This window comes from Falco rusticolus, chromosome 2 (genome assembly GCF_015220075.1).
Source record: "Falco rusticolus isolate bFalRus1 chromosome 2, bFalRus1.pri, whole genome shotgun sequence".
NCBI classification, from domain to species: domain Eukaryota; kingdom Metazoa; phylum Chordata; class Aves; order Falconiformes; family Falconidae; genus Falco; species Falco rusticolus.
In genome coordinates, this window is record NC_051188.1 from 99,825,213 (window position 1) to 99,969,391 (window position 144,179).

Below are 144,179 nucleotides of genomic sequence, written 5' to 3' on the forward strand. Positions count from 1 at the left end.
GAGAAGCTGAGAACAGAGAAAAATACAAGATGATCCTCAGCTTTCACAGATTATAAAATGGCACATGATACGGGCTGCATGAATGGGAATAAAAAATTTGTCACTTTTTGGAAGGCTCACAAGATCTACAAATAATTGGTAGCTGTCACATGTTTAACTAATGATAGTGGAATACAACTTGTCAATCCCCACTGGGTCATGGGAAAAAGCAGAATTGTGGCTCCACAGAATGAAAACTTCCAGTGAGTTTCAGCATGAGATTATCTACCTTAATAGTGAAACCACTACATATGTATGGTTGACTCCTTTATCACTTGTTTTATAGACATCACTTACATGTCAGTGGGACTGGTTTGATTTTTCTTCGCAAAATTACTGTATCTTAAAAATACTGAAAGTTCAAAAGCACAAGAACTGGTTCTGATGGTTTGTGTGTCCTACCTTTGCATCTTTTTTTTTCCTAACTATTGCATTTTAATTCCCTTTAAATCACTGCAGGATGAAATGTCATGTTTAATGACCAATTTTCATAGCCTTTGTGATTACACATTCATTTATACCAAAATAATTCAGTTTTAAATCCCTAAAGTAAGAAAACATCAGACACTGACTTCAGGGAAATTCTCTGAGTTCAGGGAAGCTCTGCCTTGCTTATATATGTGATTTTGGTAATTGCTAGGAGAAAAAGTCTTTTAAATAACATAAATAAAAAATAAGCATTATTGTTGTAATCTGTCAGACAGTAATGGAAGGAAAAATCACTTTTGCGTGACCCTGAACTAATTTCCCTGGGATTCCGCAGAAAGACTTGGAATTTCATGTCAGCCTTCCCACCAATTGCAATAGACATTCGAGTAGAACTTTCTGCTCTCTGGGCCACATTTGTGCTCCTGCTTTCTATATGGTTCTGTTGATTTTAACATCAGGCACCAAACTCTGCCTTGATTTTCTCAGAGTTATCATTAAGCTAATTAATTAGCATTAACTCTGAGAGGTCCTGGGGTGAAAAACTCCATGTTAGCATAACGTACGGCTAATGTTATTATTCTGTACAATTGGAAAATAATTGTCCCTTAAATGTGAGCTTACCTCAGCCATGATCTCTTGAGATTACTTGCAGTATATATATGAATCAGACTCTTAACTATATATAGTTTTCATAGACAAAATTTTCACAGAGTTTTATTTCAAATTCTTATATGCAAGACTTTGAAGGTGAAATGTACACTTAACTCAATCACAAGGCAAAGATTTAATGTCCCTCTAATTAGAAACATGACCAGTTCTGTTAATTTACCTGAAGAAGGAAAGGCTGTGCAATGGAGTGAGCATTAATCTGGGCCTCAGGAGACTGCCATTCAGTTCCTTGCTTTTCCAGGTACCTCCTCTCTGACTTTGTATGAATCACATATACCTAGATTCTGAAAGGTAATTCATTATCTACCATTAAAATCTCATTCAATCTCAGTCAGCTGCCTAAATCACAGAACTAAAAATAACCCTAAAAAATAACAAGGGATTTATGATATCTCAGAATATTCCCTACTCCACTTAAAAAGACCATCTATATCTATTGCATTACTTACAGATGTTTGCTTCATATTGCCACCTGTTTGACCAGCTTTTATACGTAGTTCATTAAGGAAATTCCTTGATTTGTCTCTAAAGTCTATTCCAGTACTTACTTATCCTTAAACAGATTTTTATGTATCAGAACTGAAATCATTCCATGCCTCATTTCTTCACTTAGAAAATGGGGTGACTTTTGTTATTTAAACTGAACTGTTGCAAGAATAAAAACACTTTCATCTAAGAAAGTTACACTAATCAAGTTTAATTGCTGAAATCAACATACTCCACATTGGAACAGCATACTTGAATAACTAATCAAAACTAAGAACTGCAATTTGGCAAATTTACAAACAGTCCACAAAAAATAACTATCTGAAACATTCAAACATGGCCAGAATACAAAGGTTTTTGACTAAATCAAATTCTGTTGACAGCAACAAATACATTTTTGCAAAATATGATGGATTATATTCCCCCATAGAAATTTTAAGAAAAGAAAAAAGGCTAAATAATTGGTTTCTTTCATTATGTTATCTTCACCAATTCCTGTTATAGAAGTTGAATGTGAAAATACTCCATGCAAAGAATATGCCCAAAAAGAAATACACTCTGCCTACTCATCAAAGCACAGTGATAGCATACTTTTCAAAACTGATGTCTATAAAAATACAGGATGCTGATGCACATGAAATTTCAAAAGAAGACATAATGCATGTTTCCACATTTTTTTAACTTTATAGTTCAGAATTCATATCTTCAATAAATAGTTCTCTTTTCTGATTCAGAATATGATTTAAAATTTAATTTTTATTTCTATGAAAGTAAATAAATAGCTATCAAAATTGGAATTGAGGATTTTCAATCAAAACTAAGTATTTGATTGGTCAATCACATTTTTCTGTTTGATTACTAGATCATGAAAAAGTTTGGAACTTTTATTATTGTCTTGGTGAAAACATTTATTTTACACTTGAATACTCAAGTATGGGAGCAAATTTCTTCCTATTTATCTTTCCTAATAACAGGTAAAGTTAATGCTTTTCTTTCCCAGGAAATACCAGGTTGGATTTGATTGGCAGCTGGCATTAAAATGACAGTTTAAGCTTAAACAGCCCACTGCACAAATTTTGGAAAAGTAATCTCTTTATGTTTGTCAGCATTCCCTTTCCCACAACTGATTTTAAAACCTAACACTCTTTCCCACATGTGAGTTAATGAGAAAGGGCTTTCTCTGTTTGTTGTCAGAATTTTATAATAGAGTAGGGATTGCTGGTTTCTAAGATCTATAATTGCACACATAGTCTGGACTCACTTTGCTCAGCTGTGGCTAACTAAGGTAAAACAGAGAAGAATCAGGACCCTTTTATCATTGTAAGTTACAAGACATTGAGTCTGCATTATACCTTCAATCCCAATCACCTCTATTAAGCACCATCTGTGCTCCTTATTTATGTTCACCTGCTTTCTAATTAGCACCTTGCAAAGCTGTACACCTGCAGCAACTCTGTTCTCACCTCATTGCACATTACCCATTAAGTCTCCACAGCACATCCTACACCAAAATAATTTTGTCACTACAACATTATACCTCCTCTCCTTTCAGGGAATACAGGCCAAAATCCACTGCTTAGAATTACGTTATTCTTGGGGAAGAATCTCTATTCCTTTCCTTTTGCATCTTTACACATCTTCACGTAAAGTGAAAATCTCACATGTCTGATGTCAGTATTGCAATTAGTTCTTTTAAGACCAGGGTAAGGGGTAGAAAACAAAACAAAACCCAACCAAACAAACAACAACAAAAAACCAAAACAAAACAAGGAAAAAAAATGCAGAAACACACTTTCTCTTTGAATATCATTAACAAGTATGCGAAACCACAGCCAAATGTTTTTAAATGCTCTCGCTGTTGAAACATACACTTTTGCATTAGCTGCATTTCTTGTGAAGTTACACCAACCCTGTTCTGTTGGTCTGGTTGCTCTTGATAGGAGGGTATTTTATGTTTCTATGTTGCATCACATTTTGTGTAAATCACATGCACACACAAACACACACCGACAAGCCCAGCTGCTCATGAATAACTTAATTGTGAAGTAATTCAGCAAACCCTGAATACCATGTGGACAAAAAAAATCACTTCAGGGGACCCTGATGCTTGGTCAGATTTTGAACTGTAGTAAGCAACATTGTTTTCTCATGCATTCTCATGCAGTAGAACTGTGTTCCTCTGAGCCTTTGTTGTATGATCAGTAAACCCTGTCATAGCCTGTATTTTCCTTCGATTGCAGACAGGTGTGCACATGTGTGTTTCTGAGTGTATGTATGCAAGGAGTGCATAGAGTGATAATCTGCCCTAACACTGTTTAAATCACCATTGTACAATTGTGATTATTAGTAATAAATTGCATGTATGTTGGAACCTTTTTTTTAATGTTAAAGTGGCTTTATTTTTCCTGTCCACATATTAGGTATAACTCTTATTTAAGTAAAAAAAAAATTAATATTCTGTGATTTTCTTAGTCTCCTAGTGCCTGTAAGTCTTTTCCTATGTGATCACTTATGCCTCTTTGAAGCAGGTGGTATAGGATACTAAATGCTACCCAAGCAGAACTATCATGAATCACTCTTATTTTGTGGTCAGGTTGCAGAGTTGTAAATAACTTCACCAAAGCCAGTAAGCACTGCTTACACAGTCATATGATCTCTAAAAATCAGAGTATTGCAGCCTTCACAATACATAAAATTACAAAACACAATAATGCGAAATTATACCTGGGAAGAAACTGTGATCCGCATTACTAAAATTGGTATATTCACAAAAAAAGGAGTAGTAAATTGTATGTGGAATGACATTTTCGACCTAAGCACTGTCCCTCTGCTAGGAGGGTCTAGCGTGTCTTCAGTGTGGCAGATCACTGGCCTGTTAGCCAAGGACTGGTCTGAAAGCTCTGTCCTGTTTACTGGTATTTTTTTAAAAAAAAGACCATGCAACAAATCCTCATTGAAGAAAACAGTCATAATTCATTGATTTTAATAGCAAAACAGAATTAGGGCTAAGAATATATGCAACCAATTTAAAAGCAAGACATTTCAAGGGAAATCACAGGCAGTATTTCGATTAGAACTTTCAGCATAAAAATTATAAAGCATTTTAAGAGATTGAAATTTGCAGTACAATTTAACTACCATATGCTTATATGCAAACCCACAGACATTTGCAATGTACAGATGATGCTGCACATTTGCAACCCAACAGTAACCAAACACTAGCTTCAGTGTGCCTCTTTTAATGACATTCCAATGGATTAGCATTAAAGTATTTCTGCCAATGAAGTACAATTAATGTAAAGCTCAAGCTGCTCATACAACACAAATATGTCTAAGAATTAAATGCAAAATATTTTTTAAGTATTGAATGAAAATAAATGTAGACTGAAAAATCTCATTAATTTGGAATCTACTGGTTGGAAAATCATTTCTCTGCCACACCTTCAGAAGGGGAAAACCCCATCCCGTTTCCTGTCCTAATCACTGTTCCAACTTGCACGGCATATTGAGTTACAATGATTGCGCTACTTAGCAGATACATTCCTGCCCCAAAAAAACCCCAGCCAAGTGTTGAGATTATATCTTTATTTAAATTGTAAGATAAAAATAGTGCCACATGCATATTTTGGGGTAGTACTTCTCCCTACGCCATGGTATTAAGAGCTAGATAGCAATCTCTATAACAATGATTCAGTGAAACAAGCCATAACTCTAAAATTCTGTTGAGAAAACACACATCATATGGTTACGCAATCACAGAATGGTTGAGGTTGGAAGGCACATCTTGTGGTATCTGGTCCAACCCCTCTGCTCAGGCAGGGCCACCTAGAGTCAGTTGCCCAGGACTGCGTCCAGACATCTTCTAAATTATCTCCAAGGACGGTGACTCTACAGCCCCTGTGGGCAACCTGTGCCAGTGCTCAGTCACCATCACAGTAAAAAACTGTTTCCTGATGTTCAGAGAGAACATCTTGTGTTCCAGTTTGTGCCCATTGCCTCTTGTCCTGTCACTGGGCACCACTGAAAAGACCCTGGTTCTGCCTTCTTTATAACCTCCCTTCAGATATTTATACACATTGACGAGATCCCCAGAAGTCCCAGTTCAGCTTCATGTATCACATAGATTAGGTCAAACCTGTTTCAGTGTGGCCCAATGAATAAATGGCTGCACTAGGCAGCAGATGGCTATTGTAATACCTAAAACATGGACATCTGTCCTTAGCAAGGTGAGTCCTGATACCACTAAACATGCAGGACTTTTTGATTATTATTATTTTTTTAACATTACACATCATCCTGAGCACCCCTCTACTTGCTTTTTGAGTTAGTCAGCAGAAAAGCTGACTGCTAGTTTAGACGTGGGCCTGGTCTTGTGTTTCCCTCCAGAGAAGGGCCCAAGTAGCCTGAATATGTCTGTACCCATATAGTTAGGCTTCAAACATAGTTCGGTCACAATACATAGAAAAAGCTAAATATCTCTGATGGGATACTTCAGCATTTATGCACACTAACAAGGAAACTGCCTGAAGCTGCCTGATAGGACACATTAAGCCTATCCCCTGGGGGAATTCCAACCAGAGTCATCTCTTGGCCTTTGCTACTAAACTAGCAGGGGTCATGCTTTGTAAACAGATGGCAGATGTCATTTAGCCATGTATGTCACCATACAGATTTTCTAATACCCTAGTGGTTAACGTGTTCAGATGAGGTGTGAGATTCCACTCTTTCATCAGTTGTATCTCCTTCTAGGAAAGTTTCCAGATACCAGAATACAGGATTGACTAAAAGGGAATACATTTCACCTCTGTGTTTTAGGTGGACCACTACATAGCCAAGAGATAAGGGTAGTAACTTTTCTTCACAAATATTTCTTCAAGATCACTCTATTATTATTTATAATAAAATTCTATTACATTTTAAGTGCACTAATCATGAATAATTAACTAAATCTACTAGTCAATCTACCTCTATTCTTTGTTTTTTCTTTACCAGATGCATTCTGAAATGCCTCCATGAAGTCAGAGAAAAACTGCTTATCATGTCAAATAATGAGTTCTATAGATGATATAGTTTATAAAAAACATCTCATACACAAATAAAGTCTTAAATGAATGTGCTTGTTTTGCAGTACCAATGCAATTAAGTCCTGTCATTTTGTACACAGCCTTGGGAATCACAGCATAAGTTATCATTAATCAGAGGAAAGAATACAATAAATATAAATCCATATAAAGAAACATGATCTCTTCTGACCACTATCAAAATAAGGTACAGTGGAAACACAAGGCATTTATAAGAGTTATATGTTCACATATCCAGAGAATTTAGCATTTTAACTGGACTTTGACTGATTAAACATAATGTCCCAGTGATAAGCCAAGAACTGTACTCTGAAACATGGCATTGACAGAAAATATTTTAATAACACAACTGGGAGACTAACTCTTCATAAACTATTTCTCCATAGAACTCTGCTGTTTACACGCCACATTCCCAAAATACATTTTTTCCTCAAATGTTTATTACCCTTTATCACTCCAGTTGGTGGGGGGTAGGGAGGGTGGGGATTAGATCTTGCTGATTCTTGGAGCTGACTATGAAAACTTCAGTGGAAGCAATCACTGTGCAATATGTGTTACTTCTTTTAGCCACGCAGAATGGTTTATGCATCATGAACGGAAGAGTTCATAGCCCCTTTTTGCTTGAATTCTTACACCTTCAGGTATAAAAAAAAGTCTCCTTGAACAACAGTGCAAACAATTTTACCATTTATGGCAACCACAGCTGACTACATAAATATTCACACACACAATTAATGGAAGTTTTCTGTCAAATGCCCAGCAAATAGTTCTGCAGTATGGTAACATTTGCATCTATTAAGCAAAACCATAACTTAAAATTTCTTTCAAGTTTACTCTGGTATGTCTGAAAATTTGAGGCAGAAAATATGTCCAGCATCTGTGTTTTGTATCAAAAAATTGATAATTCTGATTTTTGAATGACCTTTTTGATACAACAAAGTACATTCTACAGAAGCTATGAATTACAAACATTTTTGCAGACACTTTTGCTTGTTACTTCAGCATCAGTATGGTTCCAGTTGGTCTTGAAATGTACTGTTATGTCCAGACTTCCTTTAAAAAGAAATATATTTTTGGCTGTACCAACTTTGAACACAATGTTTTACAGCTTCCCCATGAAGTCTTGTATGGATGTGCTTCATGCTTTAATTCTGCAGAGTCACAAACAGAGATGGGAAAATAAGCATATAAAAATCCATGGATTATAGATACATTCCTATAAACATTGCGGTGGACAATGGCAAAGCTGACCCTGTTATTAGCAAAAAAATGGGCATGGTTCTCCTATGTCTCATCAATACAAAACGGTGCTCTTGCATGCCCTCTGCATGAATGTAGTTTTAAACCAGTTAACTTGGCCAAGGTAAAAAGGTATTTTACTTTCATGAACCTGGAGTTACACAGAAAAAAATAATCCACAAAAGTTTATATGTGACACTCCAATGTGTAAATAATTTATCTGTTAATCCCCTCAAAGACTGCTGATGGACAAGTGTGTTAACAAATATAAGAATTTCTATTGGTTTATAGTTTATCAGGCTGTCCCATTAATTTTTCAAGCTCTTCCAGTAACAAATGTTTAAATTATATAGATAAGACGAAAGGGTCAAACAAAAAAAAATATTGTTTCTATCTTCCTTATACTATTTCTTCGTCTATAGAACTGTTGTAGCTAGCTTCTTATTCAAGTAGAACACGTTTTATCTCTCCTTGTTTAAATTCATGGTATTAATAGTTGTTTGATCAGTTATATATATAATTGCATAGTATCCACAGCTACCAGAAGTTTGGGGCTTTTTTGTTTAAGGAAATGAAATATATCATCACTACTACTGTAACGCTGTAGATTCATTTTCCCTACGCACCAGCCTATTGAGGAGGTATAAGCTGCATTGTGTCTACAGAAGTGCAAAGTATTTGCATATTTCAAATCTGTGAAGCTTCACGGATGAGCAAAAGAAAATAACCACTGCTGCATGTATTTGTGTCAGATGGCAGTATGGATAAATATTTCTGCTGCTGAAATCTTCATTTTTATGTGTCCAATTATTAAACTATTCACAAGGCAAAGTACTTGAATTAATATCTGGTTAGCCAAAATAAAGGTACTATAATTGCAACAGTTATTTCCTCTTAGAGGTTTTTTTGTGGGCTTTTAGAGTTCCTGAAATACAGCTCCTGCAATAAACAGGCCATATCAAATATTTTAAAGCATTTCTTAACAAAACGAATTTACATATTATCGCAAGAACAGCTAAACAGATTTAGAAGGTGTTATTTTCAGGAGCAGGTTAGTTGAAAAGTATTTTGAAATATGAAGGGCACTGTTTTGCTTCCATTAAAAACAAAAAACCACACAGGGTTCCACTGGAGCAGCACAGAGGCTGAAATAAGCTTTTTTACTCCAAAGCAAACAAATAAACAGAAAACCCAAACAATCATTTGCATGTCTCAGTTCAGAAATGCCTCACAGCTGCATATGTTTCTATGAGAGCTTCTTAGAATATGTGGAAGAGAATAATTAATCGATGTTTCATTTAGGTGTTTGTCTTAGACTTTATTATTTATAAATAAACCAGTATCTTTATTCCCTTGTGTACTGTGCCTTACAGCAAAACCTGAAAATATGTATTAGAAATTAAGTATATATGTTTCTATTAATATTAAAATATTTTGTAGCTGTTATTAAGTCAATTAAGATTTAGTAGATAACTGTCTCACACAGAAAATTTTGTGGGTTGGTTTAAGAATCCCATACTAAAGAATGTAAATTATGTAGAAAATGAACATAAGGAACAGAGTGCTAGCAGAATAGAATGAAAAATTTTTAAGAACATGAATAAAAATCCAAGAGCAAATTTTTTTCGTGTTTAAAGGAAACAATAGGATCACTGTGCAGAGATAATTTTTCATTAAAATGTTAGGCATGTTTATACCTACTGTACATGGCTTAGAGGTGCTCTTTTGTGTAAAGTAGATAAAATCCTATTGATTGAGGATCTTTGAAAAAAAGTGTCATGCATATAAGGCATAGATTATGGGTCCATAATAATATGCATTGCCATGAAAATGCTGTAACAGCTGTGGGGAGTTGTTCTATCTGTTGTGCCAATGAAATGAAGAACAAAACCTATTTCAAAGCATGAAGACTGGAAAATAGAGCAGGCTCTGGCATGCACTATGCATCATATTGTATACTTGGATTGGTGAAATGGATTTGTACTGTTACTTCATACAGATTTCACTGAATGAAGATTTCTGAAGTAGTTAAAAGAAGAAGTCAAGTTAGAGGTAGATTCACAAGAAAGAATATTCAATATCCATTTCCTATGAAAATAAGTATTGAAAAGTGCATATGCCCGTTCCCAGCAGCAGGAAAGGTGCTGCACTTTTATTATCTCTTTTCCTCTGAAAAATTTCTTCAGACTAAGATGGAAAGTTATAGTCTTGCTTTGCCACTGACAACTTCATTTAACACCATGGTCACAGAGTATTGTCTCTTGGTCCCTTGGCAAGGGTCAAGTTTGTAAGTTGTCTCCATATCTATGCAATTAAAACTCGAACTTGTATGGCTAGCTGTTGCCAAAAGGCTACCACAAGGTTAGGGACAGACAGTCAAATTACCTGATCCATCACTTGATCCATACTCACATTACTTGTGAGTAGGTGATTCCTTTCTGAACAGCTCCAAACCCAATATTTTTTAATTTCTTTTTTTCTTTTTCTTCTTTTCTTGCTTTGTTTTTAACTGGACAGGACAGAACATCTCAATTCAGTCATAAGAATTGCAGAACTGAAAATTGTCTCATAACAGATTTTGCTGTATTTCATAATAAAGAGTACCAGTATGAAATTTTTATTTTAAATACTTTCAGAGAAAGATAAGGCAAGAATGAAGGAATAATGGCACCAAATGATCATTATCACTCTACCACTGTAACTGAACTGTCCTATTGGAATGTAACTGTCCTCTAAGGAATCCAACAATACATATAATTTCAGCTTAAATTTCAAGCAACATGGACATTCATCCCTAATATTAGACAGAAGCCATCTTTTTTTTTTTATGCAACACCCAAAATAATGCAACATCATTTATGCAAGATTGGCCAATACCCATCCATGGAGGTTCAGATTGGTGATGAAGGACAGTAACTACTTTCTGTTACCAATCAGACAGAATCAATTGTCCCAGTCTTAAATTTCATCTTTCATTTTATTAAAGAAGCTGGGATTTTAAGCTGCAATGCTGTTTTTCAGTGCCTTCAATTCAAAAGATTTAAGCCAAGTTTTTATTCAGTAGCTAGAAACTTTGATATATAATTACCTTTTCCCCACCCAGTCACTGCAAGTGGTAAATTGTGGAAATGCATCATTTTTCTAGCACTACTTATATAATAAAATTGAGAAAATTAATTAGTAGAATCAGTTTCCTTCCTCGACCATTTAACTAGTTACAGCAAGCACCAGGGAAAGGGGGTTATCCCAGCTCTGGCTGGGTGATGAGCCCTGCGCCACACGCTGCCACCCCGGCCTAACAGCCATCCCCAGGCCTCTGAACGTGCCAGGTGCGCACAGGGAACTAAATGTCCACCCACAGCCTGGCATGTCCGAAGGACATCCCACTGCCAGAATTGCTCCTGGCAAGTAATGGGGCTGGCAGGCAGGGAAGGCCCTGGCTGGAGGGCAAGGTGGAAGCCCACTGGGAGGCTGCTGGGGTGAGGGACACCAGCACGAGAGGTGGCCACTGTGACAGGCCATGCTACGAGGGAGGCACCATGGTGGGAGCAGCCAAGGTGGCCAGTGGGGGAGACCGGAGCCCACTGGGGGGGACAGGGTAGCCCCTCAGGGAGGCCACCAGAGGCTCGAGGAGCTCAGGAACAGCATCAGAGAGAGCAGCCCTGCAGGGAGGCAGCAAAGGTGGGTCCTGCATGGGGGAGGCGGAGGAGTGGGATGCAAAGGCCAAAGGAACGCCAGAGAAAGGGAGTGAGGGATATGATTCTGCATTAAACTTTGTAATAAAACAGAATTAAGATTTTTATTTCCCCTGTTAAGAAACACTGCTTTGTGTGTTATTTCATTAGAGAGTATTATATTGCACACACAGGCAGAAAATTGAAGTAACAGCCTACCTTCATCATAGCCTTTTCTACTTTTGTGCTTTATTTTCATCTCTTATTCCTTGTCAACAAATTTTTATTTCACAGTTGTTTTGCATCAACACGGAGTGCTGCATCCAATTTATTCTGTGCCAAAAGCGTTTTAAAGAAGTAGTATAAATCAATCATCATAAGAGGTGACAATAATAAAGCACTACTCTTCTACCCAAGGACTTCATATTATTATGTGAACATCAGTTCTTCCCCTTGAATATCTTTCTCTGTGATGGCCAAGTCAGCAGGCTAATACTTTGTCATCCAAAAAGCCAGTCATGCCTCTGCCATAACACCGGCACCTTTCATGGAAACAAAACTAGAACAAAGGGATAAATTACTAGCCTGGTGTAAGGCTGTATACAAAAGCTATTGAAGAGCTTGGGATTATTCCTGTTACATCCACAAGTTTTGGGTCAAACCACATATAAGGATGGTCCTTAAGGATCTTAAGGAAAACCTCTGCTACACAGTTAAGTCCCTAACTATAACTTCTTTGAAACAGTCTTTTGAACCGTATGGACAAAACATCCTTGTCTGTGTTTTTCCATGACTGAACATAGGCAGCACCCCCTTTAAAGCTGTAGGAATGGTTGGGAAGAATGGTCAGCAAAACCAGCATAGGATTATTTGTTAGCACAAACTTCTAGCTGGGCAGCAGTGAGGAGCAAATTGTGTGTGTGTGAGGGGGGGGGGGGGGGCGTGGGGGGGGGCGTGGGGAGGGGCAAGGGTGAGAGAGAAAAGAAAGTGACCGCAAATGGTTCATACAAATTCTCAAATACTGCATTCATTACAAATCTCCAGACACCTGGCAGTCCTGGGTTAACAATTGGACTTGATGATCTCAAGGTCTTGTCCAAACTAAATGATTCTATGATTCTGTGATCATTGAAAAGAGGAAATATGAAAAGTCTGATCATTAGATTTCTGATTTTTCCAAGACTGACATCTAAGAAATACATATACATACATATATAGAAGCATAAATGTATGTAGGATGAAAGGGAAGGAGGTCCCAAATCAGTGAACTTCCAAGGCAGGTGAGGTTGCTCTGGCTTTGTTCAGCCCAGGTTAGAACAGCTGCATGGGTGGAGACTCCAGAGCCTCTCTTGGCAGCTGGTCCACCTCACATTCTTACCCCTCTGAATCCAGTCATTTAATTATTATTTATCTGTTATTGAAGTATAACACCTTCATGGCAAAGAAACCCACTCACACTTGTTGGTATTCACTTTTTCCTTTTTTGTTTATTTATAAAGAGAGTACCTAACTCCCTGTGACACAAACTGAACAAACTGATAGATACTGTAAAGGAAAATCTTTATTTCTGGAGTTAGCAGTGGAAGAATTTGTCTACACAAGGCTATACTGATATTTTCCCAGCGTTATTGTTATATGAGTGAAAGCTCATAATCATCTCTTTTTATTAGCACTAGATAATATCATATTCATTGCAAGTTTGGTCTCTAATTTTACAAGGGCACCTTGAAATCCATGTACCTCTGGGGCAAAGAAGTCACTATTATTTTAATAGCTGTAATCTGCACCAATAGCTCAGATATATATAGGCAAAAAAAGTCTGGGATAATCTGACTCTCATTCACATTCACAGTTTAAATGGAGGCTATCTTTCATCAAACTGCCCATCTGTCTATTTGTGTGCATATAAAAAGAAAGCAGAAATAATACAGAAGAAAAAATAAACAGTTATCTGAAAGGTAGTTTGGGGGATAAGATACGGTCTTGATTCAAGAGATAGAGGAAAATGGTTTTTGCATGGTCTTTTTGGAGCAGCAGAGGGGAAAATTATCTACAGACTATCAGTATGTAGGTGTCTGAAGATAATGATGAAAGGGAATTTATTTGTAAAACAACATGTTTGCAAAACATACCTATGCGATTTCATCAAAGATGGTTTAATTATAAACCCTTATGACATACATTAATACAAAAATATCCATTACAGTGATATTATCCCTTTCTTAATTCAGCAGGGTGGCAACAGTTTTTGCCTAAAACATTCTGAATAGCTTCCACTACAAAGTTAATCATGTTGATCCTGTAATTCTGATTTATCTGGATTTGTATTATATTGTAGTATAAATGTTTTCAAAATATTTCGGAAAGCATTTCAAAAGACAAACTTAATCCAATTCTGCCTGCCAGACCATCCACATGCTGAACCCTGAAAAATCACATTACTGCATGAGTCAAGTTTCTCTCACCCTTTCACCTAATTTTGTTCTCTGATTTTTATGCCAAAGATATATATTTAGAAATATTTAGTCAGTGCAATGTTGGATGGAAAATAAGTTTTCTATTCCTGTAAAATCAGTGATTTAGGTGTTTTATTTTATACACACATGGAGTAATTAAATTATTCACATAAACACACATTAGTTTTGATGCTATTTTTAGTGCAAGATCCAGTTAAAGACTTGGGTGACTTAAACACAGTCTGAATGTCCTATCACTGCTTATTTTTTTCTCCTTGTGACTGAAGAAGGCATTCATAAGTGTCAAGACCAAATGGCTCTTTTTGCTTTTTCTCTCAAGCAGCTGCAGAATTACACAAGAAGAGAAAGAAAATTGAGAGTGTTATATTGAGAAATGGGCATGTTCATGCATGAAGTTCAAACAAAATGTGCTGGCAACATAGAACAAAGTTCACTGGGTAATTCCAAATACATTCTTTGGGTAATTTTTCAGAGGGCAGTGATCACAGAGTTAGCATAATAAAGGCTCTTTCAATAAGTAAAATTCTAAAGGATCCAAAAATGCCCTTCTTCTCACACAGTTCTCTTGAAGCATAGATGTAATGCCAAGACTGACTTTCTGTGTGCCTGCTATGTACTGTATGCCTGCTACTCTGCTCCATATGTTCTCCTGGCCTGCTTTTTTCTTTGTGTGTGTCTCCTGTGTAATTTTGCTTGTCTCCATGCTGTGCCTTGGAGAAAAGAGGGTCATCCATTCTGACAAGCTGCATCCCAAATGCTGTTAGAGCTCCTTTGAATAAAAAGGACACTCCTCATACCACACTTCTAAAGTACAAGTCATATGCAGGCAACCTTGAGCTGGTGGAGCATTGTCATTATAGTTCCAGGTCTACAGGTGTGGCCTGGGAAGTGAATGTATCTGGCACTGCCAGGATCAAGATATGTAATTTAGGTTAACCCACATGAAGACCACAGGTAAAGCTATACTAATGCAGAACTCCAAAAGGAGAAGGAAGCTTGGAGATGTTCTCAAATGTAAGCCAGTACCATAAAAATTATAAACGTAACTGATGCCATCAGGATGCAGTCCCCCTGGAAGTGCTGATGTTACAAAGGAATTCTAGAATTAGGCTGGTGTGAGGGGTATTAGAATATTAATAATATTATTAATAATACATGCTGATAGAGTTTGTTCTGGTACTAAACTGGAAGGAATAATGCATGGCAACCTGAACATAATTAAACAGTCACCCTCCTATCTTAACATGATGACCACGAATTGATCTAGTCTATCTTTGATGTGGGTTAGCCTATAACATACATTTATTTTCTAGATGGTAATCTACACAGCACCACGAATTCAACTTTTCTTCTGTTTTGTGAATACATAAGTATATTTTGCATAATATTTTACTTATTTTAAATACACAGTTTCTTAGCTCTTCCTGCCTTAAGCCATTCAATGATAGATCTAAAAAAGAGTATCTGGTGGTATAGCAGATCCACTGTAAATCTACAAAGAAAGCCTGAAGCCAAAACACATACACAAGAGATGGAGACTAGCTCTACAAAACGCTTCTCAGTAATTCTCCACTGAATAGCCATGAAAAAGCATTAGGCATAAAGATGGGTGAACACAGCTGTGGATTCCTCTGTGATCCTGTATCAAGAGCTGTTCTGTGGATAATCCATTTAAAAATGCTCTTTGGCCTGAGCTAGCATGTGCCAAGTTTCTGCATCAATCATGACATTCTGCCTTGCCCAGATAGAAGCCAGTCAACAACTAATACGATTACATGGACACGATACTTTTCAACAGGAAAATGGCTTAGAAACTTGCAATTGGATTGAACCGATAATCCTTTGAATGAAAGGTGGCTTTTCATGTACTGATGCTGAATGACTATTTATAGCAATGGAAACAAGAGACAAAAGTTCAAAACAAATTTGGGGTTTTCTTTTCTTTTTTAAGGCTTTAGTGCCTTAAAGTGTTTGTCACTTAGTTTGGAGGTCATACCCCAAACATTTCTCTGAGAAGAAAGAAAGATCCAGTTGGATACAGTGAACATATCCTGATTAGCAAAACACTTACTGTAAATGGGTTGTGTTTGCAATCTACATTGCAGGACATCACAGCTCTATTATAAGGCAGCAACAGCCAAAGATGTCCATGAGCATCATTTAATTCCTTTTGAATGTGTAATTATAGTATAGTGAAGTGTGCACTATTTGCAGCTGAAAATTATTAACTATATATAAAAATATAAAGTATTATATCCTAGCAGCACTGTTCTGTCATTTTAGCAGAACTACATTTTATTTCAGTTTAGCAAAATTAATTTTATCTAAATAGCCAAAATGTATTACTTTAGACTACAGGATGAACAAGACAAAATGAAAATCACGCTAGTGAAGCTAATTGTTCTGTTTTGTTTACGTGAACAGCAACACATGAAATATCAACTTGTTGCAATGATTTTCCTGTCACCTGTATGTTTTTCCTGAATTTACTATGGAAAGACAGGAAGCAGAGCACAAAACCTAGAAGTTTAGCCTTCTGAACACATAGGCCTGTTCCTGCAGCAGGTTTTAACTGCCGCAAGCACCCAGCCCAGTGTAAAAACACTGCTCTAGCCAGAGCAATCAGAAGGCACTGCAAATCCAGAATAAGACGCAGTATGATTACCTGAGCAAAAGCACAAAGAGCCTACATTTGCCTGCTTCCTTTGGTCTATCACAAACAGCATTTTTAATGGAAAATCTTGGAACTTTTCCTGGGCTATCTTACTGTAATTTAGTTGTTAGCAATTACTTGATAATTTTAATTAATCAATATTTAATGTTTTAAATCTCTCTGCAATTGTAAGCACTTGCATTTTCCCCACATTTCTAGCCAGGAGAAGCTATCTTCAGGAGTTAGCTGGCTGCCTATAGTCCGAAGGGCTTTAGTGAAAGCAGGAGTCCTTATATGACCTTAGGCTGACCTTTGCTTGACTGTCAGTAAATCTAGGCTATGGTAGCACATTGTGGCTTCTCTGCAACATGATATACAGAGCACACCCCTCATACTAGGTTCCATTCCTGTCTAAGGCTGCATTTGCCTGCCAGTGTTTCATCACTGGAGAAAACTTGAGTTGTTTTTCTATGGTGACTTTCCATTCATTGGACATGTCCGCATTTTTTGCTCTACTACTGGCATTAATAGTTCTTCCTACAATGGGTTTCAGGGTGGGTATATTATATTTTATGTAGGTTTTTTCATAGTACTTATTAGGTTCTCCTTTTCTTAACGTAAGCCTTTAAAAAAAAGATTACAAGTGAGTTTATTGTTGGCAAAAGAGGGTGGATTTCTTGCATTAAAAACTGATGTGCTCATCATTCTTTATTTAGAATAATTTATTAGTCCAAACCCCAAGAGTACCTTAGAAAACCCCAAAACCGTACCTCCTGTGAGCACACCACACCCACATCCACAAATGTTGATCAGATGAACACTCCCTATAAACTAATTAGTATATAAAAGCCATTTGCTTTTGTGCCAAAGTAATCTATGGCCAAAGATTCAGCCAAAAGCATGCCAACTCTAAGTGTTTTTGTTGCTTTGCATCTGAAGTTAAATTACTTTTCAAACCTCAGACTACATTCAAAAAAGACGGATAAAAATGTATTACCTTTTGTATGGTGGGGAAGTTAGCCGCTCTGTCTGAGCCTCTTCCCAGAAAGTTGCTGGATCTTGCCTCAAAATACAATGTGACCAATGTGGGCACAAAGTGAACTGGGTGGGTAATGTCTAAGGGTGGGATTCATCAGATTTAAACCTCAGCAAAAGTTTCAAAGGACTGGTTCACATCCAAAGACTTGACCATCAGTTTTGAACTGTGCCAAAACAAATCAGTGACCTAAAAAGACTTTGCATTGTCTACCATCTTCCTCCTTGTTCTATTTTTTCCCTAAATAAAAGAAAATTGCTGTGATACACTCCATCAGGAAACAGAAGGAAAATAAAGGAGTTCTTTAAACCACTTCCCAGTGAACAAAGAGATGATCCAAATGAGAAAGGGTAAAGCAGACAACTGGTTTACAGTCTACAGCCGACAAAGGAAGAAAGAAAGAAAGTCAAGTCCATCTATCCTTCTGGCTTTTATAACTCACTCATTAAAAAACAAAACAAAAAACCAAGCAAAGCCCAAAAACCTATTCTAATCAAATGAGGTTAAAAGACTACTGAGGCAGCCTGTTTCCTATTTCATCTTAATTATTTTTATTTTGTTAATTAATTTTGAGAATATTAACATACACTTTAATGTTGAGGTTACTACTTCTTTGTAATCAGATTAAGTGATTCCAAGTCTTTCATGTGTTTTCTAGCTTTCCTTTCAACAGCTTTCATAACTGCCTGCTTCTATTTATACTTCTCCTACCGCAAAGTCAATGTCACTGAGATACTTCTGCTCTTGCTCAAAAGAAATGTTAAATCTGCTGTTTTTGGAAAAGGGCTCAGCATTATTTGTGCTGACTAATTAACTTCATTTCTTTCATCTTGTTTTCTGTTTTCCATCTCTTTTATTTTGCATTAACCCCTTACTGCTAACATTCTCCAGGCAGCAGTCTACTGGAGCCAGGCTACCATCACACTGACAGCTCCTTAACAATAGGCAGAGATGCTGGAGTATTTCTGTGTGACAGGCTGCAAAAAACATCCCCACTTTCCTGATATGGTCACACTCAGAGATAAGCTGTGATGGGTCACACATTTTCCTTCCACACTGCTTGTTCCTGCCCAATTGAGCAATGGCAGCAGGGAGACATTTTTCTCCTAGCACTCAACAAAATGTAATAACAGGGTTCCTACTGTTAGAGAGGCAAGCCTTGCTTTTGTTGGCATTGATAAGAGTTCTAATGTAAACATTGGCCTTGAAAGACAAAATACTTGTAGTTAAGAGAATATAAAAATGTCTAATAATAACGTATCTTCATTCTAAATTCTGACACGTGCTTCTGAGATCACCAGTCTTTCCTGTTAAAGGCATAAACCTAAGACCATAGCTTAAGTTATAGCAATCCTATAAAAGACATAAAGGTCAGAATACAAGGTGGTTTTCCCCCTCATAAAGCTTGTTTAAAGCTAATACTGAAAGCAGCCAGAGCCTTTTCACAGAGTAACAGATGTAAAAATACAGGTCAGGATCCTGGCTCTGCCTGTCTGCCTTTGCCAGAAGATCCAGCCCACCAAAGACATGGAACCAACTCTGTGCTCCTTCAAAGGTCCGGCAAGGGTGACACTGACATGCCGTATCCATCAAAACACAGTGCCTCCTCTTCTTTGGTATTAGCGATCAGACTTGATTTTACTTTGCTACAGGGCTGCAGGTGCACAAAACACTTCAGGAACTCCTAGTCCAAAATACCTTCCAGCTTGGTACACGCTGTCCCTACTCACAAGCAACAGATCTCAATACAAGTTTTAGCACAATTTATATCTAATTATTGAATAACCCACCTGTTAAATTTTCCTACAAACCAGATAATTTTAGGAGTACTCAGAGGTGATAATCAGCTTCAGTATATTGGCCTGTTCTCTCCTGGTTGCAGAAAATGACTGGAGTGAAAAAGTTACTTGGTATTTGGCCACTACTATAGTTCTGATCCACCAGAGCAAAACTATACCATAGTGAAATGCAAAATCAGGAGAAAAAAAAAGCAGCTGTAAAATGTCAAGCTTGTTCATCTAACACTAGTGATTTAAATCCACACTCAGACAGGTAACAAACCTTATCAACAGTTCCTGAGGTCACAGGACCTCCACTGTGCCAAGCACCTGATCTTGCAGATTTAGTTTCTGGTTGCCAGAGCACTGTCTAAATGTAAAGAAGTTTTTAAAAAGATTATATATTTTATTTTAAAAGCCTTCAGTGGCCTGACAATAATTAGCCACAAGGTCCACCATGTCATTAGGATCAGAGACACTGGTCATAATGGCATTAATTTTTCTATTGCACACATAAAGCCAAGGGTAATGACTGCCAGATATATCCCATCCACTTTGTCTGGGTCTTACTGCCAGGGAAAATGTATAAAATGATTACAGACCTGGGTGCACTGCTGTACTATGATGTCAGATGCTTTTTTAAACTGCTGTCTTCCAGATTCATGATTTATATTTACAAATCTGTATTCCCAGTGCTTTAAAACATAAAATGAGTGTGTAATCAATGCAGCAATGTCTCTCTGAGTTTACGGTCTGGAACAATGGCTTGAAATAACATAAATTGCCTCATATTTCCTGGTAGGATGTTATTGCTGAAGTCTGGTGACAATTCCCTTAACATCAACTATTTCACTACTGATTCTACTAGACCACTACTAGGTAACCACCCACGCTGCATGTACCTACAGCTTTTGACAAATGTTTGATGTGTGAGGCTGAAGACATTCACATCTATTCACTGCATATTTAAAGTAATTCCCTACCTGGCCAGCAAAAGTCACGGAATGAAGAAATACATCTTTTCTGAATTAAACTGGTCCCTCAATACTGAAAACCAAACATTGTCATGTCATTTTAGGTGCCTAAGGACCCAATTATCCTTTCTATAACTGCCAACTTTCAGGGGTATTTTTAGCTTCTCAAATGTCTTGTGTTGCTGAATTTCATTAAATAGCATTTAATATAAATGTAACACTAGAGGAATGGATACCTATTCAACAGGGCTGTGCAAGAAAGTGGAAAACAAGACAGTACACTGAGTGACCCAGCTACTTAATTTCACAGTGCCTACCTCCAATCCAATCTGTGCCAGAAGTCACTGTTTATCTATTGTATCTAAATTGTCTGTGATATCCATAAATAGATACTGCTCCAAGGAGGGGTTATTGCTAGGTCCACAGAGACATCATCTGAACCTTCCTCACCACCCCAGAAAACTTTCCAGTTTTCTAAACACAATGATTGCAGATGCAATGAATGTGCCACAGTCACTTTTCTGTTTTCTGACAAATTTATGACCACGCTTTCCTCAAGAACAGTTGAATAGGTTACTCCGTAATGTGCTACTATGCCTGTGGGAGAAAAAAGACAGAAACAGTTTTATTTTCTAGAAATATATTCTGCCTTTTTCTTGAAGATAATTTGGTTTCATTTGGTTAGCTAAGGGAAAGAGGGGGAAAAGGAAGGAGCAAGCAATGTAGAATAGAATAAACTATACCCTACCCTCCGAAAGCAGCATTTGGCACACAGACAACTCGCTAACAGTTTCTCAGTAGTGATAATTAGCAAGTCAGCTTCTGTCTGTCTATCTCCTGTTCAGCTGTGTTTTGCTATCACAGTAGTTCCAGTCATCTCCTTTCTTCCCACATAGCAAATCTACCAGTAGAGGAATTATCCTGGCACTATTTTATAATTAATTTGTATTATTTTCCACAGGGTTTATATGTAGTTACTTTTGTATCATGAGTGAAATTGCATTACACACAGCATTTTTGAGCATTTGCCTGTCACATTCTTTGCAACTCTATATACTTGTGGAGGATGAGTAGAACAAAGTAGTTTACAAGCTAGATATAGGCACCACTAAATGAAGGACTAGCTCAAGATGGGAGCAAACATCTGGGATTACAGTTACATTCCCAGGGCAGCAGCATTCCCAGAGGGCAGAGAGATGTTCAGATGAAAGAGAAGGGTGATGAGCCTTGGAGAAGATGGCTTTATAAATCTTACAGAGACCATTTCTTTTTGCTAGACTGTGTTTCTAATTTACCTGTACTGTCACAACAGTTCTAAGGACACATGACTGATTTTCCCCCACCTTATGTACAGAAGAAATGTTCAAGAAAAGGTAAAGTTGCATGCTGCAAATGATGAGGCCTCCAGGCATTGAGAGAGTCTTTCAAACTTCTTTTCCCCTTCTTCTCCCTTCTTCATGAGACTTCTTCATCATTGCACCAGGTTTCTTCCATCTTTTCTTCATCTATACTCTTACTTTCTACTTGTTCTTACATTTCCAGGAAATTTTCATTCAATTGCTGCTACTTCTTCCTTCAATCAACTATTTTTTTCAAATTTTGAGGAGCAATCATGAGGGATTTTTTTCCCTAATTGTACAAATAAATTGCTTCTTACTTCCATGATGTTAAAAGGATGGCAGGTCAAGGAAAATATAAAGGCTAAAGAACACAATTGAATCAAAAATTTTACTTTGCATTCATGAACTGTTTGTAAGAATCAAATCTTGCCACTGATTGTCTAGTTACAATCAAGATGGACACCCCAAGTGTGACTAGTAAAAACTCTATGACTGCAACAATAAAGCTGCAAAATCAATACAAATCAGGGAGCAAGGCAAAATGACTCTGCCAGACAAAATCTTTATCGTTTTCTTGAAAAACACTACTGTATAGGTTATTGTGGAATGGAGAGAATGGAAATAGCTAAAAATATCAAAAAATAAATAATAAAACCTTTTTTATTTGGAGAATAATGTTCTCATGTCACAGTATCACAGAGACAATGCACTGCAAAAGAAAACTGAAATCCTGACTGTAAAAATACATGTATCATAAAAATGGAACCGTCTAGAACCATCTAATATCAAGCAGGGAAGAACATAAACAGAAAAAGAAACAGTCACAAATAAATGAAAAATGCTGCTATAAAACTGCCTAGAAATGAGGATAAGTATAACAAGCATCAGTGAAACTTGGAAAAGAATGCAGCTTTTAAAAGTAAATTTTCCTTCACAGGATAAACAAAAAAACAGTTGGATTGCAGAGAGATATTTACCTGTGGTAATTCATACTTTTCACAGGCAATTTTATGCTGAATCTAAGGTCAAGGCAAAGAACAGCCCAGACTAGAAGCTCTCAATGGACAAAACTGGGCTCTCAGAAAAAATCAAGCTACTAAATTAAGGTCACCTATGCCACCTTGATTCAGGTTCCCACTATATCATCTGCATTAGCTTACACATTCATTATTCTTTTGTGACATTCAGACAATAATTGCTGCACGTAGAGTACATGGTGTTTGTTTAACAGAAAGTGAGACGCTAATTTCTCAAAGCCTCCAGCTGCAGTGAAAATGAAACTTAATGTGCTGTGATGACAATCACTTCCATTATAAGAAGAGACCCATGTGGCCAGGTCCTGTGATCATGTAAATAAAGGTAATACTAGAACGTAAGAGGTAAGCCTCTGTCTGGCATTTCCTAATTTTGAGTACTTGGAAACTTTGTATTTCCTTAATGTGTCTTTCTTTGTATGTATTTTCTAAAATGTAAACTGAAGTAAAACAAAATAAAACAGAAACTATTGTATCATGATGATAGTCTCTATAGGTCATCAGTAGTATCAGGAAGTAAAACAGAGGGTTGATGACACTCAAGGACTATCTACTTCAACCTTAATTTCTGAATAGGAACATATGACTGTGGCCACAGGGCCTTTTGCAGTCTTTATCCACTCTTTTCCATCTTTTCCAATTTGTTCCACACCAGCATTTTTGCCCATGGGTTATTTGGTTTTTTCCCTTTTTCATTCTTCTGGGCTGCACAATGATGATTTCCCTCTTTCAGCATCGCACTCCCACAGTTTGTCCATCTTGTCTCAATACTTCACTACGGGCCAGTTTTGTCCCTGAAGATCCCAGCCACCAAGCTTGGGTTCCTCCCTGCCCTGTCCCAATTCTGCTGAGCTGTGTACCACAGCCTCCTCCTTTGCTTCCAGCTGACAGACCAGGATTTTCTACTTCTGTATTTAAGGCAGGCACTCAGAGAGATTTTCATTAAATGATTCTCTGGTTCAGAAAAGAGGCCTAATTCAGAAGCTTCTCTCTCTTCACAAACTCTACAGGATTTTAAAGAAAAAAAATAGCTTTGTAATTTGCAAGCCTAATTTTACGTAGTGCATACATCATCTATAGTGCTGGGGTAGTGACAGCAGTGATGGGAGTTCCCTTATTTATCCTAGGATCTAATCTTATGTTTCTTACTAATGAAATCTAAGAAATCTACCCAGTGGTTGTATACAACAGTTCTTCAAAACCTAGAACGGTGGGATTTTGAAAGAGACAGCAAACGATGGGGGAAACAGCACAGTGGACTATGTCTATTTTCATGAGTATGTTCATGAATGTTCAAAAATGTTCAAAAAGAAGAGACATTCTGAATATTGCTATCATATCTGAACAATCAACAATACATATGGATTGAGTTGCCTGTAAGAAACACATTTTATAGCAATTTAAGGATACATCTTTTCTTACTCTAGTCATACCCTGGTACTAATGTGCGTGTTGATTTTGAAGAGACTCAGTCATGTTATAAAAATAAATATCCCTAATGTTTTCTTCTACATAACAGAAGTTAATGAGAAACCTATTCTAGATAGATCTTTTAGTGTGCTCATTCACAACTTATACAAGAAGAGTACATTATTGTATCACTACTTCCATAAAGGCTGCGACTATGTGGAACTATATATATTCAGAGCAAATCAACAGTTTGTGTAGCATTGCACTTCGCAGTTTTGTTTACCATTAGCAATGCAATGTTTACTGTTGTTTTATGTTGCCTTTTTTTTTCGTAAGAAATGTCATAATTTGAAATGTGTCTGAGTGACACCTATTTTTCAGACACAAAGTTCTAAAATATCTTGTAGTCAGACACCAACGCTGACACTCAATCTCAGAACCATAAACACTGCTAATAGAAAATTCCTGGTTAGCAGATCTGACCCTCTCTAAAAGCAGGTGATGACCTGAATGGGCTATTAAAACATTGTATTAATTATAACACTGGTTATGTGCGGGTGGCTTCCATTGTACAAGGCTAGCTCTTGAGTGATGGCTTCTCTGTAATTCATGACTGACATTGATTTGATAGGAAGATGTAAGTAAAATTTTCTTTTTACACTGAAAAAAATTAAGATGAGGAAGGCTCTAGCATTCAGATTTTCCAAGCATTTTCTCAAAAGTCAGTCTCTTCAATATTTAAGGTAGATGAGAGGTGTTTTAATTCAGAACATTATCTGATTACAAAACGTATAGTTACATTTGGATTTACTCATTTATTTACGTTAATTACTGCGTTTGTTCCAAATGATTCAAATAAGTTTGATAACATATCACCCACAAGAATAAAAGCTTATTAGAATGAGACAATTATAATGAGAATTTATAATTTAAATCTGAAAGAAGGCACTCAAGTGGAAATTATTTTATTTTAAATTGTTAGCATCAATCTGAACTCCTATAATTACAAAAATTTACAAATACCATGATGTAGCTGAGTTATGCAATTTCATACTACACAGTGCATTTTGCATCTAATTACCCAGTTTCTGAGACTCACACCTCTAAATCCTGTGATCCAGTGATCCAGTATAAAAATAGGTAAATGGTAAGGAGGCATAAAGCTCACTCATGTATTCTCCCATTATAATTCTCATGTATTCAACCAAATCTCTACCTTCCTAGCTCCCGCAGGGTCCAGCTGTAGGATACCAGTTTTATACCAGTTTGCAGCCAGCTCCACTTTTAGCCACATCCAACTCATTCATAGGGCACAATCCTCTCCAAAGTCCAAGGTGTTAACTGCCATTAATTTAAAAGAACCCTGGAAATGTCAGAATGGCAGAAGAACAAAAACATTACTGAATCCATCTCTCTCTGCTGAGGCAGGCTAGACCATTCTTAATACATGTTCACCTAGTCTCTCTTTCAAAGCCTTCAATAACAGAAGTACTATTTTTATGCTAGGCAGCTTGTTCCTGTTATTATCAATGTGTTTGGAATATTATCTTTTTCCATTTAACTTAAACCTTTCTTGTTGCAAATTCAGCCAATGTTATCCCTGTCCTCCAGTGGACATGGAAGATGACTGATAACAGCCTGTATATACCACAGGATATATCCTTTGACAATCTTATTTTTCTAGACTACGTTAACTCAATGTTTTCAAATTGTCCTCAGAGATCATATTGTCTAAATCTTTTATCATTTTTAGCTCTCCTCTGAACCCATTCTAAATAGCCTACAGCTTTCATAGAGAGTAATTCCTAAAATTAGACACATCATTTTAGCTGAGGCCTCACTAGATCTGGAAAAAGCAGATTAATTACTATCTGTGTTATGTATAACACAGCTGCTAATGCCCCCTAGAATGAAATTTGCATATTTTTTTTACCACATCACACTGTTGATTTACATTTATTATGTTGTTGTATGCAATGTCTCAAAAATCCTTTTCTGTAATTCTTCTGGGAATGATTCCCCATTTTGTATTTGGTGTGGGTTTAGGTTTTTTGATCCCCAAGTGCCTTAATATGCATTTTTCTTTACTGAATTTCATCTTACTGACTTCAGATAATTTCTCTAATTTATTATATTCTTTAAGTTCTCACCTTCTTTGTATTGAGATATTTTGCTATTGCAAAATGTAATTAATCCTTTAAGTGAGTTATAGCTTTCTACCCTGATGGTTATCCTTCTTTCATTCTGTCTTCCCAAGAATTCCTACCTAAAAGCACTCTGAATTGACTAAGTCTCCTTTGTCGAAATATACTTCTGTCAGTCTTTATGCTCCTCTTCCATCCATGCATTCTCTTCCTGGAATCCCAGATACATCATAATTACTTACATTAACATGTCTTCTGTGTTTGGATTTTCAAGTGGTATTGTCTGGCTAGTTAGAGTCACATCTAAATCTGCTAGTAAAAACCTTTTATTCAAATAAAAATATTTTGTCCATCTGACAAGTTGTTATTCCTTGTGTGGAAAGCAAAATTACTCTTTCAAAGATACAAACTTAATTAAAAACATCTACTTCAACCCTGCTATTTTGATGCATTACATAGCTACACAAAAATAGCCTCATCCACCTACTCTTTCTGTTCAGCAGTTTATAGTAAATCCTTACTATTAAATTAACCTTATTCTTTCCCCTTTCATCTTCACCCAAGTATCCAACCACACTGTCTCCTCCTGAACTTCAGAGCAGGTGTGTGTACATTCTTGATCCAGAGAGCAACAGTTCCATGTGTTTTTCCTTCAGCATGGGCAGGGTTTCACCCTATATTTAAACTAGACATTAGCATTGTAAGTATTTCACATAAACGTTGACTTATATCCTGAAGCCTCAAAACTTGTCTGGGTACTTTTCAGTGAAAACAAAGGATGACCTATTGTAGTGACCTGCATGCATACCAGTCCAAGAACAATGCAGGCTAGAAGTGTGTGTAAAATGCAGCTGGCTGTGTAGAGATTAAAATGGATGAACATAAAAAGGCAGTATTTTATTAACACAACAAAATGCCGCACAACGTAGCCAAGTGAGTAAACAAGAAAAATCTGTAACAGCCCTATAATTATCATGTAAATTGAGATTAATAATAGTAGAAGTACTCATCCCGTGCTCTTCTAATCAACAAATAGTAGATTACAGGGTAATTAGCAGGGAATTTATATATTATTATTAGGCTCTAGATTACATGGTGACTAATTATAGTAGCAATCTGAAGGCACACTAATAACCATGGAATCATCTGGCAAAAAGTACATAAATTAAAGGTGCAGCATGTCCTAGAATTCTATATATGATCAAACATGGAGATAAATATAGCAAAATATTTTTAATTATCTATCCATTTCTCCAAAATAATGAAAAATAAGCCATGTAAGTAATACTTTTGAAAAACCAGAAAGTAGATTATCAGCACAAGGTTTACTACAAAATATTATTCATAATTTATTGAATGACCATGACCATAAAAATACCTGTATCACTTTCACTAATTTGGAAAAAAGGACAATTCAGAGAGAATTTGAAAGCCTAGGTAGCAGGATGGACACATGGTATTTTGGTGACTGTCACTCCTAATTGATTCCAGTGAGCAATGTATAGAGCAATCTCTGTCCTTTCAAATGAGAGCACGTTCTTAAGAGCTTAAAAATAATGTGAATGATTCCTGAAAATGTAAAAAGAAAATTTATGAGATTTTCTAATTCAACTAAATATTAAACTGGCTTCCTATGTGCCCATAGGGACACCAATAGTATGATTTTCTGATGTGGTAGGGTATTCAGCAACTGTCTTGGGTGAAATTAGCAGAGACTAAGCATAAACGAAACTCAGACCTTTAATTTACAAGCCAAAAGTGAACTTTCAGTCTTAAGTTTAGACAGCCTTATAAACAAACTTCAGAAGAAATTATCATAAAGTACTATTTTATTATGATTATTTTAAAACAATGATAATTTATTTCCTGGGAAAACCAGAAGAATGGGTAATTTCTGGGCAATAGAGAACATTTGTACAGCCACTGACATATTCACTCCATTTATCAATGTCTGCTTTCTACTGCAATCCGAAACAATAACAATGATCTTAGAAATCAACAGAGACTCTGTAACAGGCATGAAAAGACAGCAAGAGAGGTAATGGAACAGCTAACACTCAGCAGAATGTAATTAGAAAACCTGAAAAGTTAAACACTAGTAAAAAGAATAGTGTGGAGAAAAAACATGTAATGAGAAGCAATATGGAACGAGTGTGGATCATATTCTTGTAGCTACTTAAACCAGCTTGACTTTTCAGTTCTCGCTAAAATTGCTAAACTCATCATAAAATAAAACAAGCTCAAAAGACTTGTTTTCAAGTGAACAATTTGACATAGCATGGTTCATTCTCATACTAATAAGGACCTGGGAATGTGCTACAGAACATTAAACTGGTCAGTGCTGCTTAGCCCTATGGAAGATGCTTCAGAAAGTCTCTTACACAAAGGCTGAATTCTGCTTATCAATTAGCAGTTCTCATAAACTGTTGAAAGCACTTACAGAATCAGGACATATATCATCTGATCTGTGAATCTTGCATTACTCAAGGCAGGAATTATTTCTGAAACTCCAGAACTGCCTGATTTCTGATTTTCTGAGTCAACTTGGGAAGAGACCTGGCACATACAGTTCTTCCCCCTGCAGTGCAGAAGACTGGTTTGGTTGCCCCTCTGGCATCATCCAGCCTCCTTAAGCTGGTACAGAAATGTCGTGGGCCAAGGAATCACACAGAGAAGAAGAAATGGTTATTGCACAGCCCATTTTCTGGAGTTAGTGATGCAGGGATCAAAACCAGGGCTGTCCTCAACTTTAACATGATTAGGAAGCTTGAAGCTATTTCTTTTTATTTTGTGCTAATATTTTACACCTTCTCTGCAGGGCTTTTCTCCAGGGCCTTTTACCAGACAAAGATTAGCAGTGAAGTGACTCCAGTATTGCTGTGAAGAGCACAGTGAGGCCAGAGGTGGAAACTGATATCTTGGGCTGTGAAATGCAGTTAAAGCAGCAGACTTATAAAGCTTTTATTATACTCTGTCAGCATGTTTCTCCTCTTCAGCTGCATTTTTATTTCCATATGGTTCTCACCGATGCCTTCTTAAAAACATTCCCATGCTAAGGTCACAACCACAGGACCCAACAGCATTAATATATTCACCTGGTACAACACAGAAGCAGCATTGCTGCATTAGCCATCACTGCACCTGAGTTAAAAAGCCCTGTCCCTAGGTACCTCTATGACTTCACTGCTTCCAAAATCCTGAGTGAGGATAACTATGGATTCTGTTCCACCCTTCACTCCACAGTGAAAACAAATTCTAAATTTTTCCTGATTTGTTACTATTCCTAGGGAAATCCTGCTGCTGTATTTACCTCATGGTCATTTATCAGCAATTATAGCAACAATTAATCAACCCATTAATCACTCAAAGGGAATTTTTGCCAAACAGATTTTGAAAAAATGAAGGGTTCAGTTGATAAAATAAATATATGTGAAATGGATGAGAAGGACAATGATATAGGAAATCTGCTAAATATCTATATTCTTGCAAAATAAGTAAAGAAATTAATCATTGGGGTCAATACTTTTTTAAAGACATGTAAGCAAGACATAAACAGATAGAAATTCTGCTACAGAAGGTGAAATAAAACTAAACCAGCAGAAGTGCAGCCAGTTGTGAGTCAAAATGAGTAAAATATACCAGAAATTGTTACATATTTTACAGAAATGAGAATTAGATACAATGGCAGGTAAGTTTTTAGGCTACTGATCAACAAAAAGTAGCGAGAGCTCCAAAACTGACTGTTTGTATTCCAGAATGATGAAATAGTTTAAAGATAGGGAGACATATGGAGAAATAGAAATATTAAATATGTCACGAAGAAGAACAAAACTTAACACGGGTAAGTTAAGATGTATTTTACAGTAGCACAGAGTCTAGTCTTCAAACTAACAGTGATGATAGATTTTACATATTTTATATTGTAAATGGTAAGATGTAATTACATAAGAAAAGAGATTGTTAAAACCAGGAAAAACAGAGATGAGAAATAATAGGAAAAGGAATGAAAAAAATGTCAAAAATCGGAAAAGATAATAGCACATTGATAATTACTGTTGAGAAATTTATATGGGGACCTGTCCAATATTTGTGGCCATGCATTTCAAAGGAAGGTAGTAAAGAACTATGAATGATAAAAAGAAGTTAAGATTGGCAAGATCTTGGGTTGCATTTGTCTGTGATGAGACGTTGCAGTAATAGGATTACAACAAAACAAAAAGACATTAGAATGTCAGATTCCTTTTTCAGCTGCATATCTTCCCAAATACTTGTGAGGATAAGGCCAAAACACGAAAAAAAGATAACAACAAAAAGGTTGTCTATATTATAAAAGGTAGATAATGGACTATAGGAATGCAAAAGAAATACGAATACAAAAAAACTCACTTCACTTGGAATCAACTCGTGGAGTATATTGTCAAGTATATTGTCAAGGACTACAGTTTAAGATTCAACTTAATGAATGCAGTCCAAAGAATCCTAGAAATCACTAAAGGCAGTAAATAAGCAAATGTATGCTTTTTTTTTTTTTTTGCTTTTTTTTTTTTTAATGAACAGCAGTCTTCTATAACAGCTTTAGATGATATCTAGATTCAGGAAGAAACAGGTGTGACTCCACTATGTTCTGTAGTGAGTCAATGGCAAGAAACCGTTTGACAAAAATATGTCTGTGAGGTGTGAGGTCATTATTTTATGTGGGTTTCTTTAGCTGCAGCACCGTTGCACATGGCTCACATACATCCTCTGCTCCTGATCACCTCTTCCATTTTTCTGGGAGAGCTATTTTTGCAGCTGTGCTGTGACCCAAACCAAGGAACTAGTGAGGTTGAAAAAAAAAGCCCTCTCTTTCTATGACATCAGTTTTCAGCCTGGTGAGTTTGCCAGGACTGTTCACTGGGTGGTTGTGCATCTGAGGGGACAAGTAGAAGGGGCTGGGGGGTGGAGAAACAGCTGAGGGCTGGTGAACTTGGCCTGACTCCCATTTTGCCCCAATGGCTGAGGTGATAAGCCACCTGCCTTTCCATCTTGATTTTGTATACTGTTACTGTGCATATCAAAGGTAAAGTCAGCTTTGCCCACACCCCACTTGCCCTTGCCTCCTCTTGCTACCACTCAGGGATGACTACTAGTTCCTCACTCAGTGCACTGGGCTCTGCAACTCTGGTTTCAGTATCACAATAGTGTAGTTAGTAGTGTTCATTCTTTCTTCTTTTTATGGCACAGCAATAACCTAGTCCTTCAGGGGGAAACACGGAGAATTTTGCAAGTGAAATTAAAAATAAGTTAATTCCCCTGCCCTCACAGAGATGACATTTTGTTCAAGAAGCTATGCACTATCTTGAATAAATGTGCCTGGTTTGTTTCTTTTTATTTATTTTATTTCAACAGTGAAAAGATTCCATTTTAGATGAGATTTCTAGAAGAGAACCAAAGATACAGCATGGCATTTCACATTAGTTATATGCTTTTGAGAAAGTGTGAAACATAACTGTCATAGAGGCACTCAAGTAATTATCTAGAAGAAAAATGTTAGACCCTTAAGCAATTTTTGGTTTAAATTTGAAACATTTTGTTTCAAACTAAAGTATGGCAACGTAAATTCTGATTTTAACCCAGTTTTAAAGTTCCCTGCATCAGGTAAATAAACAACTTCAGAAAATGTCTGATTTCATTAGCATAAACCTAGATGAAAACAGGGATACTAAAATAGACTGAAATAGGTAGTAAACTACTTTATGTTCATGCTTACATGTTAAAAAAGCAAAACCTAAAGAATTAAACAGTGAGTTATGGAGTTGTTTTTTGGAGGCAACATATTAAATCCTCATAAAAGCTTTGATATGAACACTTCCTTATTGTAATGATACAAAACTTTGTTAAGTAAGGACAAACAGATACCACCAGAAACCTTTCTGTGGTATAGCAAAAGGTCTTGAAAGGCTCCAGAGGCCGTATAGTTTTCCCAGTCTTAAAATAGTTCCCTACTCAGACTTTGCTAGGCTTCACTGCAGAAGTGTTCTCATGGCCTTGAACGATTGCCATAGCTTCCGCAGGAACACTTCTCAGAACAGAAGCAGACTGTCCTCTCATGCAAGGAATAATCTTTTCCATCATTGCAGTTTTATTTTGAGATGTCTAAGGCTTCTTATTCTTCTAATTATCTTCTAATGACAACTTATGGTATTTCTGTAATATGGGGCAAGCCTGTTCTTTAGATTATATTAGCACATGTGGACTAATAGAAAATAATTTAATTCTTTGGAAAGCCCTAGCACAGAGATTTACATGTGCCAATGATGTATCATTTGCTAGTCTTTTATTTCTGCACTGCACTGTAGGGTTCATTTGGTAAGAATTTATTTCATATTTTCAGTAAATGTATAAAACCACAGAAATGTACATTTTTAATGTCATATTTCCTTTGCATCAATAGTTCCACTTCTGATATTTCACTGCTTTGTGAAATTAAAATTTAGTTTGTCTTTGGAAAGGAATAAATTGGGGTGCTAAAGAAATACTTGAAAGTGAGTATTTTATTTCCTGGCAAACCTGTGTCATCAGCGCACCTTTTCCCTCTGTCAAACCATTACCCACTGTCAGAAACCATCAGCGTGGTACTTTATTTTTATGAGGTATTCCTTGCCCTGTGATCGTTTCATGCTTTTGGATTAGCAGAAAACAATTTCACACTCAGTGAAATTAGTGCTACATGTAATAAGAATATGTAGTTTGAAGCTTCATTCTGCTGAATTGGCCTGATTTGGTACAAACGGTTCCTAGAGAGCCATGCCTGTAATTTAAATGGTTCAGTGAAATCAAAGGTAATGTTTCCCTTCTTCTTTAACTCTACCCTCACCACAACTGGAGAAAACGTTTAAATTATAAGAGTTTCAATCCTGTAAAGCACTTACTGTTAAGTATGTGCTTATGTTTTGTTAGTCAACAAAGCACTTAAACGTTTCTTTCATTTCTACTGATGTCAAATCATATATATAAGCTTAAACCAAAACACACACATATTTGCTTTCATGAAACAAGGCCAAACTGAGAAATACATTTTAAATGGACTTATCTAAGAAAAGCTTCAAGCTGCCATCTGATTCCATTAAAATTCATTAAAGATTTTATCCTTCTCTAAATCCCTGAGTGTAGCTGGGGAGATTAAATTGTCCACCTTTGAAACCTTATCTGAATGAAAACCTTTCTGTCAAAAACTTTAAGTATCAAAGTTGTCATATTATGTCCAGCAAATAACTACTGACTTCTAAGAAATACAAATAATCTATAATGTAATGAGATTAAGATATGAAATATTTGTAATGTTGCCAAATAAATGCTAGCAGTACTTTTCAAATTAGCTAGTGATAACTGCTTCTCACTGAATTTCAGAAATATCACATCAGTTATTCTTGCATCTCTTCTCCAATGCACAAATCATCTTTGTCCTGCCTTTTTTTCCCTCATCAAATATTATAAATGAAATAATTTGGGTAGAACAGCAGAGTACTCTGTTGAAGATCTTGAATACTTATAGCAAAAGGAATATCTATCAATGGTCAGGTAAAAGTTACTCCATCCCATATAACAGAGTAGAAGAGTACTGAATAAATGTGAAGAAACTTTTGATGTCTCAGTCTTCCAATTTATCCTTGTTACTCTACTGTCTGTAACACCATCATAATATGATTTTCACATATTCAGCTCTTGATTTCCTAACTTCTGAAAACCTGCTTGCATGTCCCTTTGTTAAAATCCCTGCTCATCCTACATGACACCTACGGGGTCACAGGTGGATGCCAGAAAAATCAGGTGGTCAACTGTCCAGCCTGAAGAGCTCATTCAGAAACACCTTCCCAGGTGTTCCCCTAGTCACCTGTAACCTAAAACTTGTATTTCTGCATTTTAGTTTCTTTGTGAAATCCCTATATTCCCTTACCTACATTTCTTTCTCAATTACAGTAATTTTCTTCTTTTCAATATTCCCCAAGTTCCATCTGTTCAAGTTTAGATACTGAAAACAACTGATGAACCCAGCTAACTCATCACTAAAGAACTTCATTCTTCCATTAATTTTAGAATCAGATTCCTATCTGCAGTGTAAATCAACCAAAGCTTACAGAAACTACAGGCAGCACAGATTCCTTGACACAAAGGAAAAAGTCATGTGCTACCATAAGTGTATTTATTGCCCATTCCACCTATGGGATTTGAAATGGCCAGAACTCACCAGGAAAGGCATGTTGTGAGCCATGGTATGTTCAAATCAAATGTATCTCTCCAGCAGTTCCTATAGACTGAGCTTCTCCATCCCCAGCAAAATGTAAATCTGCCGTTCCCCACTAGAAGTTCAGAAGGAAGCTGAAAAAGGAGACCCTGTCAATGCTTTCCTTCGAGAGGCTGTCTCCAGAGCTCAGAAATCCTCTGCAGCCCTCCTCCTCGGCAAGGACACCTTAAAGTGCTACCCTGATTCCCACTACCCTACCCACCCTGTATTTCAGTCTGTTTTCAAACAGGAATACTCTTTCTCCTTGGCCTGTATGTCTGCTCTTATTTATAGAATCACAGAATCATAAAATGATAGAATGGTTTGCGTTGGAAGGGTCCTTAAAGATCAGCTACTTCCAACCCCCCTGCCATGGGTAAGGACACCTTCCACTAGACTAGGTTGCTCAAAGCTCCCATGTACTATGCTTTTCTACAGTGAATTTGAGTATCCTTTTTTTAATGGAGAATGTGAAAAAGATGAAGCCATCTCATTTTTGAGTAGTAGCCTTCTCAGCTGTGTAAGTGTCATTGGGAGATATGAACCTTGTTCTGAGCAAGGAGACTGCTTGGCTGTATGATGAAAGGGTGTGTAAAAACAGAGGCAGATAAGAAACCCACAGTATATAAACATGAGAAGAAGAGTTTATAACATGAAAGCAGCAGCACTGATAAAGTGGTTAAGGCAGTAAAGTATCTGAAGAGCAACAGTCACAAAAAAGGAGTAGCCAAACAAAGATCAAAACCTTATCCCCATGCTACAGGACCTACCAAGTAGTTAAATGCAGCCAAAGTTAACAACAGAGTTAACAAAAAAAAAAAAAAAAAACCAACAACAAAAAAACAACCACCAACATTATTAATATATATATATAGTCAATGTTTTTTAGTAAAATACACATATAACATGCAGCAAAGAGAAAGAAGGAAAATAACTGTTCAAAATGAAAAATGAAAATAATTTTATTAAATTTTAAAAAAAAGCTTTCTGAAATAAGTGCAGAAAGAGCATTACTATGTTTTTTGTCCTCTCCTCCATCCCAAATCCTGTTTTCCCCCTTCTATTTCTAGTTAATTTGTTGCAGACACATGCAGGCACATCTGAGAACAGAACAGCAACAAGAACTAAACTTATATGTGGAAAAAATTTGCGCACAAATATATTGGATAAAATAAATTACAGATACATTATGTAAAATACATATAAAAATTAGTATATAATATTAAGGGTTCACAAATTGAACAAATGTCATACCTTATACCATACCTAAAAGAAAGGTCATTGCTTTATTCTTCTGTATCTATTTATGCATTGCAGTATCAGAGCAAACGGAATGCGGATTCCATAGGATAGCTGTGTCCCCTTCCAAGCATGGCTAGAAGTGGAGAAGCAGGATGTTCAACAGAGCCTGCAGATCCAAGTGCTTGCCTTGTAAAGCCCATCTGAAGCAGCTGGGGACTGTGAAGAGACAATCCATGCCTGAAAACAAAATCTCACAGTTCATTTCAATAGAAAACTGAGAGGTCTCTTGCTTTGTGGTGTGCTGATGAGTGTCAGCTCCATGCCCAGACAGAGAGCCCAGAGACATCAATGGCAAAACTCCTCTTGTTTTCAACATGAGCAGGATTGTCCATCACATTTATAAGGGACAGCAGCAGCTACAATGGGTTATCTACAGTCCCAGTTCTTCAAAACATCTTTTCTACCTGCAGTTTCCTTTACCTGTGAATATACTACAACAGGAAAAAAGCTAGTCAGAGCCAGTGAGAGCTTTCTGCACAAGAGGAATGTCCACATGCATGCAACAAGGCATCCACAGAATTTCAGACACACTTTAACTATTACAAGTATTGCCTATATCAATGCCAAGGAAAACACTTGGTATGCTTAAATGATAATGTTTAGAATTGGATTCCAAGCTACAATAATCAAACTAATTTTTATACAACTTAAAGTTGGCATATATTTCTTATATATCAATACATACATCATAGGAAATTTGAATGAGCATGATACATTTTCAGAAACTTACTAAAATGGAGAAAAGGAAACATCAGAACTAAAGATCCTTTTCCTGTAAGCTGAGGCTCCCAAAAATAATATCTTCTTTTAACAAATAGTACTATCTACTAATTTTGGACATCAGTAACTGCAAGATTCACATTAATTTCCACTAGGTTTGAAGCAGTTTCTAAACAACCATCTTTTAATACTTGAAATGTGTCATTATTAACTAACTACAGCAAACAAACCAACCAAACAACCAACCACCTCCAAGTGTATGCAGATTATACCTGATACAAATCCTCTGTCATCACAGAAATATCCCTGTGCCTATGAGGGGTGGATGAAGAAAAAGAACCATGGCAAAAAGAGATAACATGATGAGAAACTTTCCAAAACACTGAGTATAAGCCTTCATAAGGTGAGTGTGTTAATGATGAGAATAACTTCTCTGCCTCATGATGGACGTGATCTGATTCCTAGATATACTAAGCTCCAAGCTGGCAAAGAATGCTTCCATTTATTTTTAGCTGACTTAGAGCATCTTTTCTTGCAAAATTATTTTTTCCTCTGATTCAAGCCACTGCTTTACTCATTCTCCTTGGACTTGCAGGAAATTGTCTTGATAGTCCAGCAGCTGAATGCAGTTACCTATATCCTGACATGCTATTAGTTTGATTTCTAGCTGTTGGATTTTACATTTAATCAAATAATCCTAATTTCATCTGTATAAAGTTTGTAAAATTACCTCAGACTGAAACGTGGATAACAGAAATGCTGTGCACCAAACCTTGGCCTTCTAAAAGTTCTTATTCTTAACAGAACTTTGAACAAGTGATCTACTCCAGCTGTCCAGAGAAATGATCTGTTGCCTTCCAACAAACACAAAGAGTGGAAACAAGATCAGCTCAAAGGCCAGAGATCAGCTGCCAAGTACAGTAGGGGAATTATGAAATTAGGTATTTTGCAAGATCAATGAACTATTAGTCTACTCATTTGTTGCTAAACTCACCTACATTCATATTATACATTGCCCAGCATTCACTGCATTATATATTTATGTCAACAATTTTGCAGACTTTATAGTACACAAAAGCAACATACAAGGGAAAATCAATTAGTAAATCAAATTAGTAAAAAAAATTGAGAGCACTAAATGAATTCACATGTAAAGCCCTTGATGATAAATGGTCCTATTTCGAGAGTAAAAGTGACCAGCTCTGTAGTACATATGCTTGGACATAATCTAGGGTTTGCACAGATCTATAATGATCACAAATCCATGGGACCTGATGAGATGCATTCAAGGGTCCTGAGGCAGATGAGGTAGCTAAGCCACTATCCATCATATTTGAGAAGTCATGGCAGTCTGGTGAAGTTCCCACTGATTGAAAAAAAGGGAAACATAACCCCCATTTTTATAAAGGGCAAAAAGGAAGACCTACAGAACTACAGGTCAGTCTCACCTCTGTGGCCAGCAAGATCATGGAGATCCTCCTGGAAACTACGCTAAGGCACATGGGAAATAAGGAGGTGATCAGTGACAGCCAACATGGCTTTACTGAGGGCAAATCATGCCTGACAAATCTGGTAGCCTTCTGTGACAGGGTTTCTGTGTTGGTGGATGAGGGAAGAGCAACTGATGTCATCTACCTGGACTTTTGCAAAGCATTTGACACTGCCCTACCTGACATACTCGTCTCTAAACTGGAAAGACAGATTTGACAGATGGACCGCTCAGTGGATAAGAATTGGCTGGATGGTTGCACTCAGAGTTGTGGTCAACAGCTCAACGTCCAAGTGGAGACCAGTGACAAGTGGCATCCCTCAGGGGTCAGTACTGAGACCAGTGCTGTTTAACATCTCTGTCAGCGACATGGAAACTGGGATTGAGTGCACCCTCAGGAATTTTGCTGACAACACCAAGCTGAGCACTGCAGTCAACACACTGGAGGGAAGGGATGCCATCCAGAGGTACATTGACAGGATCGAGAGGGGTGCCCATGTGAACCTCATGAAGTTCAACAAAGCCAAGTGCAAGGTCCTGCATGTAGGTCAGGGAAATCCCAAGCACAAATAAAGGCTGGTTGGAGAATGGATTTAGAGCATCCCTGAGGAGAAAGACTTGAGGGTGTTGGTGGATGAGAAGCTGAACATGGCCCAGCAACATGTGCTTGCAGTCCAGAAAGCCAATCGTATCCTGGGCTGCATCAAAAGAAGTGTGGCCAGCAGATCAAGGGAGGTGATTCTCCCCGTCTACTCTGCTCTTGTGAGACCCCACCTGGAGTGCTGCATCCAGCTCTGGGGCACTCAACATAAGAAGGACATGGAACTATTGGAGTGAGTCCAGAGGAGGCCATGAAGATGATCAGAGGGCTGGAGCATCTCTCTTATGAAGACAGGCTGAGAGAGTTGCAGTTGTTCAGCCTGGAGAAGAGAAGGCTCCAGGGAGACCTTATAGCAGCCTTCCAGTGCCTAAAGGGGGCCTACAAGAAAGCTGGAGAGTGACTTCACAAGGGCATGCAGTAACAGGACAAGGGGTACTGACTTTAAACTGAAAGAGGGTAGACTTAGATTAGATATAAGGAAGAAATTCTTCACTATGAGGGTGGTGAACAGGTTGCCCAGAGAAGTTGTGGATGCCCCATCCCTGGAAGTGTTCAAGGCCAGGTTGGATGGGGCTTTGAGCAACCTGGTCTAGTGGAAGGTGTCCCTGCCCATGGCACAGGGGGGTTGGAACTAGATGATCTTTAAGGTCCCTTCCAACCCAAACCATTCAGTGATTCTACGTTTCCACTAACTTAACTTTTTGAAAAAAACACAATGCTTTTTTTTTTTTTTTCTGAAGTTCATAGTTAAATGGGCAAGATAAATGGACAAGTTAAATGGGCTGAGTAAAATATATTTCCATTTTGTATTTGAAAATAGATTGATTCTCAGTTTCATTGCTTGAACAGTTTTATGTTTTTTGCTTTATGCTCCCATTCATAAAAACACATAAGTGCATGCACAGCTTTAAGTACACAAAGTACACATGTAAACTCAACCGTGACTAATTGTGACTAATGCCATTGGCTTTAACAGAATCTAGGCACTTGCTTAAAACTAACTGAAATTAACTAGGTGCTTAAATACTTTGCTTAATGAGTCTGCAATGACTCTTATGTACTGAACAGTTCATGAACAGAACTGTAAACAGAAAAATGAATCAGTTCTATCACTTTATATTTATTTGGCAAAAATATATTTGATTTTCAGAATCAAATTAGAAAAAGAGTTCAAAAATCATATATAATTTTTATTTCATACATGAGTAAAAAAATGAATTCTAAGATATCTAAAATCTATTTCTTCATGTTCAGTAGTGATTAAATTGTAAGACTATCAGCAGAAATATCATGAAGGGTTTTCTATGCACTTTAGCTCACATTTCTAAAAGGCTAGTAACTGATAGTAAAAGATAAAAGTATAAATCTTTCATACTTTTTTAATACTTTTTATATATCCAAGGCCAGCTTGGAGTCTTAAAGTGGTAAGTGTGCCATTACAGAATAAATTTACAGAATTGATAGTATTTAAATTAACGAATTACAGAACACCAGATAAAAGATTAAGAAAAGAATATATTACTTCACAGCAGAAGATAACATTTATGGATAATGAAGGCATACTTAATGTTGCTGGATTGAGCTGATAAAGTCCTTTCACAATTCCATTCCATTTTTAAAGATGTAGCTATCATGCATGTAAGCATTTTACTTTAAAAAATAAGTAACAAGACTTGCTTACATTTAGCCATGAATATACATATTTATAAAATATCTTTGCATAGTATTGCCACTGTAATACTGTGAACTGTGGGACCATCTTCATTTTAGAGATAAACTGCAAAGATCTGTGGAATTTGCCAAAACTTGCAGTAAATAAGGGTCAGACTTTGCTTAGCTGATAGTATGCGCTACAGAAGTAAGAGGGAGAATGCCAGCCTCTTGCTTGGAGCTAACCTGGGTTAAATCTAACTGCATTATTTCCTGACAGAACTAGGTACATAGCTCCAGAATACAAGAACTCCTGACAATTTAAATGAGGTGTCCATCTCTTTCTTCTGGTTTTATGGCCAGCCTCAATGCCACCGAAGAAGTGATTTATTCATCCAGAACACCAAATGAAGATCTCCTTAAAGACCGTTCGTGGGAAACACTGACCTCAGCTGCAGCCACATACTTCCACGGAGTATTCAAAACGCTGATTTTTGATTTTGAGGGGCAGTGGGAGGGACAGCAAAAGCCTAAGCAGAAGGAAGTGGTGGATAGGGCTGAACCAGCCTGGTGAAAACACAGCTTGCCTCAGGATTCCTCACAGCTGAGTGACTAGAGCACTGAATGCCCTTAAAACCTTGCGCATGGCAATGATTTGGGGAACTGATCTGGCTAAAAACCCTAATAATTTTATGTTATAAATAAATCCCTGAACGTAATTCCTGAACTGGATCACCAGGGAACTACCTGAATGTCAAATATAAAAGCAATGGTGTGGGTGGGACAGCTGATGTGAGAGATGATGACAGAATTGTGGCAGCTTGGATTTGGATCAGCTTAAGATGAACCACACCTTTCTAAGCCTGAAGCCCACATAAACTGTGACACAGGGAAGACACTGACACTAAATCAATGAAGATACGATGGACACTTAAGCCTGGCATCTTTTAACTTTGATGCCTGTGCCTAAAAGAAGATTTTAGCTGTTTCTTTTTCCTTGTGCAAGTCCTTAGTCTTAGATATGAAGATGCCAACATGAAAGCAAACTGAATTTAGAAAGATGTTGAATTAGAAGATTTATTCTGTTCATGCATTAGATATATGTGCCTTAGAAAAGACATTATATGCAATTTCACTTTAAAAGTCCTTTATTCTACGTATAGGGGAAGAAATGGTTTAGCACAGAAATTTTACATTTATCTAATTTACTGCTTGATGACATAGCTTAGTTCCCTGAGGTTGGTAGCAGCAGATGGGGTTTATAATTCTGTTTGACTACCCTGAATGTTATGAAGTTCACATAATGCATGTCTTGCTACAAAAAACAAAAAAATATTGATAAAGCTCATTCCAATTTAATCATTTGTGGAATTCATTATTTTACAGTAATTTTTGCAGAACCTTGATAAAATTTGTAAAAACATGCCACAGTTACATACCATAAATTGTATAAATACATGTGACTTGTACTATATTTAATTTCTACAACTTTTGCAGCGTTCCACAGAGCAGTGACCCAAACACTCCATCTCATGGGCACAGTAAAAAAAGAGTGTTTGTTAAGTAGGAATGCACAATATGGGAGAATATGTCCTGCAGTTGCCTTTGGTAATTTAAAGAAAAGAGGCTGGAATGAGAATGCCTTTCATGCAATGAAGATTAAAAATGCTGGATATTCCATTTGCTGAGTGACTGCTACAACCAGCATGTTATCCTGGGTATTCAAAATGGGATGTGCTAGTATGAATATACATAACCAATTCTTTGGGGGAAAAGAATGAACAAAAGATGTCTTAGTGCATTGCTGCTCTATGCTGTCTTCCACTTGAAGAAAACATCACCATCTGCTTTTGAAGAGCTTATCCAGCACGCTGGTATTTCCGTGTCTCCTATTAGATAACACAGCATTCCTCCAACATTTTTTTCTAAAAAGGTGGCCACGACTTAATTTTGTGAGGAGAGCAGTTTTGCATATGTGAGATAGGCTTTCAGAATGCTTACCAGAACAAGTTCCTCAGCAAACCTAGGCAAAGCAACATCTTGTTTCTAGATCTCAATCTAGTTTTGGCAGAAGCTAGGCACAAACTTGCTCAGACTGGGCAGAAGTCTAGACACCCTAGTAACAGCATTTCCGTGTTTGAACTGGCTAAGTTGATGCACTTCTGAAGCAAGGCATCCACTCGGCAAAACTCAACAGAATCACAGTTTTGGATATAGGCATCTACATTCTATTCCTGGTGCTTAAAATCTCATTTGGACTCAGCCACTATACACGTAATCATTTAAACACTTCTACAAAAAACCCACATTAAACATAATCATATTAAAATACAAGTGTGATAGTTGTGTTATGAATGTGTAGATACATTTGCATGATGTGATTGTTCATTATACGAACAGTCTTATTTCCATACTATGAAGGACTGACTTCAGATGGGTGGAACAATTTCCCCCTTCCCTTGTCAATGGCTGGGATTTCTTGCATGAAACGGTGCTTGTTTACTTCACAGAACTTGCCTGATCATGAGCTTCTTTAGCAAAACAAAACAAATGAAAAACACATACCAGTACTAATTATCTTTACTAGTTATTCTTCCTCCTCAGAGCAGTCCCACGTTTTTAGGCACTGTACATAATGTGACAAAAAGAGAAGATACAGAGCTATTTATTAGTAATAACCAACATTGAAGGACTCCTCCATTTCCTCCCTACAGGTTTGAACAGGTCTGTAGCAAACTTGTAGTAGTTTTACTATGACAGTGATGGTAAAGATACTCTTTAACAGGATTTGTAAGGAAAATTATACATTTGCAGGGAAGAAAAAGGCACGCTTTCAGGTAGACAAATGCAAACATGCTCAGACCACAGGAGAGACTCTTGTCTGCAGTCATGGAGACATTTAAATGACCAATTCCTTTCTCAGAGAACCAAAAGACCAAGAGTTAGGTGCTTAATTCTATTTCATTTGCATGATATGTGTATCACAATGTCCCCATGAAATGACAGAGAAACTCATAGATAGTCTGGTAGAAAGTTTATAATCCTTTCCATTAGTTTAAAATTGTTAACCAAAGGTTTCCTGGGGGTGGGTGGGTGGGGTGGTGGTGGATAAAAACATGCAAACAAAAAGAAAGGAATGGGAGGTAGGTTATTAATTTAGCGCCCAAAGAATCACTGATCTACAGGTGTGGTGGTATGTGTGGCAAAGTCAAGTTTGGCAGCATCGAGTAACCAAACTGACACCTGGGATGCTTTTGGCCCCTCAGAATTCTGAACTTATAAAGGAATACAAGTACAGTGAAAACTTTTTGCAGCTGAAATGGAAGAAAAACAACACCTAAAATCATGAGTATTGAGAAAACTATTTAAACTACTGTTGTCTCTCTTTTTTTCTTTAATAAAACCTCTTTTAGTAAGGCATTCATTGTCCCTGGAAAGAATCATCTGTAACAGCTGGTACTTTTAAGGGAAAATGAAAAGAGAGGTAAACCTTGTTGTAACTACTTGCAAGGTAAAGGAATGGAAACATACAGCATCAAACTCTGCTTTAAGCTAAAGGAACCTGGCTTTAGACACCTATTGCATGCATGGGGAAAGTGAAAAAGATTAGAACTATGAACTATTGAGGGCAAGAGAAAGGCTAAGATTATTCAAAAAGTACCTATAACCAAATGTTCACATACTAAGTTAGAATAGTGGCAAAAATGAAAGAGAAAAGGAGAACAGGACTGCAGACTTTCCTACAAAGTGAGGCCAAATCAGCCAACAAACTAAGTTTCATATCCACTATGGCAACCCAGTGGCCAGCTCTATTTCCACATGCAGTTATGAAATTATGAGTTTTGATTCTCAATCTTCCTGTCTTTAGAAAGAATGACATTTGTTTTCCCTGAAATACTGCGAATAATATTCAGTATCTGCAAGATAAATTCTAAGTAGGTTATACAGAGGTGGTAAAGCACACTAATAATATGTTAACATTCTAAATATAAACATTGCAATTATATTGCTACAACTAGTGAATGTTTTGGATGCCAGTCTGGCAAGGTAGGAAGCTAACTTTAATCATAAGAAAAGAGACGCTGCATTGAATGGAGTTAATCCTGTGCTTACAAGCCTTGCTGAATCACAGCCTTTTTGGATGTGTGCTGTCATACAGGCCACCAACTGCTGAAGCATGGCAGTAGGAGGTTTTCTTTAAAGAAAGTTTTACGTTCCTAAATGCAAGTAATTTAATCACTAATGAAGTTTGTAGCATAAATACCAGTTGAAAGTAATCAATACCTTCTGTGAAGTATTTTATGTCCTTTATAAAATCTGAACAGTCAATGATTTCTTAGTTTTTATGAGGGGAAAAAAAAAAACTTTTGGGATTCTCCATTGAAAATTATGTTTACAATTAGCTTGTACCTCTTCCTAAAAAACACCTCAATTTGTAATTATTTGCCTAAAAATCAAAGTTATGTTTTTATATACACTGAGATTCCTTCAATGTATGAATGTTACCTTTCGAACTATTAACTTAAAATTTTCTGTTATTGTTAAGAAAGGTTTGTGGCTTTCTCATCTTTTAACCAAACAGGAACTAAATTTACAGCCTGACAGAACATTTCTGATTTGCAGTTTAAGGAATCTTTAAAATATTCCATTCAAGGCACGAATCACAATGATTTTTTTTATACAATGTAGAAAACATAATATAAAAAGGAAATTAAGTAGTAAAGCAAAACAGAAATGCAAAACTTGCATTCCCAAGGGTACACAAATGAAATTAGAAATTTTGTAGCAAAAGTGACATCATCCTCCTTGACTGGTGATTCTTTTCACAGGCTGACAGGAAGCAGAGATGACCTAGCATTTTTCCGAGTTAGTCATAACCCTTCATGTCAACAAGCTAAAAGATAAAAATACATGTTATATACTCTGAGTATCATGACTGTAAATAAGACTATAAGTAACTCTTAAAATTCAGGAAAGATGTACATAAATGTGTAATTCTTATATATAATTTTTTATTACTGTATTTATACTAACTTTTTGTCTACATATGCATAATAATTTCTCATTATTGTTGAACCTACTCCACAATGGAACCAGTAGGCCTTATATTCCCATGTTTTCACAAAAAGGAGGTGCAAGATGCCACGCGTGTAACTTAATTCACACATCAGCTTTACAGATACCCTGTTTGCTGGAGCAGAGGGTAGGAGCTGCGAGCAGCGTAAAACAGGGCCAGAAGAACGCATGGAAAAAATTAGGATTTCCTTCCCCATTTTGACAGGACGCTTCTTAGTGACTTGGCTCACGCACCATTTTCCCCGTCTTTCAGCATAATTGTCAACAGTCTCTTGGCCGCCGTGGAAGGAGCTATATTCGGTACTCGGCCGCTGCCGCAGTAGGTGCCCTCTCAGCGCTGCTGGGTGCAGCTCTGTGCACCCACCGGCCAGCCCCAGGCACCGAAATAACATTTTGCAGGCTCGACCCGAGAACACGGAGGGGCTGTGGCCGTTGCAATATCCACACCTACTTGAAAACAGGGAGTAAAATAACTGGTGAGAAACGTTTTGCAACGTGCGGGCGAGGGACGCTCGCTAACCCTGCAGCAGCCGATTGCTGAAACAGGCGTGCGGCCGGCCGGACGCTCCGCAGAGCTGTCGGTGTGAAGCCAGGTGGGCCAGGAGGCCGTCATCGCCAACTTTCCGTGCGGAGCGGACGGGACCTGTCCCCGTCCCCCGGCAGCCACGGCACCGAGGGAGCGCGGGGGCAGGCGCGGCAGCCGGCAGCTCCCCCCCGCCCCGTTCCCCCCGCAGCCGCGCCGCCTCTCGGGCCGGGCGCGGGGAAGGACGAGCAAAGGGCACCGGCGCTACCAGAACCCCCCGGGCAGCGCCCGCGGCGGGGGGCGAGCTCCGCGCTCCCGCCGTGCGGCGGGGCCGCGCCTTCCCCCGCCCAGCCCGCCAGCCCTCTGCGGGACCGTGCCGCAGCGGCAGGCAGGCAGACCCCGCCCCTCCGCCCCGCGTGTGGCGCCGCGCGGCTCGGCACGGCTCGGCACGGCGCGGCGCGGCTGGGCTCGCCCTCGCCATTGTCTGCCTGCGCGACGCGGCCGTGCCTGCTGCGAGTGGCGGGAGGCGCGGCGGCCGGCCGCGATGCTGAAGGGTTCCGCGCCCCCTCAGAGGCGGCAGCGGGAACGGGATCCAGCCCCCGGGAGCAGCCACCCCGCCTGCTGAAGACTGAAACTTTGCGTCCCCGCCGTTCCCTCTCTTCCCCCTTCCCCTCGCCGGTCCGGCTCGCCCTTCTCCATGTGCTGAGCGGCTGCGGGGCGCCCGCTCGGCCCCATGGACGCCTTCAGCGCCGCCAAGGCCAAAATGGGGGCGAAGAGCGGCGGCGAGGCGGCGGCGGGGCTAGCCGCGCCTCAGCCCGCCGCGCTGGCCCCCAGCCCCGCCGGTGCCGGCGAGCCCGCCGCGCCCGAGCCCGCCGCCTACAAGCTGGAGGACCTGGAGACCCTGGCCACCGTGGGTGAGTGCGGAAGGGGCGAGGCGGCGGGACCGGGGAGGAACAAAGGAGCTGCCCAGGTGACTGCCTGCGGCCGTGCCCGGCGGGAGGAGGTAGTCAGCAGCCGGCTGCCTCCGTCCCTTCCCGGCGCCCTCCTTTTTGGGCGCCTCCGCTGCTTTCTTACCCCTGCCGCGCCCCAGAGCCGCGGCCGCTCGGGCGCTGTGGGCCCGTTCGGAGGCAGCAGGGTTGACCGGCGGCCGTTTAACAGGCGGCAGGTGCCGTTGGGGGCGATTCCGCTCCCCGCTCCCCGACACAGAGGGAACGGCGGCGCTGGGGAGGGGGCTGGCGGGCGGCCTCCGCGGCCGCTGGGCGCCGCAGGGCTGCCTGTGGTGGCGGTAGGCGGCTGAGGAGACGCGCCGCAGCCTTCGCGTAGCTGGGGAGCCGAGCTGTGAGCCGGGGGAGCTGCCGGCATTGTCTGTCCCCGGTGCGGAGCGAGGGCGAGCCCCCGCTGCTGCCGGTGTCGGCGGCCCCGGCTGCGAGATCGCGGCTTTGATCTGCAGCTGAACGAACCTGTAGCCGCGTTTGGCCCGTCTGTGAGACGGGGGCAGCCGCTGGCTGAAGCCGAAAGACCTTTTGGTGTAAAACCTGATGTGTCTGGTTTAACTTCATTTACCTGCATCATGATAGAAGATTCATCATTTAAATGTAGTTGTCGGGCCAGTGAAGAGATCAAACAGGTTAACTGACTACAGCCAAGTACGTTTCAAAATGCCAGCACGCCGTTGCCCTGAATGTAGATGCAAAGATGCTTTGCGTGTGTAGAATTTTTGGTAGAAGGCAAGGTTGTGTCTCACACCTACCACGCTTATTAAAAACTGCCTGTAGTCAGTGGCATTGCAGACTAAATGCATGTATTTAATGAATTGGCATTTCAGACGTCAGTGGTCATGTTCGTTGTGTTCATATCCACCGTATCTGTCTGCGCATTGTATTTGAGCTTACATACATATAGTTACATATATTTCTGCACCTGGTTTGAAGGCTTGTACCTTCAACTATACAGAAATTTTATTCTTTTTTTCTTTATAGGACAGTGAAATAATTTTGGATAGTTTTATTCCAGTAAGTGCTGTAAGTCTTAATTGCCCTTAAGCTTTCCATAGCCAAAAGGGTGCGATTTCAACCCTTTTCTTAGTGAAGTGATAGTTTTAATATGTCTTTAAAAATCGAGTTGGAAAGGCCTGAGAATGTTGTGTCTGGTGAAGACCATGTTATCTTCTCTTGAATTGTGTTGCTTTTTGAGATGATTTTTCCATTTTGAAATACGAACAGGCATTTCATTGAGAAATTGAGATTAATACAAGACTGCTTTAAAGGTTTGTGATGCTTTTTTTCCTCACCAGAAGTGGTTGATCTTTTTTGTTACGTCATGATTAGTTGCTGTGGATACAGTGGACACAGAGGATTATGACTTAAAGTGAAGCGCAGGCTGCAGAAAAATAGTAGTTTTTAAAGAAGTCATATAGTCATGGAAATGTTCCTGAGGCCAATGAAGAAATGTGGAAATGATCGATAGCCAATTTCAAATAGCGTATCTTTTTTAGAGTGTTCTTTAATGTGCTGTTTAGAGGTTAAGCAAGAGGAAAGTTCTTCAAGGCAGAAAGAGAGACTTAAAGTGGGGCTGCTTGATATGAAGACACAGAGAAGGGAATAAAATGTAAAAGGAGCAGACAGCTGCCTATCAGGGCACTGACAGAATACTCAAAGAACAGTCTCCCTTCTCTGTCTTCCCCAGCTTGATATTTTTTCCCCCATTTCTTCTTTTCTCAACTAGCTCTGAGAAGATGACCGTTCTTTGCATCTCTTAGCAGCTGTGGCGTTGGTTGTTTTATAGGGAGAAGGAGGACAAAATGCAAAACTTCAAGGGTATAAAAATGTGCACAGATAAATAGATAAGGCCTTATTAAAGAAACTGAGCTGACTTACTGTAAGTTGGTTTTAAAATAAATGTGTGACATGCCTGTGCACCTCAGCAGAAGGCTGTGGGGAGGGAGAAGATCTAGCTCCTGACCAGGAAGCAGTACAGGGGCCTCAAAGTGATACTGAAACTGAGCACACTTGATGCCTGCCTCTGAGTGGCAGAGTTCATAAAAGATGCAGTGCTCTGCACTAATGTCTGTAGTGCTGCTGCGATCTGAGCTGGCAACGCTTGAGGTTGGGCTGCTCTGTGCGCACCCACTAACATGCTACGTAGCGTTCCTGAGTTAAATGGGCTGCAAGTTAAATCAGTGTAGAATACTGCAGAATAATATGTAGATGTGCAGTTTAGCTTGATAAAACTCATCTATGCTTGGCTTAAACCTTTTTTAATTAAGTTGGTTAAGTACAGTTTAGGTTTCTATCACATGTGCTGAAAGAGTAAATCTAAAATATTTTTATTAGCAGTGGTTTAAGTCAATACTGCCCTGTCCTCCATTTTGATCTCCCTGCACAAATAGATGAGATTAATGTACTGTCATCAATTTCAGTACAGCAAGTTAGGGTTGCATGCAGTTTGATTGCTGTCAAAGAATAAGAATGTCATAAGAATAGCCATTTTTTTCCCTGCTGATGTTCTGGAAAGCTATGTGCTCTATTTGGCATACTTGGAGATGTTTGTGGGGGGGGATGGGGATACCCAGAAATTGCAGGACAGGAAGCTCTGCTGTCTTCTCTACTAGAATGTTGTTGCTTATAAACACCCAGGCTTAGAAGCACTATGTCCTTGAAAACTATCAACTTGGGAAAGTAGCAAAATAAGGAGGAACTCCATGCACTTACAGCTGTTTATGTCTAATATTTACGGTAACAAAATGACGTTGGTGTCTGTAAGATTGTGGTTATCCCTGACTTTAGGCACCTTCTCTTGAAGGATGAAGTAAAGTTCATATAAAAATTAAAAAAAAAATAATAAATGGAAGCAGTACCTGCTTTGACTATAACAACTACTCTTTTAAATAACCTTCACAGTCTAAGAGGATTAAAATCCGTTAACCTGACCACCATAATGCAGGCTGGTTTGCATGTGTTCTCTGATTTCTGTTGGATACTGTGCCTGGTTTAGCAAAGAACTTATCATGAGGGAAGAAGAGCAAAAGGGAGGAACAGCTTAGCATGATGGTTGGGAGGACATTTATCTCCCTCAAACATCCCATGACTCAACCTTTGTTTTCATTTTTGTGGGCCCTTTGGTAAAAGGCATTGGGAGCACAGACTAGAGTGTAGATATGCTTTTGGGGAAAGTGCCCTACTATTTAGTTGATAAAGTGAAGTTGCTGGGTTTGAGAGAGCACAGTAATGGGGTACATACTGATTTCTGGCACTAGGAGAGGTTGAACAGGAAGAATATTTGAGGGTGCTTCCTCAGAGGGTGAAGATGTGGCTTTGCATCTTTGAGATGTATGGTTTTTTAAACATTCCTCTTACATGAAAGGTGAGTGCTCTTGCTCTGGAGCTGTTGAAGGTGCCTGGTTGTCCAATTCTGGTTTTGAATTGATTTTCCCTTTCAAAGGATGCCGAAATACGAGTATTTGCTCAGCATACTCAGAAACTGCTGCACAGACCAGGCTGAAATATTCTGTGAATCTCGGTTGAGTTTACATACTCGGCTGTGCCAAGATTGAGGTAGTTCTGTGCCACACAGAAGCGAGAATTTATATGCCACGACTACTATGTTCATTGAAACCTAACTGCTGAAAGTTCATGGTCCACCAATGCTTATCTGAACCCATATCAAACTTTTTGTAGGTCTGGTCCATGGAAGAGAGAGACTATGAACACTAGCGGCATATTTTCTGAATCATACATGGTTTTGATGAGCATTTAACAAGAGCGACTTTCCAGTAGTCAGACAGGCTGCAGTCAGACACCTGACATATATCCTGTAACAGAGATATTAAATCTTTAATTATGCCATAATAACATAGTAATTTAGGTATACTAGAATAGTAAGTACAAGAAAACCAGAAGGTATTTCTTCACTTTTGGGTAGGTGAAGTTGGGAGAACAAATTTAATGTTCCTAAATTAAATATATGATCATAGGGAAGGGGGAAGGAAGAGAACTCCAGGAGGAGAAAGATGACAAACTTATTCTTGTCTTCTCTCCTGTGAGATGTTTCTTGCCCATTTTTCAAAGTGCAATGAATTCCATAGCAGGCTTTATAAATTTAAATGGAGTTTTGTAAATCTATTCAATTGATTGACATATTTTAATAATATTTTCATGCTAAAAGATTCTTTTCAAACAACTGTTCCCATGAAGTGCTTTATACTAAATAAATGCAGAATAAAAAATTGGGCAAACCAGTATTTTAATTTTTATGAGCATGGGAAAAGTTTAAGAAGTACATGGGAAAAATGAGGTGCAACATATTTTTAAATACTTAATTTCACACACAAATGTGCTAGCCAGATATATTTCTAATGGCATTATATCAGCAGGACTGTAGGTACAGAACTGTAGTACAATGCTCTAAGAAGGAATCTGCTCTTGTATAGGACCTTACAGTACTATTTTTCCTGTGTATATTCTTAAGTAAAAAATTCTTCACCAGAATAGCTAAGTTGTTCTTTACTAATAAACCATGCTGCTGTTTCTTTGTTGGTTTTTTTTTGTTTGGTTGTGGTTTTTTTTTCTTCCTCATGGGGCTCAAATTAGTTTTGTTTCTTGCCAAGTGCTGTCTTTGGTTTCACTACTGAGGTCCTCACTTACTTTAAATATTGTATTCTAAGGGATGTGTGAGCATTGTTTTCCTGTTTTGTCACCTTTCCTTGATACTGAAGTGATAAGTAGTAATCCATGATTTTACTTGGCCATGTTCTTAAATACCACAAGTTTTGAAAGAAAACATGGTCTGAATGTTGTGACTGTGATGGTGACCTGAATTCACCATTACATTTATACATCTTTGAGACTTTAGGCATAAAGCTAAATGACTTGATTTTTTTTTTTCACTCTGTGTTTCTTGCTTCATTTTCCCCTCCCACAAGATCATACTTGTCCCAAAATAAATCCTTAGTATTGTTATAGCTGATGTTCTAGAGAGAAAATGACCAGGTGTGACTCAACTTTCTTCTCTTGCTTTTCCTGTTATCCGCTGCTGAGGTGAATTTTGGTAGCATAATGTTTATTGTGGAGCAGGCAGCAACAGATCCTTTCCTATGAGGTTCTTGTTCTCATTAGGCTGGAAAAAGATGGATTGAAACAAATATTCTCTTTTATCTTCCAGAAAGGTCAAAAAAGTGAGAGTATATGGAAGAAGTTTTAACATGTGAAAATTGAAAGTTCACATTTCTGCTTTTCTGTCTTCAGTGTTTAAAGTCAGTGTTGAGGTAAATGGCCGGTGTTTGCCTGTAACTTGTTTCTTTTGCCTTAATCTTGGATATTGAGCTGATTGCAGAAAAAAAATGCAGTATTCTTTCTCTGATGTTATGAACTTGACAGTATGTTACGGAGTGAGTTTTGACACTCAAATATACTTCTTGAGGATAAACAATTTAAGTCCTATAAATAGCCCAGAGATGCCCGAAAGCGCCTGTTGCAATGCAAATAATCAAATAATCTGGAACACAACTAGTGCTGATATTTCAGAAATAAGAAGCATGCAAAACTTCTCTCCCACAAAATCAAAAGCACCTAACACCACACCTTCCCACAGCCAAGTTGATACTTACAAAAAACTGATCTTCCAGGTGAAGATACTGTTGAAAAATTCTTCCACCAAGTGTTTTGTGTCAGCCAAACTGAAAAAGTTAGAAAACCTGAAAAGGAATAGAGATTTGAGTTGGGTGTTTGTTTTTTTTTTTCATTCCCCTTCTTCAAAGGGAAGAAATAAGAACTTAAAATACTCGTGGTTGACAGCATGTAGGCTCTTAGGGCTTGACTCATCTTTTCTGTGTTTAGGTTCCTGAGTTTGCATGTCTGGACTGTTTGCAGTGGACAGGGAGAGCAGTCTTTTGAAGATGGATGTTTTGATATTTTGGCTGTTAAATCATGAAAATGTAGGGAGACATTTAAAGTGCATTTATTCCTAGTTTGGTCCACTTTAAAGGTGATACGCAATATGCGTATCTTAGAAGAAGGAAAAGGGCAGTGGAATTTATGTGTCATTTTTGTTTGTTGTGAGAGGTACATGTGTATACAGCAACTAAGAGTGAGATTTTGTGAAGTAAAGATGGGAACTTCACGTTTACCTTGCAAGGGCTTGTCTGAGCCTAAGCTATTGGTAACCAAATTAATTTAGGTTAAACAATAAAATTCCCTTGCTGTTGATACTTCTCAGCATCAACATCTTCAGTATTAGCTTGTACAACTCGGGAGTAGTTTAACATGATGTCTTTACTAGGGAAAGCATCCTCCCGTTTCTGCACAGTGTTAGAGTTTTTTTGGCAGCCTCAAAGATGTTGTTAAGTAAAATTTTGCAGAGTACTGTGTGTTAATGTGCACCTGGGATATTCAGGTGATCAGGAAGCACAGTTCTCAAAATTAGACTGTTTCTGTTTTCCCACAGGAAGACTTATCTTTCAAATGAATGAACAAATGTGTCCTTTTTTTTAAAAAAAAAAAAAGTTGGGGGGGATGTATATGGTACAACATTGTTTTAACCACTGTTTCCACTTCCTATTAGAGCAGTGGTTCAGTTTTTACTTGAAATTTATGTTCCATAATGACGATGGTGACGATTATTATTCTTTAATATAGAAGGGGGATCAGAGATTTTTGCCTTAGTACAGACTCTTCTTTTCTATAGAGACTATAAATTTAGAGTGCTAAGGAAATTCATCTGGGAGACAGGTGAGTAAATTTTGAAAGTAGTTAACAAAACACATTATATTTGGAAAATGGGTGGAATGTTACAGAATGAGAAAAATACTCAAAAAACGCTTATGTCAGTCTTGTTACTGTATTTCTGTGCATAATTGTAGTCTTGCTTTGTTAATTTTGGTAAAAGAAATGTTCAAATTTTTGCCCCTTTTATTATATTTACCATTTTATTTTGTTTAAATAATATATTTCAAGAATATTGAAATAATTTCAGTTGTGCTAGTAAGACTGTAAGTTGGCAAATTAGACTTCTTTCTTGAGGAGTTTCAGAGGCTGCTGTTAGAAAAGTTGTTACTTCTAGAAGCAGTGCTTTGTTTTCTTCTAAAGGTTGAGAGGTGTAGGGTGTAAAACAGTGTTTCTGTGACCAGTTTTTTTCTTGAACCATTGATACTCTTAAAAAAAATATAAATCCTGAGAATAATACAGATTTATCATTTTGTAAAGCTTTGAACTTGAAGAAAACATCTTGTTCTACTCTGAAGAGCATTCTGAAAATGCTACAATAGTGATCTCATTATGAGAATTAACTTAAGCTTTTAGTTTTGCACAGTTTAAGGGCTACAGTCTTATTGAAATCTAACTTTTGTGGTTTTACAATTCAATTTAAGCAACTTAACTGTTCTATGTAACTAAGTAAGCTCTCACTGAAAGGCCAAAGATGACTGTAGCAGGGAAAATAGTGTTGAAACTGTAAGTTCTAGCATACTAGAAGTATTCAGAATGTGCTCTTCTAGACATGTGTTGTAGAACAGACAATTACAGTTTTCCTTTTTAGACATACCTAAACTAGATTTAAACAGTTCTCACGTCCTTTCAATACAACTGCTAGTTTTATTGCTAAAGTGCTTATGCTTTTGGGTTAATAGAATAAACTTGCCTGAGCTGCTGTGTAATGATCATGCTGAAGGATTTGTATTAGTATCTATACCTATTTTAAGGTAGTTTGAGAATGTTTGCGTTGCAGAATTGCTCTTCAAATGTGTGAATACTCAAATTTTCTTTTGGTGAATTCTGACAGCTGTCCTATCCAGTCTTACATTGTGGTGATCTACGGCATTTGTCATGAAAACTTACCACTCAGCTGCCTTTTCATCCCTGTCCCAGCTTGGAACAGTTGGTAACTGGTCTATTAATTGATTGACAGTAACTTTTGTGTAAATGTGTTGTCATTTTTTTTCCAGTGAATCAATTGGTCTGCTTCACCTCAGACAAATGGCTAGTGTGTGTGTTTTCTTTCTTTCTTTATAATTGAAACATTAAACTTAATAAAGGAAGCACCGTTTCTATGTGACTAAACTGCATGGTATAACATATTTTCTGTATAATACCAATAGCAATGTAATGTTAGACTTGTCTGTTGGGTTGATCTGGTCAGTGGAACAAACCATTTCCAAAGTCTTGCTTTGATCCTCAACTTTCTTAGTCTATTGAGGCAGCAGGGAAGTCCAACTCAATTTGACCTACATTATATTAAGTAAATCTGAACTGTACCCTTCAGACAATTTGAATACTTTGTGAAGTATCTGGATTTCTAGTCTTGTGACTGTTTGTTGGGGAGTGTTTATTTAAAACCAAAGTAAAAGTAGATTGGTTACATGGTTTTATTTGGTTTGCAATGTGTTTCATAGCCCTTATGTGAACAGGTTATGGTATCTAAAACAGACTTAATTTTTATGTAAAATCATCTTTGTTCTTGTTGCTTTTCTGGATATTCAGTTTGAATATCACCTACAGCTTTCTCTATGGGATTATAATTTTTATATATTTATGCATATATATTTAAATTTATATAAACTCATAAAACAAGTTCTGCAATTCTACAGCTTGATGCAGGAAGAGTGAGAATATGGAAGAGTCTTTGCTCATTTTTTGTCAGCATATATAGGACTTCTTGATTGGCTATTTATTGCACTTAGATCTTTGTTTCTGCAAATGACTCATACAGTATTTACAGTATGTAGCAAATTTTTACTTTTTTTATTTTTTCTCTACCTAGGATATTTTTTTACTTCCTTAAAGGATTGATTCTGAGCTAATTTCTCATGAAAGTTCACGTCTGGTATTTGTTAATTTGATTCTGCCATGCAATTTGCAAGAATTCAGGTGTAATGATTATATTTTGTATTTATTGGAATACTCAAGGCAGAGGAGCTATATAATATAAACTGCTATTAGCAGTTTTAACCTGTGACTTAGCTGTGCATTTGTTTTTCTTATGTACACTTGGCATTGTCTTATGCATACTTTTAAAAAGCACTGAAGTTATCAATGCATACAGTATTCGGCCTGGAAAATGTGACTAAATTCTGACATTGTCTAATATGAAAGGGTAGCATGTGGAAAACCTGCCAGAGGTTTGGCTTTTATTTTTTTCCCCACATGATTCTTACAAAGGAGATAATGGTCTGTTACCAAAATCATGTAAAGTGACTATTTATGGTGCCCGCTATGCGGTATTTTCCATGAGTTTCGGTATGGTTCTTCATTCAAATGTGGTTTCTTACACAGCATTCGTGGCATTTGCTGAAGTGTTGTTCTGTTTGTATTGAGGAATATGGGGACTCTGAGCAATCTGAAATATTTATGGTAATGACACTGCCATTATTGTTGAAGGTGCACAGAGCTGTCTGGGTTAAAGCAAAATATCTAGTTAGTACTGGGGTTTATGCCTCTTGGGTATTGTTCCAGTCAGTAAATTAAATGCTCCAAAATTGTTTAGGTAGATGTTAAGAGAGCTATTGCTTCATAGACTCTTAAAAAACAGGCTAAACTGGGTGTAAGATTTTTACTTTGCTGATCTACTAATTAGGATGCACTGTAATAGCTACATGGATGGCGAATATAAAAAATAAGAGGCTGGGAGCTGCCTGTGTCTATGTGAAACTTCTGGGTGCTATAATAGCAGACTCTTCTAGCTGCCTGCCCCAAAACTGATGACAGACTCCTAGCCTCAGACCTCTTCCTCCCCCAGCTTGGTATTGGCTTCTTACAGCTCTTTGGGTGCAGGAGATGATAGCCTGTACGGTTTTAATTTGCATGGCCTGCTAAAAATAACTTCAGAGTATGCCTTGTAAAATTTTAGTTTGTTTTCAGGATTACTGGGTAACTCCTTTCCTGTCTCTAGAGAATGAACTATGAGGACAGCTGCTGGTCAGTCTGTTTCTAAATTGGGATTCTTGTCCCTTGTTTCATCAAAATGTTTTAGGTTGCATGTTGGCATGCTGAATTTGTGTTCTGAGGCCACCAAACTCTCCCTGACTTTTGTGACTTTCAAAGGCCCGTGAAGACTTCTGCAGTATGTCTTTATTTAACCCACCCAGTTGTCGCACTCAGAAGTAGTGGATATAGAAGTTATACTGAATCAACAACATTGTTCTTTGTCCTTTTTAGTGGCTGACATAGTTCAATCCACATAAAATATATCCAAGTTAGCAACCATAGATGTAGAAATTGCTCATTCATTAATATCTTTGGAAATAATACCATTTGGAATAGAAATTAAAAAATATTTCTAAAAGTTTCCCAGTATTGCAACTTAATTCAGCTTATTCTGTTTAAAAGCTTTCTGCATCTTTTACAGTGAGTAGCAATGATTCCTTGCATCTATTCATGGAAAATTTTCCTTGAATAAAGTTGGTTTCATTACTTTTTTTTTTTATTTTCCCCTGCTAGAAAAGGCAGCTGGGAAGAAGCTGTAAGAAAGACAATGTGTCCTACAATACAGAACCATTAGAAGGAAAACAAAAGTATTGAGAAGAGATTGGGAAAAAATCTGAAAAAAAGAACTAACACCAAAGTTAATATAAAATATTTTAAAAGACATGGAAATATAGTTCTTTGGGGGAGGGGAGGGAAGGTGGTGTGTTGTTTTTGTTTTAAGTTAGTTTTTTGGATTTCACTTCTATACATTTCATCCTTCATCAGCTGAGAAGCAGAAACTAGTTGGGGCACATCCATTCTTGATGCAGTAAAGCTTATGAAAGCTATCCTTTTTAACTGTTTTAGAACAAATGGTAGTTTATTTTATTAATGTCTAAGTGAAGAGAGTTTCTGGAATTCTCTCAGCTCTTTATCTGCGACACTTGACTTAGTGTAAGCTAAAAGATTTATTTTGTTGGCAGCAGAGATGATTTTTTGCTGCCTTTGTTGTTAGGCCTGCATTTTTTCAGTGCTCTTACTGCACTGTTGGTTGTGGGTTAGGCAGAGTACAGCCTTGTTGTCTTGGTTTGAGGGACTTCTGGAAAAACAATGCTCTGGAAGTCTGTGATAGGACAGTTTGAGTGGGCCATGCATTTTGTGAAGTAACAGTATTTGACATCTGAAATCTAACAGATATTTGGGAATTATGCCTTTCCTTCCACCACCACCACCACCACCCACCCCAACAAAAAAAAAAAATAATTGTGCATGATTTAATTTTGTGAGCAGAAGTTAAGCATAAGATGTAGCTAGAGTGTAATTGCATAAATATTCAACCTATTTGATATCAGAGGCAGATTGAGAAATAGAATCTCAAAATCCTGTTTAGCAAATATTTTTAATATTTTTTTAACATGATGTATGAATTGTACTATACTGCAGCTGGTGTTACTTGTCAGTGACTTCTTGATCTGTTGAGATGAGGTTGCAATACATGCTAGGAGTAAATAGAGAAGCAACATTGTGTACTGGGAAATGCAGGAGACAGCTGGCTTTATGTCTAATTAGCCAGTCCCTCTTGTTTTTTTCTGATGCATCTGCAGGTAAACCCATATAACTTAAAACTAAAGCAGGAGTTGGTTGCATAGTTACTGATTTCATAGCTTAGAGTCTGCCAGTTTTACATTGCTTTTCAGAGTTTCCTAGGAGTGTACTTTCGTGATAAAAGCCTGCAATATAAATAGTTTTGTCTTTGAATCTTGATCTTAAATGTTTAATTGCAAGTGAAATTCTTTGACACTGTGTATTTGCAGACAAGGGTTCACACTGCTGTGTTAATTTTAAATATTCTTTTTGAGTTTTACTGACTTTTTGCATGGTGGCTATTTGTATTTTAATAAAGAAGGTTCTTAGTGAAATGGCGACCGCCAAAGTGGATAAATAGTCAGAGAAGGCTGGCAGACGGTAACAGAGATGAATGCACAGGTGAGGCTATATCTTTGGTTCAGAATGTTGGAATTCCTACTAAAAAATGATGCTGGAAAAACAGAGTAGGATAAGGGGACTTAACGCTCTTTTGAGACACTCTTCTGCTTTGTATAGGTAGGTTTGTGATTTGTATTTCCTTGATACTACTTCTTTTCAGAGCAAAACAAATAGAGCAGAGTGTATGTCTAGCTAGGAACTTGGTTGGATATTCTAAATGATGACGTGTAAAGAAACAAATGTTACTAGTGCTTGGTTTGGTAGGTTTATCTGAACTTGTCAGTGTTGCTAGCTAATACTGAGTTTGCAATGTCAGCAACTTTATGTGGAAATAAGCCAGCTATGGATTCACTGATACCCTAAAGTTAGACACTCTTGCATGAAATATTGCCAGTTTATCTTCTGTAATAAAACACTTCAGTAAGCCTTTTTCTAATCGTCACATGTTTTGGCATCAAAAATATTTGTAGGAGGAAAAAAATTCTGCTGGCGATTGGATGTAACGGCTAGGGAGAGATTCAGAACTCCAGAGACTCACAGACTAGTTGTGATTTCTACCCTAATGGGCTTTCATTTTAGATAGAGATGTTAGGAGCTGCATTGTTGGAGAACAAACACAACTTTGTTGCTTGGCCTCCCTTGGTTCTCTGAAATGTGATTCTCGATATAAAATTAAACAGTGAGTGTAGTAATAGAGGAAAAAACCACACCCCAAGCTACCTAGAATTGCTAGGACATTTGGGGGAGGGGGAAGGCAGAGAGAAGGCAGAGAGAAGGAAAGGAGCCGTATTCTTTGATCACTTTGCTTTGGAGATCCTTCCATAGCATAGTTGATTTAGTTTCAGAAGCAAGACAAATCCTTTTATTTATTTATTTTTTTTTTTGGTGTGAACTATTGAATAATTTACCATAAAGTACAGTCATCCCTAAAGAGTTTTGCATGTCTTACACAGACCTCATTTTAAAGACAGGAACTCAGTAAACCTGACTAAAAAAGGCAGTACAGTGCATACTGGTGCTTAGGGAATCTTCAAACATGGATGGTACTTAACTGGTGTACTGGCAAATCCTATGAAGGATAACAATTTTTACATCAAGAAGTAAGATATTTGTATTGGCCATCGGCACAGTTTTCTTCTGGTACCATGCTCTTTTGCTGAGGACTTCCTACTAACATGGCATATTTTCATCTGTCAGTTTCCTATAGTTGCGATAGCATCATCTCCTCAGAGTGTTTGAGACACTGACGTTAATGCCATTAATGCACTCTGTCTCACTACCTGGTTTAAATGATTTGAAGAAAGCCTATATGTAAAATTTTATTCCTTAACAATATTTTTAGATGAAATGTGAAACTGCATTCACAAATGTGAACTGTGCCAATGGCCAATACAAATATCTTACTTCTTGATGTAAAAATTGTTATCCTTAATAGGATTTGCCAGTACACCAGTTAAGTACCATCCATGTTTGAAGATTCCCTAATATATTATAGGTATATTTTAGATAGTGCTCTTCTAGTTTCCTTTTCCATCAATGATGTAGTAGGATCTCTTATATATGAAATAATAATTTCATCAGTTCTTGTCCTGTCTTCTGAGACTTCTTTCTAGGAAACATACAAGTATCTGAAACAAATTCCAGTTCACTTCATAGAACAGTAAATATCTAATATGCCCAGTAATTTCTCTTGTTTGGCATGTTTCATCTCCCTTCAGGGCAGAAGCATGCCTTTTATCTTGGCTGCTGAAAACTTAACATGCTTCACCTTCTGTAAAAGGTATTAATGGATTATAAACTAGTAACTATCAGATACCAGTAGCTTTCAGTTGCAGCTGATTTGGGTTATATATGAACCAATGACCTGGCCCAGACAGATTGGTTTTGTGTTCATTTCTGATCCTTGTATCTGGCCCTACCTTCACATTCTAGTACATGTGTGCTTGTGCACTCTTTTTTTTTTTTTAAGAGCAAGTCCTGAAATGCTTATTCTTAAAAAATGAATAATTTAAAATACATTTCTATTGAAAGATGTGCTATGTCAACTATAATAGCAAGTGAACCAAGCAACGATATGCTACGGGTTTGGAGAAACATAGTCTACAAGGACATGTCAAGTACTCTTGGCGTGTAAGCTATAGCTCATTAATTCAATTAACTCTAATGTATTTATCAAAGTGGTGTTGGATTTTCTACTTATTACTCTCTTTACTGCAGACTGATCCTGTTCTTAAATATATCAGACTAAGTTCAGATAATTAATTCTGAGATTTTATAGGGTGAGAGAACAGGAGACAGTAGAAGTAGCTATGGCAGTAAACAACCTGTGTTGGGTAAATAGGTGTATGTCTATATGTATTATGTACTCATATATCTACGTTTAAGAGTATATGTTGCTGAGAAATTTAACATATGATGAAGATATACATTAGGATAGCAGAGTGAAGTAACTGAAAATCTAAAAGAAAATACGGCTTCTTAGAAGAGTACTTGGTTTTTCAAGATTTGAAATACTAATTACTAACTGCTTTCAGTGACTGGAAAGTGAGAACACTGGGGACGAAAAGGGCTCTGTATACCTGACTAGCTCATAACTCTTAACTGTGATATGGTGGCTTGGAAATTGTTTTTCTGTTCATAAGATCTATCTATCTAATAGTCTTCACTGTTATTACTACTATATAATATGTTTGATACTCTTTATGACCATACAGAGCATTATGAATTAAAATCAGGGAAATAACTCCGCATGGCCTGTCAAATAGAGCAGTTGATAAATCTTTTAATGCTGAGAATTGGTTTCTGTACATTATTCTATATACACTATATTTAGAAGTTAAACTCTTGTGTCAGGCTAGAGGTTTGTGAGGAATAGTGTAACCAAATAACACTAATTGTGGACGGACTCAAGGTTCTGATCTCCCAGTGCTTTTGACTGTGGCAGATAACTGAGAGGAGGGTTTGGGGTTTTTTGTTTTCTTTTGAATCTTTGTTTTCCATTTGAGACATTCTTTACATTAGGCAATCTGTTTATGATGGAGAGCTATTTTGAGTCCATGTGTATTGAGTCAGTGTATTGTCCAAACACTTGTCTTCAATTGACTTTTCTTGTGTACACAGCTTAAGTGATTTGCCACTGTACTACTTTGAGCTTAGTTACCATGAGGTTACTGGGTGAATCCAATGAATTGTTAGGCTGAGATCCTGCAATTTTAGGTGAGTCTTGAATACTGGATCATTTGTAAGGATGAGATTTTATCAGCCTAAACTCAGTACATATGAAGAGTTACATGGTCTTTCCAATGCATTTTAAAACTGAACTAAAATTTGTTTGACAGTGTTTTAAGGGCTTTCAGATTTTATGGCAAGTTCTCAGGCCTTATGGAAAGATTTGTGTAGGGTATGTGCTCATGTATATGCCTACTGTTTTCCTTCTTCCAGATTTATGTGGATTTTTGTCTATGGTATTGTCCGAATCCTAAAATATGAGGATGAGATTATTTTTTAATTTATTTTTTTTTCAATGGAGCCAATCCAGGAATTGACAGATAATATTTAAGAACGGCCTACTCATAAGCAATGCAGAAATCATAAATTTCAACACAATTACCATTAGAAATTACACTGAGATCTGTATTTTGAAAGATAATACACAATTTACTGATATACAAAATACACACAACATACTGTGCCAGTAATGGGACTTAGTATTTTACAATACAGGTTTAGATATTCTTAGATTTAAGCCTTCTCACACTACACATACTGTTTTATATTGGGCAAGTTGGTCATTCTGTAAAACTAGCTATCAAATATTATAAAATTAGTCTGAAATCACTTACCTGCATTTTGATATAAATATTCCAAGAAGTAACCAGCTTTGCTTTTCTCCAGTGTTTATGTTAGCTTGGAAAATTAGGTGTGAATATTGCAGCTTGTGTAAATTGAGTGTAATTTGAGGTAAGCTGAAAAATAAATAAATGCTCACCTGTCCAAAGAAAGCATTCTCTTAGGAATCTTGAAAACCTTGACCTATGTGTGATTGAAGTATATGTACTGTAGAACATTTTATTTCCCTGTGTCATTGATGTTTAATTTTGAACCTTATCCTTCTCTTTGCTCTTCATGCGACTGTATGAAGAATTCTCAGTTTCATATTGTGATTCATGAATAATTTCAAATCTGATCAGCAGCTAATGTTGCAAATGAGATTTATTTCCATAGCCTTGTGTGTCAATCTTGCTTTTGGATGGGGAAGAATTTACTGTTTAGGGGTTTCACCTATATCCTTGCCTGCTAGTGAGATATTGCATCTTTCCACCTGTGTTCTCATATGTATGAAATTAGCAACCTGTATTTAATGCAAGTGGTGTTAAAATAAATATTGTACTGTAGATGATATTATGCTTACAATAAAAAAATAAAAATGTACAGAAACAATGCCCAGCACAAAAATGCCATTTGGTATCAGCCAAAAAAATCTACCCTTGCTGTTGCAAAATTAATCATATTGTTATGGTATATGCCATAGTCTCTGAAACTTACTTTAGTATTGACTGTAGCAACCCATTCACCTCTTGATTTCCATTTTCTTGTACAGTTTGTTTCTTCAGAGTCACTTGGAAGATCAAGGTTGTTTCATGAAAAGAATTTATTTGTGGGTTGTTTGGGTATACTCTCACAAATTCTCAAATGTTGTCATCCTGGTTCACTGTTGTCCATTTAAATATTTGTCAGTTATGTACAATGTTCTGTTTACAGTCTTATTTATTGGCTTGGATGGGTTTCTTGGGTATTTTACTCAGAGGTATAATAACGGAGACAGACTGGATCCCAGTTTGGAGATGGAAGGGAAAGGAAAGTATGTGTATAAAACTAAGAAGGGCAATTGGCTTCTAATTGTGGAAACTTGGTAGAATGGCTTTTCTTTCCTATTTTGAAACTGCATAGTAAAAACAGAAGAAGTAGTTAATCTCTCTGTTCTGTGTTTCAGTCCCATAATAGGCTGAACAGAAGTTAGAAAACAGAGCAGAATTTTAATTGAGCTTATTTTTTTGCATTATAGAGAAAAAAAATGTCATGGTCTACACAATCCTGAATAGCGTGAAAAATTTAAAGACCACAATCCTTCTTCTGCCAGAGTATTGAACTGTTTACATTAAACATAACTACTAAATTATCATTGGTATGTCTTCAGTAACATTAGGTATTAATACAAAGAATATTTTCAATCTTCTACAAGTAATTTAATTTCTGGGCACAATAAAGATTTTATTCTGAAATGTTTAATATTTTAGAATGGTATTTGAAGACTGGGATTTTAAATCTTAATGTTTGTGTTAGTGTATTTATTCCAGTTCCATATCAGATATAACTTTATTTGGATATTCTAGACTTAGTTCTTCTTTCTTGCATAATAGTTCTTTATGGGGAGAATGTTATGCCTATTCTAGTGCCAAAAACCAATGATTTCATCAACTTACCTTGGACAGTGTTATACTGTTTTGTGTGTGATATAGTATGGGAGAATTTGGAAAGGTAATGAGCACATGAGGTAAACTGCAGATATGTAGTGTGCCTTTACTCTGTCGTCTCTTAGGAATATCAATTGATACTGTCTTATGAATATAAACAAAGCCTTCCCTTTGAGGAATACTTTGTTCAAGTCATACATTCTCAGTGTATTAACCCTTAACCAAAAATAAGCCCATTTGCAGTACTTGTTCCAGATTGAAATAGTGTTTTAGGAGAAGATTCTTAGTGGCTTGTAGCTTGATTTTGCTTTGTAAAACTTGATTTCCAGAAGAGAGAATACAGGGTCTCAGTGGCCCAGTACAGTGTTTATGGCTTATAGATGCAAAGGAATTATTTGAGCCTTTCAGAAAGGTGTTAATTTTGCTGTGGTTACTCCACTAAGTCCATTGTACATATTATAATAAAATATCTAGTACTTGGTACAACCCATTCAAAACAAAGATCAAACTAAATAAAATTTTCAGAAAAGGGCTTAGTTTTATCAGAAATCATTTTTTCTGCATAACCACTGGAATGCAGGGTAAACATAACAATAGTTTTAAGTACCTTCTAAGACTCTTGTTCTGTCTGAACTCAAATAACATATGTAAAATAACATTATATGAGTAAGTGCGGGCTTGAAAATTGGGTGTAGTTTGAGCTGTGATTATTTGTAAAAAATATATCATTTCTTGGGTGTAATGTCTGTGTATTAACTATACCAGTATTTTAAAAAATGCTGGATGAGTGAGCTGACTTAATAGCATGTTTGTGATATTGTGCTAGTAAGTTTTATTTGGGTCACGGTGTTGAAGACTTTAAGTTCTATAGGTTGCATTTGGCATAGTTTGGTGACATGTAAGAATTTAGTGATTTGTTAATTCTTTTTTTAAACCTCACAAATGTATACTTCCTTATACAAATTAGCATCTTCTGTGTCAATAATTCCCATGTAATGAAACCTCACATGCACTTATCAGACCATATAACTTAAAGGTTAGTTTCTTCTGTACACCTAGTCATTTACGCTGCATATTAAACTCACATGTGTAGAATCACTTTATAATCAGCAGAGGGAAATAGGTACTTCTGGGTTCATAAATTGGATGTGTAAAACTGCTCAATTGAGTATAAAAGTGCTTTTTTCCCCTCTGTTGACTTGGAAAGGATTCCACCTGGCTGGTCCAAAGGTAAGCTCTATAGTAAGTGAGGAAGTTCCAAGTCAAGGTCTCTGGGGGAGACTATTGGTTGTTTGCCTGAAAGATCATGAAATTCTGTCTCTTAGCTTGTGTTTGGGGTACAAACAAGCTGATCGGTTACTGTTGGGCTGCAACTTTACTACTTCCATTTTTTTGCATTGTGAAAAGACTTTTTGTAAGTTCCCACCATAAATTGCAGGAGGCCAGGAACAATGGCAGCCTTTCAGGGCATACATTTATATTGTTTCTTTTAATGTCCAGCCATAATGTCCTCTATGGTAATCTTTTGAACAAGAAGAACTGCAGTTCGTAATTTTTCAGAATCACCAGTCTTAAGGTTTGAAGGTATAACGTGAAGAACAAACTTCTGATGCTTTGAGACCTTTTACTACTACTCAGTGGACAGTCTTTGTATTCAAACTGTGAATGTCCAGAGGTTGTATTTTCTCTTTGTCCTGAGTTAGCTCTAGGTCAGTGAAATTTTTAAAAATAGAAGTCAAAATTGAGACTGAAAAAAAGGTAGAAAAGTCTGGATAGGTAGGTATTGGCTGCCACTGAACTTTTAATTTCATTGCTAATTTGATAGAATTTGCTTTCTGAATATTAGTGTATATGAATTTAAACTTCGCTGGTCTAGCTAAATCTCAATTTTTCTGGTGTATATATGTGTAAATATGCAAGTCTGTTTCCAGACTAGGACCTTCTGTGCCTAATTCTGTGGTAACACACAAAATAGCAGGGAATAGGTAATCTTGAACAATTTTCTAATGGTTTCCTATTTAGCTATTTCCTGAACCATACAAGAGAACTAAAATGTGCTGAGTGCATTTAATTTAAGTCAGAGTCTATGATCTGTCTTCATCCAGGGTCTCTTCAGCAGAATTTGCCGTTCAATCTTACACTTTAAAAGCATCGCAGAAATACCATACTAAATAGTGAATAAATAATCTGTTTCAAAAGTATTGAAAAATACAGGGGGTTTGCACTATGTGAAATGTCTGCCTCGATTTGTTTTTTCTTTTAGCACTACTTCAGATGAAGATGGAAGTAATTGAAAAGAATGTATTATAAGAGGTGCCAGTCCCTCAAAGGCTTCTGTCCAGCACTGGTGAAGGAGGAAATTGGTCAAGTACAAACAATGTGGCTTTTATTACATTCATTCAGTAATAATAAACCTTTGTACTTTAACAAGATTTTTTTGTTTGCTTTTTAAAAGGACATAGTCAAGGATATTAAGCCTCATACTTTCTTTGCCTTAATATGGAACTGACTTACATCAAGTAGTTCTTTTGGAGAAAACAAAGGAAGAATCTGCAAGATCTGAGTTTCAGGACAGCCAAAAATATGCTGATTATGTAAAAATCCTAGAAGTGTGTAGAAGCACATATTTCTGGGTTGAAAGTGGCTAATCAGGTATTACATACCTGTTAAGTACCCCTGGTTAGCCTCATGTAGTTCAGATGGGGCTGCAGGTACTTCTGGTCTTTTATCAGACTCCATGTGACTGACTTCTGTGGAACAAAGTGACTTTTCAAATCCTTTGTGGATTATTGCACTTGTGTTTGTTTCTAAGTCATCAAAATACTGTATTTATTTCCTTTTCTTAGATGAGAATGTGACTTTTGGGCACAGCTGTATTTTGTAGTTGTTTGGCTGGTCAACTTTATTTGAAGGTTTTCTCTTTTCTTCCGGTATAATTGTAAGCTTTGTCCATACAGTAGTTTCACAGCATCATACGGGAGCTAATGTGTTCAGTTGTAGCAACTGACAGAGAAAAAGCTACCGCAACAATCTATTAAGTACCTGAACTGTGGTGTATCTTCTACATAGGTGCTGTTTTAAACTTTTAAGACCTTAATGACTGTTTCCTTTAGTTGAAGTTACTTGAAAAGGTTTTAAGTCTGTCCTTGGCTTTGTGACATTGCAAAATTTTTTATTTTTGTGTGTGTGTGTGGAAACCCAAACAAAGTATCTCCACGCTGAATATGAATTAAACAACTAGCCAAATAAGTTTTGTAAATGCTTCCTGTAAACAGGGAAACTGAAAGTGAAGACAGAAGTGCTAACAAACGGTGAGAGAGAAAGCTTTACTGGCTTGGCTAAAGATTTGATTGTGGGAATTAAACTTGGCAACAGAGCTGGTTTTCCCAATTTAGTATATCCCTGCATAGGTTTCACTCACCATCATTCTTCTTGCTTCCATTGGGAAGGGGGAAAAAAAAATAAAAAATCACTGTGAAGCACTTCTAGTTCATGACCAGAACAGTATAAGTAAAAAATGGTGTATTAATGACTTACTGGAATTGATTCTTTATGTGTTATATATACACATGTATATGTGTATGTGTAATGTATTATGTATTACTTAATGTAAACTACAAGTTACTCATATTCATAGAACATTAGAGGCCAGTCCCTTTTGGATTAGACTGCTTCTGGGACATGTAGCTCAAAATTTTGAATGTGGTACTAATGCCAACACCAGAAGCAGGAGCCACATATTCACAACAGCAGACTCAACATTAAAGAGTATCTGAAGAGAGATCAGGATTTGTCATTTTGGGTTGTAATATAAAATGTTTCTGTCATAGCATTTTTTTAATTTATTTTTATTTTTTTACAATCAGAAGGAATCTTGTAGTTCTAAAATCTGGCATTTGATGATACCTAGAATAATAATAAACTCTTTTTGGTTTTCCTTCTTTGTCTGGTTACTGTGTGATGCATTCATGTATTTTTGTTTGTGGTAAGTGCAAGTGTAACACACTCATTGAAAAAATAGTAACATGTAGCCTAAATGTTGGTCAATTTGTTTTTGGGTTAATGTTAAGGAGGTTATTTCAACACTTAAAGAAAAAAAGAATTAAAGCAATTATAAAAGATTAACTTTGAGCACAAATTGATTTAGATGGGAATTTTGAGCACCAGTTAAATGACAGGAGGTGGCTAGATATTGGCTTTTGTATGCCTAGCTTTCATTGTTAGGGTGAATTTTTTGGAAAAAAAGAACAACACAAAATAAATCCTGGTCTTTAATATTTGCATACCAAGAAGCTCTCACTTACTGTGCTTATTTTAATGGCTCTGTACCTGAAAGAAGCAATTCAGTGAATAGGATATGGATGATGTTTTAGAACTTTAAAAAGTCCAAAGATGGCCTATCTTGCTAGTATACTTTCTAGTTTACAGATTCTTTTCCAACTTTTAAGAAGTGACACTTTTTGATCATGCTTTATTTACCTGAAATTCTTATCAGGTGAAATAGATAATTTAATGCTTTCTAGTGTTTTAACTTGAAATGAGTTGCTAGCCAGACAGGTACTCGAGCTTTAGCTTAACCATGCTTGTCTTTTAAAATGTGATAGACCAGGGTTTTTTTCAGATCTGGTCAATACACACTTCTGTCAGGGGGTTGTGTGTCATTTAAAATATGTTGTTCCAACAAGCCTCCTAAATTTAGTTCAGCAAAAGCAGTGTAGAGCTTACTTTCTAGTTGACAGAGGAGAACATCTTAAAAAGGTTTCTATTTGAACTGGTTTTATTTAAAAAAAAGCAGTTTTGCAGGTGAGGCCTATCAACACTTCATGTGCACTGTTTAGATAGGTAAAAGTAGGAGCAGTAATGACTTTGCAATGTTCTCTTTTCTGCAATGTCCTCTTTTCAGTATAGAGGAAAAGCTTTTCATCCACTCATCTGTTCATAGTATTGGTATCAGTGTCACTAATAATGTGTAATAGAAGGCATAGAAAGAGTTAAAAAAATTGAAGAATCAAGTGGGGAAATACCAGTTTCATGAGAGTAGTTCTGAAGGTTGTGGATGTTAAGGTTTTGTGAAGCAACACTGACGTGCACTTAGAAGTTCAGTGTTCTAAGAGCTGTTCAGAAATGGGAAGGATTAAAGGTTATCTTACTACAAGCAGGCTGGTGACTTTCTGTTTTCATTTATTTATTAGTCCCTGGTTATTTCAAAATAAATAATAGAGAGGAAGAACTTCCAGTGATTCTACTTATTTAATTTAATGACACCCTGATATTTAAGTACTTTTATAGAGACCAAATAAGTTGTGAGCCAAAAAAAAAAACCTTAAAAAATTCTAGAATTAGAAAGGAACTCCCATCGTGAGCATTCTGTTGAATGGCGGTTCTTGGAAATCAGGAACTTGTCTTTGAACAGTGTGAAAAACAGGGAGCTTGACTGATGGGTATTAATTAGCCTGGTGATTCCTGTGTTCTTAAGAATTGCCATTCAGTAAGTTTTAAATGGGTGGATCAACAACAAGAGTTGTTGACACAATTGCTTGGTGTTCTCTGGCATATTGAATCTTGTTCAGAGTTGAAAAGAGATTATACCAAATTCCAGATTGGTAAATGTAGGTTTTAGTTGTGTGTTGTTGCAAGCAATTAAGAAAGAACCTGAAAATATGTCAGATCTTTGGAATCTGGAAGCAGCAAAGAGGTGAAATTTTTTTACAGCAATCAGCGCCTGCGTCTAAAGCTAAGCTGTACTTTGAACATGTATTGCTACTTTCTTTTCAACTTAACTGAGCTGGGATGAATTAATGATACTGAGTTTTCATTTGAGAAATGGGTTGACAAGGGGTGAGTCTAGAATCCAAAAGAGAAAACCACTGGTAATAAAATTTCTGGGACAGGTAGTCTGAAAAGTGATGATCTTGCTTGGAATGTAGCAGGCATGTCTTGCTGTGTAGTATCTCACATTATTGCTAAGGAGAAAAACATTTTCTCTATCCAAGGAGTTCCTAGTGCAAACTGAATCATAGTACAGTGGCTGAATGAACAAAGTCATAGAAGCAAGCTGCTTTGGCAACACTGCACATGGTGAGCACTACACAAGGCATCTGTTTTCTATGCTTTTAAGCTCTTATAATCAGACTGTCTCCTCAGATCATTGAAGGATATGCAAAAGCTTTGCAAAAACTGTTGTCTGACGTTTACTTCTTAGATTCAGTAGTAGGAGATAAGCAGTTCTAGACGGAACAATAGGCAGTTCTGTAAAACTTGCTCTGATTTTCTTTATTTCTCTGGTATCTGTAAAACTTGCTCTGATTTTCTTTATTTCTTTGGTATGTTTTTCAGGTTTAGATCAGAACCCTCTAGAGTGGTACAGAAGTACAAAAGCAGTGGTCTGAATACTAGAGTGAGCAGTCCACAGCTGGTTTGTGAAACAGTGTGAAGGCACGGAATTTGAGAAAGTTGAGTGGTATTCGCAAGGCATGTTCAGTTGATAGTGGTCTGTGGGTTTAAAAATAATAATAAAAAAAGTGAACTCTGCTACTGTGATGTCCAAAATCATCATCCTTGTTCTGTGTTGCCCTGTTCATGTGCCAGCCCCATCTGCTGTAGAAGCCCAAAGTTGCCTCTGTCAAGTGGTTTCCCTCTATCCTTCTCTCAAGTGCTACTCTTCTGATTACCAGTCTGCTTGGGCTGGCTGATTTCCTTTGCTGTACCACTTCTTCCCCTTCTTTGTCAAGAATTACTACAACCCCCGCTTCCCCTTTTAGGACATGCATTGCTAGGCTCTTCGGTTTCCATCCCAAGATGACACAGAGATTAAACGGCAGTCAAATTTGAGATTCAATAGTGAGTTTGTAATACAGTTCACTTAATTTATCTCTGATATTCAGCAGAATTAAGTCTGATGTGCTTGTGGCTACCGATAAAGACTAATATGTGGCACAGTAGGAAATGTTCTTCTAACTGTAAATAAAAGCATATACATCTGATGCTTTTTGTAGGCATCTGTGGAAGTCAGGATCAACCCCTTTGGGACTTAGAAAGCAGCCCTCAGGGTCATGGATCTCACATGACCTAGTTTATTCTTCATTAAAACAGATGGTATCTATCCGAGTGAGGCAAACTTGGTTTTAAGAAAGAGCTGGGGATTAAAAGGATGGGAAGCTGGAACAGCTGGGCCTAATTAATGAGAGTAAATAAAGAGCATTAAATTAGTCACCTACATCAATAGCAAAATAATCACTACATGACTACTCACTGAATTGTTTTAGCTGATCAAAAGTTGCAGGATTGGTTTTCCTCGCATCAAAAGTATCTTATATTGCATCAGAAATATTCCCACATTCTTTATTCTTTTCTACCAGGCTTCAAAGAGAGTAAAATCCTGGAAACCGGCTGTGGTATTCTGGCATGGCACTGGGGAGTCCAGCTTGTTTTGTGAGGCTCAGAATGCCTTTCCTTGTGTTTGATACCTAGGCCAAGCTGGTCCTCCACAGTTTTTGGCCTCCTCCCTTTGCGTGTGTTTAATATGAGAGGGTTACCTAACTGAGGAGATTGCTGGCATTCCTTCAAGTTCTCCAACCACATTACGTTTGCAAAGCGATCCAAAAATTTTATTGTTTCTGTTGTAAACAGATTATACTGGATTAGTGGTTAACATTTTGCATGTTTTATTCTGTTTGCCAGTTTAGTCCTGAAAATCTTGAATTGTGTTGAATAGTGTAAATAGCACAGGCATTCTTCACTCGCTTTTGGTACTGGTGGCCAGAAACCTGCTATATGCCTTTTGCTATATGCCTTAACAGGGAGGAGGGGACTGTGCAAATAAACTACAAATCTTCCTTCAGACCTTCTAGTAACAACTGTTTTCATGAGGTAGAATTTTCTGATGCAAGCACATTTTTGCTCTAGAACTCTGGCATTACATGCTGTGATAGAGACAGGTAGGGATAAGCCTGTGTGCATGTGTGTGTACAGCCACTGCTGTTCCTTCAGCAGGATAGTACTTGGTAGATCCCAGGACTCATCCAGAATGTCCCTGAAGTTCTCTTGGTTTGAAATAAATGTTAAATAAATATGAGTGGAATATTGTGCAAATCTGTAAACACTGTATTTCCTTCCATTATTATGTGCTAGCTGAGCAAGTACAGAATGTTTCTGTTTTAAGGTAATCCTAAGGAATGTTTACTTACCTGTCACAGAAGGTCAAATTTAGCTGGTTCATGTAACTGAGCTCTGAGGTGATCAGGGCAAAAAATGGAACAATTCTTTCCTGGGGATTAGCATGAACTGTTCCATGAGCTTAGCGTCTCCTTCCTGGAGGACAGAAGGCAGTGGAGCTCTGATAGAAGACTTAGTAACCCTGCTGCCTTCTGCTGCCAAAAACCTTCCCTCCAATTTCTGGAGCGGGGTCTCCATCTTTGTGGTGCCACTTCACTGCTTCAGTTTTTTAGTTTTCTTTCCATGAAGCTGAAGTGCAGAATTTCCACCTAGTCAACAACAATAAAACTTGTTCTTATAAAACAGTTAGATTTTCTTGACTGTGCTGAACAACTGTAACAACAGCTTGTTGCAGGCTTCCACCTTGACCATCATGTCCCGTCCCATCCCATTCCTCCCCCCTCACCTCCATTTACAAAGAACAGAATTTTAAAAATCTGTGAAAAAAATGGTTAGAAACATGAGCAGGAGATCCAGACCAGAAGTTTGAAGTGAGTGCATCTCTGTATGCAAACTTTATCTGGTTGTCTGTAGACTAGGTAAGCATAAAAGAAAAAAAAAAAAAGGCAGCTCAACAATTAGTCCTGTATGTGGCTGCGTAAAGACATAAATTAAACCCCATTTGCATACTTTATACAACTTTTTTTAAGTTTCAGCAAGTTCCTCCGCTCCCCCTTGTTAATAGCCCCACATGGTTTAAAGTCTTGTTTGAAAAAAATACGTAGTACTCGCCATGTTTGCTGTTTGCTTCTCTTTGCAGTGACAGGAGTTTGATTGAACAGCTTAAGCTTAAATGTGTAAGTAAATTCCAGAACATCACTATTATTTTTCCTTAGGGCTGTAAGAGAGCATTTTGTTTGTCAAAAGTGCTGGAAGGGTGGCGGTTGTGAGTCTGGGTACTGTCACTACCAACTGATTTAGGCTGGATTTTCTAAAAAGACTTGAATGAGAGAGAATTCATATTACAAGAAGAGGCATCTGAAAACAAATGTTACATGGTTTCTTTGTATTGTCTTCTTGATTTCCATACTTGCTTGAAATTGGGCTAAAGATGTTTGAAAAAAGACTGTCTGCAATCAGTTCAACAATAAAACTGGTTAGGGAGGTTGTGTGTTCACGCCTGTCTGTGTGGTCTTCTCGTTTTCCCGGAGGCTCTCTAGATTAGGTGCTTGCCACTATTCTGGAATAGCCTGCCAGGCTTTGCTGTTCCTCGCAGAGATGTTTTTAAAGAGGCCTCGTTTCCAAAGTTAGGACTATTACTAAATAAGTCGCCGACAGGTTCTTCTTTGAAAATGGATGGAACTTGTGATTGCGATTATTCTTACTGTTGTTATTTCTGAGCAGCACCATTTGTAAAGTTGGACCAATAGCATAAGGAAAAATTAATGCGTTCTAAAATAAAAATTTCTTGGACAAGTAGAACAAGTCATGAAACATGAGATCACTAGAGACCTGGGAACAATTAGGTATGTGTTCACTTCTGACTTCCCTGTTGAATATGTCTACGGAAGTACTTTGTTCATACAAGTATCAAAATGTATATAAAACCAGCATTTGCTTACGAGCTTGGTACTGTTAATTTCCCTGAGTCCACATTTGGAAGTCTTAAGAATTTAAGACAACTTTTAGTTTCGGTGTGCAATACAACTAAAATTATTCTTGACAGTGTTTTTACTTAGAACTTAAATTTCAGCTCCTAATTCTGAAATAACCTAAGTTGTTTTTTTTTTTTTTGTCTGTATATCCAATATACACGTAAATAATAAATATTTGGTATTTTAAGTAGCTTGAACAGATGGCTGTACTTGGAAGCTTTGGGACTTTTTTTTGGTTTGTTTTTTTTTTTTTTACTGCAGAAGCCCATCCTTGTGCAAATAAGGTTGTTTACAGGTATAATCATGTAATGCGACTGCACTGTTAAAGGATTTAATTGCATGATAAATTTTCCAGGGTAACCTGATGGCTTGCTTCAGTATAACAGAAGGCTTTATCTGAGACCTGTTTACAGTTTTCATGGTTACAGAACTGTAACTCAGGACAGGTGGGAATGTAAAACTGCTTTGACAGAATCTTTTGTGCTTGGACAACTGTAATCCTTGGTGGGTTTGTGTAGTGAGAAGTTTTATCTCAAAAGCTGTTTTTGAAAGGTGTATTGGTAATGGAGCTCCAAGTTCTATAAAACTGGATTGCTGAAGTTGTTAGTTTCTAGTTTGTAATATGAGTATTTTGTTTTGTTTTTTAGTAAAGGCCATGTTCTTAAATAATATTACTGGTGACTGTAAGTGACTGGAAACAGTAACTGTTAAATAAAATGTAAATTTTCTAAAGATAATACAGATACAGAAAGCAAACTTGCAAACTCCACCACCCCACCCACCCCACCCCCCACAAGAAAAAAAAATTCCCAAGTTTCTTGAGCCTAGTAGAGGCAAAACCTCCCTTGTTTTTAATCTCTTTCCTGAGTAATGCAGTTTTGGAAGGTCAGTTTTTGGTCTCTCCCTGTCATGCCCCTGTCAAAAATCATTTTCCTTTCATATACATACTCCTCTCCTTGTACCAACTACGTGTCATAGAAAATTGTCTTGTAGTATAGATTGATCGTAACTGGTCAACACAATCTGAAATCAATTGACATACCAATTAATAATACTGAAACAGATCTATGGGCTGCTTTCCTAGGGTATGTGCAAAGAAGGGGATGATTGTGAGCTTAAGTGCAAGATTTTTACTTTTTTGGAAGGCATTTCTAACAAGAGAGTAACCTTTTACAACTTAGGCAATTAGTTTGAATGCCAAGCATCCTTTATAGTGGCACATATTTCTGTCAGAGAATAGAAGTAAAAGTATCTGGTGTACTGTTCTAATGGAACCTACATGGCATTGTTTAATGAGAGGAGAAAAATGAGCAACCACCCAATGAACTAAAATTGGTGTTCATCTTCAAGTGTATAACAGTGTGCTGCAGTACAAATAGCGTGGCTAAATCTGCGTATTCAAACTTTCATTTTGAACTAAAAGAAATACTCAGTTCAGTTATGTATAATTGTCTTCAGTGCAATGCACTTAAAAGGAACTTTAATTTATACTACTGTATTGAATAGAGAAATGCATAATATGTTAAAGACTTATGGTTTCATTTTCCTTTTATATTTTTAAGAGTGAATTATAAAAATAATACATCAACTGCAAAAAAGGGTGCTTGAGAACTACTGTTTCCATGTGATATAACAATGTAGCACTATAAGCAATTTTTTTCTTGTTTTTAGAGGGGTCAGCAACTTTTAAATATTTTTTTCCCCATCACTCCCTTATCCTACCAGATCACTTCACCTCTCTGTGCACATTAAAGGGAACAGTCTCCTTACCTGAATAATTGCAGGCATCTGTTCTCCATGACTGAACTTTGGTAGATGAATATTTTAATTTTTTTTTTTGTTGCTGTCATCACTTTTGTATATTCTGGGCTCTTCCTGTTACGAATTCCAACATTTCAAACCCCAATTCATTTTTAGCTGTTTTGTTTTAATAACTGATATATGGAAGGGTAAGTAGTTTTTTGCATTGAGGAATTATTAAATCCATTACAACTGAACATTACTTTGTTGGTCAGTGATGATTTTTATTTTTTTTTATGCCGCACATTGTGGGTATAATAAGCTGAATAATACTTCTGAATGTATTCTACCCCTCCCTCTCCAATGTAAATTAAAACCGATCCCTAGAATTTTGGGAGTGTTTCCCAGCCTTTCTTCTGCACTTGAGAGCAGTTTTGCTTGTTTCATTTATATTGGTTACATTTTAGTCTTATATATAACATACTACTTTTATACATCTCCTTACCATTTCTCAGGGCCAGTTCTCTTCTTTGCAAAAAACGCTTCCAGTATCTATCCAAAGAATGGCAGTATCACAACAGTGTTATTCTTATTAAATCATTATCACTAAAAATTGAGAAATCCCAAGAAAAAAATTGTGTGAAAACAGGTAAAAAATGTAATACTGATATATTGATGGGATGGCAGGAACAAAAAAAGAAAAAAAAAGCAACAAACCAGGAATTGAGTTCCTGTAGGGTTTAGTTTAGTAAATTATCTTTGCTTTTTTTCTTTTTTACAAGAAGTTGACATTTCCTCTTCAACTTTTCAGGCACGGGTACCTTTGGGCGAGTTCATCTGGTGAAGGAAAAAATGGCCAAACGTTACTTTGCACTGAAAGTAATGAGCATTCCTGATGTCATTCGACTGAAGCAAGAGCAACATGTGCACAATGAAAAGTCAGTCTTGAAAGAAGTCAACCACCCCTTTTTGATCAGATTGTAAGTTGTTGCATTTTTTCAATTCATTTAACTTCTACATAAAGTGCAGTTAAAGTTTTCCACAGTCTCATTGCAAGTTATGTACTTAACCAACACCAAGCATTTAATTTCTATTTTGTAATCTAGACTAAAATAACTTGAGACTAAAATATTTACTATAAAAGAATCAAGAATGTAAAATCAGGAGGCTTAATTTAAACATTTAAGCAACAACTTATTTTAAGCTTACTCTCTCATTTTCATACTGCAGAAGAGAATTTTCTTAAGTGAGGGGAAAATACCGATGAAGAAGTGTTAGGATTGGTTCATCAAAATGACTTCTAGAATAATTCTTGATGTTAAGATGGTGAGAAAAGAAGTATTTCTACATATATATGTCCTGTAGATATCTAAATAAAGATATAATTAGATTTAATTATCTGCTTTTTGAAAACTTAGGTGAACTCTATGTTTGCAGAATTTATTTTTGAAGAGTTTAAATATCTGCAGCACTTCTTGGGCTTTGTTATTCCCGTATTTGAGGTTAAGTGATGGAACCTATTGAGAAACATAATTTAAACACAGTTCTAGAAGACTATATTTTAGTGGGATTGTGATGATTCTGATGATACCAATGGTCCCTTTATTAAGGAGAGAAGGTATCATACCTTTCTGTTCACAGCACCACAGCACCTTTCGTGCATCTGAGTCCATATCTATTAACAGGATCACTAAACCTCTGGGTAATTGCACAGTTGATTTCCATTTGTGTTTTCTCATGCATGGATATTGATACAGGGCCAATGACCAAGATTTGTTTTGCATTTACCTGCCTTAGTCAGTTTTACATAAAATTAGACAAAATTAGCCTTAGTTAATATTTGGCTGCAGGACATGCAACCTCCTCCCAGGGATAAGAAAGTATCAGAGGGAAAAGAAGAGGCGAAAGCATGGTAGTCATCTGAAAGACTGAAAGAGCCCTGTAGGATGAGGCTTTTTCTCTGGTGTGTTGTTGCTTTTTCCAGCATCATGATGCTATTGGTTTCCAGCCAGTGTTCAGAAATCCTGTGTGTGGCATAGTATCAGTAAGATGAGTTCCTAGGGTATGTAGAGTTTGAGATGCATGCAGGAAAGTGTGATGGACAGGCTGAGTATATCTGGTTTGACTGGTTAAAATATGGACGGAACAGGGTTTTACATGTATATCAATGTGCATACATAAATTCTTTGGGAAAAAAAACCCAAAGCAAACAAAACCCCAAAACGTACCAAACCCAATAAACAAACAAAACCCCCCAATCTGTCGGTGCACGTGGAACAGTGCAGCAAGGGTGGGAATAGAGAAACTTGGGTGAGAAGTCAGAGACAGGGATCTGAGGGTTTGTGCCCATACAGAAGTGATCAGAAATCCAAACTGATAAGTTTTCTTTGATGTCATTCATGGTTTATTCCCAAAATGTCAGATTTTTGAAATCGCCAAAAGCCACAGTTCAAATGGAAGTTCACTTGTGTGCAAGGCAAACATTCTTCATGTCTGCTAGCTCTCTGCCTTTTCTGTTGACATGTCCAAGGAGATGCTGCATCAGCTATGCTCAGGCAATTAATTGTCCATGTGATGCTTTTGTCCCTTGGCAAAGGTGACTCAAAGCAACCTAGCTGAATGTTAGTATTTGTGTACTTTAATTAAACAAGATTCATGGATGATTATAACTATGACAAATGAAACTCTGCAGCTTTTCGGGTGGCTAACAGCATCTTTTCAGTCACCTCTTCCTCTATCCAATGCATGGGTTTTTTTACATAAATTCTTTGACTACAGTTGATCAACAAAAAGGGGAAAAATTTCTATGTAGTTCTGCTTAAATGCCTTTGAACTGTTATCTATGTGGTCTGGGTTTTGTGTTTTCAATTAGCATCACCATCTTAAACACAGATGGTATCTTCTTCTGGTTGCAAAACAAGGAATATGTGTCAGTGCAGCATAATACTGTATTTTTTTAGCACTTTATGTTGGAGAATTGTAAAGTAATGCTGCATGTAATTTATTTCTAATGTTCATCCTTCCTCTATTTTCCTATATATAAGAACTTTTTTATAATTTTTTTCTTTTTCCTGTTACTTTTGAGAAATGCCATTCCTGCATATAAGGAGACCCTGCTTTTCTGTAGATACTGAAGTTATTTATCTACTCAATTTAAACTTTTTTTTGAAATGCTTGTTTGGTGCTCTTGCAACAGCTGGTCACTGAAGACTCCTAGGCAATTATCCTGGGTTTGGCTGGGATGGAGTTGATTTTCTTAGTAGCTGGTGCAGTGCTGTGCTTTGGTGTGGGAGCAATGTTGACAGCACATAGATGTCTTTGGTTCTTGCTGGGTAGTGTTATACTACATCAAGGACCTATCAGTTTCCTGGGCCCTGCCAGCGAGAGGGCTGGAGGGACATAAGAAATTGGGATGGGAAACAGCCAGCACAGGTGACCTAAACTAGCTAAAGGGATATTCCATACCATGTGACGTCATGCTGAGTACATATATAAGCTGGGAGAAGAAGAAAGAGGTGGCATGTTTGGCATTATAACATTTGTCTTCCCAAGTAACCTTTACACATGATGGAGCCCGGCTTTCCTGGAGATGGCTGAACATCTGCCTGCCCATGGGAAGTGGTGAATGAATTCCTTGTTTTGCTTTGCCTATGTGCACTGTTGTTGCTTTACCTATTAAACTGTCTTTATCTCAACCCATGAGTTTTTCTCATTTTTATTCTTCCAATTCTCTCCCCAGTCCCACTGGAGGCGGGGGGGGGGGGGGGGGGGGGGGGGGGGGATGGGAGGTGAGTGAGTGGCTGCATGGCACTTAGTTACTGGTGGAGGTTAAACCACAACAGCAATATTTAGTGCTATGTTTGAGAGACACACACATCTGTGGGTGCAGCAGTTCATATTGTGCTGTAATTTTCACATGTATCTTTATTTTGTTGTTTTTCATCTATACCAAGTAATGTATCCATTTTTCTGTGGATAGACAAACCTTTAAGAGTCAGTTATTGAAGAAGTTAATTCCAGTAAAATTAGTGTGTTTTAATGGTCTAAGTCTTCTGTTTTTTCCTCTATATTCTTTGTCAGATTTTGCCCTTCTGCTCCCGTTCATGGTTTTTTGGGGGCTTTGTTTTGCCCATTCCTGTTCCTCTTTCTTTGTTTTCTGTAGGTGCAGCTTTGCCTAACTACTTAAAATAAATCTCAAGAGTGTTTTTACATAGTCAAGAAGGATACTCTGAGCATTAGTTATTGGTAACTAATTAATGATGCTGATGACTTTGTGATAGGGAAATGGTGCCATAAAAGCAAAAAAAAGCAAGCCTGAATGCTGCTTTCTTCATCACTTTGGAAGGAATGGAGGAGCTGTTGCTGATGTCTGATAGTCTCTCATGTTCTTGGTTGCCTCAGTGCCAGCATCAAGAAAGAAAATCTTACTGAGCAAAAGTCACTCGATTTTGGTAGCTCAGTTTGCTGTGCTTATCTTTCTTGAGACTGTATGCCTTGATTAGGAACCAGCTAATGAAGGGGAAAAAACCAAACCCCAGAGAGAAAGATATTTGATCTTTCCATTTTGGTAATACTGCAGAAGCAGTTACTAGAAGCTGAAGTAACTTCTGTTCTTGTATCAATAAAGTAAGTAGGGATACAGTGTTCTTTATCTGTTATTGTAGGAATAGGGATAGCTGTTCCTGTTAAAACGGCAAAATACTCTTCGAGACACTATTAGATACTTATTTTCTTCTTAACTGTTGAGTTATATTTCTGTGTGTGGTATGTGAATTTTTTTACATGGATAGAAAAAGAACACCTTACTTTTGGAGAATGTGAGAGGCGATTCCTGTAGTCGGTAATGAAGCATTTGAAAGCCTCATGAAATGATTTTTCTTCCTTATCGGCTCTTTACTGCCCTCTAGTAATGACTGTACCACAACAGCAGTTTTAAATTAAAGGCAACAGTCTGAGGAATGGAAGGTTCTTATCATCAGGTTAATTCAGAAGTACAGAAATGAATCTTGTTTTGTTGTCATATTTGCTTTTCAGTTGCTTTTGTTAAAGATAGATCACAGTGTTTTACACTGATGCTTTAGTTGGGGTTGTATATTTCCAGGGAGGAGGGGATAGGAAAGAGGAAGGAGAACTGTGGTGTCCTGTTTTTGAACATACTGTCATAAACATCCATACAAAAGCAGATTCTGCTCATCCTGCATCAATTTGGCAATATTTGATTAAATAAAATAAACTGTAAAGTGTGTAAGAATTAACTGGTCTTAGCAGACTGGCAGTATACAAAGTCAGTTATTAAGTGCTTAACAGAAACCTGTTTTGTACAATGAAATTGAATCTTGTCAGCTAGATTTTCTTTCTTGGCTTGTGCCATGTGCATCCTGAACTATCTGTTTTACTTTTCAGGTTAAGTCAGCTACTCTGTTACATAATCCTGCTAGATTCTTGGGGGTTTTAGTATTTGCAGAATAGAAACCATCGATTAATTATATAAATAGTTGGGACAACAGAGATAACTTTACAGAAATTTATTTCTAAAGCAAATCAGAGTGATTGTTTGTTTATTCAATAAAATTTTTATTACAGATTTTGGACCAACCACGATGAACGTTTTTTATATATGTTAATGGAATATGTGCCAGGAGGAGAACTTTTTAGTTACCTGCGCAACATGGGGCGTTTCAACAACAGCACAGGACTGTTTTACTCTACGGAAATTATTTGTGCAATAGAATACCTGCACTCCAAAGAAATAGTTTACAGAGACTTAAAACCTGAAAATATATTACTAGACAAAGAAGGACATATCAAGCTTACTGATTTTGGATTTGCTAAAAAACTGGTGGATAGGTAAGTAGTTTTTTGTTACGATAATTAAGATTTGCATGTGAAATAGAAGAAAAAAAGTTTGATTTTAGAGCTCAGCAATTCACCTAACACTCCATGTGGTTCACGCATCTGAAATCCCTTAATATGAAGGAAATTATCACCTTAAACCAGCATGGAAACCAATATTGCACCTCAGCTATAACTTGGAGCAATTTCATAGATAAGCTACTGTAGAAAAGTATTTTTATATGAGTAGTTTTGTTTATTCAAGTTTCCAGCAGTCATCTTGTAAAAAGGGAGTTAGGAAGTAATATGAGCAAATATTGAGACACGTACGTCAGTATGTTAAATGGGACATTAATCCCTCATACATGTTGAATTGCTAAATGTTTTGTAACTCGTGTTTCCTTCTGCTTTACTTTTGGAGAGATTTTTGAAATGTGGGAATAACATTTTAAAACTGGAGACTATGTTTTTGCTAGCCTGTTGCTGAAATTAAACTGTAAAATCTGGACAGAAACACTAAGGCTAGCTTCAGCAGAAGTGGTCTGTTTAACTGTAACTTCTGCAACACTGTCAGCCTTACATCCGTTTTACTAGTGTATGTGAACTTTGATAATGCAGAGGTTTTTTTCCCCAGTGATTTCTCTGTTCTCTCCATTTGAACTACTCTTCCAAGGTTATAAAACCTGTTCTTAAAAGGAAGCAAGAGCTGTCATTGGGATTCAGAAAAAGGGAGGAAAAAACCTAGCCTGTCATATCAGAAAAGCAGTGTGACAAGGTTTGGTATTATGCCCTTGAGGGAGACTATTATCTGATTGTACTAGCTGCGGCAGCCTAGTAAGCAGGTTAGGCGTTAACATAGGTAGGTGCTCATACCCTGCACTCATCTGTTTACCTGTTTGATGCTGCTTTTGCAACAGTTCGCTGGGGGGGGGGCGGGAAATGCTGCAAGATCAATTTGAAATGAAGGTGGATCTGAGAGAGCTACTTTTAATGGATCCCTTATGAAGTAAAAGTCAGAGGCGGCAAATCAAGTCGTGTTATGGAGGTCATGAAAGTTGCTTCCCTGTGGGTTACATGCTCACAGTGCTGGGTTGCCTCAGCACAGAAGAATGGTAGGCAACTGATAATTACGCGGGTTCTGTTCACCCTTGAGGTCTAAAAGTCTGTTTTAAACCCATAGTGTTTTGGTATCAATGTGTTTTATTGAATTCAGTTTCTACTGGGCAAGCAGGTAAGTCTACAAACATTGGCTTTATTATTTTCTACATTTTATTTTTAAATCAAAATAACCTTCTGCAGGAAGAGGAAGGTAAGGCTATTTCCATGTAAGAAAGTAGGACAATCTCTTTATAGGACACTTTCATACAAATTCTTATGTCTTCTTACATGTGGATACTGCCACATAGTGGTTATTCTTAATTTGGATTTCTGTGGGTTTAAGGCACAATTGAAATAAACCTTCAGTAAATAAGGTGATAGTTCACATTAAGAGTATATTTTTCAATTTAAGAGTCTGTTTTTCAATCTGGAAGATGGATCTGTAAAAGTAAATTCATTCAGATACTTTTTAGGACATCAAAACAAGTTATCCCTGCTGCTTTTGATTGTTCTTTTGCATCCCGTATTGCAGGGGGGGCAGTGAAGTTGATCAGTTTGTATTGAATTGAATGGTGGAATTCTACAGTAGTTTTTTGAATTCGTAGCTGATTTACCTGTAACTGTACAACAGGTAATATAAATACAGAACATAAAGCTGGAAGGACTTTATCAGTTCGAGCACAGGTAGTTACCTATGCAAGTCTGGTTTGGGTTTTTGTATTGGGTTGTCTGTTTGTTTTGGGGGGGGTTGGGTTTGGTTTGGGTTTTTTTTGCAACTACCTTGTATTCTCTCCACTAGCTGCAGTCATTTTCACAATGCTGTTTTTGTCACTGTAAAAATATGCAGTTGTCAGCAACTTATCCACTAATGCACTTTAGTAGGTTATTTTGTTTCATAGAGTATTTGATCAAGAGTACAAAGTTTGCTGTGCATAAAAATGACAAAAAAATCTGTACACCTGAACCTTATGTGTTTATATATATGCATATATATATATATAGTGTATAGGAACTGCAAAAATAAAACAATTATATATGTTTTTCAAACAGCTGTGAGGAGTCCTGCCACTTAGGACCAACAAATGTATTCCTAGACAAGAAAAGACATAATATGTAAAATAAAACATGGTCTGCGGAAGACCTTAAATATAGTTACACATTCTTGATACATAATAACTTCCATGAATCTGTAGTTGCTTAATCGAGATTTTTCTGTGTGCATTTTACTTTCTCTCCGTTACCATACGTGAAAGGGTAAAGTGTTCACCATGTTCATGTACAATAACCAGCTCTAGAGAGAGTGACCAGCTTGTAGCTTATGTTCCCGCTGTGGGAAGCAGCATGCGTATTTGCCTTCTTATCAGTAGATTTTCTGAACGGTTAGACACTAATTATTTTTTTTTCAGAGAAAGAGGAAAGAGAGGAGGTTTTCTTGTCTCCTTCTGTTCCTTGTTGATACATTCTTCTGTTTATCCTTGTCCTCCCTTCTTGGTCATAGTGTTCTTTTAAAATTTGTAAATTTTTCTCCAAAACAGTGTGTCTTTGTCTCAACTGCTGTTTATTTCTTCTCTTTCGCACCTTGGTGGTGTTTAACTGAAGACTTACTAACCTTTTCAGTTTCTTGGAAGTACACTCACATAAAATAGATGTGCCACTACCTTAAAAAAAGCTTATTGTCAAGAAAGAAGATGGGTAGGGGTTATTTATATATGATTGTTACCTGAAGGATGTACAAAGGATTTGCTTGGAACTTTACAGCTATTACAATTTTAGACTTTTCTTTTTCTGGAAAGCGCATGCCACTTTTGGAGTATAGTATATACATTAAATATGTTTCTGATCTTTCTCACTTGTTTTTTGTGGTGGTTTTTTTGTTTGCTTTTTTTTTTAATTCCAGTGTTCTTTCAGAGAAGCACAAAAGTAAAGTTCCTAGATTTTTTTATTATTTTTTTTATGCACAGATTTCACTCAGAATGTTATGAAAGTTTTAGGTAGATAGGACTTTAAATGTTTGTTTGGGGTTGGGTTTTTTGGGGGTTTTTTTTTTTTTTTTGAGGAATGTTATTTGCTGTTAAATTTAGTTTATTCAGTTTACATTCCTAAAGAAACCCAAACAAACAAAACCCAACAATTTTAAACTATTAAAGTCTTCCTAGAAACTAGAGAAGTGATTAACCTTAAAGATACTGGGGATACTTCTGCACTGTTGCTTAAGCTGGATGTGCTTCATGACTGCTTTGCAGAGTGGATTGAAGAGAAAAAACAAGACACAGCAAGTCTTGTTTGCAAAGTGTATTGTTTGTCAATGTAGAAGCCAGAATGTCTTGCAGAACAAACTTGTGGGCAGGAAACAAAGCCATTTCCATTGAATACAATTATGGAGAAACTTGCAGAAGAGAACACCAAAAGGACGTTGTTATTATCTGGCTTATACACAAGAAGCCTGTCAGGGACTACAGAGGTGTATGCTGAATGGTATAGAACACTAAAATACGTTAACTATGGACACTTAATTTCTTCAAATAATGGTGTTAACAAGTCCTGCAAATATAATTTTATGGCTTACCTTTGTGACCAAAGTAGATTCTTTGCTTTATTTTCATGTTTTAAAATTGCATGTTCAGCTTTATCAACTATTGCTTGCCTGTATTTCAGCTTTTATATTTAAAACCCAGAGCAGTGGACTTTCTGAAGCAATTTAAAGGAAGCAGTCTATTCTTATTTTTCTACTTTATCATTTATCTTCAAAACAATGATCTGAATTTTGAGATGAATATGCAAAAGTCATGAAATAGTAAAGATTTTAAAAAATACTTAAGACAATTTGATCTTTTTATGGAATTTACTTGATGTGTTTTCCAAAATATTAAATAATTTGTTTCATGACCAACAAAAGAAATACAACTCATGATCTCATGGCACGAATACACAACTTGACAAAGAATTTGAGCTTCCTCCAAGTTTTTGTGTAGTTAGGAAACATACATTTCTTGATTGAAATTAAGAGAAGTAGGTGGTGACCTGGTGGTGGTAATAATTTTTTTCATAATGCAGATAGAGGACTCCAGGTTATGTTGGCTTTTCCTTAATCTGTGGTTTTCCTTTTTCTTGAATAAAAAAAATAAATATCTTGTTTATTGCCCTGTATGGTAATAGAGGGTCATTTTAGTTACATTGTCACCAGCAAATTATGTGGGTACTAGAAGTCATGGCCCAATGTTAGACTGATTTTTCTTGCATGTAAGTGATGTTCATAAGGGATGAAGACTGTATCGTTGCTGAATTTATGCATTCATACTGTTGGCAATTTTCGGGAAGAAAAGAATAACCATTGTGGGGCATTGTCTTGCAAACAGTCTACCTTGTCCGTTAAAATCGGTGTGCCTGCCCTGTCTGCCTGATTTGTACAGCCCTTCTTCACAAATACAGTAGAACTGGCAGCTGCTTCATTTGCAGAGCTGGCTAAATCTGTATAAATAAAAATCCATATGATGGATTGAATACACCTTTTTAAATTTGCGGGAGAGGGGACTATTTTGTTGTAAAAGATAAAGGTTTGCTGGTTTTCTTAATTACCTAGTCCTGATCTAGGCAACTGCTAGATGGCAGTGGTGTGTAAAGCAGCACTGTATGTAAGAATTTTCTTGAGCGTGCTTGATTTGGAAAATGAGAATTTATATTTTCTAGCAATTAAAATTATGCCACCTTTTTATGAAAAAATTGAAGATGTAGCCTTTACACTAGTAATGAATGTAGTTTCAACTTTCAAGAACCATGGAGCACATGAATGCATAGTATGTCTAATGCATTCTAACAGTTTAGTTGGAGTAATTTAGTTTTTGCCATATTAAAATCAAGCTTGAAGGAATTCCACTCTATGCATCATAGATCTTCATTTAAAGTTGTGGCTGGCTGTACAGCTTCTCTTAAGTGTTTTTATGAATCAAGGCTAAGGCTTAAAAAATCCAACCAAACAAAAGGAAATAAAAAAACACCCAAAAGCTGTTTAAAATAATTCTGCAATCTCAGAAAAATGTATTATTTAATCGTTAAAGCAGTCTGAGATTCAATAAGGTGCATCTTGAATATCTGTTTACTGTTAGGAAAAAGAAGTTTTGTTAAGTTTAGCGGAACTGTGGTAGGAAAAACTGGAAGTTGAAAGGAGTATGTATTACTTCTAAAGGTGATTGCTATTCATCTTACTGCATTTGTTCAGGCCCATGTTACCAGTTTGTTTGGAGAAGATTCTTCTTGCACTCACAAATAAAGCGGTTTCTTTTGATGCAAGTTAGGAATTGTGTTCAGTGACCATTAATATAGTAACTGTATTCTTTGTCATATTTTATTAGAATTCTTCTTAAAATGCAGTGCACTTTTTTCTTTCTTATTCTGTGCTGCTACTTCACCCGCTTTTGAGTTGGTGAGCACTTTTTCAGTCTCATCTTCTGACTTGCTATCAGGGAAGTGTAGAATGAAAGAACATTTTTTTCTGTAATGCATATTTAAATATAAGTCAAGGTAGTGAAGCCAGGCAAATTCTACATGGGTATTTTTACAAAGAGTTCACATTTCTGAAAGAAACGGTTTCGAAACATTCTATAACATATTAATTTGGTCTTTGTAAACATTAACTACTTAGCTTCAGTTAGGTAGCAATGTAACACTTTTATATCCTGAGCTTATAGTAAGAAAGTTACAACTAAAAATGGCATTAAAATATATCAAAAATAGTATTATTTACATATCTCACCCTTGCTTAACTACATCTTGTACCTATTTTTAAGTAGTTAAAAATACAAAATATTTTTATTTTAATGAATATTGTGGATGTGGTGACAGGTTATATTTCAATACTATTTGAAAAACATCACTTGGATTACTTTTACAGTCTTAGTTATGTCTGCAGCTATTTACTGATTTAAACTACTGGTTTTTATCCCCCCTCTTCCCTTTGTTTTTTTCTAAATAAGAATTTTTCCTTTTGCTGGCAAAGGCCAGTAAGCTTGCCTTTTGCTGGGCTTGTCAGAAACAGTCCATGAACTCCCAGGGGTTGCAGCTTACAGGACGAAAACCACTGTTAATAATTTCAAAGCCTTAATGGATAGACTACTACAACAGCAGTCAGGATACTCTTGTGCACAGATATGCCCTGCAGTCTAGAAGTATCTTAATTTCCGTATTTATCTGTTGTAGTAGAATTGGAGAGCATTGTCAAAGCAATCTTAGATCTTGTAGAAGTCTTTCTTTTTTCTCTTATTTCTCTGTACAATAAACACATAGATGTATGTTGGGTACTTTCTATGTGTGTGTGTGATTATTATTTTTTTTCTATTACTGTTATTTCAGTTTCACTTCAGTCTGGTTTTGTTTGTTTTGTGGGTTTTGGTTCTTGTTTTCCTCCCAGGACATGGACGCTGTGTGGCACTCCCGAGTACCTTGCACCAGAAGTTATACAAAGCAAAGGCCATGGAAGAGCTGTGGATTGGTGGGCCCTAGGAATTCTTATATTTGAGATGTTGTCAGGGTAAGTGATAATGATTACTATATCACAGCAATATTATGTAATACAGTAATACAGGATGCTTTACTAGTTCTGTTTATGATATTCGGAATAGCAAATTTGGCCTAAATTTATTACTGATACACCAATCTCATCTTTGCCTCTGAAGGAACTGGAAGGCTATACAGAACAACGCTGTTGTTATGTGGATTGTTTTGTGTTTTGTTTGTTGGTTGTTTGATTTATTTATTTTTTTTTTACTTAACACTTTTAACAGCTGCTCTTTTCCTTATCTGTTTTGGAACGTCAGATTTTGTTGAAGTTTGGATTTTTGTACATAAAATCCTTTATATTTAAAGGGTAAAGAAGAGGCCTACTAGTTATCTTCTGAAACCTCTGTAATTGATTTCTAGCATAGTGAAATAGTATTTGTGGTGAGACCTTTAGTCTGTAAAAATGCACAGTGGCAAGTAGGAAGACTTTTATTAGTACAGTTTGTATCACTACAGAACACTGGTTTTCTTTAAGCCAAAGAAAAAAGAACAGGGAAAATCTTAAAAGGTCTGTTGGGAAATCAGTTTGCTCTGATTGATGAAAACGTCACTACTTCTGATGTTTTGGAATTTGCTTGATAAGCAATGTTTCCAAAAGATACAAATTCAAACTGAAGAGAGACTTTGTAGCATTAATATAATCACCTGTTTCTGACTTTAAGAATTAGGTATGTAGAAGCTTCATTTCATAAAATAAATACTCTTTGTAAAATAAATAGCTGTTTTAGAAAGAATGTGAAATTCTGCTTGTGTACTGAACAAGGCATCTGCATGTTTTTTGTATGGGCTGTATCGTTTGAAGGTACTTGGGGGAAAAAAGAAAAAGTGGGAACTTTGAGTGAAATGAGTTTTGCCATGGTTGGTGCAGTAGAACAAATGCAGGTGAAAGCAAGGCTTTCATAGCTTTGGAAGAATCAGGGTATATTTCATCAGTTTGGTTTCATAGTCATTAGATCTTTCTGGTTCCAGGCCCAGGGTGCTCTGTACCTTCTCACTCCCTGAGTCTGCGTTGAGTTGCCTCTGTGGCCTTTCATTCTAGATCTGCAACTCCATAGAATGGTTGGAACAAAAACTTCCCTGTGTGGATTTCTTCTTCCTTTCCTCTTTACAGTACTGTCAGTTCAGGGTAACATTGATGACTGTTCTGGTGTTTGGACAAGCTCATCAGATTGTAGACAGTTCCAAATAGATGATTACTTCAGAGCTTCGATCCCTTGCATGTTTTCTTTCACCCAATAGCATCAAATCTTTATCCCAGGACTGCACTGCTGCTGCTGCTTACTTTTTTAATGTCCTGCAGGCTTACATATGCATTTACTTTTAAGGCAATTTCTGGACAGAAAGAGCATTAGAATATACTAATAGTTCCCTGCTGACCCAGACAGGCTTGGCTGACTGGTCTAATAAAAAGTCATTATTTATGTAGGCTGATCTGTGCAGCAGCCAGGCTTTACCTTTCTTCAACCATTCCCTGTAAGGGTGAGCGGCCCAGGTTGGTCAAGGGAATCCTTCTCAGAGGGATGAAAGGAGCAAGAGATTCCCAGCAGCCTTGTTGCCACTAATATTAGTCCTAGACAGCATGAAGACTGTAGATTAAAGTGTCTGGTGCTGTAACAGGTGCTGCAGTCTCCCAGCTGTAGTCTGAGTGATTTACCTTCCTGCCACAGGTTTCAGTGGGACCACTGTCTTTGGTTTGTGTGGCCTCAGTGTAAATGGGGTTTGGGTGGTTTTCCTTTCAGTGCCTCACAGAGATGTTGATAGGATTCTCTTTACTTGAGCACTAACAGAAACATGCGTTTCCAAAGTTAACATACTGACTACACGTGACAGTCAAGCAAGATCTCATCTCTGTGTTCAATGAGACCTCAAGAATGCAGGGTGCTGAAGTATGACTGCTATATATTCTGCTGCAATATGACAGGTATATATTTGTCATTAAAAAAAGGGAGCAGCTGCAATCATTTCTGTGTAGGATCTTCTATGGCCTGATAATATCTGACTCAAGTGATGGGATCTGGATTCCCCCAAGCTCAATATAAACACTTTGGCTATAGGGAGTCTTAACGCACAGAAAGAAATTACACATTTCTAAAAGGCAACTGAGATGTAGGCTGATTGACAGAGCAGCTGCCTGCTGCAAGTGATTTTTAACGGTTTTAGTTACAGTGTTTGTGTAGACATGCTCTCCATAATGATTGAATGCTGCTTTTTACTTTCTAGTGTTCGGGTGAGTCCCTTTCCAAGGCTGGGGTAGGGACTCCACACATTTGTTTGTTTGGGTTCCTTTGTTTGGAGGGTTTAGTTTGGTTGGTTTTTATTGATGGGGGAGGTGGAGAGCATAGATTGATACTATTTGCTTAGTATTTTTAAGATTCTGAGGTTTTGGGGTTGAGTGGGGCAAGGATTGTGGCATGTGTGGGTTTTCTTCAGGAGGGCAGGTTGTTGCATAGGGCATATGCTATTAGCATTTTATCAGCTTTTTGCTGTTGTTGGCAATAGTGTTTTAAGATATGTTTCCTCAACTCAAAATGTGGTTTGATGTTTACTATTAAGGCTTTTAATGCAAAAACAGTCCTAGGTAACTTTATACCTTGAAATTCAAAGAAGATTTAAGAAATATAAAAATTATTTGAAAGTGAACAAAACCTGACTTCAAGACTTAGTTATTGTCTGCAAGTAAATTACTCAAGACATTTGGTAGTAATTTCCTGAAGTTGCTCTCTGTGAACCCCAAAAGCAATTGAGAAGAATTGGTAGATGTGTGCATAAGGAAATAGTCTCTCTAAAAACAAACAAACAAGTGTGGTTTCACTTTCCTGTTCTGCAGTGTCTTATTTCTCTGGCTTAATCTCTAGAGGCCCATGGAATTTTAGTTCTGCACACACTAGATTTAAGGCAAGGTCCCATTTAGGTTTAAGATAATAAAATAATAGGAAGGAGAAAGAACAGGGAAAACCAGGGGTGAGAAGATATCTTTACAAAACATATTAGTAATATCAAGTTCACAGAGTTAATCTAAGCAAGATAAACAAACCGTCAATAAAAAGAGTTGAAAGATTTTATTTATTTTAATATATGTATTTTATATTTTACTTAGTTTCATTTTATTACTGTATTATTTATTTTGAATATGTGTTCTGTTACAATCTATGGTAGAGGAAAATATACTTGTTATTTAATGTTAGATGTCAGGTCATAATTGTACAGGTATAATTAGATACGTATAATTAGAGATGTGTAGCTAACTGAATTTTCTCATTTAATGGGGACTTTGTGTTTCTCTTTCTTGCTTTGATGGTCATATGTGATATGCTGGTCTATTGTTATAGGTAGCTAATGGTTCTTGTCTACGGTTTCATATTCTCAGACCTGTGTGTTTTCCCTTGAGGTTCTACAGTTTCTCTTCTGGAGTGCTAAAAATATCTGTTATCTTTGGGACCAATGTCAGCGCTGTTGTTATGCATCAGTTAGCAAAAGGAATGGTTTGCAGCTGTTGTCCCATACACAGATGTATATATATATATATTAGTTTCTTTTCAGTTCTTGGAAACAAGGCAGATGTTTGTATTATGGTGTGAAGACAGTTTGAAACTCAAGGCAAGGGGGCTGCTGATTTATTAGGTAGCTTCCAGCAGAATACTTTGTTTTATCTATAATTTGTGGTGTGTTGAAGATTGACATTTACAAGTAATAGAAAAGTCAAGTTACTTGGTTTGTCCATAAGAAAACTATGCAGTTTTTCAAAGGTATTCTAATTTTGCATACAGTTCAAATACACTTTAAGCAGTGTTGCCATTAAATTATTATATAGCCAATTGTGACTTAAATTTCAAGAATTCTAAACATAGTAATTTCAGATTTTCAAAGTGGGAACACAAAGAGCATTTAAACACGTATAAGTATGTATAAATTTATACATGCTTCTTATTCTTGATGTGACACCTCAGTAGTGTACAGGATATTTGGAGATGGAAGAAAAAACCTTGCATTTCATTTGAGTCCACTTACTGCAGATTACCTTTGTCGTACATAGTTATAAAGTCTCATTCTAATTGTTTTCTGCATTTATAGATGCTAATATCTAATAACAAATACAAAATTGGAAATTGAGTGTACCATTTGTCAACTTCAGAGGATGTGAAGGATATAATGTTGCCTGACTAAAAAAGAAACTTTATATGATAGTCTGTATGATGTGGAAAGTTTTTATGCATCTTAAATATCGATCACATTTTGCTTGTTTTTTAGTGTCAAAGCAAGAATTCATAAACCCACAAATATTTATTTTTTTCCCTGAGATTCTTACATTGTCCAGTTTCTTTCTAGCCAAGATTATTCAGTTTTTCATAATGAAACTGCTTTGGCCTTCTGAACAACACCAACAAATGTTCTTCAGTCTTTCTTTATCCAGATAGTTTTGTCATGCTTTTCTGTTGTTTGAAGTACTACCTTTTTTTACTTCATGCATACAGACAGTTTTACTTAACTATTCTGATGGAATTTGATTTTGTCGGTGGCTGAATTTTACAGTATTTCAAAGGAAATGCTAATTCCCTTGACTGTCAGCTAATTAATGAAGAAATTAATACTTCTGACAGCACTTAGTGGAAATAATGTATAGTATTTGTTGAGGAATAAGCTAGTTTGAGTAGCATAAAATTAAGGAAAGAATGTGAAATGAGGAAATGTTGTTTTCGCCCTTTTTTGTGTTACCAGTGATTTCCAAAGTCACTAGCACCGTATTTGTGTGTATACGTATGCAGTTAAGTTCTCTTAGAAAGTAATTATAAAACACTGGGGCGATATGAAAATGTCTTAGAACATTGGACTGCAATAGTGGTTGGACATTATTAGTATGGTTAATGTGCAAAATCCCTTTTTTTCTATTCTGTAGAGAGGCTTGAGACAGAAGCATAGTAGAGGGATGCTTTGGTCATGTTACAGAAGTCAAGGTGGGACTGAGATTAGTAAATGAGTAGTTAGTTATTCCATTCCCCTAAAAGGTTTCCTGTGACAACTTCTAAAAAGGTGACTGCCACTCTGAAAGCCTGTGGGCACTTGGGCTAAGCTGCTTACAACAACTGTATGGACACACCTATACCCCTGAGCCTCTTGCAGTAATCAGGGTATGTATTACACTAGTGAAGGAAGCACAACGGAAAACATTCAGTTCTTCCTGTAGCTGTGGGACAAGTAGTCTCTGTTAGCTCATAACTGCATGAAGAACTTTCTAGAAAATATTGTAGAATTTTAATTGCATCTGGATTTACTGATCATCTGAGGAAGATTATGAAATAAGTACTTTATCTGTCCAGCACAGAAAGAAAGCTGCGCTTCAAGAGAATTTCAGCTTCTGAATAGTTGTCTGTTTCAAACCTTCTCATATACATGAATTCAAGTACAATAAATAACTGAACTGGACAATCTATTCATGTGAGGATCCTTTGAGACTTTAGATAGAAACTAGTGAATAAGGGTATGCCTGCAGTTACAGGACAAGGATCAAAAATGGTAATGCTGTTTTGGAAAGTATACCCTTGGGTTTTACAGAGAAGGGTAAAGCATTTTTTACTTTAACACTTAAAATTTGTTTCATAATTGGTATTTTTACTGTATTAATGTAACACAAATCTCTCCTGTATTACTTCGAGTTTATTTCTGTATTCAGTGTGTTGCATACAAAAATGTTTTCTGTTTTGAGGTTAGTATTTGTTTGACCTGTAGTATTTGAAGGAACGATATAATCAATGATTTCTGAGGGCAATTACTATAACATAATGGTGTTTATAAGATTTTTAGAAATTTGTTTTTCTAACCTCTAAAATTTGCTGTATTAAAATAGGTTTCCTCCATTTTTTGATGACAATCCATTTGGTATATATCAGAAGATTCTTGCTGGCAAAATAGATTTCCCGAGGCATTTGGATTTATATGTAAAGTAAGTCAATGACTCCTGATGCTGTCTTTTGTACTCTAAACACCTCCTGAGCACTGTTTCTGAAGGACCTTCATAGAAGACCAGATACCAGATTCTGATTTTTCTAAAACACCAATTTGGAAAATAATACAGATTACATTTACTCTTGCAGTCCAAGAAAAATTATGTGTTTAGTAGACTTCAGGCTGGAGCTAGGGTTGTAAGATAGTATCTGCTTCTCTTACTTTTCTGCATATTTTGGCATATTAAGTGCTTTTCCACCTTGTACAAAGCTCATTGGTAGCAGGTTGATGCCTGGAAGAAAGAAAGGAGGAGAAATATAAGGGGATAATTTAATGTGAAAAAAATTAGGAAAGCAGGAAGTAAACACTAAATATGTACTAGTTAAATCACTCTCAACATCACTGCTTGAATGAACCCTTGATACTTTAGAAGTTCCAGTGTAAAATCCACTTCCACTTCTGATACCAGGGCCCCAGTTCAATATGCAGTCTTATATATGCATGTGTGGGTTTTTATTCATTATATTTTGCAATCATTACAGGTATATCGCAGATGAAATGCTGTTTTCCCTATTTAAAAATCCCTAATTGAAATAATTGTTAGTAAACATTAGAACAGAGAAAGTGCAATTTTAAACATGAAGTTTCTCCTCAGAAGCAGAGATGATTCTGTGAGTGAGGACAAGATGTTATTCTTACATTCCCAGGTTAATTGTTCAAGGTGTTTTGAAGAAGTGGCCTTATAGATGGCACTTGCTTTCTGTCACCGCTAGGTAGATAACATGTTGTATGGCAGACCTAATGAAATCTGTCCAACTTTCTCTGAACTTTTATGAATTCTCTTGCAGAAATAATCATTTAGGGGCGGGTTTTTTAGGACTCCATTAAATCATCAGGTGCACTGAATCAAGTATGTCTGCATCACCTTAGGCTGATTTGTGTCTCATATTTGTGTCTGTTCTTAACAGAATTTTCCCTTACTATCTTGATGCTCTTTCCAGTTTAGTGTAGTCTCATTGTCAGATCTTCCTAACGCAGTCTGCCTTGGGAAGAAGACTGAGTGTCTCATATAGTTATTGTGTGTGCTAAAGTATGAGAGTGTGACCAGAAGATGAACAGCTCAAATTAGGTTATTATCACCAGCAACCTGTCTAACATGGTGAAAGCATTTAAAAGTAGAGACGCTGTTGGCTTCTGTTTGTGCTTGACATTCAAAGACCAACACTGATTTCTACTATCCAGATGTCTGATGCTGTGAAGTTTCCTAGTTATGGTAGTAAGCATGCATATGCAGGTTTTGCTTTTCAGTCTAGACATGACTGCCAATGAACTGTGGGATACATTAATCATCATAGTTGTTGATCCATCTTTTTCCCAGCTTTTCTTATCCAGATGTTCTTTTAGTGTGTGCTTGGCAACTCATTCCCATTACACTCCTGCCTTTAAGGGGCTCATGGGATTCTAGGTTGGGCTTTCCTCCTTTCACACCTTGGTTTTGGGTGACCTCATTCATTTGTGGGGCTTCACCTGCTTTCTGCAGTGAGTCGTTACCATAATGTATCTATTTCTGTCAACCTCTCTTCCTTTTTTTTTTTAAAACCACAATATGTATAACTGGATAGTCTTGTGAGTCTCTGCACCGTTAGCTTAAAGCAAGTGCCAGGATTATTTTGTCCTAAGAAGATAGTCTGCTTGTTACTTTACTTGTATCACATTTTCTCTCTCTTCTTCCTATCAGTTGGTATCTCAGCAAGTATGAAGACTATCTTGGGTCCTGTCACATCCAGGCTTTCTGAAATACTATTGCTGTACGGTGTTTATAACAATCGAACTTTTAACTCTCTGCTCTCAGGCAGCAAAACTATTTTCCTTTTTGAACTCTGAGAAAACTTTTCTACCTAGGTGTACTACATAAAATTACTGGTTGATGTTTTTCTGTCTGCCCCCTGTGACCTTCCCACACTTTTTATCTTTTGAATTTGCACCACTTTTGCTTTCTGTCTTACTGCATGGTGTTCGCTGTCTTACTGTGCTGTATAACTGTTGTGTGTCATGTGCGAGTGCTCTTCCTTCTGGCCTGAGCTAGCATCTCTTCACGTTGCTCTCTGTCCCTTTTGTTAGTCACTTTGCAGTTTAACTAGATGTTTTCTCCGAGTCCTTTGTCCTGTATACATGAAGTCCATGATATATGTGACCAGTAGTTCAGATCTCTTCTGAAGAGCTGCTGCCATGATAATGATAATAAATGAAACAACCAGAAATTCCAAAATAAGATTGTCGGCAGAGTTTTGTGTTACTTCATTTCTGATAAACCATAAGTATTAATTATGCTCCACCAATTTCTTTGGTCACTAATGAGTTCATAAGTTTTTTTGGTTTTGTTCTTGTTTTTTTGGGCTTTTGCAAAGACAGTTGTGGAAAATACCAAATGAAACATCAGTGCTACAGCAAATTAATGATTATTGGTCTGGGAAGACCTTGATGTAGAATTTCATTACCCAAATACGTACAGCAACGTATCTATTAGAAATGATCATGTTAAAGTGAACCCAAACTATTCTTCATAAATTATGTAATAAAGCAGCACTAAACTATTGTTTCAATTTAATGGATGTTTGTTCTATTGAATGCAGCAAATGTCTTCATCTTTAGTGACAACACAGTATCGCTGAGCAAGCTCATGCCTTGATTGTTCTTTTCTAAGATGAATTTTTGAAGCAAGCAAAGAAGGATCCACTGAATGTTTTCTGGTTATATAGAAATAGGAAACTCCATAATTTATCTTGGGTCATATAGCCTGTGAATCTAGTTTGGGGGTTCTGGATTTCTTTTCAGTTCTTTTTTTTTAAAATCGGGTTATAACCGTTCTTGTAGCCTTCTCCATAAGGAATAGTCTTCCCTGAAAAACTAGGAGGAGGTATTTCTGCAAAGGTGACTGTAAAAGGAGTCAGTCACATCGTTTGATCTAATCCTAACATTGGCTAGCTGGAATTATCATGGGAGTTTTAAAAATTGCTTTCTACCTTGACTTTTTTATGCTTCTTTTATCTGGCAATTGAGTATTTTTTCCAGTTGAATTTTGGAACTACACTCCTGCCAAATACTACAGCTTTTCAAAGAGTCTGGCACATTTACTCTTCATCTTTATACGTGTTTCTGTGCATACATTTTTGTGGTTTCAAGGATAGGTGACAAAATACTGTCTTTGTTTTGGAATAGTAGGTGGTACAGTTAGGGAGGGAGAGAGGCAGGTGTGTCATTAATGTTTGCATTCTTCTCTGTAAATAAAGCTGAAGGTTTTTTTAAACCTTCTGCAAAGTTAAAAACTGGAATTAGCCATACCCTGTAGATGCCTAGCAATTCATACAGTATTGCATCTCAGGTCTATTTGAGGCTGTAGAAAAAAGGATGGCTAAACTTTTGTTCTGTCCTGTCATTAGTACTTTATGCATGAGACCACAATGCTGCTATTCTAAAAATAAATAGCAAAATAATCTTTGAGAAAAAGTAGCTGCTTATAGAAATGCGAAGCCAGATTTTTTCTCTAAACTTATAAGTAATCAAGCTACCTTGATAAATTGTGATACTAATTTTGATTTATGTTGGAGGTTTTTGGTGCTTAATATTTTAAGTACTTTGTTATAAAAATGGCAGTCCTTTTATGTCTCTAATCTTATGTTCCTCTTTTAAAATGTTGATTTAGCTTTATGTAGAACTGTTCAGTGAACTAGAATCTCAAGGGAGGATTTTCATTTTCAATGAAATTAGTTTATAGTTATTACTGGGTTTAAGCAGATGGCCAGCTCTTCCATGGTTTCTCTGAATATTTAGCTGCCACAAAATTTAAATGTCAGTGTATAAAGTTGAGGCGGTGGCTTTATCTGTTTTTTTTATATTATATATTAGAATTGTGTTCTGCCAAATAGGTTTTGAGATCCAGTTTGAGATCTGGAAGGCCCAGCAAAATAAAAAATACAAAGAAAGAAAGATATGGTACTACTTGCTGGGGCGGGGGGGGGGGGGCGGTGGAGAGAGAGTTTTTCTCCTTTGTTCCTTGAAAAAGTCTAAAAGGAACTCGTAAGACTTCTGCAAGTTCCTTTTAGAACAGGATATTCCTTTTTATCATTCACTCATAAGTGTCCTAAAATATGAAGGACTTGAATGGGTAGATTATACACAGTATTAACTAGTCAAAGGGAAGTATGCTCATAATCTGTAACATAGCATAACAATCAAAAAGAAATTACTTTTGTTTAACAGAGGACATGTTTTCTTTACTGCAGAGACCTTATTAAGAAGCTGCTTGTGGTTGACAGGACAAGACGATTAGGAAATATGAAGGTCAGTATAAAATGTTAGATGTAATGCTGAACAAGACACAAGGTTGAAAGAATTCTTTAGGAAGAATGTAGGACAGCTTTTCTAAGTCTCTTGTTTTTGTAAGCTTGAAATAAAGATACATTGAGATACGTCTATTGAAATTTGTAACCAGAAGGTTGCTGCCATTCATCAAGACCCGGACAGGCTAGATGGTTGATCGGAGAGGAGCTTAATGAATTTCAACAAAGGCAAGTGTAGGTTGTTGCACCTAGGAAGGAATAACCCCATTCACCAGTACAGGCTAGGTAGGGGTTGGCCTGCTGGAAGGCAGCTCTGGGGAGAAGGACCTGGGAGTTCTGGTGGGCAGCACGTTGCCCATGAGCCAGCAGGGTGCCCTTGGGGCCAAGAAGGCCACTGGGATCCTGGGGGGCATTAGGAAGAACATGGCCAGCAGGTCGAGGGAGGTGATCCTCCCCCTCTACTCCGCTCTGCCGAGGCCATATCTGGAGTGCTGTGTCCAGTGCTGGGCTCCCAGTTCAAAAAGAGACAGGGAACTGCTGGACAGGGTCCAGCAGAGGGCTATGAAGATGGCTGGGGGACTGGAGCATCTGCCTTATGAGGAAAGGCTGGGAGAGCTGGGCCTGTTTAACCTGGAGAAGACAAGACTGAGAGGGGATCTTATTGATGCATACAAATATCTTTAGGGCAAGTGTCAAAAAGATGGGGCCAGGCTCTTTTCAGTGGTGCCCAGTGACAGGACAAGGGGCAATGGGCCCAACTGCAACACAGGGAGTTCCATTTGAATATGAGGAAAGACTTCGTTACTTTGAAGGTGACAGAGCACTGGAACAGGCTGCCCAGAGAGTCTGTGGAGTCTCCTTCTCTGGAGACATTCAGAACCCACCTGGATGCTATTCTGTGCAACCTGCTCTAGGAGAACCTGCTTTAGCAGGCAGTTGGACTAGATGATCTCCAGAGGTCCCTTCAAACCTTGAACTGTTCTGATGCTGAGAGATACATTTTCCCATACATTGCTTTGGTTGTGCAATCCTAAATGGAAAGTTTAACTGTGTGTTTCTGGAAATTATGTTACTATTTCTCTGGATTAATGCTATCCTTCATGACAGTTTCCCTCTGTTCTCACATCTGCTCCCCCCCCCCCCCCCCCAAATAACCAAAACAAAACCAAAAACCAAAACACAACCAACCAACCAAAAAAAAACCCCAACCGAAAAAACAACCAACCCTACCTGTTTACTGATTAATTTGAAGACTTACATTAGACCCGAAACATGGTGCTAAGTCCTACTGTAGGACAGACAATGCGCCAGCCGATTTGAAGCTTAAAAACTATTTTAAAGAGCATGAGGGCTGTTGTAGTACCATGATGTTTCGTCATTGTCCTGATTAAGGACAGTCAAATAGTCTTCCACCAAGAAAAATTATTCATCCTATTCTGAACAGACTTATGAAGGCAATAGCTTTCTAGACAAAAATATGCTCATGTGTCTCAGCTAGCATTCCAGCCTGCCTCAGAAGTACATCTGTATCTGTGATATGTCAAGCAGGAGCACAAAACAATCCCGTGACTTCTGTGAGATGTCCTGATGTGGTACTACTTGTAACACCAAGAAGATGACAGCTGTATTCCAAGTTGATTCTGCAGCTGTGCAGTAGCTGTGGTTGGTAGTGCAGTGAGAAGTTAGCTGCATGTGAACTAACTTGGGTACTTTAACAGGCTAGCCAAAGCACCACAGGAAGTTCGGTGTAGGTTCATTTACCCTTCTGGCAGAGTAAATTAATCCTATACTCACTGACTTGTTACTGTTGTTACAGTGTTGCAGATACCTACATCAGCTTGTGTAATCTTTTAGTTTTTAGAGGCTGCAGAGATTTCCATTGCTCTGGGCAGGGGAGGTTAGAGGTTTGCTTTTTAAGAAGCGCAGTATATGGTACTAATAAGTGAATAAGGTAAAAGATGCACAGTGATCCGGATTCTTTGACTATACTGATACAAGTATAGGTGCTCAAATTTGCTGTCCAAAGTTCCTTTTTAGAGCCTTTTACGGCACAAACTTGAAGAGTGGTGGGAAAAGCTGAGAAGTGAATGTTTGTCTTATCCTTCAGAATTCTTTGCATTTTTGGGCGGGGACGGACACAGCAGGAGGATTAAAACCAAATTTTCATAAGCTGGAAATTTTAGAAAGTTACTGATCAGTGAAAACTTATGTATCTTTTGACAGTCTTGAAGTAAAAAGCAAAAGCACTTGCTTTATTGAAATGTGGGTTTTGGGAAATGCGTTTGGCTGGCCTTTGGGTTTTTTTAGTCCATGGTTGTTTTGGTTTGTTTTGGGGTTTTCCCCTACAATTGGCTAAACTATCAAATTCAAAAATATTTCTAATTAGAAGCAGAATTTGGGGTGGGGATGGGAGGTGATTCTGAAATCTGATCCTTTTCCTTAATCCTACTTGGTTTAAAAATTCTTAAATTCCATAGGGCATTTTCTGGTGAAGCATTCAATAAGGTCTGCTTTTGAGGGAACTGGGTGATAAATTACTCTCCTTGTTGCCTCTTTGGATACGAGCATGGATAGTCCCACTCCATATAAATCTTTTTTTTTTTTTAAAAAAAAAAAAAGTGGTATGCTTCATTCCATGGAGCTGCATGTGGTATGAGCTTGAGTGCTGTGCATTAAAACTGTGCTGTGATCAGGCTTCAGACAGAAAAGCAGCTGTTTTTCCCCAGTGCTTAATGCCTTGAGAATGAGTCTGTGCTTGAACCAAATTTCATCTGGGGTGGGGAGGGGAGGGGAAGAAGGCATTTTCATTCTTTGCATACATAATCAAAACAGTCAGCCCAGAAAGAATAATCTTTACAAGACAAATATGCCTTGTACTGTATATCTAAAATGAAAACAAATGTTTTTATGTAAATACACTTTTGTAATGGTACTGAGAATCTCTTGTTGTCGGCACTAAACGTCTGTAATATTTGATAGAACTACGTGCTTCCCACACACAATTTTTATTTAAGATACCATCAACCCTCAGTTATTTTTTTTTACTAGTGTAGGAATTAGAAAATATACCTGAATAAGAGACACTCTAAAATGCTGGAGAAAACAGAAGTGAATGCAGTGAATGGTTTTGTGAGCATTTTTAAAGCCTATTCTTGATCTCCCTTGTGTCAAAAGAATGCTGTAAAAAAAAAAAAAAATCAGATCTTTTTGCTGGGACTCAGGATCTGCTAGGGATATAGTACTATGAATTTATTCTGTAGAATCTTATAATGATTATCACATAAGAAAAGAAAAAAAGGTAGACCCTTAGTCTGCCTTGATACCACAGTTCTTATGAAATACATGATTTGGCGTATGTAAAACTTGCTGAATACTTACTTTGATTTTTTTTTTCTTTAAAGAATGGAGCAGATGATGTGAAAAGACATCGATGGTTCAGGTCTATAGACTGGGATGCTGTACCTCAAAGGAGACTAAAGGTATATTCTGCAAAATACTTTATAGGACATTGCAACAAGAAGTCATTATTTAAGCTGATCTGTTGAGGTTTATTTGCCATATGAGTCTGTGTGTTCATATGTGTGTATGAGCACATGTGTATGTACACATCAACGATTACATTCATATTTGTCCTTAAATACTGCAGAATTATATGAATATCTACTTGCATTTTTGTCTATATACAACATGTCTAAAAAAAATATCCCTGCTTTATTTTGCTGAAGTTGATTAGTTAGTACAACATTTAATTTTCAGGTTTAGAGTTGGGGGGGGGGGGGGGGGGCAGGTTGTGGTGGTTTGGTTTTTTTCTTGCCCTTATATCTGTGGAAGTATTTTACACTGTGCTTCATATTTTTGTGCCAAGTTCAATTCAGGTAAATGCTTTAATAAAATGTAAAGCATATGGGAGTAAGAAGGAATAGGGAAGGTGAGAGAGAAGGATTTATGAATGTAATTTTAACATACTTTTTAACAGCACTGAATTAGAGTATTGTATGAGGGCAGATGTTTGCAAAAGCTATCAACACTGCAAAATGTTTTTCAGAGTCCTTTGGAAGTAGAATTGCCGCCTTCTTTCTTTCCTCAAAGTTCTAACCAGTACAATTTCTTACAGCAGTGATTTTTAGTAACAGGTTACCATATGCAGTCAGTGAAGTACCAATAAAATATTTGGTTTTCCTTTTCTTTGCATTAGGTTCTTACAATGAATTTCTGGCTAGATATCTTAAATTGAGTTCTTGCAAAATAGATAAGAGATGAAAATGTTCTTAATGTATTCTTGTAGACAACATCCTAATACAAAGCTGTAGCTGTTGGGGTTTTTTAATTAAAAAAAAGTATACATTGTTTTAAATGTGTGAGTTTTGTTTTATACTTAATAATTACTACAGCCAGTTGATGTTTTATGTAGATCTGTTGTAGCACAGTCAGTACTTCAAATTAGTTACTGTAAATTCTGGTCATGCAAATCTGCAAAGAACACAAAATGGATAATAACATGTTTTATAAGTATTTAAAGTCTGAAGTTTATGACAATGTACTGTTTTACCAAACAAATAACAAGCAAATAGTATTAAAAACTGAATGTTAGACGTACAAATCAAAAGTATCAGGTCCAGACATCCCTTGTGTTGCGTTTTTATTAAAAAAAAAAAAAAGTCACCGCGGCATTCAGATTATTATGAATCCAAAACTTATTTCTTAATGTTTGTGATGGTTATGTTAAGCTCTTTGAAGACATGATGCTGCTTAGTTATACTTCAGAGCAGGGATGTGAATTGGGTCAGAAATTTACTTTGTTATTTCTAGAGGGAGCTATATTCTGCAGAATTATTCTTCACAATCTCACTCCTCCATACTGATGAAGAGATTGAATATTTGAAAAAATGGATACAGTGCAGTGCTCTCTTTTCCCTGTAAAAAGTGTGAATTGGCCTATTGTACAAATGAAACATTGATTCAGTCCTGGTAAGATCTTAAATAGCAGTATTATATATAGAGAGAGAAAAAAAAATCTAAAATAGAGGATTTTCCTTTTCTCTTTTTTTGTGTGTCACTTCACAAAACTGGTTTTCCTGCTAAAATACTTACAGGGAGGTGGGGGTACAGGCATTTACCCCCAATGACACAGATGGTCCTCTGGAGCAGAGCAGTTTCTGCATGTTTTCTTACACACCTGGGCAGTATACTACGTCTGCCACATGCAAAAGAAGGACTTTGGTTTTGGCTGAAGCTTAGAAGTGCCATCCCTCAGGGACCCGTCCTCATTGAAAACCTGCTGATGGCATTGTTTCAAACTGAGAAGCCCAAAAGATCAGATAAGATCTCAGCTAACTGAAGCCAGACTTTATCTTTTTAAGGAGATGCAGAACAACATTTTGCTGTACTTCATACCTGTCTGAGGTATGACTTTTAGCCAGTTCCGTGGTTGTCTGAAAAATGTGCTCATCCTAAAGTGTTTTGTTAACTCATGATGATAGTTAAGCTGTTACTGAGAAGGGGATAAAGAGATCAATGTTTTTTTGAGAGAAGAAGGGGGGGTTGCCCCGCATTAACCCCTGTGGTTAATTAAATGTTCCAGAAAGGAGCTTTATCTCCTAACATTTGGCCAGAAGGGCAGAGTAATCTTGATGGCAGATACATGACAAGGGAAAACTACAGGTACTATGAAGCTGGTGGGCAGTGCTAGAAATCCAAAGGATCCTCCAAAGAAAGCAACAGAAAACTGATCGTTCTCTTGGCACCTCCAAGTTTCCTTAAAAAGATCCATTTGAATTAAGATGCTTTTACAGGCAGCCTTGTGAAATTAGGTTTTACGGTGCAGTAATTTCTTTACTTGCTTGAATTTATGGTTATGCTAGGAGAAAGCATAGTAGGTAGTGTGTGGCATACACAAGGTAGTAATTTCAGCCTCTAAAAGCAGTCAATCTATTTGAAAGCAATGAAGAGATGAGGAGGCTTTTTTCCTTCAGTTAGAAAGCAGTTACCTAACTGCTTCTTAGTCTAAAGGAACCTAATGTGATTACACTCCTTTTCGGTCATAGGCCACAGAAGAGGGGAGGAGTGAGGAAGAAGAGTGGCAGATTATATTGTAACAGCACATGCATGGAAGTTTAGTTGTAGTAATCTTTTGCAGTATTTACCTTCAATCTGTAAAGCAGCTAGAGCTTGAGCGCTAAATGAAATAGGTATCTGTATTATGTGTCTTTGAAATGCAGTATTTAACTGCAATATATACAAAACGTTGGAACATCTCTGTGTCACTGCAGGTTTCTCTTTCTCATGCCATTCATTATTAGTGAAAAAGGTGAACTTCTATAAATATGTAGCCTTTTTGTTTAATCAGTCTTTTACAGAATTTCTGCTTTAATATGATGGAGAGGTACTTATTGAGAAAACTGTACTAACATTTTTGTTGTGCTTGTTCTGACTAGCCTCCCATAGTACCGAAAGTATCCAATGATGGGGATACTTCCAATTTTGAAGCTTATCCTGAAGATGACTGGAACAAGACACCTCCAGTACCCCCTAAAGATCTAGAAATCTTTAAGAACTTTTGAATGCCACATCTACACTGGACGAGGTATGTCCAAATGTCAGGAGTCCTCTTCACAACATAGCAGGTCTGTGAGTGAGAGCCGTATGCAGATACTACATTTTCTGATTGATTACAGTAGTTAATACTTCCATACAGCTCGTAAACCAACATGAATCACAGTAATAGATATTATAAAGTAAATTGTTGAAATAGAATACTGTAAAGCAGGCTTACAGAATGACAAAGGTAATTTATCTCACAGGCTGTTCTAGAACAATGAGGAGTTATTTGCATACAGATATTTAAGGCCTTCTGTCCTTAAAACTTCTAAAACAGTGTGTTAAAAGCAAATATCTAGATTGATTTGACAGATAAGGCAATGGGATTGTTCTTGATTGCAAGACTTTCATATTAATAATGAAGACTTTAGTTAGAGGAGTAAGTAATTCTGTACCCTGGATTCTCTTTTATAACTGTGATAGGTTGATACTTGTTATTCAATTCACATGTTCCACACTGTATTTTGTGTTCCTTTTTCATTATTTGCCTTAGAAACTGGAAGGAAATTGAAGTGCTAAGAGCAGGTCTGAAGAAAAATGGAGCTCATGCATAAATGAAGACTGACTTTGTGGATAAGAATGATACTGCATTCAGATATGGGTCTTAGTCTATAGTAAATATCTAAAGAGTTGGAAGCAGGCAAGAATAATTTTTTTGCTGTAAACATTTGACAATAGTTTAGTAAATTGTAATATTGATAGTCTACTCTGAAGTAGACTCACTGAAATAGTATATTTTAGGATTTGTTTTTAACTTATGGTTTAGTTAAGTTTCCTGCTATTCCCAGATCCTTTTTGCATAGTTAACTCATAGACTTAATTTTATAAGTTTATACTAAACTTGTGTAATTAAAAGCACAAATTAGTATATATGTATATAATGAATACAGTACAACTAAAGCACAGGAACTGTGCAAAGATGTAAATTTTTGTACTTCGCAGAGTCTATGATTTTTATTTTTCAAGTAATGTTTTTCAAGAAGTTCTCTAGGAATAAAAATCTTAAAAGGATAAATGAGTTTTTCATCATCTTATATACATTTTATAATTCTTTGTAAAATATAAAAATAATTACGTTTTAAAAAAGATTTGTACCTAAAATTTCCAATGCCTCACACTTGCAACCATCGTACTTGAAAGCAGAAAGACAAGGGCATGTTTTATTGTTGTTTAAGATGCATCTTAATAGCTAATTCATGAATTTCTGTTACAGTGGTGTCTCTTTACAAACCAGGATATTGAGTGATTGTACACTGTCTGAAATGAGATTACTCACATGAAGACTCTCTGTAAACATGCAGTTCAGTGCATACTGATCAAAAGGGCTCTGGCTTTTACAGGAGTTGTTTCTCTCAAGCTTGCTGTCTTCTCCAAATGTAAAACATGAGCCATAACAGACTTTTTTCATTATTGAAATAGTTGTTGAATGCTTGGCACTTCAGATTATCAGAGGGAAGACTGAATATATAGAAAGCCTGATTGTTCTGCTCCTGCTTTTGGAAATGTCCTAAAGTATCCGCTGCCAGGAATTTCATATATGTAGAGTTCAAACCTTAGGTGTAAGGAGTCTGTCTTTTCATCCTGTACTAACATCCTTCTAGCAGCTCGAGTACAGTGTATTTAGGAAGTATTTGCAGTACTGCTTCATTTTACGTAGCACCAAATATCAGTATGTGCATATGTACGTATTTATATATACGAATACTTACACACATGAAGGTAGATCATACACAAGTAAGGATCTGTTTTCAGGTTTTTTTCATGTTACATATTGTGATACTTGTGTTAATATAGGGGAATTGATTTTTAAGTGCTTTGATTTCAAAAAGTAATTACATTCCTTCAGATTTTGCGGGTTTAGATAACTTTCAGTGAATTCACAATACTTAGACCAAATTACATTTTTTTTTCAAAAGCACATCAGCTCACTGGAGTTCCACTACTATGACTGATGGCTCTACATAAAACTGTTTAAGTAGATCATACAGATAGTTTCGCCCACAAACTGCTGTCCACATTTTTTATCTGAAATGCCATAAGAAATGTAGGCCAAAGATTCATTTTTCTAAACTAAATCCTGAATGCTTACAAAGTAGACTATGGTAATCACTACTGAAATTACCATGTTTATAATTTCACAACAGATCTGCAGCTCCTTGTGCAAAATTGACCTCCATTTTCTTATGTTTAGCTCTAAGCAGTACAGAAGTGCTGTTGAGAACTTGCAGTTTCTAGGGTATTAGGTATATTTCTTCATAAAGGAAGTCTAAGAGATTGCATAACTCTGCAAAAATGCACAATGTGTAAGAAAATCAGGATACTTCAAGGTGGTGATTCTAGAATATCACAAAATCTCCTTAATGTTATGCAAGTGCCACAAGTTGATGGCTGCAGCTGCCACTCAGTAAGTATTGTGTAGGATTGTATAATGAAGTACAGAAAAACCCATAGAAAATTATCATTTTAACCTGGAAAAATAACTTACTCTTATCTCTTGAAAAAATGAATCTGGTCCACTGTATTTGTATCTGTGGAATTAATTATTCCACATCAGTTGGAAAAACTGAAGCACATAAAAAACAGCTTACTTCATCTGAGGGGAGCAAGCACAGTTCAGGGTTTTTTTAATGTGTAAGCTTACAGTATTTTATGGAATCTAAAAAAACAGTTTCTTATTTCAAAAGGTACATACTGCAAGAAGCAAGTGTGCTAAATGTAATTTTTTGTTGTTTAAAATGTAAAAGCTGCACTGTGTTGAAGTCTTCAAAGCTGAGGAAATAAAGTTGCATTGACTAATGTGCCCCACTGGTGCTTAGGAGTTTTGAATGCTTGAACAACAGGAGATAGTGGATTTTCTTTTATGTATCTTATCCATTGCTGGCAGTGGATGCACTGACGCTCGTTATGATAGAGACTAAAGAAACAAACAAAATCTTGCTAATAATGCTAATCCATTGACTTTACATTGTTTCCAGAGCCATGTGTACATATGCCTGACTACTGACCTCGTCAACATGCTTTCTAAGTACAAAACTGCTTTCAAAATTTTTTAATTAAAATGCTTAACCAAAACATTTTTTAAGCATTATTTTTAAGTGATCAGTTATTTTCTGTAGGGTCTTGAACTTAATAAGCTGTTGGTACCTGCCTATTTTATTTATTTGCACAAGTGAGTCTGTTTTATGTTAAGTTTTTGCTGGGACTTCATGGCCCACTAACATAGTTCTGTCTGAATGCTCACGCAGAAGTCCCCGGATACACACAGCACTAAGGACTCTGGATTTATGTTTTTTTTAAGGAGACTAGAACACTTTATTATTTTCTATTCGAGTATTGTATTCTCTGAAGTTCATTTTATTTTGGTTGCTTCTGTTAACATGTGTTTTTGCATATAGACTGTTGCATAAGGACTTTTCTTGCAAGAGCCCATAGGCCTTTGGTATTCTGCTTTGGTGAACAAGAATGTTAAACATTAAAAAACAACCTTTATTTTTGAGTTTTATATATATATATATTTTTAATTGCCCAATTTGAGGTTTTAAGTGATAAAACGTGCATTGTAAACTCAATTGCCTTGTAACCAAATGATATAAATGCTTCATGATTTCAATGGAGAACATGCTGTAGATTTTCCTGTAAATTAGCTTGATCAATGAATATGTGTGCTACTGAGCTTTAACTAATGTGATCTTCCACTGTAGAAAGTCATTGTTAATGGATCAAATATAGGTACTAAACTATGTTTAAATGGATGAACAGGGATTTTGCAGTTTTGAAAGCGATTAAGATATGGCTGTTCCTCAGCCCATCTGCTTGCCATTCAGAAGAGGTGTGATGCAGTGCTTCCTATGCTATAGAATTATTTTTCAGCTTTCAATAACTGTAGCATGATTCCTTTTCGTACTGTACTGTGTACAGACTTCCCATGTTTTGCACTTTTCTATGGCAAATCTTGACTGCTTTATAAATGCTCTGTTGTGTAGTAAGTAGTGATAGCGGTAGCAGGCGTTTGTGTACTGACTAATCAATTTGAACTGCTAGACTTGCAAGGTTAGCTTGGACTACGCTGTATGTTGCTGGTTGCTTGTTGTAGCTCACATGTATAAGTACTGTTCAAAGTTACAGTCAGCCCTCATTGCACAATGAAAATCACTGTGATCTGTACATAAACCCTAGTAAAATTTTATTGCTGTTTAATTTATGTAATATCTGTCAAATCTGGTTTCATTTAATAAACCTTTGTATCTTTTTAAATGTTTAAACCTAGTTTGCTTCCGTTTATGTTGGGAGGGTGTAGAGGTTCTTCGTCCAAAAAAATTATGAAGGGGAGAGGACTAGAAAAAAACTGTTCCTTCTTTTCAGGAGTTAAAGTCTTTCCAGAGCAAGACACAAGTGGTGGAACATATTTCAGTTGGTGTGGAAGAAACATCAAAAAGTATATTTTCAAATTCCCTTCAGGTAGTGCAGCAATACTGAAAAGTGTTAACTCAGACTTCTCATTAAATCTTGATTATAGGACCCTAATTGCTTTGACGTTTTCACAGCTTAATGACCTGAACACTGTCCGGAACACTAATTTCAATCAGTTCCTTTAAGCATCAAAAAATACTTTTATGATGTCAGGCACAACTAACTAAACCTTCGTTTCATCTTCCATCAAGAACCTCAAAAGTCCATTTTTACCAAAACTGGTTTAGCTGTTGGTCACTTGTATTTAATCTCTTACCCACCAGATAGCTTAATCTTGCAGAGACAATTACATGGTCATAGAACCAACTGGATAGAGTTTGGACTAGTTAAGGACTGGTTTTTTTTAACACAGAACTTCGTGCTTTCTTTCTGCCCACCTTAACTCTAAATTTTGTGCGTTGATGTTTTTCTCTTGTAAACCACTATGTCATGCACTTCAAGAAACTGCTAATGGAAAGTGAAGGAGCACTGCAGTGAGCCCTGGCAGGCCTTTTAGTCATGTCTTTGACGTGAATCAAAAGGACTGCTGAGTTAAAACATACCAAATCTTTAAATGTTAGCAAGTGCTCAGGGTGTTTGTAAAGAATTCGGTTTGGCATCTTGTTCTTACCCCAGGCTTTCGCCATGTGGTAGAGTATTTGTTCTAACCTGACTGCTGTATCTTTTTGACTACACGTGTAGCTCTGGATCTTATCCAACAAAGGCCATTTTAAATATGCTTTTTCACTCATGCAGGACAGGTAAATTTTGATGGTGTGTAACTTTGGACCATACTCACATAGCATTACTCACTACTCCCAAACTTGTCTCGTTTCCATGGTTCATTAGTCCTTTTTACTGCAAAACACTTAAAACGGCATTTGACAAGATCCCACCCTTCTGTGACCTACTGTTAACCAGTAACAGTATGATATTATAAGAAATGGTTGAAAGCAGCTGGCAGTCTTGCAGCTCTGGATCTTGCCCAGTACTTTGTGCAGCAGTGTAATTCACATATCGAGCTCTTCCTTGTGCGAACTGCCTAGCTGCTACGATCTCAGCTTCAGAATTGAGACATTTCACAGGGAAAATAAAAGGTTCTTCTACTGTCCTCCATAGAACAGTCTTTCCTTTCTCTCTCTTCCCCTTTTCATCTGCCCTTCAAAAAAACACCACACATGAATGTATGTCAAGCTTCCTATTTATTCTTGAAACTAGGAATATTGTAAAATTATACCAAGCTGAATTGTAAGAATTTCTTTTAATGTACCCAGATATCTTTCTTGTCATGTGCAGGAATATTCCAAACTGTGACATCTGGAAATTTCAGCAGTAAATAGGGCTATTTTACCAGCTTTGACTTATGGTACACTTTTATCTGATTTGCTGCATTTATTTCAGTGCCGATAAGAATGGGTTGTGGGGGCAGTTGAGAGCTAAGCACCTTCTACTGCATCTGTAATTTAGGACCACTTGAAGGCTCCGAGGCAAATCCCAAAACTGATATGTTTATCAGAGTATATCATAGATACCTTGAAAAGCGTAGTCTCTTTCAGCTTAAGCAACTAACCAACCTGACATATTTTTAATTTATTTATTCCTTCTTGACTTCAGCATATTGTCCATATTCCGGAGTGTGGTAATAAAGGCAAATGGAAGAGAGAAAACTATTTTGAAAAAACAAAAGAACTTGAATTGGACTTCAAGAAGTAACTTGGTATGCCTGAACAGTGCTTACTTGCTCTGTCACTAGAGGTTGTAAACTATGCCTATTCTAGCTTTATGCTGACTGCTAAACTGTAAACTGCTTTTCTTCCCAGTATTGTATAAAAAGAGAGTTAGTTGTAGGAGCCAGAGTTTATTTCAGCTTTAGTCAGTAATTAGTCTAGTTTAGAGAATCCTTGAGACTAAAACCCATTGGTTGGAGGAGAAAAGTGCTTTAAAGCCATTATCCTCTTAGTTTTGTTTTGCGCACATATAAGCTGTGCAAAGGAGGTTGTGCTTTGAATGCAGCTGCTGTTATAAATCCCATGAGACAACAGCTCACTTGAGCATGCGGTGTGTCAAGCTTCCTTCACCACCTAAACGTAAGTCTTCCCACCTCGAAGGACCAAGTCTTTTTTCTTTCAGCGGCTTTGTGAGAGTGTAACTGAGCAGCTTAGCAAATATTGAGACTGAGCCTTAGAAAAACTCTGAGCTTTTCAATGGCAGCTTTCTTCAGGTCCATGTTTCTTCAAGTTAAGCATTAGACAACTCAGTTTTTGTTTTAGGATACAAAAAAGAAAAGATTCTCAGCTATGTAGTGCTTCTGAAATTTTCATGAACAAATGTGAAAATGGAGTAGAGAAAAAAAAAACCAACAAGCCACAAAAGCTATTGAGTGAGGAGGCATGAAGAGAGGAGGTGAAGCTGAGATACCTAGAGGGCATTTCTCAAAACTTCAGTCCAGGTCATGGTGAACGCTCCACAGCTTGTCCTCTGTTTTGTATTAGATTTTACTGGGGTGCTTTCATTAAAAAATTAATGATATGAGACATGTTGGGAGTTGCCTCCTGAAAACAAATTGTTGGTTGTTGTCAGTCATTGATACTCTAAATACCTTTTGTATGACTTTAAAGTCTAAGTCTTTGATAGAAGTGTAAAATCTGGCTTATTGCCCCCAAAAACAACGTTTACCTGGATGGTAAAGGAGCCAGCTGAGTTAATACTGTTAACTGTGTCCTTTTGTTTGTTCGTTTTGGTTTTACATTCAAAATTACTAAGTATCTACATGAAACATTTAATGACTTGAAGTTCAACATGTGACGTCACATGTTTTAAGCAAATGAGGCACTGCCGCTTTAAAATATGGGGCTTTTTCACTGGTTTTGTTCCTGTATGAGTCTTAAGCAATACGTGTGGATGTCAAAGGAAAAGCAAAGTTGCCAATAGAAGCAAGTTTTCAGCTTCTGGGTTTTCTGCAGAGTAGATGTTGTTTAATAGGTAATAAGTTTACCAGAGGATGGGATTCATGGAGTGAAATAACCTATGTTAAGGATAGCTTTATTTGCTAGTGGTGACAGACAAGAGTTGCAAAAGTTTTTTTGAATTTCCAAGTACCAAATAAGATTTAATGACCAGACAGTGGAGTGCTTACTTTTGTTACAGGTATTAAAAATTAAAAACAAATAGACCTTCTTACCATGCCAGTGCCAAAATCATGGACAGTACTGGAACTTCACACTCTTTATCTTTGTTATGAGTCTGTGTTCTGGGTTTTTTTCTGATTTCACACTGTCAACAATGATAGTAATGAATACAATGAAAATGCAAATGAGGAGACATTTACCTTGTAATGTCTTTAAGCTTCTAGTGTGTTCTGTACACTGAGTGGAGATTTCATCCTACTTGAAATAATTCAGTCCATATGTGTTTTTTTCTCTCTAAATCTCTTTAGGTGATCTTAAATTGGCATAGCTTCAAGCAGCTAAAAAGAGAAAAGCTGCAAGAAGATTACAGAAACAGTCAATGACTTTTGGAACATATGTTGTCCAAAAGTTGGGGGCTGGGGTGAGGTGGTGTTCTTTCTCTGCATAGGGCCATAGCATGTGATGTATTGGAAGGAAAAATACAAATCACCTTGAAATCAGGTTTGAGTTACAGTGTAGTTTCATATGTTGCCAAAAAGTTGTTGCGTTTACTGGCTTCTTTTAGCGAGTTATCTGTAAAGACATCCATAGCTATATTTTCCTGTATTGTTTTGGAAGTGCTTGCTTCATGTTCGAGCTTGTTTCCCTGTTGCCCTGAGGGTGACGTTCAGTGCAGTTCTGTTCATTCTATTGAAATTCAAGCTCTGATCCAGTTTCTTCTCAAGGTGTTATTGGAAAAGCTCTGATCCTGTTTCTTCTCAAGGTATTATGGGAGGTAGCAGCAATAAATTATGGATTGAAACAATGCATTATTGTGAGTCACATTAAAGACTGTGAATGAGAAGCAGACAAACAAGAGAGGATGAAAAAGCCCTATCATGGCAGAGTCTTTGAAAGGATTTCCAGTAACACCATTAAGACGTTGTTTTAAAGAGTTTTAAGATAGCAAGCTTAAGGATCAAAGACAATTTCTCCTATTAATGTCACTTGTTCCATCTACGCAGTCTATCTCATTTTGCACATTTGGAATAGGGGGAAGTCACCAAGTAGGGGTGTATGCAATTGGCTGCAAAAAGAGAGGGTCGCTGTGTGAGGAAAGAAGCTTAAAAACCTAGTTTCTACAAACTGCTCTAATAGAAATTTAACACTGCATAACAAATGTTTAGCTGTGGCAAGAAGGGAAAGAAAAATTATCTGCATTGCACTCGTTTCCTGGTATCACCGTAGCACATTTAGGCAGTGTTCCTTTCTTTGGTCAGGGTTTTAATTTTTTTCAAATTGGAAAAGGGTCTGTGTGAAATAAAAATCTTCAACGCCTATTTCCTTTGATACTTTATCCTCTTACTTCTATAAGAATAAAACCAAAACCAGCTAAAAAAACTCCACCACCCATGAAGTAGTTGATTTAAGGCAGATGCAGCTTCTAGGGGTGGAGAGAGTACTTGAAACTAAAGAGCAGCAACATCTCAGGAATGGTAGAGGAAGTGTTATTTCCTTGGTTTGAAAGTTTTCTACCTGAATTTCCTACTCCATGTCTTGTGTTACACCAGGTGGACTCAGGACTTCAAGGATCAAATTAGGTAAATTAATCTTGAGGGTGGGAAGGAAATACTTAAGAAAAGTTTTGACTATTACTTGACCGTTTCACAGAATCACAGGATGGTTGAGGTTGGAGGGGACCTCCAGAGATCTGGTCCAGCCACCCTGTTCATGCAGGGCCACCTAGAGCCAGAACAATAACACAGTGTTTTGTGTTTTGCGTTCATCCCAAATGACATTTTTGGAACTGTTCTCAAAAGTTAAGAAAGTTAAATACACAATGGGGTTTTTTTGTTGTTGTTGTTGTTTGTTTCACTAAAAAATAAATCATTTTTAGATATTTTTTTTCATTTTAAAGTTTTCCAAACAGCCCCCAAACTAATGAATTAATTGTTTTCACAACTTTTAACTTCAGCAGCGTTCAAATAACAAGCTAAGGCATTTGTTCAGTTCCTTGTCTTCTCAAGTGCTGTGGAAGGATTGTTTAACTTCTCTGGACTTAAGGGAGGTCTGAAGTCATGAAATGGACTATGTGTTGATGTCAGCTGCTGCATGCTGGTTGCTCATGACAAGCAAGTTCTTGGAAGCATTTGAAGGTTGTGCTGAATTGCTGTCTCTATAGTCAACCTTGGATTTTTATTTGGAAGAAAACTGATTCTGTGTATCAACCATCTCATGGTTGAAAGAATGTTTCCTCATTGACTTCCATGTGTTGAACCAAGTTTCCAACAGGTCATAAACTTTTTTACCTCCCAGGTGTTTCAAATGGCCACGCCAGTCAACCTTGTTTCTCTCAAGTCTAGAAAGTTACGAGTGGCCTTTCTCTGGCTTGGGGGTTCGGAGGGGTGGGCATAGTGAAATCAGTGCAGGACCAAGCTCTTTGCAAACTGAGGGACAGAAGACTGCTGTGCTTATGTGTTGCTGGGTGTGCGCTGAATCCAAAGAGTACAGGATGCTGCTTAAAGTACAGTTCTGTCAGATAAAGAAGTTTCACCAGAAACTCATATCCACCCAGTTCTTTCTACAGTGATGTGACAAGCTGGCAAAAAGTGAAGTCTTGTAACATTGTGCTTTCATTTCCACCAGACATGGTTGTCTGGATGAATCATAAACTCTGAGGAGCTCCCGTATGGCTAGCTGGAGTGTGGAAAGAGAATGCGTCACCACAAAAAAGCCCTTCCAGGAACCATGAGCCCAAGCCTGATCCCATTTGGCTTGCCAGCCAGTTCTTTCATCACAGGCAGATGGGAATGGAGCACAGCAAGACCCCTCAGAAAAGAAGTTACCTCAGGCAGGAAAGGCATTCAAGGCAAAGCCTGGCACAGCTTCATGTCTGTTCCTTGGGCTGCGTGACAGCAGAGAGTTGTGCGATGGGTCTAAAGACATAGACCTGTCTGCACCCGTCCAACTTTGTTCAAGCACTCCAAATATATAACTACCATATTGCTCATGCAGGGTGCCTCATGTCAACAAAATAATTCCCTTTAATATTTTGGCTTTTACTAATACAGATCCTCCTCCAATGAAAACGGTGCCATGGGAATTGGTCTGCAATGCATGTAATTGAAAACAGAGGAAGATTGATGCCATTTCCAAGTAACGCCTTTCTTGTGATACACTCCTCGTTTACTTAGTAATCAGTTTATGTACATACAGTAATAACAGTATCTATGTTTATAATCCCTCTCTTTTCAAATACCATATAATGAAAAACATTCCAGAAAAAGTTAAGAAACATTTTACCACTGTTAATTAACAGAACCTGAGTCGTTCTTGTCCTTTTGGTGACAGGAGGGTAGAGGAAGAGCTGCTCGCTCTTTCTAAAAAAGGTTAAGGAATAAAATAACCACAGGAGTACTTTTATATTATACTCCCAAAGTCATTGTATTTATTTTTAAACAATAGTAAATCACTCAATTGTTTCAGCTGGGCTTAGTTCCAAACAGTTCTAAATTTGGACTGTAAAGAACTGATCTTGAAAAGACGTGCAGGAAAACAAAACTCTTCCTCTCTCATTTCCTGTTTGAACTGATGAGAATTCGAGCTCCTCTTTAGTTAACTTGGCAAGCTTTACTCCCCCATGGACTGTCCTTTTAGTCAAGGATCACAGAATGTCCTCATGTGAAAAGCATGAATTTATAATCCAATGTGTGTTGTAAAAGAGCTTCTTTTTTTTCTTTAAAAATGAGCCACAGCACTATTAAAAGCATTTTAATGGTTTTATACTACTGTGTACAGAAGTGATTCCACTTTCAGCTGGCTGTGTTTTGAATACATTATGCATTGCCTTTTAATACTGCTGATCACAATCTTTAAGTTTAATACATAGCAATAAAAACACAGCAAGACACAGTGAGATAACAAGAACACAACTATCATGCACCAAGTGCTCTAGCTCCTCATGATGATCCTGATTCAGGGAGATGAATGAAGCTGGAGATGTAGACTTTGCCCCAGGAATTTAAGTAAATGGCCAAGGAGCTTCAAAATGTCCTTGGACGAAAGGAGATTGCACAGACCTTTGGGTGGGGGGAAGATGCTGTGTCTTCGCTTGTGTGGGACGTCGGGGAGTTCTTTGAGACATTAAGTGTGGACTTAAAAGAGTATAAGGAGGCTCAAGAGGGTTGAGACTTCAGTCAGAAGATACTATTTTTCTTGTGATACAATACTAGATATTTTATAACTGAAATAATATTTTTATTAAATCTGTATCTGCAAATAGTGATTCTGAAAGTGACAGCATCACTGGGGTCAGTGAGTGAGGTAGACATCACTCACAAAATGTAGTAATTTGGAGGAATATAATGGGAGCATTGTCAAAAACAAGGGAAATTTTCTTTTTCTTTTGTTTTTTCTGATATGTTCTAAGAAGTTCTAACCTAGAGTGGCAGTTGTAGGTTTATTCAGAGGAAAACTATGCAGCTGTTTAACTGAGTAATCATTAAAGACTCCCTGTTCAGGTAAGTCAAGGTCATACAAGTAGCTCTGACATGCAATTTAAAAAGGCTCTGATGTTGATATGCTCTGCTATCCTTGCAGGTTGCCTTTACTCACTGAAAAATAGATTTGTCATCACATTATTGGCACTGGTAAATTTAGCTTACACTTGCACATGCTGATGAGATTGGAAAGGTTATTTCTTCTGCAATAGTTTTAGAGTTCCAAAGCACTTCACAAAAACAAGATAAATTTCTTCTCGTGTCTACAAGTCCATCTTCCTTGAAACAGTCATAGTGGGTTAACATCATAATGTTTCTGTTTCAACTGAACGAAACAACGATTGTTAACTTTGAATGTATAAATCAGGCGTTTTGAAGGGGAAAATTTATGGTACTTGGGCTAGTACCAGCATATTGTGAAGAAAATGAAAAATCTGAACCTGAATCAAAATTTCTGGTTTTCACTTTAAGTAGTCACCCAGAGAAGTAGCTGGGAGATGAATTAAGGACAAAGTGATGATTTGATTCTTAAGAATGCTTCAACACATGATTTCACAGACAAGAAGAACCTTTACTAGTACACGGAAATATTTTTGTATCCAGGTCCTATACATGATCATTTAAAAAGTGTGATTCAGCAGGCTGGAAATGCGTCATCCTCATGTGCAGTGACGGTGTTGTGATCCAATAAACAGCTTCTGCAGACCTTCTTCTAGCTGAGCTTTCCACAATATCCCAGATCCATCGAAATAGTGGGTAAAAATTCTCTTGAAGGCCAGCAGTATGCTGGATTTTTGCACAGTATCGGGCACTACTGAAGGGAGCCTGGCACCCTGAGTTATGTATTGCAACCTGAGTCAGGGCTTCATACCTTCCAGCTGGTTATCCAGCATCTACCATGGGCAGTCGCTGTATCCTTCTGGAGTCAAATCAGTACTTAAAATTCTTTGATACTTGTACCTCTGCAAGTGTCTGCGGGTGTTAAGGAAGTGGAAGGAGATGGATGCTAGTGCTGGGGAGGGTAAAACCCTGCCGGTGGTGGCATGTCGTAGGAAGGACCAGAGGGACAGAGGGACCTGCCAGCTGACACAGCAGCTGCCTCCACCTGTGGTGCCTGCTAACGGCAGGCACGCAGCCCAGAAGTGTGGGTGTAGTACGTACGTTTGTGATGGAGATGTCAAAGCGTCCCGCTGTGTGAAGTGCAGACCCAAACACTCGCACGTCTCCTCTGTCTTTCTGTAACAGTAGCATAAATACGGGAGCCAAAATAAGGAGTGGTCTTTTTCCATCATATTTTAGTAAGATGAGAGTCTGTAAGCACAGTCCAAGGGAAAGAACAAAGAAGGAAGGAAGAACCAAAACTTTTGTGAGGTAGAGCCTGTGGTCTGGGGTTTGCATAAAGATGTTAAATAGCAGCCAGAGAGAGAAAGCAGAGCTCTGACAGCTAGCTGGGGGAAGAGGGGAGAGCTGAGAGAGCAACGGGGTAGGGAAGGGAAGCTGTACCAAAGCCAACATGAATTAAAAAAGAATTAAGCTGAAAGGACTTGAATGGAGAGGTTTCATTTGCCTCTTCTTGGATGAAAAAGCAATCTCCTTAGAAAGGAGAAATATCTTTAAAGTGTTTGTAGCGTGTTGCTCCCCAGGTTGGTCTGCAGAGAAATCAAGGGCAGCTGGGGAGCGAGGACAGACCCATGTCACCCCCCCCCACTTCACAGCAGTGTAGTCCCCTTCAGTTCAGCAGGCAAGGCTCCTGCTTCTGGTGGCACCTGCTGTCACTTCAGCAAAGATAATTGCCCTGCTGGGAACCCCTGGCTGCTTTGGCTCTGGGAGACTATAAATACACACTTGTTTGTCTTCTCCTTGCAGTCTTTTCTCTTTTGCTTGCTTTCAACGAATACTCTTCTGTTATATTGTGGGTAACTTAAATAAACATTTATTACTGTAGTTACATATATAATAACATAGGCTTTTTTTCCTTTACTCTCAGATATTTCCCTCGAAGAAACGAGCCTACTTATTAGGTATCAGTTAGCCATTGTGTGGCACCAGAACTGTAGATTGCAGTTTGTTTCCTAGATAAGTAGATAGCTTAATCTCATTAGCTGTAGTAATTTTTTATAGTGAGACCCTATATTATTGCAACCTGTGCTATATCTCCTATGGGTAAATGTGTCTGCCTGGTACCTTTGCCTAGCAGCACATTCATGTAGTTAAAAGTTTTGATTGCCGTGGGAGAATTTATGTTTTTCAGTACTCTAGGGATAAAATTATGTACAAATACTGCAGTGGGAGGGAGGAGAAAATCATTTAAAGTCAGGGATACTGAATCTTTTTCTGCATCCAGAGATGCAGAAAACACCAGAAAAAATTACAGTACGGAGTAAGCAGGGACCTGTTTTTGCAGGCTGATTACTAATAACTAATTATCAGTTATTAGCTGAACAAAACACCTCTGGGAGTCCTAAGACTGTTTTTGCTGTTTCTGACTTTGCTCTGCCTCTCTATCCCTTTTCTGGCCTTCCTACAGAGGAACTGCTGTGCCCGCTTGTTTGCAGAATCATAGTCTGGTGGCAAAACTACAGGTCAGTGAGGCAAAGATTAGCATAGATTTTAGGGCAATTATTTGAAAGATGTAAAAATCCAGTGGGGTAAGCTTAGAAAGAGAATGATCTAAATTCTTACTGTGTAAATGGACCTTGGACTTGCTCTGCATAGAGGTCTTTTTTTTGCAAGCCTAAAATGTCATATCCTGTAGAGGAATTATAGAGGAATGAAGCTGGGTTAATTAGCATTGATAATACACAGCTGTGGGCTGGCTTCAGGGGTGTCGGGTTGGCTGATACGGATAATGTGCAGCTGTGGCTGGTTTCTGCTATGTAGTTAAATAGCTCTAAGGGGTATGGAAGGGGAGGACTGGATGAAGAGATACCAAGAAGAAGCAGAGGGAGGAGTGATAGCGCCCCAGATGCAGGAGAGACAAGGAGAGGCCCCAGGAGAAGAAGGGGGCCCAGATGAGGAGAGGATGGCTGGAAGAGGAGCCCGGAGAAGGGAGACTCTGGACGCAGCAGAGGCAAGAAGCAGGGTGGCCTGGCCTGAAGAGGATGAAGAAACAGCACAGACGGTAGATGAACTTCTGAAACCTTGTCGGGATTGGTGGCCGTGCTTGGGGCAAGGCATGGGAGCTACTTACTGAAGTTAACCTGGTTATGGGATGGTAAAAGCCTTGTTGCAGCCAGCTAGTTTGAATAGGGCTGACTGTATCCTACCTAGAGCTATAGCCAGATCCTGTCTGATCCTGGCAAAAAGAAAGATTGGGTGTTTTTTAGGACCCTGCAAGATCAAGAAAGATCCCACTGGTGTGAGATGTGTGATTCCTAAGACGGTAACTCTGGTTGGAGTCTCAACCTGCAGGCATGGAGCTGTGAATTTCCTAGAGATTTCTGTGACTGAGGAAGGAGTCTCAGTTCTCTCAAATGCCACTCTGCCCGCTCACTGGGCCACCACAGTTAAAACTTCGCGTCTTGGCCTTTAGAAGTGTCAAAATGGGGAACGTGGTTGCCATCATAGTAAGAATTACTGGAGGATTGGCAACATGGCAAAAATTAGGTGTGTGTCTGAAAAAGCAAGTGATCTTGCTAGAAATAATAGGCATACTGCTGTCTTGGGGCTGAACTTCCTCTTCTTCCTTGAGGTTAGGGAGGCACACGCAGACACACTCACAACATGTCTTGGTCCGAGTGAGTAAACGCTTCAAATCCTCTATTGCAGGTTGGCACAGGTCACCATGAAAGCACAGTCTCCCAAGGAAATGGTACTACTGTCAGCTTTTGTGAAATAGTGATGACTTCCCCCAAAAAATGGGAGGTTTTGCTCAGTGTTTTGCAGCCTGGTCGGGAGTCTTGGGCTCCATCCCTGCACCAGAGATCATTTCTATACAATGTAAGCCAGTCTAACAGAGAAATACATATCCCTGCTTTCTCAGCATCCAAACTACTTTTGTAGTAGTTGTGGTTTGTAATTGTACACTTGGGAACTTACTGTCTTTCTGGTCCTGAGCCTGTAGGACAGAAGTCCTTGGAAATGCTTCAGGTTCCTTCCTTTGCTTCTTTTGTTCCTTCCTTTCCTGAGGAAATAGAAAGGATAAGGAATAAATAATGAAAAACAGATCACTTACATAATCATATATCAAGAAAATAAACAAAATGCAAACAGCTGGAATAATTACAGCTGTATTGCCAAGACTTGGCAGCCTGGCTTACTGAGTTTCACTGTCCCCGTCCACCTAAGATCCCACTGAATCTGCAGAGAGCTAGTGCTTATGGAAGGGGAGCTTGCTGCCTCTCTGCTCTCCTGCACTTAAGTTTCCAAGGGGGAGGGCCACGGACTAGCAGCGTATCCAGCATGGAGCCCCTTTCCTTGCTCTTTGTGTATTTTTAGTCTTCTTCCAAAGTAGGGACGAACAGCAGTGAGGTCAGTGCAAACCATTTACTCTAGGTCATAAGTCAAAGCATTCCTGTGCCCTTTCATGGTTGTGAGCACAGTGATGATCTATTAGCATTTACATGTAATACAGTTGTGGTACAGCTGCAAGTTATAGCAGTGCTTCAAATGATGTAAATGAGGCTGGCCAAAGCTCCTTCTATCACTATGTGTTCTCCAGCTCTGGGGTTTGCACTTGCATTGTGTTACAAAAGCTTTGGCCAAACTCCTTTCTTCCCCAGGGAAGCTCCATGCAGCTCCCTCACCCATCACAAAGCACCAAATGCAGCACATTTCTGGACAATGAGCTGCACTCCTGGCCCCAGGCCCAGCTGCTGTGTCTGACTGGGGAAGTATATAACGGCCTCGAAAACTGCCCTGAACATCCTGTGGAGTAAAGCAGAGAGGAAAACGGGTTTTGCTGATCCTAGACACTCACAGCAGTAAGGGGAGGTGGACATGCCAGAGCTGGCTGGGGCTCTGGCTGGTGCCTAGGTTAAAGGAAATGTAGCTCTCCTCCCACTCCTCAAATATCTGCTCCATTGATTCGGTCTGGTTTTCCCCTAGCATGAGAAATTTAGGGGGTGGAAGCTGAGATCATTTTCTTATAAAGCAAAAACATCTGTTAACCTTGAGTGCTGTCATGTCTGCATCCAGCAGCCAAGAAACCTCCATTTCTGCTCCACATTATCACTGGGCGATACTTTGATCAGCAGGAAAAGTCTAGGGAAATAAGATTTATGGAGAACAGAGCTTTGCTAGTGTGAATCAGAAGGGTGGCTGCTCTCGCTCGGCAGTGAGGTCCCCTGGAATGCAGGTCCTCTGCTTCACTTGCTTAGTGAAATAGTTGTGCGTGGTCAGTCCTGCATGGAGGACGGAATTTCTGGTAAATCAGTAGCCAGGAAACAGTCCTGCAGAGGCTGCAGATGGCAAACCAGTCTCCTCAGAGTTATTTTAAATTACTATATTTGGGGGGGGAGGGGGGGGGATATGTATGATGATCCCTGCTGTCACTGCATGGAAGTTCTGCATTGTGAAAGAGAACATCTGAGTAAACAGAAACCTTTTTTTTTCAGTTCAGAATTGTCTATGCAATCCTATACATACAGGAGTTCAAACTGAGAGTTGGTTATCTTGAAAAAATAGCAAAAAGAAAAAATCTTCCTTTGGGATGTCTGTGACTAATACCAGGTGGTACTCTCAGATGTGAAGGGTGGTCTCTCCCAGGACCCAAGCAATCAGTACCCTGCTTCCTTTCCTTGTGTGAGAATGACAGACAGTCCTAAAACCTGCTTTGATACTTAATTTTTCATATATCTGTTCCTAAATCTTAGCTCTAAATAGCCTGAGATGGTATTAATTTTCCTGAAACTCGTAGTCTAGGGCATTGGTACTTCCCTGAGTATTTCTGATCTGAAACATTTATAATTGTTATCTATTTATGTACATTTGATTACTGCGAAAGTAGAGCAGAGAGACAAGATTAGTAAATTATTTTGATTAAATCCTAGATACTGTGTTATGAATGGAAAATCAATCATTTTGCAGTGAAGTCTCCAATATCTTAACAAATCTCTCATGATGTAAGTAGGATTTTCTACCTAGTATTGCTATGGGTGTAGAGCTGTTACTCTTGCAAGGTTTTTTAAATACACCTCAACAGCAATGCTAACAGCTATGGGTTCAGGAATGCAGAATTCAGTTATTCAGGGGATCTGACTGAATTTGGACACTTTCCTTGCAATTTACTGTAATTATGTCACTGCAAGAGGTGCTGTTAAACATTTTAAGGGTCAGTGAAGGAGAATTAAATTATATCGTGCTGACAGTTCTTTTGCTTTGTGTGCATAAAGTATTAAGTACTAAAGCCCTTGGACTGATTAGTAGAAAATCAAGATTAATGTCTTATCATACTGTAAAGAGAAGGAAATGTGGGCACTCTTAGCAAAAAAAATGAAACCTGATAAACTAAACAGCTATAATCCTTCTCTGGGAAGGGCTAGGATAATAAAATATGACACTTGGCTTTGTTAATGAAAAAAGCCTTATGAAATAAAACAGAACTTGGATGTTTGATTGCTTCCGGCTGACATCATATAGGCACTAGCTGCTTCCATGTATCCTCGCCATACGTCTTCTATGCAGAGCTCAGTGTGGAGCAGGGTGGCTGGAAACAGCTGCTTTGCCTCAGATATTCCAGATAGCAGCTTGTCAAAGCAATCCACTGGTGAGCAGGGAACTTGTTGTGACTAACTCATTTTTAGTGGATGTTTCATCTATTTGTCTCATTTTCAAAGCTCTGCTTCCTTCAGGATTTTCTATTGCAAGAGACAATGAAAGACAGCTAATGTTAATGTTGTTTGCATTACAGATTATTGTTAATTTGTCCCTAACACAAGATTTTACATCTGTATATATGTGTTCATCAGTTTTGTACTGTGTTCAACGCAGATGAGTTGACTCTGTGACCAGGGCTCTTGGATGTGAGTCATGCAAATAATTAATAACAGTGCCACGCACCCAGAAAACTCAGTGTCCTGGATATTGCAAGTGACAGACATGGGGGAAAACTGATGTGCAGAATGAAATTACTTGTTGTGGGTCACTCAATTAAATTCAGCCCGCCATCCAAGACTCCTGACCTCCAAAGTCTGTTTCTTCTCTAACGGATCCCTTGGTGATACCACATGACACAGAAGGAGAACAGAAAAAAAGGCACCATGTAGCTTCTGTTCATATACATCTATGCTAAAATGAAAAGCAAGAAATATGATGGAGTTGAGCTACCAGAGTTCAAGACAGCTGAGATAACTCTGGACAACGTTCTGAGAACATGTTCCACAGCACTTAGGTGACAGGACACGAAATGGATTCCCCTTATGTCAAAGGCCATATCTGGCCATCCCTCAGATGGGGAAAAGAGTTTCAAATTGTGTGGAAGTTAAGACACATTCATTGCACTTAACAGGCCAACTAAAAACATAACTCAAAAGAATGAGGTAAATACACATTGGTCTTTTCTTTCACTTACAGAAGAGCAAACACAAAGTTGTAGCATTTCTTGAATTTATTTTGGCCGCGTATGCATTTGAGTAGAAGTATTATCAAGAACAACAATGTTTGAGTTTAATGCAAGTATTACTGTTTTTTTTCAACAATGGTGAAGTTGCACAGCTTCAGAATTCTTTAGACCATTTTCTGATTTTTTATAGCATCCATCTCATTTGGATATAGTGATTAGTAAGCACTCCATCAAGTCCCCACATTTTACTTACAATATTTTCTGCAAACCACGTGATGACAATGTATATCTTTTGGATGAAATAATGAAACTGATGAAACTTACTTGATTTCCGTGTGTAATGCTGCCAAAGTCTGTAACAGTAACAATTATAAACATAAACTCAGAATTTCTTAGCCAAGATTTTGTACCGAAAAAGCATCAAATTCCACAAATGTTATATTCAGCCATGTAATTGCTTTGTAGGGAGGGATAGAGCAGGTGGTTGGGAACAAAAATGGTTCAGTTTGCCTCATTTGGGTATGTGTTTACACAGTGAAATACTCTTGATTTGTGCATAAAAACTGTAAAAGAGGACAAAGACACCCCCAGCCTCCATATATAAGGGTGTAAACCTGCAGCATAGCATAAAACAGAGCAAGAGATACATTTTTTTATTCAGAAATATAAATCTCTAGTCCTAAAACCAGAATGCCCTCCAAAAATACCAAGCTGCAATAATAGCTTTAGCCTTTTCCGTGTTTATGTCCTAAAAAAAGCACTATTCAGTCATTAAAATCAATATGCTGATTAATATAGCCACACAAACCTCTGCTCTTTCCTAGTATTTGTGTGCCAGACACTTAAACCTGATTTAACTGCCATTTGAGACTGTCTGCAGAGAAAGAAAACAGCAGTTGCAGGAAGCAACCCACCAGTGACCTATCGGGTTTCGGTGAAACTGCTGTGTGGGATTAGGCAGAGAGATTGCAGTAAAGGAGAACGGAAAAAGCTATGCATCTTTGTGTCCTGAGGCAATGTCTTACAGTTAATTCAAGGCTTCTTAGACCCATGTATGCACTGTCATATCAGCTGAGAACCAAGATTTTGCTGCCTAGCTGGAGCTGCAGAATCGCCTGGCTGCTGGGAGGACGTGGGAATTGCTGATATTCCCAGCTGGTCTGGTGACAGCAGCACTGGTGCCTTCTGCTATTGCCTTGGTTTCACAATAAATATGTAGGTGGTGGGCGGGTATTTCCAGTCGGCGGTGTCTACATGCTGTGTTTAGTAATAGTCGTGTAGCTGTAAAAATAACCAAGCCAGACTTCCCCAACAGCTCTCTTCCCCCTATGCTGAAAGCAAGAAAGACAAAATGTATTGCTTCTACTTCCTACACCCTGGGCTTGATTTTAAGAACTTTCTTTTTTAATCACACACATCTTAGTTTCCTTTCACCCCCCTCTCCATCCAGAAAATACAAATGCATAATAAAATCTTTAGACAAAGCTGCAGGTGATGGCAAGTCTAAAGACAACTTTTAAAAATAAGGTGCTGTTTGACTTTTATCAGTGCAAAGACGGCCTCATTTCCCTTGTTTCTTTTCCCCGCCTTCTCTGTGACTTTCAGCTCAGCTCGTTTCCAGTAGCTCAGAACATATATTAAAAAGATAACATTTTTCTCCTGATCATAGCAGAGTCGGCATGAAGCCTCAAAACGTGGAGTCTGAGTCTGCTGTGATTGGGCCTCTTTTCAGATCTGGGAGTGCTAGGGGCAGAGAAAAGATTTACTCCTTCAGACTCGCATCTCCTTGCCAGGGCAGGCGTGTCCCCCACAGCACATACTCTAGTGTTAAGTCTGATTTTAAATGTGGTTTCTACCACTTCCTTACACTAGCCTTTCATACTTAAGAGTTGATCTCATTGTCAGGCAATTTTTCCATATGTTCAAGTGCTTGCTTTCTCAGTTCCATCCTATTACTCCTAATAAACTCCCTCATACCATGTTCAAGAACTTCTCTTCTTACTACCTCCAACTATATGCAGACGATTGTGTTTCCCTGTAGTCAGAATTTAATCAGCTTGCACATGCTGAACACATTAGGACTTTCCAAGGTTTTGTGTGCAGAACGGCTGGCCCTGTGTCACTGGGTTTTTCTGAAAGACACCAGTCCCTCACACATGCTGGTGACCCTGGAGCATCAGTCAGAGCTGCTGAAGGATGCTCCAGTGGGAGCATGGCCAGGGGATGTCTGTCCGGGGAGGAAGGGAAGCAAGGAGAAAGAGGGACTTTGTTCCCTTCTAGCACCTAGAGGAGAGCTGGGAACGGGTGGCAGGTAAGGGAAATTAAGCTCTCCATTTGTCAGATACCTGTTTCCAGCAATACAAGGGCTGAGCGCCTTGCATTGAATAAGAAACCTTCCTGAGCATCTCTCCTTCCTGACAGCCAGGAGAGGAACAGAGGGAATAACCTCTCAGCTCAGTATTTCATGACAGACTTCCTCCCTCTCACCCGCCTTCCTGGTGCCTGATCTTTATTTACCCATATATTTTAGGCTTCTGGCACCTCTTAAGATACATGTGTTCAGCGCGAATTGGCATGAGGGGCACTGACCGAGTGCAGTGTGACCTGGTGGACCATCCTGTGGGACCAAGGGGGGCTTCCTCCCAATTGTGTAGAAGAAACAGGCAATACAGAAGGAAACAGTGAGAGGAAAGAGGATGTTTGGATAAGGTAACTATTAATCCACCAAATAAAAACAATAAGGATTCCTCATGTTAAATTTAGATGGAGATAGACAATGCTTTACTATATTATTCTTCTGGAGAGATTAGGATAGCAGATCTTGTTCATCCCATTATGTACAGATTCTCCCAGCCAACTTGCATCTCCTTACCATGAAGGAATTTACATCGGCATCCTGTGCTCATGAAAAGCACAAAACTCTCCTTCAGCTGTCACCTCATCTCCGAGGTATGTAACTTCCACTGCCAAACCAGTGCAGGTACATTTAGTCCATCACTGTCACAGCAGGACAGAGTAATAAGTACTTTCTTGGTAATGTTGTTCGAAGGACTTGTCTTACAGGTATGTTCTGATTATCTAGACTAAATAAGAAAATGCCCAAAGTAGTGGCCCCGCCTTTCCCAGTATTTTAGCGGAGACAAAATCCAATTTGTGCAGAATCCAGTTGAGTTTCTTCTTTGCTTGTCAACATCACCTCCTCTCCAGTGGATGTACCACTGAGGAAAGTCCTTTCTGCTCACTGATTAATGCTACTTATAAAATGTATAAAAATCTTTAATACCTAAGCAAATGGATAATGGAAGCCAACTCATCTGCTTTTGTGGAAGAAAGCTGGTCCACAAGATTATCCTTCTTTATGACTTCCAATGTAAATGCTGAATAACTAGACCATTACATATCAGAGATACTAGTTGTTTCATTTTGTGTTAAAAGGGGTTATTTCAAGCAACTAATTAAAAAAAAAAAAGAAACTCAGAGATTGCTGGGATAGATGCTCTCTTTGTCAGATCAAACATAGATGATTTGGGACAATATTGTATCCCTTGACATGAGACAACTCCTTAGTGCTGGCCTTTACTATTAGGTAGCTCAAGTAGCTCACCACAGGGCTGTATGGATCTCCTGCTTAGGTGTCTCTGCATTTCACGGGAGTGCTCTTTGCTGGGGATATGGATTTAATTTCCCAACCTGACACAAAAAATAAATCAGTAACTACTCTCCTGCTTCCCAGTTGCATGTCTTAATCAGTGCGCTGTGGATTCACACTTTTGATGTATCTCTCCATGCTTCCTCTTAAAGTGAGCTTTAAGAGATTTTTATGCACAGCTTCACTGGGGTGTCTGAGACATGCTTCTGCCCCAGCTTCATGGGAACTTTGGGTGTGAATCCCTCCACATGGAAGGAGACTTTCAATGCTCCCACACTGAGGGATTAATTCTGTCCAGGAGTGTGCTCAACAGAAGCTTGCTTTCGTTATATCTTCCACGGGCCATGCTTAATGAAAAACTGCCTGCACTCACCTTAGCAGAGGCTTCTGTTTTTAAGGACATTTTCCTCATAGTAAAAGACACTTAAGCACCAGAAGGCAAGACTGAAGATGCCCTTCTACTTAGCATTTTCCCATAAATACTTTCCTACTTACAGGATTGCATTTTGTAAATAATTGTATTTGAGTCTGTCTAATTTTTCCCTTGTGCTGTTGAGCAAGGCCTCAGTGCTTTGCTCTCTGTTTTAATGGGAAGCAAAATATCAAAGTCTGTTTGACCTTTCCATGAATATTGGGTATTTCCATCTCTGCTGGTTCACTGCAGAGGACCCAGTTTGGGATTTTTTATATGTATCAAATCTAAATTTATATGAAGAAACATAAATAATCTATATCCCTAATTTTCTTTTCCTAATATAAATGTGTCAAAAAATGAAAGCAGCTGGTAGAACACACCTTTTCTTTTTTAATATATATATATATATGTATTGGCAGATGTTTGTTTTATAGCTCACCAGTTTAACAGTCCAGTTGCCTTGTATTATAGATTGTTATGTCTCCTGGGTAAGGACCATGCCCTCGTTTTGATGGAAGCTGGTAGCACATTTTTAGGTAGTAATTATAGTAAAGGGATAACTTAAGAAACATAGTCAAGAAATAGGTGAAAAGGGCTAGCTGGATGTCTTTTGTGTTAGAAATACTTCTATTCATGACATCCTGCAGCTCATTTTTTTTCTAGCATAACACTGAGTAAAATGAAAATAAATTATAACTGCTTGCATGGTTTTGAAGCCCAAAATGTGTCTTAGAAAAACAATTTGGGATCACAATGAAAATGGGTTCTTACCAAAGAAGCTGAAGGATCACCAGATTTAATCTATCACCTACTCGTCTGCCAGTAAAATTATGCCTTGCCTGTTTTTGCTGCTCTACCCTTCCAATTCTGCACGTTAATACATACAGAAACTTTTTAAAAAGATAAAGAAATATTGGGCTGGCGTTAATTGGAGACGTTTTGTCCTGTAGGGAAGAATAATAACAACCATACCCATTTCAGGGGTACTATACACAAAAGCCTTATGATAGGATTGAAATGCTCTGAGGGTGGAGGAAGCGTCTGGAAGTTGTTCAGTGCAGCCTGGACTTCTTTTTTTCATTTGAAATGAAGGCTGAGCTAGCTGTTCAGTCATGAATGAGAACAATAGTGGCTTTTAAAGGAATGCAGTTGGGAAGGTTGGCTTTTATTGGCAGTTTGTGCAAGGTCTGTGCTTCCAGAGTGCTGTCAGATGCAAGTCTAGAGTGACTGAGGAGCTGGACCAGCTCTTCTGTGTTTCGTAAACTCAAATCTAGTCTTGTGGCACACAGACCATGATAGTGGCACCAGCCCAGCAATAATTGAAGACAGACAGGAAAGAGAAGAGAGTCTCCTCTGAAAAGGGCACTGTAAAAATTGAATTATAAACCAGAATGTGCAAATTCCACTTGGCTGTGTGGAAAAGCCCACTGTTTCTCTGTTGTTGCCGTAAGGTTTTAATTAAAGGTAGGTTCTGGTTATAAATTTTATGGCAACCGCATCTGGATGATTTCTTAACACTTAGGTAAATGACTAAAGGTATGGCTTTCCCAAGGTTTCAGAAGGAAAGTTTCTTATATTATTTTCCCTTGGCAGGTTTGAAGCTTCTGTGAAACCAAGAATTAAAAAGAAATCTACAGCAATTCATTGACTTTTGCTGACCAAAAATAAGGTTAAATCTGTTCAATCATTTAATGTCTCTCTTAATGGAAAGTCACAAATGTGTAGGAAGGAACAAAGAGTTCCCAGCATAGTGAAGTGAAAAGCATTGGCCAGGTCAAAAGGAACAAATAGTTCCCAGCATAGTGAAGTGAAAAGCATTGGCCAGGTCAAAGCACATTCAGATGCACTGCAGTAATATCCTGAAGAAGGAAGCCTGGCAGGCAGAATTGTTAGCATTTTATCATTATTTGTATTAGCATTGCCCCCAAGGAGACACCATTGAGCTAGAGCTGCTTAGGCCTGTCCTAGAGTGCTTTTGACCCGCTCTCCACCAACCTCTTTTCCAAAATCATGTTCTGCAAGAAGGGCACTATAAAAAACATGAAATGCAAATTAAACATATCGTTACCAGACTGCTCCATGTCAGATTTTTTTAAAATAGAAATGACCACTATAATGAATAGACACTGAAAGGGAATAAAAGTGATCAGTATAGGCAAATCAAGCCTATTCAAAAGGAGTTATATCTGGACAGAAGGGATGCTTAGGTGATCAAAATATGTTTACAAGGTATTGTGAATTTCTTCTCTCGTCTTGCAATTTTTTTCTGGGACTTAAACTCCACATTCAGTAAGCTATTCTTTCCTAGCAGTGATCTTCTCCCAAAGCACACTTTGATGTTACAGGGTTTTTAATGAAGTCAGTACAAAAGTGGTATTTCAGATCATAATTAACAAGAGGACATATTCCAGATGTACCATCCCATTTCCACCACATGTGTGTGCACTGAACTATCTGTCTCTCCTAACATGATAGCTTTATCTCAGAACAAGTTTCTTAAACTCCCACTTACCTTGTAAATTCCTTAGATGCAGTTATATGATGTTTAGTTTTATGTAAAGAACCAGACATATATTGTGGGACTTAAAAATTCCTTTTATCTCATTGGGTTGAACACATTAAATAACATGAAGAAGTCCAAAATACCTGTCCTTTATCACAGTATTTCTAGAATCCTGGCATATGCAGGAATATACTTGTCAAAGGAGAAGAAAAGATATCTGTGGTTATACTACATTTGGTAAACAGAATAGCGTATTAAATAATTTCCTTGGCTTTTAAGTTGGAAAGTTCAAAAAAATGAAATTATTTTATCAAACGTGTTTAGTTTCCTTGCAGTACAGCCACAAATCCTGGTTAGACCCTACTCTGCTATGTTTCATATAAAGGTTGCCTCGCCCTGGACAGCCCACAGCCTACACTCGTAATGCACAGATGAGCAAGCCAACTAAAGGGAGCACGTAAATATGGAAAAACTAATGGAGAAAAACAGAATACACAGAGGCAGCCAGTTCTCCAGGAGCATTAGCGTTAAGTCCTTGATTGTCATTATCAATTATCAATAGACTCAATCACAGGTTACAAACCAGTCATTTGTTTTGACATTTTTATAATTTGATTCCTGATATTTATCTGATGTTGGCTCAATGGGAGCCTGTAACGCATAAAGGCTCCAAAAGTTTGATTTGGATATCAGGAATGAGTTACAAGGGGTACATACTTTACAGTATGAAGATTTTTATTATTGCTTTCACTAGATTCTCTGCATCTGTGGTCCAGTTACCAAGTGGCATTATTGAAGTCATTCCACCCTTAAGCTCTGTGAGAGAAGCAGGCAGTACAGGTGCCCTTGGCTGCAGGCACAAAGGGGCAAGGGCTTCTTGCCTATGTAATTGCACGATGGTCAGAAAAGCTGGGCAGTGGCCCTGTCCAAGGGCTGAATTTCTGGTTTAGTCAAACATATGCCGTTACTACACAGATTACCTGTCAGCCATAGTACTTCATACAGTTTCTCTACACGCAGCCACCGAGCATTTCTGTGAAGGTGCAATACTGCCTTACAGACATGCCTGTCTTTGAAAAACATTTCTGAATTGCAGAAAACTTTGCATAGGCTTTCTGACAATTTGAATTTTAGAGCACACAAAGCCATCTGCACCTCATAATCTGATCCACTCCAAAATAGCTATTAACTGCAGCGTGGTATACCATTTTTCCAGAAAAGTTGTGCCGAGTTCCCTCTTGATCTAGTTTGTACTTATTCTGTACATTGCTGGCTCTGATAATTTGTTTTATGCTGTTTCAGGTAGTCCACATCTACAGACATTTCACTTAATTTATTGAATAGTTCTCCTGCTAGTGCCTGCTTTAGGCAATGTAAGAGAAAAAAAATCAAGTTTTGGGAGTATAGGAACAGAAAAGAAGGAGAATGCCTAGAAAAAAGCAGTTGTTTAGGATAGTGAGCAAGAAAGGGATGAGGAAAAGAAAAACAAAAACAAAGAGGAGTAAAGAATCTTTTAGTAAAATTAATGATAAGCAGATAACCTGATTTATTGTGCCATGACTCAATGACTGCTGACAATATTAACAAAAATCACTAGCAACATTACCTTTTTTTCAATTCCCTTCTGAATTGCGGTGGGTTTCTTTAAAAAAATACACAATCAGCCTTTGAAACTGTGTGTGCACAAATTGCATGTGAGAAGTGCAGCAGGGTACAGCACTTGTCCAAACCCTTTTGCCTTGCCTTGCCTTGCCTTGCCTTTTCATACCTTTGCCTTTTTTTTTTTTTTTTTTGAGGTCCATCCTTAACATGTATCAAGCACCAGCTCTAAATCAAAAGATCACACATGAAAGGGGGAAAAAGACAGAAAAATCAGAGGATGAAAAAGAGTCAGGAAGAAGAGCTGAAGTCTCTCAACCCCAGGATATACTTTTTATGAAAATTATACCTGAGTGAGGCCGTGGCCTGATTGGCGTGCTTCATAGGCTTGGTCCCCTGATCCTGGGCATCTCTTGGAGGTGTTCATGTACTTTCCTACAGAAATCAGACTCCTGGGAAATGGTGGGTACTTGTATCTTTTTCCAGAATGGAGTTAAGGTACCTCCCTATACCTGGGAACTCAGAGGAACTGTACACACCAGTATACCAATTAAGGAAGGAAAACTGCATTTGTTATTGAGCAAACAGTTTGGCTCTTTATTAAGCCCAGAAGATGGAGATGTCTCAACAGTTTTGCTTGTTTCTACAGAAACCAAAAAGAAAATCTCTTTTCTTATGAAAAACATAAATAAATTAAAATAACCTAAGCTGTAACCTCCACCACTAAAGTCAGGAATGTTATGTAATGCATTAAAAATGAAAACCTTTATCCAACAGAGATCAATATTTCATATGAACATAAAATAGGTGTGGTTTTACTACATTCCACTGCTTTAATAATACAATAGACCCCCAAGCATAATGGAGAAGGGTAAGTCAGCATGATGTCTGCTTTATGTTGCAGAAATAACTACCAACAATAGTAATGAATGTGATCTCAGTGGATGCATTATAAAGCATATTCTAATGAATTTTCCCTTTTGAATAGCCGATTGGCAGATGAACATGTCTATGTAAAAGGGGAAAGCAAGGGGAATTAATGTATAACGGTGTCTGTTGTTAGGATATTGTTGCTAACAAAGTGTGTTCTTGCCTATTTTGTATGAAACGTTCCAGAAAACAGTATTTTAGTGGAATGCAATGTACTGCTTCACCTTCTGATGTCCCTTTCTTGACGCTTGGGAAACAGGAAAGAGATGAAACAAGGCCTTCAAAAGAATAACAAGGACTGAGAACCTTTACAGTCTTCAATTCCTACGATTTTCATACAGTTACCTCAGGATTTTGTTCATTATCTGTGAGGGTTCCCTGTGGGGTTATTCTAAAAGCTTCCACCCAGGGTCTCTGAACTGTCATGCTGCAGTAATTCTCCTCTTTTATTTATTTTCTAATTTTCTTAGCTTTCTTAGTCTTATAGAAAAATTATTCCTTGTGAATTCAGTTACAGCTACATAAATAAGGGGTGGGGAAGGCTGCTATATTAAAAAAAAGTAAAATGTTAGTGAAGACTGTTTTCCATTTGCGTGTGTTGTTACCTGTGTTTGATGACCAAGTTCTCTGCTCTTGTAAATGTGCTGAGCTTCACCGAAGACACAGAAGTACTTCCAGTTAAACTCACTCAAAATTAACCTCTCCTGAAACCCACATTTTTAAGGATGGAAATAAAATCAAGAGCATTGTTCAGCACTGATTCGACTTGAGAGCTTTCTTAGGCTTTCCTTTGATAACTCTGAAGGCAATCCATCATTAATCCCATGATTATGGGGAAGGTTACAGTCAAGTCTGCATTACTTAGGGTGGGATTGTATGGGATTTGAATTGTTCATGCAAAGACCCTTTGCTTCATATGTCTACATGAAAGAACACAGCCTCCAAAGCACTCCTGTGGCATGTGGGTTCCCCAGCTCAGGCCAGCTGTAGCTCAGAGCTTCTTCACACCACAGCTGATGCAAACACCTATGTTCTTTCTCTTCTCTGTTCTTCTATACGAGATTACATTTGCTTTTCATTACTTGTGGTTTTGTATTATCCAGGTCACCTGTGGCCATGAGTTATTAGGATATGTGAGAAGATAGTCTCTAGCAATCCAATGTCTTAGTTTCTCCTGAAAGCACACCATGTTCCTTTAGTACAGGTGGAACTGTTTTCCCAAAAATATTGGCCACTGCCAGCTCTGTAGGTGTACATTTCTTAGGACTCAGGGTATATGTTTGTAGAAACACAGAAACACTAGTGCTTTTCTTTGCAAGGCCTTATTGCAGTTTCAGCTGCTCTTACTATGTGTGGTTAGGGAACAGCAGCACCTCTGCTGATATCAGATGAAATAAAATTGTACTGATGCTTTTGTTCTTTGGGGAAAACTGAAGTTTCATATTCCAGGTTAAAAATGTGTGGGCTAGACAGATTTTATGCCAGTTTTGCTATTTGTTACTGACGTAATTTAATTATTTTTTTTACTGACTGATGCTCAATGAACGTAATACCTTGTTTGATAGACTGTTCCTAGGTTTTTTATATACTGACTTTCTTCAGTATCACATACTTTGATATGCTGAGGATTTTTTTTTTTATTATTCAAATGATTTATTACAGGAGACAAATGTTTGGGTTTTTTTTAATTCTGAAAATTTTAAACTGAGGTTTTTCTTTTCTCTCTGTTTTTAAAAGGATATCTCAAAAAGTATATGGGAGAAAGGATAAAGGATATGGATGTTGGAGATTTTGCTTAACTTATTGGTGGAAGTATGGAAGTAGGCCAAAATAAAATGAGAACAGAGCTTACCATTTTTTTTTCTACCAGCCCAGGACCACCATAGCAGTGTGAGAAAACAGGTATATGATTCAGAGGTAGCACTTTGGAGGGAAAATAAATAGAAGACTAGATTAAAGCATACAACCAATATCGCTAGGTTTCTTACTAATTCTCCACAGGCATAATTCCAAATCCCTAAAAGCCAAAGGAGAAGATAAGAGACAGAGCCACTGGTTGGCATTCATCCCAGGGACACAGCTATATATTTGGATTCGGTAGTCTTCCTTTCCTGAAAACTGAGAATATAAAAACAAAAAGCCTGTTCCCATCCTAGAACCTTTTTTGAACATTTTAGCAATCTAAAAGTTATCTGTTTTCATCTGTCCTGGGTAGAGCTGTGTGAAGTATTACATACACATCAGCTAAAACCTTCAAGAAAAAATTAAAATTTATATGAGGTATTTTATTAAAAAGATCTTTGGACACAATAATTTCAGTAGAGATGAATAAGCAAACTTTCTGTAGATGTATATGTCTAAACCTTCTTGGCTTCCATACAACTTGGTTGTTCTGTTTGTTTTAGCATTTAAACAAATAAATTTTTTGTTGCCAAATTATAGTTTTAACCTTTTTTAATATGGCATCGTCTTCTCCTGACTGACACGTGGACTTTTGTCTCTTTTCCTGTATCATGTAAATGCATGACTACTGTAGATTGTTTCTTGACATACAGTGAGTGCAGTGAAAGTTATCTCTTGAAAAGATGTTTAAAAACACCCTGAAGCTTCTGGAAAACTTGAAGGCAGCTGGTTTGATCTTAGACAGGGCAGTATAAATTTTCCTGGAAGGCTTAGGCCTGCTGATGAATTATCTGTCTGGAAAAGACATCACCATTGATTCTTATAAAAATTAAACAGTCTTTCTTTTATAGAGTTTTGAATATTTTCACATGAAATGGTTCATTAAATAAGGAGAAATGGCAACACCCACTTATCCAGTGACTAGAAGTTTTGCCAAGTGGGTTGAACCTTTAAACTATGGGAACCTTTATCCATATACACAGCTGATATATGAAAATCATGTGCCCACACCAAACCCTCTTACAAAAACATGGAGAATTTGCACAGATCATTTTTCTTAGTGAGGCTGGACTGTTTCAACAGTTCTTTGTGTGAGTCTACACTTCCAGGGATCTTTCTGGGAAGTAAGAGAAAGCTATTAAGGTATACACAAATTGCTTTATTGCACCACCTGTGCTGAGGCCAAAGTCTTATTAGACACACCATATCTTCCTAGCAATTTTCCTCCACAAATTTTAAATGCCCAAGATAATAATTCTGTCACTTGTTTTCATGTTTCTTTTATAGTTTTATAATCCGTTTTCCATTCTTTTTCTTTTTTCTCTACTAAATCCTGCTTCTCCTTCTAATGAATAATGGTAGGGAGGGGTTTTATTTTATTCTTACTGAAAAGCAAAAGAAAAGTGACAGGTTTTTAAAGCACAAATTCACAAGATTGTGCTACATCTACATCTACAGATGTAAAAGGTGATCTGTGAGTGGAAGACTATATCAAAGTGATATTGTCTTTTTACTTGGCTAAGATTTGAATTTAGGATTCTTGGGTTCTCCTGTAGTAAATGAGGAAATCACTGACATCTAAAATACAGCAAGGACCTGAACAATTTAGGCAGGTCCTTATTTTGTATTTAGAGGACAAATCTTTGGGAAGATTGCCATATGGGTTTGGCATCTCTATGAAAAAAGGGATAGAACAAAAAAATCCAACAAAAAAACCACTTCCAGAAATCTGGGTTCTGTACTTACATTTGCAACTCAGGCCCATTTCTATGACAAGTTGATTTCATTACCTTGACTTGGGGGGAGGGGGGGGGCAGATGGGGAGGGGGGAAGGTATTTTATTTTTAGGATACTAAATATGTTTCAAGTTTTACTTTAGGAAAAAGAAAAGGTAAGATTACAGAATTATAAATGTTGGTGGGGTTTTTTTTCCCCCTGGGATAAACTACAGAGACAACCCTTTAATTTTTTAATTCAAGAAAAAGAAAACCAAACAAAACAAAACAAACCTCTTAGACCAGAGAATGGATTTTTCAGGCAAATACTGTCCCTTTACTGAATTTCTGAATAGAAACTCCATAGAGCTAAACAGGAGAAATATGGAAACTCTGAAACTCTTCAATACCTTGCAAAAGAAGGAAATAGAAGAAAAGAAAAAGAAAATACTAGAAGCCAGCAGTCACACTGTCATTTCCAATGCTTTTCTCCTTCAGTCTCAGGACCAAGTCCAAGTCTGTTGAAATTGTTCAGTAAACAGCCTTTGCAGAGTTGATTGGCGCAGATCTCCATCCATAAATAGCAGGGTTACTTTCACAGCTCAAACTGTATCTAGTGTGAGTGTGAAGCAGTTAAATAAACCTCTAATGAGCAGCATGAATTTAAAGTATCTTCCTTCACTTTTAATGACCTGTTGGCTTACTGATTGCTTTTCCAATCTGGATGCGGGTTTGGATTCAGTGCTTGGACTGCGGAAAATTGCAGCAGCAGCAGCAGCAGTTGTTCATTTATGTTTTCTTTCTAGTTCCTGTTTTTCATTTGTGATCATTCCTTGCAGGGTTAATTGTTTCAAAGGGACAACTAACTACATTATTTGTCTTGATCAATTTATTTTTTTCCTAAGTCTTGCTTTATTGATGAACTTTCTGGTTGTTGTTTTCACTTTTTACTTGAGGAGCCTCAGGTTAGTTTTGCCTCAGACTCTAGCAGTTATTTATAATTAACTATTTAATTATTTATCTTTATTCAGCATCTTTCTGGAACAAAAAAAAAACCCCGCATCTACTTCTTACAAACCACAGTTTTCTCTGAAGTCTGTTACGTGATGATGGCTTGGAACAAGGGGACCCAGCAGAGGTCTGCCTTGCTGGCAGAGGTCTGACAGATCAGTATTTTGTAAGATGATCTTTTGCATAAAATTGCAAGCTGTTCCAGCTGGCTTTTTTGAATCTGTCTATACAGAAAGGCAAAGGAGAGAGGGTCTGAGAACAGGCGTGCAATTTCCAAGCCTTGTGCATACTACTGGCGAGCACTTGGCTGTACCTGTGTCTCAGTTTCCTTGCTACTTCTTATATCTGCCAATGATTATTTCAGATCAATACCATGCTTCTGCAGGCCACATGAATAATATAGTGAACTTTTGGAGCACTGAAGGAGATCACTGAGGGAAGCTGAGTTTGTGGTTTTTGAGAATGAGTTATGTATGATAAGAGTGAAGTAGGAACAGCTTGAGGAAGCAGATGGATCTCGGTATCACCTGAAGCTCTCTCCAGCACTGGCTATTATTCTTTCATGATATGTCTGGCTATGTATGCTAAATATATCGGAGAATGGCCTCTGCAAGGAGGACAAAGCACATTTTTAGGGTAGTCTGTCAGTTCACCAAGCGGTGATCTTGATGAACCTGGATTAAATTTAACAAAAAATCCTGTAAGCAGACCCTAGGAATTCCAGTTCCCTATAGATAAGGGTATCTGTCAGGGAAAGCCAGAGTTACGCATTGTACAAAATCATGATTTAGGCTAGAGTAGGCCTAGGCAGCACTTGGGTGAGATTTAACCTAGAAGAAAGCTCAGAAAGATAGTGTCACTTCAGAACTGGCTTCTGTCTTCAAACGTCTTCTGTATTGTTATAGGACCATCTGATGTATTTGGCGCATTACACCTTACAGACTGCAACTGAAAGTTTGTCTAAACAGGAATAATGAGATTAGCTTTGAAAAGACTAGATGTTAAGTACACATATTTTTAATAGAAAATATTTGAGAAATATGTTGTGGTGGTTTTCGTTCTCCTCCTTCATCCTCTCACAGTGATAGAAAGTTGTTATTCCTCTGTAGAGGTACTGTGCAGTACCAGTTGTAGTGCATCAATCCACAAAGCTCATAAAATCATTTGCAGCTTTCAGATTAACATCTCAGGAGAGGTTTTGTTTTCATTTTTGGTTTTTAAGAAATGGTAAACTGCTAGGAGCTAGTGGAGAGAATGAGAGAGGGACCTATGCCCCCTAAAGGTCATAACATTTTTTTGGAGAAGAAACGAGAGTATTTTTCTGTTCTTCTCAATACTCACACTCAAAATGTCATATGTAAATGCAACATGCACTTGCGTAGATTGCATAATGGTGTACATGAGGTAAAATCACAGATATATTTTGATCAGTCAAGCCATGTAGTAAACCAGATGTGTTTTATCTGTCAGCATGCTTGAAACCCCAACTGTGTGTATTTATTATAGCAAAGGTAGATGTTGATTTAATGTAATTTTATATACTTATGTAAATTATGTATATCTATGCATACATGCAGATATCTAAAATGTAACCTCTCTAAAAATGTGAACCAAGTGCTTTCTTCCCAAACTGGATTCTACTGAACTTAAATAATGCCAAATCAGAGTTTCTCCTTAAGTTAAATTCTGAAATTCCCATTTCATTTTAAGGATGCTGAATCTGAATTTTCATCAGCACAGTCCTCCCAAGCCCACACTGGCAACTCTCAAAAGTGTTTTCCCTGAATTATTGTGGATTTGGGGTTGACTGTTTATGAATTGAGATCTCCAGGTGAGAAGTATGGTAATGCACAAGAATTGTTTGTCATAGATGTTGGTTGCCTGTGTCAGCAGCTACTGTGATTTTGACCAGCATGTTTTTCAGAACTGGTGAAGCTGACCATGTACAACAGTAGTTCATTTTGCTACTTCAAATAATTGTGAAGATGATATATCCAGCATAGATAAGAATGGGCTTCATGAGATTTTCCTAGCACTCCAACTTGTGGCGGATGATAGTGATTATAATTTTCTTCAAAGCATCATTACAAATTATTTAACACAGACTGTGATTTGGTGCTAGCTGGGTGGGCTATGGCCCGCAGCTACCTCAGGCAATGCCCTTTTGTTAAAAGTAGTGGAAAAGTCTCAGAAATGTGCCTGGCACCGATTCCCTGAAGATGTCTGATAGAGATTTATATGTATAAACTTTACTCTCACACAGCATAGGTGTTAATGGTACTTGGAGAGGATGGCAAAGAAATAGCTAATAGAAAATCCCTCCAGAGATATTTCAAATGAGCATGTTAGACTGATGCTCATTTGATTGTCCATTAATGCACACCTGGAATAGTCATTACACCACTCAGCAGGAAGTTCACTGTGCTCCCATTATGGTTAAGTAGCGTCTGACACCTTCTGCTTGTTCATTTTGTGTCACGGTTCCATAAGGTGGAAAGCAGGGAAGGAACAGGCTGTGCGTTTTCATTTACTAATAGTGTTATGGAAGACTTAATAGTATTTTCAAGGGAAAAAAAGCCAAACCAAACCAATCCATCTCAACTAGAATGTATATAAACCAATACAAGCTCCACATATATGTTTGTTTAAATGATATTTACTTTTTTTTTTTGCCCCTGTATTTAAGCCATTGTTTTTGTATTTTTAGATGTAGGACAAACCACAGCTACAGAGGTCAGGTTGTGGAAGCCTGGTCATGGATTTGCCCACAGAAACGGATAAATTGGTCAAAAACAGAGGTGTGGGGTTTTTTGTAAGTACTTTCTAAAGTTTATATTTTTAAACATGTAATAACAGTGGAAATTTGATTTGCATAGAAGTCTTCGGTGTTTCAGGATTTATAGGTCTGTGTTATTGGTCATTTCCATGTGGACACTTGCAAGTACAGAATTCATGTATGAGCAGGCACACCCAGACACTCTGGAGCAAGCTATTTTTCTGAGCAAGCTCACTAGAGATGATTGAATTTCCATTAGTGGATGCCAGAAACACTTTCCACTTTTCCTAAATACGGCAAGAGACTAGTTTTGAGTTATGTGCCTCAGTATGCAGTAGAAATATATTTTGCCAGTAAGTGTCTGAATCTGAGCTTTTCCCATAGCACTTTCAATCTTTTATTTGGAAGACATGAAGCTGTAATGCACTAAGTGCTGTTAATTTCATGCAAGGTATGTCCAGGACCTGCCTTCCTGTGTTCCTTCAAAAAATTTGGATACCATCGCTACACCAGGGACTGTGGTGTTACCACTGTTTTTTTCTGAAATTGTTACATAATTTGCTGACTTTCCTCATGATGTCATAAAGGGTGACAGAGCATATTTATAAATCTGAAATATATTTATACCCAGAAAAGGCATATATTTCAGAATAACTCGAGAATTGTAACAGCCAATTGATGATCATAGCAGAGTGTTCAAGGCTTAGGAGTTTGATGGGGAGTTTCTTCAGGAAATTTTTTTTATGGAGAAATTGATACAGAATATGGACAGATGTTAGGGCTGATTCTAGGACAGTATTAACCTGTAGTGGTAACTGATTGTATATATACCAAGAAAATCTCAGAAGGGAAGAGATTTAATCTTGTGATGTAACTGAGCAGATACAAAAAGACTTCTTAAGCTTCTTTTCCCCAAAAAATCATGACCTGGCCATCTACGTCGTGGTTTAACCCGGCTGGCAGCCAAGCACCACACAGCAGCTCACTCACTCCCCCTCATCCAGAGGGATGGAGAAGAGAATTGGAAAGGAATGTAAAAATCGAAGGTTGAGATAAGAACAATTTAATAGGTAAAGAAAAAGCCGTCTGTGCAAGCAAAGCAAAGGAAAGAATTCATTCACCACTTCCCACGGGCAGGCAGGTGTTCAGCCACTTTCAGGAAAGCCGGGCTCCATCACATGTAATGGTCACTCGGGAAGACAAATGTCATAATGCCCGATGTCCCCCCCTTCATTCTTCTTCTCCTAATTTATATACTCAGCATGACATCATATGGTATGGAATAGCCCTTTGGCTAGTTCAGGTCACCTGTCCTGGCTGTGTCCCCTCAAAGTTTTCCATGCCCCTCCAGCTCCCTCGCTGGCAGGGCCCAAGGAACCAAAGTCCTTGATTTAGTATAAACATCACCCAGCAACAACTAAAACGTCAGTGTGCTGTCAACATTGTTCTCACACCAAATCCCAAACACAGCACTGCACCAGCTACTAAGAAGACAAGAAGAAAACTAACTCTGTCCCAGCTGAAACCAGAACAACCCACTTTTGTGTGTGGGAGGTGGGAAGGACAGGTGGGTATGGCAGGAGAGGTGCAGCAGCAGACCTCCTCAGTGTGGGGCTCTGAAGGTGGCCAAGACCACAGCATGGCACTAGGACTTCTCTTCTGTTCTCAGACCAGCAGCAAAGTGGCTGCCTGGCAGGGAGGGCTTCCAGGGGCGAAGTCAGGGCACTCGTGTCTTGAAGTAAAGAGCTTCAACAGACATGCAGTCGCTGTGAAAGACACAGCCCTCACACATTTACTAGGGGCTTATTTTTGTCACTTTGGCATCATCTGTGGAAGCTCCAAGGTGCACAAGTTGCCACTTAGAGAATCATAGAATCATTTATGTTGGAAAAGACCCTTAAAATGATCAAGTCAACCCGTTAACCTAGCACTACCAAGTCCACCATTAAACCAAGGTCTATTTATATTTTGTCAAATAACAGAAGGATTGATCATAACAGGGCTTATAAATGCTAAATCATTCCTTGTCTTCTGTTTTCTAAAGGTAAATGTCCAGATATTTACTGAAGATACCAGTTCATTCTCTTTGTCTGTTTTCTTTTTGGATTAAACAAATCCACTCCTTCATCTACTTTTCTCAGGGTTTACCAAGTGAAACAAAACCAAATCAAACCAGAAAGCCCCTGGGGAAAAAAATTACGTATTTCAGCTCTTGAAATACGTGAGGCATCTTTAGTGACTTGAACATAATTAAGTGTAAGTATGTAGCACAAAAAAGTGGCTAACTGTGCCTCAGAAGTGTGGTGTGTTTTACTGAGAACCAAGAACCAGCCATATTCTTGCTTTTGAACAAGGGAAAGCTTCTTGTAAGTTAAAGCTAAAATGATTAAAAGATATCTCAGAATCTTAATCTTTATAAAATTCCCAAGTGTAGTTACTAGGAATTTGTATGATCCAATCTTATAGCTTTGGAGAGCATTCAGCTTTGATTAGTAGGCCTGTTAGGAAGACTGTGACCAATGGAGCCTTGGTGGTTTATAGTAGCATTCATGTCTTCCAATCTGGAAGGAGTAAGTAGTAATAATAAATTTTCCTCAGCTCTTAGATAAGCAGAGTACAACACAGTCAGGTAAGACAAAACCTTGTTTGTAATTTCTGTTGAGTAATCCCAGTTAATCAAGCACTCCAACCCCTTAAGAAGATCCAAATTAAAAGTAAGGACATTGATGAATTAAAGCCTTGCTTTAGAGGTCATACAGACAACAGCTTTTTATA

The 144,179-nt window shown here is 37.7% G+C and overlaps 1 protein-coding gene across 1 annotated transcript; it reads left to right on the forward strand.

The window, feature by feature from the left end:
• Positions 1-46,560: 46,560 nt before the first annotated feature.
• PRKX (protein kinase X-linked) lies at positions 46,561-109,606 on the forward strand. The gene is made up of 9 exons (XM_037377600.1): positions 46,561-47,001; positions 76,800-76,968; positions 81,572-81,835; positions 88,323-88,442; positions 94,314-94,409; positions 98,695-98,752; positions 102,153-102,230; positions 105,186-105,334; positions 105,842-109,606. Exons 1-8 carry the CDS (start codon positions 46,821-46,823, stop codon positions 105,309-105,311), a joined length of 1,092 nt encoding a protein of 363 aa, XP_037233497.1. The 5' UTR covers positions 46,561-46,820; the 3' UTR covers positions 105,312-105,334; positions 105,842-109,606.
• The last annotated feature ends 34,573 nt before the right edge of the window (positions 109,607-144,179 follow it).

What these genes read in the sequence shown, in the direction of transcription:
- PRKX (XM_037377600.1), top strand. Translation starts at nt 46,821, where the DNA reads ATGGACGCCTTCAGCGCCGCCAAGGCCAAAATGGGGGCGAAGAGCGGC. An exon ending in GGAGACCCTGGCCACCGTGG is followed by an intron (nt 47,002 to 76,799) that starts GTGAGTGCGGAA and finishes TCAACTTTTCAG; the next exon opens with GCACGGGTACCTTTGGGCGA. An exon ending in GACGATTAGGAAATATGAAG is followed by an intron (nt 98,753 to 102,152) that starts GTCAGTATAAAA and finishes TTTTCTTTAAAG; the next exon opens with AATGGAGCAGATGATGTGAA.